The sequence below is a fragment of the Coregonus lavaretus genome (assembly GCF_964263955.1).
Source record: "Coregonus lavaretus genome assembly, chromosome: 9".
NCBI classification, from domain to species: Eukaryota; Metazoa; Chordata; class Actinopteri; order Salmoniformes; family Salmonidae; genus Coregonus; species Coregonus lavaretus.
In genome coordinates this window covers 50,969,307-51,104,114 of record NC_139996.1, presented here as the reverse complement: position 1 = coordinate 51,104,114, position 134,808 = coordinate 50,969,307, and the positions used below count along the sequence as shown (strand labels likewise).

At 43.0% G+C, this 134,808-nt stretch overlaps 2 protein-coding genes across 2 annotated transcripts; both read right to left on the bottom strand.

The window, feature by feature from the left end:
* Window positions 1–3,941: 3,941 nt before the first annotated feature.
* prdm11 (PR domain containing 11) lies at window positions 3,942–28,514 on the bottom strand. Its single transcript, XM_084169416.1, has 8 exons — window positions 28,344–28,514; window positions 26,535–26,650; window positions 25,023–25,123; window positions 21,947–22,206; window positions 21,514–21,581; window positions 21,053–21,240; window positions 10,113–10,664; window positions 3,942–9,408 (listed from the first exon to the last, which is right to left on the bottom strand). The coding sequence occupies exons 2-8, from the start codon at window positions 26,597–26,599 to the stop codon at window positions 7,250–7,252; spliced, it is 3,393 nt and encodes a 1,130-aa protein (XP_084025542.1). The 5' UTR covers window positions 26,600–26,650; window positions 28,344–28,514; the 3' UTR covers window positions 3,942–7,249.
* A 4,970-nt stretch (window positions 28,515–33,484) lies between these two features.
* Window positions 33,485–112,289, bottom strand: phf21ab (PHD finger protein 21Ab). The gene is made up of 19 exons (XM_084169240.1): window positions 112,092–112,289; window positions 109,518–109,557; window positions 101,665–101,716; window positions 96,611–96,709; window positions 94,434–94,466; window positions 93,897–93,962; window positions 82,178–82,330; window positions 80,231–80,488; window positions 79,726–79,824; window positions 71,578–71,898; window positions 71,356–71,454; window positions 55,351–55,402; window positions 55,161–55,240; window positions 49,815–49,875; window positions 48,750–48,922; window positions 40,497–40,652; window positions 39,992–40,067; window positions 39,716–39,819; window positions 33,485–37,395 (listed from the first exon to the last, which is right to left on the bottom strand). Exons 3-19 carry the CDS (start codon window positions 101,704–101,706, stop codon window positions 36,571–36,573), a joined length of 2,697 nt encoding a protein of 898 aa, XP_084025366.1. The 5' UTR covers window positions 101,707–101,716; window positions 109,518–109,557; window positions 112,092–112,289; the 3' UTR covers window positions 33,485–36,570.
* Between the last annotated feature and the right edge of the window lie 22,519 nt (window positions 112,290–134,808).

Sequence of the window (134,808 nt, the reverse complement as noted above, 5' to 3'; positions counted from 1 at the left end):
TTGCTGGAATATGGAGTGTTTCATATGATCTGCAAAATACCTATATACCTAAAATACTTTTAGAAATGGCAATGGTTTGCATATTGGCCTGCCTAAAGTTGGATAGGGAACTACCAGTCACCGGGGATGACACACTGATGATTTCAGACATCTTTTCAGCACGCCCAGCTGGTGTTTACAAAAGGCATACTGTGTCAGTGTCCATCTGTGTTCTGTATACAGACATCTAGAAGTCCAGTTCATGCCCTCTCTATGGGTCTCATGTGTAAGCATTTGTATGTGATTATCAGTTTGTGCTTTTGACAATATTGCATTGAGAACACTTTTTTCCTTCCAAGGGAACTGAAATAATTGTATGTGATTTATGCAATTAATGTAACAAATGGTTAGTCTTGCAGAATATAATGACTAATACAAGAAAGCCAGGCCATCTGCACTCTTTTGCGACAAAATGGACGTCATGACGACAAAATAATTGGCCCAGCCACTTATCGCTATAGATGGGCCTCAACAAAGACTACTTGATTGCCCTCTTGCTTGTAAGCATGTATACTATTCAACATGATGATGGGTTTATGTAGGACAAGAGCATTATTTTGTTAAATTACAATGAAATCTCTATAAAAAAATAAATTATAAAACGATTTAAGAAATAATAAATCACTACTTCAGCTTAGTTTAGTTACCCATTGATTTCTGAACCTCACATGAGATTGAAACTAAACTAGCCAGACAAAGCTGTGCTTTGAATACAATAAGAGTTTCTTAAAATACCATGGAAAATATTTTATTAAACAATTATTTGCGCCATATAGATATTCTTACAATGTAAATTACAGGGGGTCTATACATTTTCATATTTTCATGTATACATGTTATATGAATATATATGGATATACAGTGGGGGAAAAAAGTATTTAGTCAGCCACCAATTGTGCAAGTTCTCTCACTTAAAAAGATGAGAGAGGCCTGTAATTTTCATCATAGGTACACGTCAACTATGACAGACAAAATGAGGAAAAAAAATCCAGAAAATCACATTGTAGGATTTTTTATGAATTTATTTGCAAATTATGGTGGAAAATAAGTATTTGGTCACCTACAAACAAGCAAGATTTCTGGCTCTCACAGACCTGTAACTTCTTTAAGAGGCTCCTCTGTCCTCCACTCGTTACCTGTATTAATGGCACCTGTTTGAACTTGTTATCAGTATAAAAGACACCTGTCCACAACCTCAAACAGTCACACCCCAAACTCCACTATGGCCAAGACCAAAGAGCTGTCAAAGGACACCAGAAACAAAATTGTAGACCTGCACCAGGCTGGGAAGACTGAATCTGCAATAGGTAAGCAGCTTGGTTTGAAGAAATCAACTGTGGGAGCAATTATTAGGAAATGGAAGACATACAAGACCACTGATAATCTCCCTCGATCTGGGGCTCCATGCAAGATCTCACCCCGTGGGGTCAAAATGATCACAAGAACGGTGAGCAAAAATCCCAGAACCACACGGGGGGACCTAGTGAATGACCTGCAGAGAGCTGGGACCAAAGTAACAAAGCCTACCATCAGTAACACACTACGCCGCCAGGGACTCAAATCCTGCAGTGCCAGACGTGTCCCCCTGCTTAAGCCAGTACATGTCCAGGCCCGTCTGAAGTTTGCTAGAGTGCATTTGGATGATCCAGAAGAGGATTGGGAGAATGTCATATGGTCAGATGAAACTAAAATATAACTTTTTGGTAAAAACTCAACTCGTCGTGTTTGGAGGACAAAGAATGCTGAGTTGCATCCAAAGAACACCATACCTACTGTGAAGCATGGGGGTGGAAACATCATGCTTTGGGGCTGTTTTTCTGCAAAGGGACCAGGGCGACTGATCCGTGTAAAGGAAAGAATGAATGGGGCCATGTATCGTGAGATTTTGAGTGAAAACCTCCTTCCATCAGCAAGGGCATTGAAGATGAAACGTGGCTGGGTCTTTCAGCATGACAATGATCCCAAACACACCGCCCGGGCAACGAAGGAGTGGCTTCGTAAGAAGCATTTCAAGGTCCTGGAGTGGCCTAGCCAGTCTCCAGATCTCAACCCCATAGAAAATCTTTGGAAGGAGTTGAAAGTCTGTGTTGCCCAGTGACAGCCCCAAAACATCACTGCTCTAGAGGAGATCTGCATGGAGGAATGGGCAAAAATACCAGCAACAGTGTGTGAAAACCTTGTGAAGACTTACAGAAAACGTTTGACCTGTGTCATTGCCAACAAAGGGTATATAACAAAGTATTGAGAAACTTTTGTTATTGACCAAATACTTATTTTCCACCATAATTTGCAAATAAATTCATAAAAAATCCTACAATGTGATTTTCTGGATTTTTTTATTTCTCATTTTGTCTGTCATAGTTGACGTGTACCTATGATGAAAATTACAGGCCTCTCTCATCTTTTTAAGTGGGAGAACTTGCACAATTGGTGGCTGACTAAATACTTTTTTCCCCCACTGTATGTACACATTATACTCATGTTTACAGACAGGTTTATATGTTTCCAGTGTTAAATGCATCCAAACAGGTACCACTTAATTGTGTTAGAGATTAATTAGTAACGTTTTACATTAAGTACCCTTTAATGGGGGTTGTGCACTGTAATCAACTACTACAGTTATTAATAACGGTACAGCGGCATCATGCACCTCAAAAATCTGAGAGGGCACAAAGTATGTGAGGACGGCTGGGGGGGTGGTCGATAGGGGGGCTAGGCCCCTCCGTCTTTTTTCCTGCAATATGGAGCCATAATCATGATGCTTAATTAAATGTTTAAAAAAACATGTTTCTTTTTCTGCATATCTAAGCATACATCTTGAACGGTATGTATCCTTCTGACTTATGGTTATTATTTTTTAAAGAAAATAAATATGCTTCTCTGCAAAGATTGAAAGGAAAGTCTTATTCAGTACATTTAGTAAATGCTTGCTTTTCTAAAGTCTACCAACCTTGCCAGCAGGCATGCAAGCTAAGATAGTTAGACAAGCTAGCTACTCGAACTTCATTGATAGCCTGAAATGGCTTCTTGGTATCTAGTTATGAGGTTGGGAATCTATCTGTGCTAGCTAAAGGCAACCTCATAAAATTGCTAGGTGGCTAGTAGTATTACAGAAAAAAAAAAGTAATATATTTTTGTATTAATTTTTCAACAGGACAAATCTGAGGGGGCACGTGCCCCTGTGCCCGCTATGGGCATGACACCTCTGGCGGCCTAATCACACTATTTGACAAAATGACTATTCCAATCTGAATGAGTTATACACTGTATGTTTCTGATTTATCAATGATTGATGAACTACTGTTAATTAATAATGAATTGTTTTTAAACTATACTGAACAAAAATATAAAACGCAACATGCAACAATTTCAACGATATTACTGAGTTACAGTTCATATAAGGAAATCAGTCAATTTAAATAAATTCATTAGGCCCTAATCTATGGATTTCACATGACTGGGCAGGGGCGCAGCCAATCAGAATGAGTTTTTACCCACAAAAGGGCTTTACTACAGACAGAAATACTCCTCAGCTTTATCAGCTATCCGGGAGCCTGGTCTCAGACCATCCCGCAGGCGAAGAAGCCGGATGTGGAGGTCCTGGGCTGGCGTGGTTACACGTGGTCTACGGTTGTGAGGCTGGTTGGACGTACTGCCAAATTCTCTAAAACGATGTTGGAGGCAGCTGGCTGATGGTAGAGAAATTAAGATTCAATTCTCTGGCAACAGATCTGGTGGACATTCCTGCAGTCAGCATGCCAATTGCACGCTCCCTCAAAACTTGAGACATCTGTGGCATTGTGTTGTGTGATAAAACTGCACATTTTTGAGTGGCCTTTTGTCTCCAGCACAAGGTGCACCTGTGTAATGATCACACCGTTTAATCAGCTTCTTGATATACCACACCTGTCAGGTGGATGGATTATCTTGGCAAAGGAGAAATGCTCACTAACAGGGATGTAAACAAATGTGTGCACAACATTTGAGAGAAATAAGCTTTTTGTGCATATGGAACATTTCTGGGATCTTTTATTTCAGCTCATGAAACATGGGACCAACACTTTACATGTTGTGTTTATATTTTTGTTCATTATACATATAAACCCTTTACAACCCCCTTAAAGGGTACCTAAATGTGAAGTGTTACCGATTAAGGTAAATGCTTGTATTGTTAATTTCTCCCTTTTCAAAAACAGAGTGATATAAGAGTGCAGGCATTTCAACCATTCAAAAGTAATCGTTGCAATTTTCTCCCTCAAAAATGTATAAGAAAGAAATACACTAATACTACAGTATAACTGATTGACTTTCATTTGGCTGCATACAATATTGTGCATACATTAAAACGACATTGTGTATATTACAATATATCAAATGGTAGGCTAAATGTAGATCTGGAATTTGAATTTTGGTACAAGCTCAGTTTGGAAAATCTGAAATAGATGACAGTATACATCTAGATGCACTAGGAACAATTACTTATTTTTCTTGGTTTTGGCTCATGAATTAACATGCACATTTGCTGTGGACCTACTCACAACCATTAACATAAAGTATACAGAAATATAAACATATAAGGTGCAAAACAATCATTTATAGAATAAGCAAAACTCTACATACCCAGACCTAAGCTAAGTAAAAAGATGATCGGCCAAGATAACACACAAAAAGCATTCCTCTGAATATTTGCATTGTGGTGGCAAATATTTTTGGTGCTGTGATTGCAGTTGTGAAGTGATTGTTGACAACATTTCTCTCCCTCGCTGTCCCATGAATTACACAGCTGCTTATCGTTAAGAGTCCAGACATTTACATGTACATTTTAGTCATTTAGCAGACGGTCTTATCCAGAGCGACTTACAGTTAAGTGAGTGCATACATGTTCATACTGGCCCCCCGTGGGAAACGAAACCACAACCCTGGCGCTGCAAGCGCCATGCTCTACCAACTGAGCTACAGGGGACATGAAGTAAACACAGTAATGAAAGCTAAATGGTTTTTGTGACATTTCATAGCATACCTCATTGAGGTAATAGTCTATATATCCACCCAAAACACATATGAAGAATGCATGTTGTTACTTAAATTGGCATGTCATAATTTGAAGATTACAATCGTGGTGCATATACAGTACAACAACCATGCAAACAAGCAAGTGTGCGTACCACTTAAAATTATTACAGTAATTAAAAGGTGAAATCAGAGGCTTAAAGCAGTCTGGCTCAGACACGTTCACCATGAAGTGGTATGCCAGGCCGTCATTGTAAATAAGAATTTGTTCTTAATTATTTCGCCTGGATAAATAAAGGTTAAATAGATTTTAAAAGTATGCCTTTGAGTAATTTAATTGTTGACAATTTAAAACAATATTTTGAAACCAACCAAAATGTTCAATGTAATATCCAAAATGATGCTAAAAAAACTCACTTTCAATATACAAGCAAAAATATACTTTGCCTATTAATGCATGGCCACTTATTAACTTTATATAGTGAATATAAAGTATAATACATGTACAATTGTAATTACATTTTGAACAGTAAAGTCAAAAAGTCTTAGTCATGAACCAACATGAGAGAAATGATCCCATCAACCTTAGTTAACAGTTACTCATACAGTTCAGTTCATATAACACAGGTGCAAAGTTAGTGGTTTGTGGGATTTTCAACACATTTCACTCCACTTTAAATTAGCTGAGTTTCGGACAACTGATGAAGTATATTATCTCAAAAGTGTTTTCAAAAAGCAAAGCAAAGAAAGATATCATTATATTATGTCAACACATTCCAGTTTCCAAACCCTTCTGAAATCTAAACTTTGGCGTGTACGACAACAACTGTAGCAGCCACAAATAATATGCTAAATGCATTTTAGGGAAACTTTCTGTCCACTACTTAATTTGGCATTGTCATTAAGTAAATGATATAATAAGATGGGGATTATATTTTCCCTCTAAATGGTTGTTAAATTTGGCCATAAGTCATATAATACATATTGCACTCGTTGTGAATAAATTGTAGTGACATATGTCTCTCAAAGCTGTCTTGCATACATGATTTGGCAGAAGTATTACTAAAAAATACTTAAGAATAGATGCAAGAAATGTAAAGTATAAACAATATATTGAAGAAACCTTTTGGCTAATTTATGGCTATGTAAGCCAACTTTAAGCATGTTCACCTTGCTAAACTAATATTATACTTTAATATAAAGCAATAAGGCCCGAGGTGTGGTATATGGTCAATATACCACACACCCGAGGTGCCTTATTGCTATTATAAACTTGTTACCAACATAATTAGAACAGTAAACAAGTAATTTTGCATCATACCCATGGTATATTGTCTGATATACCACACCTTTCAGCCAATCAGCATCCAAACTACCCGCTTTATAATGAATAATATAGGCCTACATTTGTTTAGGCAATTTAAAAAGAATACATTCCTCCCGATGGAATCTTTTAAGACCTATAAAAGCCACAATAGAAATATCAATCACCATAGCAGTATATACCTGTACAAAACAACATTTAAACAAACCATATAATCTCTTGTGACGATGTGTGGCATAGCACCTTGGTTAGTTGTGAACTTTCACTTTATCAAGACTTTATCAACTTGCAATATGCTCTTATGGCACAATCTCATTCAATGTCATATGAACCAAACATTTAATAAGCCAAACAAACATTTACATTATAGTAAATGTATAGAAATCAAAGACTTGTTTGAAAGAGAAATAATTTGCATTGTTACAAAAAACATATACTTTTGAGCTATTAACCTATGGCATTTCCCAAATAATGTGTTGCAGCAGATTTTAAAAGCCCCACTAAATGATAATGGTCATCTCGAACAACAGAGTTGATACCAGTGATCAGCACATGCTCTAAATAAGTGGTATATGTTATACATACTTTAAATTCAACACTCATACAAACTGATTGTTTTCACTAAGTCAACTTCGCTGATTTGCCGTCTTGCCTTTTAAGACCAGCTTTGCCTCCTGAGCTTGACATAAATGTGTGCTCAACAGAAGTACAACTCTACTAGCTATGTTTCCATTTTCTAAAGTGATGCTGATCAGGCCATTTTAGCAGCAGGGCCATTGCACACTTTTATGGCCAATCACATTATAGCCCAGATCACCCCTCCCCCTCCGGGATGGCTTTTGGAATAAAGTGAAGTAAAGCCCTGGCCCTCATCAGTCAAATATCAGGGTAGAACTCTGTGTTCACATCCATGCTGTGCAGAACATACTTTTGTTCATTAGCCGACATTCTAGTCAGCATGTCGGCTGAGAGTGAATAGCTGTTGCCAGACTTCTCTTCAAACCAGCTGTCCAATGGTCGCTTGCCATCGAAGTTTGCTATCGGCGGCCCGTTGACTGCAAGGGTCAGTAGGTCATTCATCTGGTCCAGCGTCAGCCTTGAGCGGTTGTTCTTGCGCACTTTCTGCAGGGACCCCCGGCCTTTGTCACAGCAGGCAGTGGAAGTGGGCAAGACCCTGACAACTTGGAGTATGCGGTTAAGCAGAGGGAAGCGCTGCTTGTGCCTGGAGATTTGACTGACCACCTCCTTGAAGCCATTCATGCTGTAGTAGTCGGCTTTGAGGTCCCTCCACTCCACCAGCAGGCTGCCCCGAGCGTCTGTTCTGTCCCGCGACGCCTCCCGGACAGCCGAGGGGATCGCTTCAAGGTGGTCAAAGATGAGCAGGATCTCTTCCTCCCCGAAGGCTCGTAGTTCATCCCTGTTGCGTGGCCAGGTGGTGAGGTCGAGCACACGGCACGCCTTGACCACCGTGCGGCTGTGCATGTCGAGTCGCTGGGACAAGATGCCCTGGCTCTTCTGGCAGATCTTTTCGCGGATGGATTGGAACTTGGACTCGGCGACGCGCAAGTTATTCAGGTCTACGCCATTGAAGCTTTCGCGGAAGTTCTCCTCAAACTCCTGCAGATACTCCCCAGGGCAGTCCACCAGCTGACCGATCTCATGGATGGCCTCTTCGATCTTGGCGTCTACCTGAGACACCAGCAGGTAGTCCCCCTGAAAGATGAAGGCCAGGCGCGAAAGGACAGCGATGACATCCAGGAGAAAGTATATTAGCTTGACAGACTGGTAATCCATGAGGAACTGAAGTAGGGTCAAGGCGATGGCTGCTGCATCTGCCCTCTGCGTTTGGCTGCTGATATCCTTGAGGTGTGCCACCACCTCCAGGTAATCTTTGATAAGGGCATTCAGGACGTTTGGCTCTCCTATAATCCAGCTGATGGCTCGAATATCTCCCAGGAACTCTGTCTCCTCAGACAGTGTGGGGGCGGTAGACCTGAGCTCGGCCATCATGCGAGGGGAGTACCGGTAGAAGCTCAGCAGCTGCTTCAGGTTGTTCTCAAGGTCCTCCAGGCAGGACAGCTCCTTCCCACTGATGGCATCCAGCACCTCCAGGTGAGGACGATGGATCATGACCGGCAAGCAGAGGATCCAGGGGAGTGTCTTCCGTACAGCAATGTACAGATTTGCTCTCAAACTGGAGGAGATGTTGGAGCCATCGACCCCCAGACCAGCCACCAGCATGTCCTGAAGCTTCAGACCAAGCACAGCAAAGGCCCGATCGATGGCCTGGAGGTAGCCATCCACACTGCTAACGCTCAGCCTCTGCAGGGAGAGGAACTCTGTGGCAGGGGGTCCTTCACTGGTGGTGAACTGCACATAGACGGCAACGGTGTCTGACAGCAAGTCATCATTTTGCCCGTCCATGATGACACTGAGGAAGGGCGACAGGCGTATCCTCTCCGCCAGATCTTCCTTAAGTGCCCTGGCGATATGGTGGATGAGGATCTGGCAGTCACCTTCGTTCATGTACTGGTCGACCACCTTGAGCTCGCACTTCTTGAGCAACTCAGCCAGCGCTCGCAGGTCTGAGAAGGGTCGGCCCTCCAGGGCCAGGTGGTAGGCAGCATTGAACAGCAGCATCATGTTACGACACATCTCCTCAGTCTTCTCTGGGTGCATCCGGAGCTTGTATAGCTGCAGGCACTTCTTGTGCAGGTTGCTTTGGCTGTGCAGCTTGATAGTGTGGATCTTGAACTGCTTGGAGCCAATGATGAAGGCGGAGGTGCGTGAGGACTGGACGGTGTACTGGCGGCAGACATGACACCACATCTCGTTGAGCGTTGGCGAGTAGCGCAGGAACCAGAACTTCTTGAGCCATTCCTGCTTGAAGCGGCGTATCCGTCGGCCAGGCCCAGCCAACAGCTTGGAGGAGTCGTCAGCAGCCACCATGAGGTCAGCAGTGATGGACTCATCTGCAGAGTCCACATCCTGATCATCCTCATCTAGCACCACAGGAATAGGGGTCATGGCCTCAGCTGCTGAAAATAATGGGATATAACATTAATATCATAAAAGACAACCTCAGCAATGCTATATATACTGTATCTGAATAGACAAATGTATTTTCATTCAACACCTAAGGAAAAAAATGAAGCTTTTCATCCTATTAAGGGAATTTAATCAGATTAATATCATACCAAATCCACAGAATATCTGAAATTTCCAAAATGTGGCTAGAAATGAATCATTTAAATAATTTGTTTTAAAACTATGAAATGCCAATGATGCATGGTAATACTAACCACTGAAATGAACACATCAGTTTTTAATTCATTTAATGTGATTTGAATTTGAGACAAAGTAAAAAGACAAACATGTGCAAACACATTTTTATTTGAAATCCCCTGGAATATACAAAAAACAAACATTCACCACCGCAAAATCCAAAGCAAGAAATCACTGACATATTTCACACAGTTTCGCAAACCCTTTTGTGAGTTAATTCAATGTTAACTTAACTATTTGGGGTTTTTAATTCATTTTTAGTCTAACCAAAATAACAAAACATGCTTTTCTACTGATAATGATGAAAATTGTGATATGGGGGACTCAAATTTTTATTGAAGGTGAATATAGAATGTACAGAAAATGTCACATCTGAAATTCTGTGCTACAAAGCAGAGGTATAATCTCACCAAATAACCCATGCCACACTGCTCGATTTCTCTCTGTGACCTACCTTGGAGCTCATCTATTGGTGCCAGCTCAGAGTGGGGTGGTACCTCCACCTGCTCTCCTCCCCTCAGACGAATCACCTCTGCCTCCAGCTCCCGAATCCTCCTCTTCAGCTTCACACAGTTGGGGCAGAACGAGGTAGAAGGCTCCTCATGAATGTGACCAGGATCGTCTTCGGAATCCTCCATCTTTAGACACCGAACATTAAAGCCCCCCTCTAGGTGCTCTGATGGGTGGAGGCCCAGACCAGCCACTTTGCATTTCTCGTGAGCCAGATAGGACTCCCCACTCTGGGAAGTGAGCGTGACGTGCTGAGCTCTGGTCCGCTTCATGGAGAAGGTGCTGTTCAGGGGGTTTTCCTGGCTCTTGGAGGCCTCCAGAGAGGCTTCAAGGACATCTTTAAAGATGAGGTCGATCTTTTTCTTCTTGGCCTGTGGTTGGCCATCCCCCTCTTCGCTGGTGTGCTTGCTGAGGCTGCACCTGCCATGCAGAGCTGACCTGAGCACGGGTCCTTTGGTCTCCTCCTGGGCCTCGGATTTCTCAACAGTCAACAGCCCTGCAACACAACAGTGCAGAGTTAGCTGTGTAGATGTACACCTGTGTATAATATAGCCAACTACTAGTACTATGATAATGGATGTGATAACATACAAAATACCAAGCAGAAAGAAAAGTAACCTCACATAAAGACAATGACTAATTCTCTATCATATAACTAAACGTAACAGCATAAGAAAACGAGAACCTACTTTGCTTACCTGCAGAACCTATGCAGGTAAACGATCCAGAACGTTTTTTCCTCTTGGAGAGTATTGTTGCTGGTTAAAAATGGCAACGGTTTAAACAACTGAATGGAAGTTTCAACCCTATAGAGATTGTTTTGAAATGCCGAAGGTCAAAGGAGAAATGAATAAAATGTCTACTGAAATGATCCCGATGATGTCGCTTTTCATTTTATCAGACATACACTACACGATTTTGCCACCCAAGGCACATTTTTATAATCAGAGTAAAATACTAAGAACGTAGGCTTGGATCTGGATGTAGGACATAGCTACTCACATAGCATGAGTGGGTCAACGGTGCACCAACTGGCTAGAGTAGACCTAATCCCCAATGCCAGATTATCAGAGACCTTTTGTCAAATAGCAGACGTTTTTCCCAATAGAGATTGTGTTTACTCATTTGTGATTTTTTTAACCTGCCCTAATCCATTCTTTAAAATACAGGCTGTTGGAGTACAGACAAACCAGTAGTGATTGTTCACGTGACTCGTTTCAGGAAACTAGGCGTATGTCGTGGGTCACTACTACACAGGAGAGCCATTTGAACGTAAACTGTTTTTTGGCAGAAATGCCTTCGGGAACATGTGAATTTACATGTGCCTTAATAACAAACTTGTATGCCACCTGTAAATACGAATAAAATTACGAACCTGGTTGGTTTAGCCACAGAAAAAGACAGCAACTTTCCCGCTAGCCATGATTGGCTGAGATAATGAGTGGGCTGGACATGCCGAGAGATGAGTTCAGATTGGTCTGCCATATAGCACGCGTCGATCTATTTGAGCTGGTCAGTATGTGTAGGTAATCCTGTCTAACGCAGCTTAAAAAAAAAAGAATATATTGCGTAGTAAAACTGCATAAGTGTTGCTCTCAACTTTCTGGAGGACCGAGTTTTGAAATCAGCGGAATTAGAGTATGATAGCTAAGGAGATTGAGAAAACACCGGTCTCCGGATTACATCTTCAAACTAAGGGCAACCATGGCATCCGTGAGGGTGACGCGTCCATCCATTATGTATACGGGTAAGATAGTCTTGGTAGCTACTAGTGGTTTCATTTCAAGTTAAAGTGTACTGTTAGCTAGCTAACGTTAGCTGGCTGGCTCGCTAGCTAACGTTACGTGTATGATCTTATTATTCGTATCTCAGAGCCATTTGCTTTGCTAGTTATAGCCTAATGTTAGCTAGCTAACATTGAACCTGGTTAGTTAGCTACCTGCAGATTCATGCAGGGTAGTAACATCATGAGATGGAATTATGGTTCATTGTTTAGCTAGCTACATGTCTTAACAAAAGACTCCACTATGCAAGTATCCATTTCAATAGAATGTCACTGCGACAACTGTTGATAGACGTAGCTGGTAAATTCGCTCTGGCTATCTACTCCGATTTCAGAGCACGGGTAAGATAGTCTAGCTAGCTACATTTTCAGATATTACACGTTTCTAATTTTGACAGAAAGTCATTTTCATTTCAAGTTAAAGTGTACTGGTATCTAGCAAGCTAACATTAGCTGGCTGGCTCGCAAGCTAACATTATGTGTATGATCTTATTATTTGTATCTCTGAGCCATTTGCTTTGCTAGTTATAGTCTAATGTTAGCTAGCTAACATTGAACCTGGTTGGTTAGCTACCTACAGATTCATGCAGGGCAGTAACGCCATGAGTTGGGATTATGGTTAATGGTTTACCTAGCTAGCTAGCTACATGTCTTAACAAAAGACTCCACTATGCAAGTAACCATTTCGGGTGCGTTCGTAAATTCAGTCTGAGTATGCCAGAGCGCAGAATAACTGATGAATTTACGAACGCTCAACACCCGTTGAATATGGCCGGTGTCAATAAAAGTCTGCAAACAAAATTGTAGCCAGCAGCACAGTTACAGTCACCAACGCTCTGGATAACATGAAAACAGCCTAACCAGCTTTGCTAGGGCGAGTAAAATGGTCAGTGGGGTGTTCTCAATTGTAACTGGAAGTAGCTAGCCAATGTTAGCCAGTTAGCTTGGGTGCTTGACTGCCGTTGTGAGGTCAGAACGCTCAGATCAACCCTACTCATCGACCAGAGCATCCAGAGTGTGCTCCGAGAGCGAAACGAGATGGGTGGGGCTAAAGCTTAAGAGGGTGTGAACGATGCTGAATGGGTGTAGACAAAGAAGAGCTCTCCTGTAGGTACCAAAACATTCAAAGGCCATTTTCTCAGAAATGAGATGACAAGTTTATCAACTTTCAAAGCAGAAATACTTTCCCCATTGTTCCTCAAATGCAGTGTATGATATACCATTTTGTAGCTCTATGTCTCTGCTTTTATCCAATGTAAAAAAAGACTGAATCAAGGCGGTCAGTCACAATATTGTCATGGATGTAAGGCATACCCCCTCAATTCGAGCCCTGGATGTAAGAGTCGAGCTTGCTGACCAAACTGGCCGCGTAGCGTGCACGAGCGTTGCAAAATAAATGAACACATACATGTTATTCAATCATTTCATCCAAAATCCTTGCGAGCGTCAACGGGTGTCTGCGTAGCCAGGGGCTACAGAGGGTCGTGCATACTGCCCAGTACATCACTGGGGCCAAGCTTCCTGCCATCCAGGACCTATATACTAGGCGGAAGGAGGAAGGCCCAAAAAATTGTCAAAGACTCCAGTCACCCAAGTCATAGACTGTTCTCTCTGCTACAGCACGGCAAGCGGTACCGGAGAGCCAAGTCTAGGTCCAAAAGGCTCCTTAACAGCTTCTACCCCCAAGCCATAAGACTGCTGAACAATTAATCAAATGGCCACCCGGACTATTTACATTGACCCCCCCCCCCCCCTTAGTTTTTTACACTGCTGCTATTCGCTGTTTATTATCTATGCATAGTCACTCTACACAAACCTACATGTACAAATTACCTCGACTATCCTGTACCCCTGCACATTGACTCGGTACCGGTGCCTCCTGTATATAGCCTCGTTATTGTTATTTTATTGTGTTACTTTATTTTATTTAGTAAATATTTTCTTAACTCTATTTCTTGAACGGCATTGTTGGTTAAGGGCTTGTAAGTAAGCATTTCACGGCGCATACGACAAATAAAACGTGATTTGAAATTTCTGTTTGCTGATGAGCTGGTGCCTTCAGCAGCACCTACAGTGAGGGAAACAGGTATTTGATCCCCTGCTGATTTTGTACGTTTGCCCACTGACAAAGACATGATCAGTCTATAATTTTAATGGTAGGTTTATTTGAACAGTGAGAGACAGAATAACAACAACAAAATCCAGAAAAACAAAATTGATTTCCATTTTAATGAGGGAAATAAGTATTTGACCCCTCGACTAACTTGTACCCCCGCACATTGACTCGGTACCAGTACACCCTGTATATAGCGTCATTATTGTTATTTTATTGTGTTACTTATTGTATTTTTTACTTTAGTTTATTTAGTAAATATTTTCTTAACTTTATTTATTGTACTGCATTGTTGGTTAGTGTCTACACGTGTTTTATTCAGTGCATGTGACGAATACAATTTGATTTGATTTGAAATAGAACTTGGTTCTATTTTAGACGCATTGACGCGCTGCAAGTCCCCCTCTCCCATCTACTCATAGTTTTTTACAAGCATATAAGCCTTTCTATAAACTCGGGTACCAGTGAGCATTTCTTGTAGTGGACAACTGTTTGGAGCTGTTACAAAGTTATTAATAATAAACCTGTTTAAACCCTTTCTCATGCTTGGAGTCATCACAGATTTGGTAGAAATCATGTGACATAAAATGTTACCTTTCTTTCCTTACATTTATGATACCGCTGTTGGTCATATCATATACTAAGCATTTAACAATTGAATTACACATTGAACTTGATCCTGTAAAATTCCTGGATATTGCTGTCGGACTCTTTTGTATGGCGATCTCGGAAGTGCACTGTAACCTCGTAACATTTCGTATCTCCCTATATTACGGTGTGAAAAAGTTTTAATGGGCACACATATCCAAAAGAATGTATGGATTGCAAAATCAAATGCTTCTAACAGAAAGAGTAACTTTAACAAGATGAATCAAACCAAAATTTATACTTTCATTAATGGGGTTCTTCAATAATTATGCATAATAGTTGTTGGATGCGCATTTGATGTCTAGCTGTTTAGTTATGTGGGGAAATTATCATGCATAATTCAGGTTTCAGGAAAGGATTTTCTGAGTGACAGTCAAGTGATAAAGAGCTGGTGTGATACTGCACGCAATTGAACCGCCAAAGTGCGGAAATTAATGTTGATTTTGTTTTTTGTGTGCATATAAAACCAAAAGAACTACTTGAGATTTTGATTTTCACATGTGGGTAAGTTAACCATTGACGGCATTCCACATTTAAGTCCACAGCCAACACTTTGTGTCCTTTCAAAGTAGGAGTTAACCCTTTGCAGTGCCAAGATAAAGTACGATTTCTCAATTTCAGAATATGATTTAGTGTATATTGACTGATTAATGAACTGCGGTTACTGTAAATGGTTAGCTGACTGATGCTTGTCAAACATCTCATTCCAAAATCATAGGCTGTAATATGGAGTTGGTCCCCCCTTTGCTGCTATAACAGCCTCCACTCTTCTGGGAAGGCTTTTCCACTAGATGTTGGAACATTGCTTTGGGGAATTGTTTCCATTCAGCCAACAGAGTATTAGTGAGGTCGGGCAATTAGGCCCGGCTTGCAGTCTGCGTTCCAATTCATCCCAAAGGTGTTCGATGGGGTTGAGGTCTGGGCTCTGTGCAGGCAAGTCAAGTTCTTCCACACCGATCTTGACAAACCATTTCTGTATGGACCTCACTTTGTGCACGGGGGCATTGTCATGCTGAAACACGAAAGGGCCTTCCCCAAACTGTTTCCACAAAGTTGGAAGCACAGAATCGTCTAGAATGTCATTGTATGCTGTAGCGTTAAGTTTTCCATTCACTGGAATTAAGGGGCCTAGCATGAACCATAGAAAACAGCCCCAGACCATTATTCCTCCTCCGCCAAACTTTACAGTTGGCACTATGCATTCGGGCAGGTAGCGTTCTCCTGGCATCCGCCAAACCCTGATTGTCCGTCTGCCAGATGGTGAAGCGTGATTCATCACTCCAGAAAACGTGTTTCCACTGCTCCAGAGTCCAAAGGCGGCGAGCTTTACACCACTCCAGCTGACGCTTGGCATTGCGCATGGTGATCTTAGGCTTGTGTGCGGCTGCTCGGCCATAGAAACCCATTTCATGACGCTCCTGACGAACAGTTATTGTGCTGACGTTGCTTCCAGAGGCAGTTTGGAACTCGGTAGTGAGTGTTGCAACAGAGGACAGACAATTTTTACGCGCTTCAGCACTCGGCGGTCCTGTTCTGTGAGCTTGTGTGGCCTACCACTTCGCGGCTGAGCCGTTGTTGCTCCTAGATGTTTCCACTTCACAATAACAGCACTTACAGTTGACCGGGGCAGCTCTAGCAGGGCAGAAATTTGACGAACTGACTTGTTGGAAAGGTGGCACCCTATGACGGTGCCACGTTGAAAGTCACTGAGCTCTTCATTAAGGCCATTCTACTGCCTAAGTTTGTCTATGGAGATTGCATGGCTGTGTGCTTGATTTAATACACCGGTCAGCAAAGGGTGTGGCTGAAATAGCCGAATCCACTAATTTGAAGGGGTGTCCGCATACTTTTCTATATATAGTGTATATCCTAGCTACCTAACCATTGGTAATCTTATTCAATTACGCTATACAGCCAAAACAACAGTATATATTGCTAGACTAGAGATATGCCCCTAGCTATAGTTAGTCAGTGGTTGCACATCTAACTCGCTGGAATGAAACAAAGGTGTGAATAGTAGACATGTAAATAAACTCAGGAAAAAAAGAAACGTCCTCTCACTGTCAACTGCGTTTCTTTTCAGCAAACTTAACATAAATATAAATATTTGTATGAACATAACAAGATTCAACAGACATAAACTGAACAAGTTCCACAGACATGTGACTAACATAAATGGAATAATGTGTCCCTGAACAAATCAAAAGTAACACCAGCTGCATTAAGTACTGCAGTGTATCTCCTCACGGACTGCACCAGATTTGCCCGTTCTTGCTGTGAGATGTTACCCCACTCTTCCACCAAGGCACCTGCAAGTTCCCTGACACTTCTGGGGGTAATGGCCCTAGCCCTCACCCTCCGATCCAACAGGTCCCAGACGTGCTCAATAGGATTGAGATCCGGGCTCTTCGCTGGCCATGGCAGAACACTGACATTCCTGTCTTGCAGGAAATCACGCACAGAACGAGCAGTATGGCATTGTCATGCTGGAGGGTCATGTCAGGATGAGCCTGCAGGAAGGGTACCAAATGAGGGAGGAGGATGTCTTCCCTGTAACGCACAGCGTTGAGATCGCCTGCAATGACAACAAGCTCAGTCCGATGATGCTGTGACACACCGCCCCGGACCATTATGGACCCTCCACCTCCAAATCGATCCCACTCCAGAGTACAGGCCTCGGTGTAACGCTCATTCCTTCGACGATAAACGCGAATCCGACCATCACCCCTGGTGAGACAAAACCGCGACTCGTCAGTGAAGAGCACTTTTTGCCAGTCCTGTCTGGTCCAGCGACGGTGGGTTTGTGCCCATAGGCGACGTTGTTGCCGGTGATGTCTGGTGAGGACCTGCCTTACAACAGGCCTACAAGCCCCCAGTCCAGCCTCTCTCAGCCTATTGCGGACAGTCTGAGCACTGATGGAGGGATTGTGTGTTCCTGGTGTAACTCGGGCAGTTGTTGTTGCCATCCTGTACCTGTCCCGCAGGTGTGATGTTCGGATGTACCGATCCTGTGCAGGTGTTGTTACAAGTGGTCTGCCACTGCGAGGACGATCAGCTGTCCGTCCTGTCTCCCTGTAGCGCTGTCTTAGGCGTCTCACAGTACAGACATTGCAATTTATTGCCCTGGCCACATCTGCAGTCCTCATGCCTCCTTGCAGCATGCCTAAGGCACGTTCACGCAGATGAGCAGGGACCCTGGGCATCTGTCGTTTGGAGTCAGTAGAAAGGCCTCTTTAGTGTCCTAAGTTTTCACAACTGTGACCTTAATTGCCTACCGTCTGTAAGCTGTTAGTGTCTTAACGACCGTTCCACAGGTGCATGTTCATTAATTGTTTATGGTTCATTGAACAAGTATGGGAAACAGTGTTTAAACCCTTTACAATGAAGATCTGTGAAGTTATTTAGATTTTTACGAATTATCTTTGAAAGACAGGGTCCTGAAAAAGGGATGTTTCTTTTTTTTGCTGAGTTTATATCCTTTCAGTTTACAGCAGGTCTTCAACTACCCAGAACTGTCTGATCAGCCTGATAGGGTGCAGAGGGTGTGTCCATCTTACACCTATGCAAATCCATGTGGAATGAAACATCCAACCAATGCTGTAGGTCCACTAGAGAGTTGTGGGGTCCAGAAGCAACCCCCTACCCCTAGACACTTGAGGAGATCTGAGAGGATTGGACAGGAGTAAGCAATACCGCCAAAATTCCACCAACCCTTTCAGAGGGTAAGGTGGAGCTCTCACCATGTCACCACCCATCAATCCCTCTCAGATCTCCACAAGTGCCTAGACTCTGGGCAGTAGGGGCTAGGAGCCTACCACTTCTGGACAGGATATGGGTATTATGGCAGCGCAGTCAGTCAGTCTGGCACAGTCTTAAAATGTTAAAGGGGCAGTGCAGTTAAAAACGTAATGTAGCTTTTTTTTGGTATGATATTTCCACATACACGCTATCAGTAGGGCCGGGACGATATCAGTATCACAATATTTTTTCCATGGCAAAAATAAAAACACGAAACAGACCAAACTCTTTGGTCCTTTAAAAACCTGCTGTATGTAAAATAGCGTGCTATAGCTTGGAAAATAAATCAATGTGACACTGGATGACAGCATGATGTTTGTTTCCAACATTAAGGCTGATTTCCTAAAGAAGTGAAATCCGCTAAATGTTTTGTTTCCTTGCCACGATGCTAACGAGTATCGCGATACTGGTATCGTCCCGGCCCTACTATGAGGTCGAAATAACTCTCTGAAATTGTGAAAATTATGATAATGCCCTTTTTGTGTAAGAGCTGTTTGGAAAACAATGCCTGGAATTTCAGCCTGTACATCACAATGTGATCTGATTATAACAGACCAATGACTGTTAATCTGGGTAAGGGGGTGGGCATTAGACCATCTTATCAGCCAATCAGGGCTGTGTATGTAAATATCTTCAAATTTGTTTCCTAACGCCCATACGATCAGACAGCATTTCAAGAGCTGAAGGAGGCTCAGGGAAATAAATGATTAAAAATATTTTGTTATTTTCATTAAATAAACTGATTTATTAGATGATTTAAAAATGACATAGAATGCATGGGGGCTTTAATAGCGGTCAAATACTTGCTTCCTCTGTCCTTGGGTGAATCTCAATTGCATTTCCTTGATTCGTTGCATCCGCTCTCCTTGTCTCCTTCTCAAAACCCATTGGATGAGGTCAGAGGTCCTTTCCCTTTCACCTTCTTATCCAATGGGTTTTGAGAAGGAGGCAAGGAGAGAGGAATCATGGAAATGCAATTGAGATTCTTCCTTTTGTTTCTCCCATTCCTCACCTTCCTCTCAAAGCACATTGGGAGAGAGGAGTGAAGGTTCATCCCCTCAGGCTTCAATGCACTTTCAAGGAGAGGCAAGGAGTGGAAGAAACAAGGACAGAGGAAGCAAGAATTTGATGGCTAGTTTTCAGACACAGACTCACACACACAATGCCTGAAGAGTTTACGGATTATATTGATTTCATTATTGGTTATTGTCAATGATTTTGTTGGCAAAAACATACTATATTTATTATGGTTTTATATTATTATATCAACTATTAAAACATAGAAATGCTGTTGTTTATCTTTTTCATTCTTCAGGAATGTTTAGCATGGTTATAAATGATAGAGAAGTTGACTAAAGCACAAAAAGACCTGGCAACAAGGCATGACAAAGAAACATGCGGTGTCCATGTTTCTTGTGACATTTTGAATTACATGTAGATGTTTTGTTGTTGCTACGTGGAGTTATGGTCTCATTATGCCTACCTAGACTTTTATTCCTGTAACTACACATGTGAAGCTGCAAGAAAATCATATTTAAATGTATATCAAATCATTTTGAAATGTTTACCCTGATGTCACACATTGGCCCCTTCATTAATAGAAAGACCATAATACACAAGTTGGTGATTGAAAGATGAACGAGGTCCACACTCCAGTCCAGTTGGTGGCGGTAATGCACCTCAAAGTTGGTTGCCAACAGCCATATAAAATCCACAGAAGAAGCAAGATGAACTAGGCGAGATTAATAAAAGAAAACTAACTAGGTTTCCCCTCTTAATTGTCAGAGTAGAGAACACACGATTTTGTATGACTCAAAATGGGTAAAAATTCAACAAAGATCCAGCAAAAAAAGGACCATTGCATTTTAGATCAAATAACAACCCAAGGTTTTTCTCCAAAGTCAAATTAGCAAGCAACAGCAAGCTAGCTAGCTAAATGTCCATGAATGTTTCATCTGTGTTTTTGACCTGTCCTCGAATGTACAGTTGGTTCAGGTATTTTAACCTGCGTGTCATGAACAAGTCTGGTGTGGATAGACAAAATCAACATGCATACGATGGCGCACGCAGATGCACGCGTGGAGACGGTTTGGTCAGCATGTAGGAGTCAATAGCACCATCACGTGGTGAAGTTATAGAATCCCAGGATGCTCAAGGAGTGGATAATAACTGGCCTTCAATTGAGCTTTGAATTAGTGACATTTCATGTTTTGTAGTTTAAGAAAAGACTATTCAATGGGTGTTTAAATAATGGGTCAATGAACTGAGCTTGAGCATCGGATTAAATCATTGTACTGACCGAGACAGGATTTGCCTCCATCCAAGATTCAAATAGCAATGAAAAAGAAAAAAAATATTGTGCATTGTTTGAATTAGAAATCTCCCTCGATCCATACTAGCCGTCATAATCGCTCCAAAAGAAGTCAAATGGAACACAAACAACACTAGTTTTACTAGTGCTGGATATTTCTTTCACAAAGTCAGTCATTTTGAGCAGCGATATGAGAAGCAAATTGAAATACATTTCAGGGGGACGTCTCACCTGTGTCCAGGTTGTGGCCAATGCTGTCCTGCGAGACACTGTGCAGCCGTCTCATGTAGTCATCGCTGTACCACACACGGAGCTTCTCTCCTGCTGACAGCTGCCGACACACACGGAAATATATGTGTTCTCCATGCTGGAACGCAGTCATGTTCCTCTCATTCTCATCCGACGAATTACGTACATACCTGGTGGCAACAAAAAATTCATAAATATTGTTCAGTCGCATAAGGCATTGATACAACATAGGTTGTAGCATCAATATGTTTTAAGCAATGCACATACAGTCAACCAATTCAATTATACCGGATCTTCACAACCCTCATATATGCTGTCCTCTCACATTCCTTGAATACTCATCACTGATGTCAAAGTATCACAGCTGATTAAATTAATCTGTCTCTGTTCAATTCTAATCTCAAAACTGAGAGGCTTATGTATGATCAACATATAAATTGTACCTCATCCAGTTGGCTTTAGTTTCATCACTGCCATCAATGGATTTGTATGTGTTGTTCTCATCAACGATCTAAGAGAGTAAGGAAGATAAAACACCAGCAGTAGCAGAATGGTGTGGTTGATGCTTTAGAATAGATGAGAGCTCAAGGATGGAGATAAATTCTCTGGAGAAAGATAAGATCCCTGACATTTTTAACCCTTTATCACAAATGTATAACATGCAAAGTTGGTTTAGGACCACTGGTAACAATTTTATAATAACTTTAATGAATAAACATTAATGAAATGAATAAGCTATTATAAATGCTTATAAACATTGACAAATAATGAAATACTTATTTATTAATAGTTCATTAAAATGCTTATTCGTGAAAGTTACTGGACGACTCTCAGGCACTACATGCTGAAAGAGAGTGGGGATGATGCTCGACTCACCATCCAAGAGAAAAACCCTGAGGAATAGTCCTTAGACACCAGCTCCCCCTGATATGGGCCAAAGAGCGCCCCCTTGGGGATGCCCGCATCTATGCAGCACACATCCACCTCCTCCTCCTCCCGGACGAGCTCTATTCCCGAGGGCACTGTGAGGGCAGCCCGGTTGGGCACCCCCAGTGCCACTGGTGTGTCTGGCACAAAGACCGGAGGACCATGGTTGGGGCATTCCTCCAAGAAATACTCTTTGCACTCCTCACAGACTGTAAAAACAAAGTTGACATTGGGTATATCAATTTCAATTCAATCACTTTTTGACAGCATCCCTTTTATTTGAAAGACCATACAGAATCAGAACCGGGAACTAAAATTATCTACACTGTTCCAGAACAGAACCGTTATTTTAAAAGCATGGGAACCGATTAATAACGCTCTTTTACGTTCCGGTTTCCCAGTCCCACAAAAAAAACACAAAGCGCCTATGCAAAGCACTCTCTCTGTCAATCAGAAACTTCTTCCAGTGTCTAACTGCCAGCTGAAAATCTTTGCCAGTGTGTGTGTGTGCAGGCTACCTGGCCCTCCCCCGCCAAAGCATACCTGTAGCCTACTGATGTTACAAGCGTGATTCAGAAGATAGGGAGAGATTTTTTTAATTAGAGAAGAATGGATTAACTTTTTCAATGCTAGTTAGGGATACTATAGTTATCACATTTCACATTGGATTTATTAACTACAAAAAGGTAAGACGTGTTTTTAAATCTGGTACTGCTCTGTACACGCAAGCTTGTTAGCTAGTTTCTCTGGTCCAAAGTTAAGCCAACTCTGAAGTTCAAAGACATTCAAAGTTCTTCCATAGAAACCACTCCTCCGTAAGTATAATTCTGTTGGCCTAATTCAGATAATGCATGTCATCACAAGATGCCCAGCGCTTCAAGTCAAGCCTCCTCTTCCACCCTCTATCCCCTCTAAGCTGACCTTCTAGGGAGAGTTACAAAGAAAAAGCTATATCTCAGACTGGCCAATAAAAAGAAAAGATTAAGATGGGCACTGAGATATGGCTTTTTCTTTGCAACTCTGCCTAGAAGGTCAGCATCCCGGAGTCGCCTCTTCACTGTTGACGTTGAGACTGGTGTTTTGCAGGTAATATTTAATTAAGCTGCCAGTTGAGGACCTGTGAGGCGCCTGTTTCTCAAACTAGACACTCTAATGTATTTGTCCTCTTGCTCAGTTGTGCACCGGGGCCTCCCACTCCTCTTTCTATTCTGGTTAGAGCCAGTTTGCGCTGTTCTGTGAAGGGAGTAGTACACAGCGTTGTACGAGATCTTCAGTTTCTTGGCAATTTCTCGCATGGAATAGCCTTCATTTCTCAGAACAAGAATAGACTGACGAGTTTCAGAAGAAAGTTATTTGTTTCTGGCCATTTTGAGCTTGTAATCGAACCCACAATTGCTGATGCTTCAGATAAATAACTAGTCTCAAGAAGGCCAGTTTTATTGCTTCTTTAATCAGCAAAACAGTTTTCAGCTGTGCTAACATAATTGCAAAAGGGTTTTCTAATGAACAATTAGCCTTTTAAAATGATTAACTTGGATTAGCAAACACAACGTGCCATTGGAACACAGGACTGATGGTTGCTAATAATGGTCCTCTGTACGCCTATGTAGATATTCCATTTTAAAAGAATCAGCCGTTTCCAGCTACAATAGCCATTTACAACACTAACTATGTCTACACTGTATTTCTGATCACTTTGATGTTATTTTAATGGACAAAAAAAAGGACATTTGTAAGTGACCCCAAACTTTTGAAAGGTAGTATATATATATATATACAGTTGAAGTCGGAAGTTTACCTACACTTAGGTTGGAGCCATTAAAACAAACATTAAACATTAAAATCGTTTGTCCACCATTAATTTTTCCCATAGGGGATTTTAGAAACACTTCAAATGGCTATCATAAAGAACTACAAATGCCATGATGATCTGGACAAGAATATCTGGGTTAACTATCTAATGTTTGCTAAATGTAGTAATGAATAAATTGGCTACATTTCTTTAAATGGACAATTCTGTCAACTGTACTGTGCAAGTTTTAAATAGACACAATATCTGTTAGCAAAGGCGTCAGCTAGAGATGACGTGCAGGAGCTTGCAGGGATTTGTAGTTTTGCATGATGTCTACTTTAATGCTAATTTGCATTTTCGAATCGGAGAGTAAATAGAGCCAAATATATTGATAATAGTCCGAGAGATTTACATGGTTATCAAATCGCCACGCCAGGGTAAGCCTACCCGAAACACAGCCCTTATTTTAAATGTTTCTAAAATCCCCTATGGGAAAAATTGATGGTGGAAAAACATTTCCCTGTTTGACCGCTAGGTTTTATGGGTATTATGACACCTCCACTGTGGGGCTCTATATGTGGCCTCTGTCATTGTGTTTTTGTATGCTCTGATGAAGGTCTGACGACTGAAAGCTCAGCCTAAATAAATGTAAAATTGTGCATCGATCCTGAGTGTGTGGAGATTCCTTTTCATTTCAATGTTTCTTTTTATCTCCTGCACCTCGGGATGTGTGACAGAGTCTCAAAAATGTTTTGCATTTGAAAGTTGACATTTCGATTGTAAGCTTTTAAAAGATATCAATCTCAAGTGTTTATATTTTCCAGTGATGAGTGATGAAGACATGGATGTCTCATGGTATTACATTTTACATTTAAGTCATTTAGCCGACTGGCCCCCCATGGGAATCGAACCCACAAGCCTGGCGTTGCAAACGCCATGCTCTACCAACTGAGCTACACGGGTATGGTGGGGTATGCAAAATGGGTCAACTTTGAGCACCTTTATCTCTTGAATGTTTTGGCATTCAGATCCAAAAAGGAACTGTCTGTGCACTCCTACGATGGGCAAAATATGTATGGAAGGTTTAAATCAAATCAAAAGGGTACTGTCAAAAAGTGATTGAATTCAAATGGCTTGACCTCATTACAATTATTACCTTATGGATCCCTTTCTGATGGGAGTAGAAATCAATGTTCAGCATGAGAATTGTTGGAAAGATATGATGACACTTACACCAGAAGTCTACTTTTTGGTGGCTCTCACTGGCTCTGTGCTCGTGATCAACCTTGAGTTTCTTGCTTGGTTCCTCGGACTCACACTCGTCTTTGATTAGGCTGTGGTAAGACATCACATAGAGTACATTATTATTTATGATACACTACATTGGGTTGAAAAGTTTCTCTTCAACATTGCATGCAAAGAACAATGCAACACTGCATAACTGAATAGTAGTCAACTTGGTTGCTGCCTAATCCCAAAACCTTTATGAGCAACATGACAAGAAGTGGCTGTCAATGTCTGCATATTAATGGCGCATATTGTGTCATGATTGCAAGGTGTCCCAATATAAATATAAATATATTTTACAACTGTCCCGTTATCTGGTTTTAATGACCATTCTAGAATGCCCTTCTAGCCAATCAGAAACATAAGGTATAAGGGGAGTATAATGTACAGTTACTCTGTTGATGCTGATGTGAATGTACACTGAACAAAAATAAACGCAACATGTAAAGTGTTGGTCCCATGTTTCATGAGCTGAAATAAAAGATCCCAGAAATTTTCTAAATGCACTCAAAGCTTATTTCTCTCAAATTTGGTGCACAAATTTGTTTACATCCCTGTTAGTGAACATTTCTCCTTTGCCAAAATAATCCATCCACCTGACAGGTGTGACATATCAAGAAGCTGATTAAACAGCATGATCATTACACCTTGTGCTGTGGACAATAAAAGGCCACTCTAAAATGTGCAGTTGTCACACAACACAATGCCACAGATGTTTCAGGTTTTGAGGGAGCGTGCAATTGGCATGCTGACTGCAGGAATGTCCACCAGAGCTGTTTCCAGAGAGTTGGCATTCCCCTGTAGCTCAGTTGGCAGAGCATGGCGCTTGCAACGCCAGGGTTGTGGGTTCGTTTCCCATGGGGGGCCAGTATGAAAATGTATGCACTCACTAACTGTAAGTCGCTCTGGATAAGAGCCTCTGCTAAATGACTAAAATGTAATGTAAATGTAGTTGAATGTTCATTTCTCTACCATAAGCCACCTCCAACGTTGTTTTAGAGAATTTGGCAGAACGTCCAACCGGCCTTACAACCGCAGACCACGTGTATGGCATCGTGTGGGCGAGCGGTTTTCTGATGTCAAAGTTGTGAACAGAGTGCCCCATGGTGGCAGTGGTGTTATGGTATGGGCAGGCATAAGCGACGGATAACGAACACAATTGCATTTTATCGATGGCAATTTGAATGCACAAAAATACCGTGACAAGATCCTGAGGCCCATTTCTTTTAAGGTATATGTGACCAACAGATGCATATCTATTCGCAGTCATGTGAAATGCATAGATTAAGGCATAATTTATTTATTTCAATTGACTGATTTCCTCATACTGTATGAACTGTAACTCAGTAAAATAAAAAAGAAATTGTTGCGTTTATATTTTTGTTCAGTATATATAAAATCAGTCAGGACATCTTGTTTGTCTGTGAGGCTGGAGGTTGGTGAGGAGCATCAGCCTACCTGGTGCTGCTGTTGGGCCCGGCTTCTGAGGACGGCTTGGTTTGATAGGCAGAGGATGCTGCCATTGTGGAGGGAAGTGGGCCCACTGAGTGCAAATTCAGTCCCACATAATTAATCTGCAAATAACACAAGGAAAAACATGGTGACCTACATACAAACCTCATACACAGTATACAGTCAGAGCTCACCAGCTTAGTCCAAAAAAACGGAAATGATTTACCTCTGCTTCCTTCAGCCATTCTTATGGGCAAAATGAATAGGGAAAGAATAGGGTTTTGGAATAAATGCAGAAAATAAGGTCTGAGGTTAACACATGTTTATGAGATCTTATACGTTTTGTTCTGAGATAATATCAGTCAGTTCACATGACCTTTATGAATTATGAAGCTACGTGCTTTGTGGTTGTTATACATAAATGCTTCAAAATTCACAAAAAGTGGCGTTAGTGGATGAAGATTCTCATAGAACAAGCCTCACACAGCAAATTAGCAATTAAAAATATGCGTTGACCAAATTCGAAACTCATTGACCTCCATACAAATATTCCTCACTTGGTGGTGTATTTTTCGTGGACAGATTTTAGACAGAGTAAAGAGGCTTTCAAGACAACTGGTGCTGCGTTCAAAACAATTGGGAGCTCAGACTCGGAAAACTGATTTAAGACTTCAGTGCGTTCAAGACCCTGGCCACTCGGGAAAAAACGCGCTCCGACAAGGTAAAATCGTTTTAAATGGTCATCCATCTCTGAATTCCAAGTCGGGAACTCGGGCCTCTTTCTAGAATTCCGACTTTCCGACCACGGGAACTCGGAAAAAAAACGAGGTCAAATCATGACGTCAGCGATCTTCAGGTCGGAGCTCTAGAAAGATGCCCGAATTTCCGACTTGGAATTCTGAGTTGGATGACCGTTCAAAACTATTTTTCCCTGTCGGATCTCGTTTTTTCACGAGTCCCCAGTTGTCTTATACTCACTGAAGTTGGAGATCTCCGAGTTCCCAGTTAGTCGTTTTGAACGCGGCATATATATCCCAGCCCCCGTCCCCACAGGGGGCCTTTTGGTAGGCTGTTATTGTAAATAAGAATTTGTTCTTAACTGACTTGCCTAGCTAAATAAAGGTTAAACAAAAATACCCTTTCGCTTCACCTCTTCCACTCTGACTCAATGCAATAGGGGAAACTAATTAACATCCAGTCTTTGGAAAAAAAAAAAATATATATATATATTTTTTAAATTAGTAAACAGTATTACATAATGCAAGCTGCACTCAAAGGCAAAAATCATTACAGACCAAGCAAATATGGTTACTCTGCAAACATCTCAAAAGGCAAAATGTGTATTCTGAGAACAACGCAACCGGGGCAATCTGGACATCAAACGTTCGAAGTGACCGTGAGAAACCCCTGTCCGATCCACACGGTTGTTGAGAATGCTCCTTCCGGCACAAATCCTCACTTCAAAATATTTCGGCAACAAAAATTATTTCGGCAGCGAATCCAGTGCTGATTGGTCGGAAAGACTGCCGCTCTGAGGGGGCTCGAGTTCAGTGAGAAGAGACACGGAAAACAAACGGGGCTACAATGATTACAAAAAAAAAAAAAACTTACACTTATCGCCAAAGTTTGTTGTTCCTACACAATAACAAGGAAAAGCACAGCAACATGTATGCTATGTGACAGACTCCAGCTGTGTCTTGCACTGCGCTATTCCCAGATATTTCCTAGATTCCCGTCTGCAGGCAATTGGCAATTTGCCTAACGCTTTCGGAAGCCATTTTTCATTGGCCACATTGGCTAGTAAAACAGACTCACCTTCTACAGAATCTGCAGGGCTTCGGACGGTCTGCGATGAGCACGTTATCTCCCGACCCCAACTCAAGCCTCTGTAATCCCCGCCGTTGACGGACCGCCACTCTTTGATTTCACTAGTCCAGGGCAATGCAAAGTGTTTATTAGAAATAATTGCTACGAGTCAGCCGCTTCTCTCGGCTTTGACCACCATCTTTTTATTACAGGAAATGACATGCAAAACGGAAGAAAGCTACTTGAGTTCAGAGATGAAAGGCGCAGTACAAAAATATAAATATCTCAGGTGAAAAATTACTCACCTTTTGTGCAACGCGCATTGCTTGAGCTGCTGTCTGGCCCGTGAGAGAAACAACCTTGAGACGGAATGCTCACTAACTAAACTATAGAATTGTTCCAAGCTAAAAGTTAGTTTTACAGGGTACACGGAGAAACGGACCTCAATTATGTTTTCAAATAGCGCTGAAATCAATTTACAGTCTATGGCTGAAATAATTGGAAAATGTACACAATCAAAACAGACCTCATCATCAGTTCTCATGGACAATCACAAGACGAGATTGAAATGTATGTAGATTAAAGTAGAGTACAACTAAAGTTTAACTAAAAAGTTTAAGTAAATAGTTAAATTGTAGAACAAAATAGAAAATGTAATTCTGCAGAAACTATTATATTGACTATTCCCTCTCCCACTAGCCTAGGCAGCCGCTAGTGGGCGCTAGATCTAGCTCCCATTATTATTATTTTTTTCACATTTACATTTACATTTAAGTCATTTAGCAGACGCTCTTATCCAGAGCGACCTTTATTTAACCAGGTAAGCCAGTTGAGAACAAGTTCTCATTTACAACTGCGACCTGGCCAAGATAAAGCAAAGCAGTGCGATAAAAACAACAGTTACATATGGAATAAACAAAACGTACAGTCAATAACACAATAGAACATCTATATAGTGTGTGTGCAAATGTAGTAAGTTATTTTACATTTTAGTCATTTTAGCAGACGCTCTTATCCAGAGCGACTTACAGTTAGTGAGTGCATACATTTTTCATACTGGCCCCCCGTGGGAATCGAACGCACAACCCTGGCGTTGCAAGCGCCATGCTCTACCAACTGAGCTACAGTTATGGAGGTAAGGCAATAAATAGGCCATAGTGCAATATAATTACAATTTAGTATTAACACTGGAGTGATAGATGTGCAGAAGATGATGTGCAAATAGAGATACTGGGGTGCAAATGAGCAAAATAAATAACGTAAATACCAATATGGGGATGAGGTAGTTGGGTGGGCTAATTACAGATGGGCTGTGTACAGGTTCAGTGATCGGTAAACTGCTCTGACAACTGATGATTAAAGTTAGTGAGGGAGATGAGTGTCTCCAGCTTCAGAGATTTTTGCAGTACGTTCCAGTCATTTGCAGCAGAGAACTGGAAGGAATGGCAGCCAAAGGTGTTGGCTTTGGGAATGACCAGTGAGATATACCTGCTGGAACGCATACTACGGGTGGGTGTTGCTATGGTGACCAGTGAGCTAAGATAATGCGGGGATTTGCCTAGAAGTGATTTATAGATGACCTGGAGCCAGTGGGTTTGGCGACGAATATGTAGTGAGGGCTAGCCAACGAGAGCGTACAGGTCACAATGGTGGGTAGTATATGGGGCTTTGGTGACAAAACGGATGGCACTGTGATAGACTACATCCAATTTGCTGAGTAGGATGTTGGAAGCTATTTTGTAAATGACATCGCCGAAGTCCAGGATCGGTAGGATAGTCAGTTTTACGAGGGCATGTTTAACAGCATGAGTGAAGGAGGCTTTGTTGCGAAATAGGAAGGTGGTTAGGCAACCACCAACCCTAACACACACACCAATGACAAGGCAGGTTGCTTTTGACAATTTATTAACAAAATAAAATAAATAAATACAAATTGATCAAATGCTCCTAATATCAACTTCTTCCCATGTTCCCTACAGTATTTCCTAAACACTGCATACAAATTATTAATCACAGAATTGGCTCAATACAGGAGAGAGGTAAGAAACCCAACGGACCACTCAATGTCAGGCGAACAAACAAAATATCTGTAACAGAAGATAAGTCAAATACACACTTTTAAAATTATGAAAAATACTAACAATTTGACAAATATTCAGTTGTGTAATTAACAATTTACACATAATTCAGCACACCAGGTGAACCTTTTTGTTTATTTGTATCGCTACAATGAATCATCTTTCACCAAATGGAAGCTTCTTTTTTTCCATGACACTTTTTGCACTCTTAAAAAAGAAACTCCTCCAATTGAATTTACAGTGGATGAGGTAAGAAGCTCAAGGTGTCACAACAGGGAAGTCACAACATATGAATGATGAGTATTATGGATTATGAAATGTATCAACAATACTAGAAGGCCACGATCATGACTTGGTATATCAAGAACAAAAAAAATCCAGACTATATTAAAAAGCCATTGACAGAATATAATGCACTTGTGAGAATGTACAAGTGAGCTACTCTACAGGATAATTCTGTGAAGATTCACTCTGGAATGAACGGGAAATGTCATTTTTATGCATAAAATAAACTCTACTTTCACTTTCAACCCACTAGACAAATAACATACATCCGAGTGTGTCTCTGCTGCAAACTACTTTTTCCTTCACATCCGTGAACTTACGCACTATACTGAAGCAGAAATTAACATAGCCTCACTATGAACTGATATGTCTCAAATGCATAATGGCTTCCAAATATAAATGCACATTTGCAATATTCTTTGGGTATATTTGTTTTAGAGCTCGAGTACTTTAACAGAATATGTATTTAAAAATAAAAAAAATTACAGGACAACACACTCAACAATTTTAGACCACTTCCAACTATCCCACCCCATGCCCCGAACAATAACATTCAGCATGGTGCATTAGCGAAGGCAAACATTTTAGAGAAAATAATGGTCCTTGAGAAGAATGAGCCAAAAGACACTGCACTTTCATTACACCTTATATGTTTTTTCCTCAATTACACAGACTTCACAGTTCATGGCATTAAAATCCTCTGCCATTAGAGAATTCCAAATATAACACACTATTGCCAGAGATGCCACATCAAATGGTGTTAAAGACAATTTTCAATGTACTTCTATTGAGATGTCTATCTACTGTGTATACTATAGTTATGGCATCATGTATGAAAAAAGTATGAAAAATGTATGCACTCACTAACCGTAAGTTGCTCTGGATAAGAGCATCTGCTAAATGACTAAAATGTAATGTTGCCAGAATGTAAAAAGAAAAGTGACTTTAATTTCACATAACCTTTAGAAAATAAACAGAAGGTTAATGCATATTAAAAAAGTTTGACAAACATTTGTATAAAAAAAACTTGCATAAGAAGGCATGCTTTCTGTTGGACTGATTGGAAAGATGGTGCTAAGGGGGTTTAAGAAGTCTATTCAATCAAGGTGCTGTTTTGTTTGTTCGAACACACACAGACCAAGGCTCAATTCATACAGTGCCTTGCAAAAGTATTCATCCCCCTTGACATTTTTCCTATTTTGTTGCATTACAACGTGTAATTTAAATTGATTTTTATTTGGATTTCATGTAATGGACATACACAAAATAGTCCAAATTGGTGAAGTGAAAGGAAAAAAATTACTTGTCAAAAAAATACATAACGGAAAACTGGTGCGTGCATATGTATTCACCCCCTTTGCTATGAAGCCCCTAAATAAGATCTGGCGCAACCAATTACCTTCAGAAGTCACATAATTAGTTAAATAAAGTCCACCTGTGTGCAATCTAAGTGTCACATGATCTGTCACATGATCTCAGTATATATACACACACCTGTTCTGAAAGGCCCCAGAGTCTGCAACACCACCAAGCAAGCGGCACCATGAAGACCAAGGAGCTCTCCAAACAGGTCAGGAACAAAGTTGTGGAGAAGTACAGATCAGGGTTGGGTTATAAAAAAATATCAGAAACTTTGAACATCTCACAGAGTACCATTAAATCCATTAATTCAAAATGGAAAGAATTTGGCACCACAACAAACCTGCCAAGAGAGGGCCGCCCACCAAAACTCACAGCCCAGGCAAGGAGGGCATTAATCAGAGGCAACAAAGAGACCAAAGATAACCCTGAAGGAGCTGCAAAGTTCCACAGCGGCGATTGGAGTATTTGTCCATAGGACCACTTTAAGCCGTACACTCCACAGAGCTGGGCTTTACAGAAGAGTGGCCAGAAAAAAGCCATTGCTTAAAGAAAGAAATATGCAAACACGTTTGGTGTTCGCCAAAAGGCATGTGGGAGACTCCTCAAACATATGGAAGAAGGTACTCTGGTCAGATGAGACTAAAATTGAGCTTTTTCGCCATCAAGGAAAACACTTTATCTGGCGCAAACCCAACACCTCTCATCACCCCGTGAACACCATTCCCACAGTGAGGCATGGTGGTGGCAACATCATGCTGTGGGGATTTTTCATCGGCAGGGACTGGGAAACTGGTCAGAATTGACGGAATGATGGATGGCACTAAATACAGGGAAATTCTTGAGGGAAACCTGTTTCAGTCTTCCAGAGATTTGAGACTGGGATGGAGGTTCACCTTCCAGCAGGACAATGACCCTAAGCATACTGCTAAAGCAACACTCTAGTGGTTTAAGGGGAAACAATTAAATGTCTTGGAATGGCCTAGTCAAAGCCCAGACCTCAATCCAATTGAGAATCTGTGGAATGACTTAAAGATGGATGGGTTCCGCTGGTGTACAGCAAACTTGAAGGAGCTGGAGCAGTTTTGCCTTGAAGAATGGGCAAAAATACCAGTGGCTAGATGTGCCAAGCTTATAGAGACATACCCCAAGAGACTTGCAGCTGTAATTGCTGCAAAAGGTGGCTCTACAAAGTATTGACTTTGGGGGGGGGGGGGGGCATGTTGTGTAAATTAAATGATACAAAGCTATTTTAATTCCAGGTTGTAAGTCAACAAAATAGGAAAAATGCCAAGGGGGGTGAATATTTTCACAAGCCACTGTATGCCCTGATTTGATAAAACTTATAGCAAGACAAATACAAAAGAATGAGTGAGAAAAGCAAACGCTGCACAAGTGAACAAAAAGAGGACAAGTAATGATCACTGGCACTGTACTGACTGAGTTTTAATGCCGACTAGACTAGAATGCATTGGTAGAATCTCAACAATAGGGAGGTAAATTCAGAGTAAGAAGATATAATCCAGATTTCTATTTCATATTATAAACAAATCACATCTTTTGGGGTGGAGGGGACCATATAAAAATAATACTGGGTGGGAATTCAACCAAAAGTGCATCACAACAAAACATATTATTCTAACAGTCACACCTGTTCCATTTTCTATACAAGATCTTGTGAATAATCCTCCACAAATATCGTACCAGTGCCTGTGACACTTGAACAAACTACTGAGTGGTGTACATTATGAACAAACCACAGATTTGCCCATGTTTTACAGGCGTTACCCAAAATAAACTGAATTCACCTTTTAAGAGATAACAAAAAATAAAATACATTTAAGGCAGCTGCTATACAGACTACTTGTAAAAAATAAAAATAAACAGAATCCAATATAATTAAACAGTGAACCTCACATAGTTAACTTAAAGTCCAAAGTATTAGAATTACTTTTTTTCATTATGCGGATTCAATTGTGCTCTATAATTCAGATACATATGTTTGCTGAAGATTCAGAGTTTTGTGGGTGGATATGAAATCACATGGGGATAACATAGGAGCTAGACCAGTGTGTTTGTGTAATAAGGTAATAATACAAGCCACAGTGCAAGTCAAGAGACAAACTATACTGTTGGAACAAAGGCACTCGAGGTACCTAAAAAGGGGGAAAGGTCAAGTTTCTCTGTAACATAAGTTCAGGCTTAACAAAGACAAAAACATATTAATGTGAAGTGGATGTCTGAATACTTTGTTCTATTCAAGGGACACAGTATGAAACATGTTTGACACCCAGCCAATCTATGTAGTGTTTTCTTGGTGAAGATATATCCTTAAGAGTACAGTGTGAGACTCAGAAGGCAAATAACCCCTTTCATTCAATCTATGAGAAAGCACAAGACAAGAAAGTATAGCCATTGCAGTTGATTGCATCTCTTGGTCAAACTCTTCCTGTTCAATTAAGATGGGTTTAAAAAAAACACAAAAAAATTGACTTGTATAACAACTCAGCATTTATCATGAGATTCTTTTTTAACATAGCTAAGAAATACAAATTGCAATGTTGAGAAAATTCGGTCCCTTGAATGTAGAATTTCTGGAATTTAAACTCCCTGTTTTCAAAACAGCAAACATTCTCCAAAGACATGTCGATTGGTCAAGGATTGAAGTCAACATGATATGTATGTTGCCGTCTGTGCACTCTACAATGCAACAGTATAGCATTAAAAAAACATTTTCATTTCAATTGAGAAGACATGACGCATGCTCTAAAAATATCTATCACAGGTCTCCTGAATGGTCCCAACCTCAAAAGTTGCTGAACAATTCATGAACAACTTGGTCGAAAACAAATGGGAAAAAACTGGATACTGGCCCCACAAATTATAAAACATTGGACAGATATGTTGATGTCGCATTAAAAAACAAATACCAGTGGAAGCACAAATCTATTGAGTATTTAGTGATAGGTTCGTTGGTTAGTTCTGTTATCCAAGCATGTTCCAACGGTAGGAGAGAGAGACCATTTCTGCTGCACAAGGCCTGTCTCACCCTCAAAGATAAATTGGATCATACAAAAATATTGGCAAGTTGGGGATAAATTACATGACAACAAACAAAATGCACTGTTTTGTTCCATATGTAACATACAAAAAAGCTTTTCAGCACTTATTTGTTATGCAGAAGCTTGTGCTTTAATCTCAGGATTTGTGGTATGTTCCTTACCACCACCAAAATGGGTTGATGCCCAGGAAATAAATATATTTTGATGAGATTGTTTATTTACCAGGTATTGCCAATTGCGGAGATGGTTTTGAATATTCCATTTCTTCCTTGATCTTTCCATACAGTTAGTGGACATGTCCCTGCTATATTTGGATACAATAGCATTTTGGCAGTTCAGAATTCAACAAAAACATACATTTCATAATATGCAAAGGTCACCTCTTTTAAAAGATAGACTTGCATAAACTATGCCAGTTAAACACATTTAATAACAAACTGTTTTATGAAACAGAAATGCACTTATTTTTTAAGACTAGGAAGACCTGAATATCTTTTCCTATAAAAGAAGAAACACACCCCAGATAGATATTTTTGTGTGTTTGTTTTTGACATTGCAAGATTATTGCAATTTAACATTTAGCGCTCACAGTTGACACCGACTCACGAATGAAACTCAATCACTGCACTGGACCTACACCATTTTAAAACTTTAAGCTACCATGTGTGATCTGACTCCACTGTCTCTTGAGATGACTGTCTTTGTTACCTGGGTCTTCCTCAGCAAGGCCCTGGTCAGCAAGTTCTATTAGCAGTCTGCCTCATACTTCCAAACCACGTGGACGTAGCTTTTTCTTTGTTGCCTGAGGTGTTGTGTAAATGGGTCCATAGTTATTGGTCGGGTGAGAATGGGAAAGGGGAGGAAGGTATTGGGATAACTGAAGGCTCTCTTGTTTTACCTGTTTGATTTTCAATGACGCTCAACTGGTGCCTCAATGTTTCCCACTGTTAAATACTGATGCTTTAGAATTTTTCAAAGCCCTGTCCTCAGCTGTTTTGCCAATCTTTTGGTTTTATGTTTCTCTCAGTTAATGCCAGAGAAACACGTTCTCGGTTCAGCAGTCTTTGGAGATCTCTAACCTGCCTCCCCAGGAACAAAAGACAACCTAAAAAAACAACCCCCACGAGAGTTCTGAGGGCAGCTGTTGCAGGCACACAATGGTGTGATGTTATAAATTATCTTACTTTTACCATTACAACTATTATTTTCTATCCTTAAATTGGCATGACACTGGTACACAAACCACCCTTTCACCCATGTTTGGGGTATAATAGCCTACAGCATCCAAGAACAATCTCAGACTCGGGCTGTAGATTTACTATTGACACAGTCTGACAATACATTGAAAACAAGTAACATTTATATAGATTGGCAACTTCAGGCACCTTTCAAAGGTGAAAGCAAAAGTCATTTTCTTATGTGGGAGTGGAGGGGGGTTGATCGAAGAGAGCGTTACTCTTTATTGTCCAAACTGTCGAGAAGAGCTGGCAAAGATTTCTGGGAAGGTTCTGAGGTTTTGCTGTTGTTGGTGCTGCTGCCATCATCGTTTGTGTTCTCTTCCTGTTCCTCTTCTACCACCTCCTCTGTGCTGTTAGTGGTGGTGACCTTGTTCTCAGGGTTGGTGTTTGTGTTGTTAGTACAGCTCTCGTCCTTGTTGTTAGTACAGTTCTCGTCCTTGTTGTTAGTACAGCTCTCGTCCTTGTTGTTAGTACGGTTCTCGTCCTTGTTGTTAGTACAGCTCTCGTCCATGCCCGCGTCAGTACACACAAGGTCAGTGGTGCCATTGGTTGTGGCCACAGTAGAGTCCTCTGCGCTGACCACTGCTGTGGCTTTCGTCTCGGCCTCAGTCACTTCCTCAGCGTTGTTGACCTCAGCCACGGGTTCAACACTGCTGTCCACTGTAGCCACGGCGCTGAAACCGGCAACAGGCTCAGCGCTGACTCCTGATACCGTCTCGGTGGTAACATTAGCTACATCCTCCTCCTTTCCGGCTTCAACATCGCTGATGTCCTGTGCTGTGACCTTCACCACATCCACACACTGGATATTGACTTCTGCTACAGCCTCTGTGTTGACTGTGTCCACAGCATTTTCAGCTGGGACAACGGCATCCTTGGCCCTTGTGATGTCTTCTGTGATGGCACCAGTACCCTCGGTCTCCATGGTTAGACTGAAACTGAAAGCCTGAATGAGGCGGACCAGGTGTTTGACCTTCTCCAACGAAACTTGCATTTCTTTCTGTCGAGACAGGATGATGTTTTTGGTCTCCATGCATTTCTATTTGGAGGGGAGGAAACAGGGTTAAGTAATAATAAATGAACACACTTAAATTAATCCAATAAAGTCACTATAAAAAGAACAGTTTCAAAATACTCTATAGACCATTATTTTACATCACTGCACTTTATGCACCTTATCTGGTGTCAAATGGATTCTTCATTTGCTTACACAAATATTTTGCTGTCAGATTAAGATTCCCAAAAACGAGTTCTAGCAGTATCTTTTATCATGTTGGTTCCTGACAGATCCACATTTGCTTGCTAACAAGCGAGATATCAAGCTAGCTTTGTCTCCATCTCTGCCAATTACTGAACTCTAACTTTATCACTACTAGTGCTGTTATTATAAATGTAAAGTTTTTAGAAATCAGCTACAGTATTAGGATAGCTAATTAACTGCAAACTGTAGGACTTTAGCCGATTAGCTAGCATTTGGCTATGTAGCTAGAAAGCTTTGTTAACAGTGTGCAAACTTATTTTTTTATGCAGTTCTATGAAAATGTAATTTAACGTCAGCCATCAGTATCACTGGGCATTATCTGTTTCCTCAAGAGTTATCATCACTAATCGAACGTAAGCCAGGAGAGCATCAGACAGGGATCCAAAAACGTTAAATGTTTTTCGCACGGAAACATGTGAAAAATCTGTGTTAACTGCAAGAAAATGTGCATATTTTTAGAGTGGGGTTGTCATAATACCAACATTTTACTAACAATGTGATAACAGGCCAAGTAGTATCATGATACCACAGGGTTTGCCCCCACCCCCAGGATGCATGTTCCCGTTTTTGACATGTTCTGCACGTGTGCTGCACAAAGACCTGTCCCTGATATTCACACCTCTACTCAATACAACACATTGAATTTAACTTCACACTTTTTACTCTATAATACAACAGGTTACTGCAGAAAATAGATGATTCGCTATTATACAAAGGCCTACCTGTGATTGGGCAAAAGGAATGTAGTAAGGGATATAAATGCATAATGATCTGCATTTTCATTGTGGCAGTAAGGGGAAAAGACACTAGGCCTATATGAAACCACACACACACACCCCCCTCCCAAAAGTTAGGCACCAAACAGAATAAGGAACACCAGAAAAATATATATTTTTTAAAATTCAAATTTAGCTCTGAATTACATTGATTAGGCATATGCATCCTAAAGTTGAAGCAGCTCTTTCAGTAGGCTATCTCAGTGGTTCACAACCTTTTTTGAACCGTGGCACATCTTGATGGGATAATTTTTTTAAATCTGTGGCACACCTGAAAATGTCCCTATTAAATGTATTGTGGTAATGACCTCCATCTCATCTGATACCGCAAATCATCTATTTTTCTGTGATAAATTATTTTTATAGATTAATAATATAATAATAATCTGCCATTTAGCAGACGCTTTTATCCAAAGCGACTTAGTCATGTGCGCATACATATTTACGTATGGGTGGTCCCGGGGATCGAACCCACTACCCTAGCGTTACAAGCGCCATGCTCTACCAATTGAGCTACAGAGGACCACCCTATTTTTATAGATTAAATATGGTTTATTTGAACTATTTTCATTGTTCCTTACTCATGATGATTAATTTGTGTGTACCCCTTAAAGAGCATCCTGTGAATCCGCACTTTTACACCGGTAAAATAGGTCTTTAGTTTAAAATGGTTTGGGCTAGAGACAACCGGTTTTCTGCATTGTAGAGGTGCAACCACAGACACAAAACCATGCTCCGTTTGTTTCTATGGCAGAGGCTGTGGTACACAGTTAAGCATAATCAGACTTGCCTGTGCTAAATGGTTCTTACAGGCGAAGTAAAATTTAACAAATTACTTTGCTCGTGATGCATGCCCCTAAAATGATACAAATAAAACAACAGCCTGAGCGCACCGGACTTGAAACAACGATACAGATGTAACCATGTGCCATTTAACGTATTATCTGAGCGCACTGGTGCTCCCAAGTCAAAATTCCATGTGCATTCCACAGGACACATTTAAATAAGTGTTCCAAAAAATTATCAAGATTAGGAAAGGTTTCTCTGTGCGCCTCTCTTTTATAGCTCAACGGTTGATACACTGCATCTGCGCACTTTTCGTCAGCCCCCTACACATTTCACCTGGATTACCTATTTTGAGATCAAAACGGCGAATATCGCAGAAAAGACGAGTTTGCATCCCTGATCCGAGCAACATGGGTAGTTAAGTGAAATACCTAGCTCACACTATTATTACAGATCTCAGCCACTTCCGTCTATTCCAGTATGGCCATCTGGAAACAACTCACTTAAAGGGGATCTGCTGTTACTATGGAGCTTACCGTTATAGAGTTGCTGAGTTGTTTGACCCCTTGTTCCAACTGCTCCCGTTCCAGTTTCAGCTCAGTACTCCACTTCATTAGCTTTTGTTTCTCCTCTTCTTTAGCTGTTAGGAAACAGAAACAACACACCGACAACAGTGAGATTTAAAAAGGCAATCTGGTTGTTTGAGATGCCAGTGACGGAACTGTTCCATCTACCACCGCTTCAGCTGAATGAAGCAGAACCACACATTTCATGTTTGTCGAGGCACAAGGTCTTTGGTGTGCTATTCCTACCTTCTTTATAGGCGATGTAGGAATGAACAATAGCCAATGTTCCCGGCCATTCAATTGCATCTTCTTTTTTCAATATCTGGAGAGAAGAGCACAGCTTTGTTGTATTGTGATTGTGAAGTCACGACATTACCTAGACATGGAAGAGAACATTGCTCTGGTCACCCTCTGGTGATGTCACGATGGACAAACAAACAAAATCAGATGGGAGTGTAAGATGCCATCATCCACTAACAAAATGAATGGGAAAGAATTACATAAAACAATACTGAATCATGTTGACGTTTGCAGTTCCTTCTTGAACAGTCATATCTTAATGTTGTCGTTTAGGAAAAAGGGCTAGCTGATGACAGCCTAAGGGGAAGATTACATTTCTGGATAACCTGTGGACAATTCTGTGCCAATTGCCCACTTTGAAAAGGCAACCCATTTTTCTGATCTAGACCACTGAACCACTGGACTGCTGGGCCAAGCCCCCCCTGATCAGTAGGTTGGGTGCTGTGTTTACCTGGTCTTGACATTTGGGACAGATCCACATGCCTTTAGGAATGGTTTTCAGGGGTGGGTCCAGGCAGTCCAGGTGATAGACACGTGAGCATGTGTCACACATGAGCAACTGGCCACTGCGTCTGCACACAGTGCAGAAATCCTCATGGATGTCTCCCTGTCAGGAAGAATTGCACCAATCAGTTTCACTGCCCGTCTAGGCCTGACCAATCAGGTGTGCAGAGGCAGGGCAGAAGGGAGGTGCCATGTTTGTTGATTTGAGGATTATCCAATCATATTAGGGTCTTTGTGGTGTTTTAGTGAGAACACTTAAAGCGCGACTGAAGACTGCCTATGTGGCGAGTCAGAAACATTTATTCTAGTGTCAAAATTGACTACAAAGTGTAAGATAATTTTGGTCATAAAGTCAGTCCTGTCCAAAACTGAGATTTGCGAGATAGTTAGGAAAAAAGGAATGAAGGGTATGTAACACTTTTCCTTGGGTTGCGTTTATTTCAATCCTGCCCACAGCACCCAAGTAATCATCAATTCGGAGCACAACTGCAAGCGACCCGATCGTAATGACCAAGAAATTTGGTTTGGATATCCCTATGGGGCTAGTCAGTAAATTGGACAATCCGAAACATTTCAATAGCTAAACATTTCTATTAATAAAAAAACTCAAACAAACTATGAATTGTAAGACAAACTGATGTATCAGTTGACCAATATTGTTGGCTGATATTTACCTTTCACTGATGTAAACTCAGCAAAAAAAGAAACGTTCCTTTTTCATGACCCTGTCTTTCAAAGACAATTCATAAAAATCCAAAAAAAACTTCACAGATCTTCATTGTAAAGGGTTTGAACACTGTTTCCCATGCTTGTTCAATGAACCATAAACAATTAATGAACATGCACTTGTGGAACGGTCGTTAAGACACTAACAGCTTACAGACGGTAGGCAATTAAGGTCACAGTTATGAAAACTTAGGACACTAAAGAGGCCTTTCTACTGACTCTGAAAAACACCAAAAGAAAGATGTCCAGGGTCCCTGCTCATCTGCGTGAACGTGCCTTAGGCTTGCTGCAAGGAGGCATGAGGACTGCAGATGTGGCCAGGGCAATAAATTGCAATGTTCGTACTGTGAGACGCCTAACCCAGCGCTACAGGGAGACAGGACGGACAGCTGATCGTCCTCGCAGTGGAAAACCAATTGTAACAACACCTGCACAGGATCGTTACATCCAACCTGTGGGACAGGTTCAGGATGGCAACAACAACTGCCCGAGTTACACCAGGAATGCACAATCCCTCCATCAGTGCTCCAACTCTCCGCAATAGGCTGAGAGAGGCTGGACTGAGGGCTTGTAGGCCTGTTGTAATGCAGGTCCTCACCAGACATCACCGGCAACAACGTCGCCTATGGGCACAAACCCACCGTCGCTGGACCAGACAGGACTGGCAAAAAGTGCTCTTCACTGACGAGTCACAGTTTTGTCTCACCAGGGGTGATGGTCGGATTTGCGTTTATCGTTGAAGGAATGAGCGTTACACCAAGGCCTGTATTCTGGAGCGGGATCGATTTGGAGGTGGAGGGTCCATCATGGTCTGGGGCGGTGTGTCACAGCATCGGACTGAGCTTGTTGTCATTGCAGGCAATCTCAACCCTGTGCGTTACAGGGAAGACATCCTCCTCCCTCATGTGGTAACCTTCCTGCAGGCTCATCCTGACATGACCCTCCAGCATGACAATGCCACCAGCCATACTGCTCGTTCTGTGCGTGATTTCCTGCAAGACAGGAATGTCAGTGTTCTGCCATGGCCAGCGAAGAGCCCGGATCTCAATCCCATTGAGCACGTCTGGGACCTGTTGGATCGGAGGGTGAGGGCTAGGGCCATTCCCCCCCAGAAATGTCCGGGAACTTGCAGGTGCCTTGGTGGAAGAGTGGCGTAACATCTCACAGCAAGAACTGGCAAATCTGGTGCAGTCCATGAGGAGGAGATGCACTGCAGTACTTAATGCAGCTGGTGGCCACACCAGATACTGACTCCCTCCCCTTTGTTCAGGGACACATTATTCAATTTCTGTAGGTCACGTCTGTGGAACTTGTTCAGTTTATGTCTCAGTTGTTGAATCTTATGTTCATACAAATATTTACACATGTTAAGTTTGCTGAAAATAGACACAGTTGACAGTGAGAGGACGTTTCTTTTTTTGCTGAGTTTATTTGTATCTGCATTTAATCTACCGAAAAGGACCAATATAAAATGTGAAGAAAAAAGGCGTTCTTCATAGAATGTGACTTTTTTGGTGCATTTCCTTATATGTCCTGAACAGGGTGCTGTTTACATGGCTATAAGCCGATCTTGCCTTGGCTGGACACTATCACCCAATGCAACTATACCGGTCCGAGAGGAGAGTGAACTACTGTGAACTAACTGTTACTGCTTCTATGGTGAGTACTGAGTAGATAGAAGCTTGCCAGCTCATTAAAGTGTCAAATGCGCACTGGTCACATACAGTGGCTTGCGAAAGTATTCCCACCCCTTGGCATTTTTCCTATTTTGTTGCTTTACAACCTGGAATTAAAATGGATTTTTTGGGGGTTTGTATCATTTCATTTACACAACATGCCTACCACTTTGAAGTTGCAAAATATTATTTATTGTGAAACAAACACAAAAAAACAGAACAAATTTTTGCCCATTCTTCAAGGCAAAACTGCTCCAGCTCCTTCAAATTGGATGGGTTCCGCTGGTGTACAGCAATCTTTAAGTCATACCACAGATTATCAATTGGATTGAGGTCTGGGCTTTGACTAGGCCATTCCAAGACATTTAAATGTTTCCCCTTAAACCACTCAAGTGTTGCTTTAGCAGTATGCTTAGGGTCATTGTCCTGCTGAAAGGTGAACCTCCGTCCCAGTCTCAAATCTCTGGAAGACTGAAACAGGTTTCCCTCAAGAATTTCCCTGTATTTAGCGCCATCCATCATTCCTTCAATTCTGACCAGTTTCCCAGTCCCTGCTGATGAAAAGCATCCCCACAACATGATGCTGCCACCACCATGCTTCACTGTGGGGATGGTGTTCTCGGGGTGATGAGGTGTTGGGTTTGTACCAGACATAGCGTTTTCCTTGATGGCCAAAAAGCTCGATTTTAGTCTCATCTGACCAGAGTACCTTCTTCCATATGTTTGGAGAGTCTCCCACATGCCTTTTGGCGAACACCAAACGTGTTTGCTTATTTTTTTCTTTAAGCAATGGCTTTTATCTGGCCACTCTTCCGTAAAGCCCAGCTCTGTGAAGTGTACGGCTTAAAGTGGTCCTTTGGACAGATACTCCAATCTCCGCTGTGGAGCTTTGCAGCTCCTTCAGGGTTATCTCTGGTCTCTTTGTTGCCTCTCTGATTAATGCCCTCCTTTCCTGGTCCGTGAGTTTTGGTGGGCGGCCTTCTCTTGGCAGGTTTGTTGTGGTGCCATATTCTTTCAATTTTTTATAATGGATTTAATGGTGCTCCGTGGGATGTTCAAAGTTTCAGATATTTTTATATAACCCAACCCTGATCTGTACTTCTCCACAACTTCGTCCCTGACCTGTTTGGAGAGATCCTTGGTCTTCATGGTGCCGCTTGCTTGGTGGTGCCCCTTGCTTAGTGGTGTTGCAGACTCTGGGGCCTTTCAGAACAGGTGTATATATATTGAGATCATGTGACAGATCATGTGACACTTAGATTGCACACAGGTGCACTTTATTTAACTAATTATGTGACTTCTGAAGGTAATTGGTTGCACCAGATCTTATTTAGGGGCTTCATAGCAAAGGGGGTGAATACATATGCACGCACCACTTTTCCGTTTATTTAATTTTTTTTCATTTCACTTCACCAATTTGGACTATTTTGTTTATGTTGATTACATGAAATCCAAATAAAAATCCATTTAAATTACAGGTTGTAATGCAACAAAATAGGAAAAACGCCAAGGGGGATGAATACATTTGCAAGGCACTGTACTGTTACATGAAGTGTCATGACAATCAATGGATGCTATGCCCAAATATAAAGCAAGTGCCGTGCTAAGAACATTAAACTCTGTGGTAACGTTAAAGCCTTATGGTGTGCGAAATCTGGTGGGTTATATTACCTTTTTGCGAAGGGTATTCCTCAAGCTGTGTCATAATTAGTTTTTCAGAGGCACAAAAAATATAAACATAGCCGGTTACAAAGTAACGCTTCGTAGCTACGTTTTGATGCATGGGTTGTCACTTGTCAGGGACCGGTCTAAATTCACGTTTGCCACCCCCATCTAACCAGAGAGTACTTGACGCCATTCACTGAGGGTTAGTGCTATCAGGGATCCTTGGGATGTCCCCACGCTAAACCCTAACCATAGCCCCTACCCTACCCTAACCATAACCCTTACCTACCCTGAACCTTAACCCTTAAAGCCAATTTATGCTTGATCCGGAGTGGTCAGAAGGCTCAGTACGGAGGGTATGACACAATTGCGGAACCTCCGGAGGCCAAATCGAGCTTGGTACGCCGATGCCATGCGTTTCCCAAATTTTGTAACAATGCGCAGGGCTCCGCATAGCTCCGTATTGACATGGTTGGTTGATGGAAAATGGGGGCGGTACATCCTGTATAAACACCAACTCACTTTCTTGACAACAAACATGGAGAACTTTGACGAAAGGCTATCAATAAAAAATATCTTTATGATACTTCGTGTAGGGGTTTCAAAGACACAAAAATGAGTTTGAACTCCTGGAAAGAGATCAGGGAGGTAATGGGGATAGATGCGGTAAAGAGGTCAATGGAATGCAGACAGTGCGGGGGATAGAAGGACGCTGGATTGCCGCATATTGAACAAATCTGATCTAACAAAGTGGATATTTGTCAAATCCGTATTGTAACAGGCCCACAATGTGGTTACTAAAATCCGATTTGGATACATTTGGCTGTTTTCACTGCATAACATTTAGAAGTTGTCCCTTTTCAGGTTTAGAAAAAGTGACTGCTAAATGCTAACTCCCATTCGTATAAGCTGGTAGCATAGATAGCATACAGAAATCGGTGGTGGTAGTCAAAGTAGTTGAATTGTAATGCAGTTGATTGGTGACGATGACATGAACATGTATTGGGGTTGACATCCATACAATCATTATACTCCGATTGTTTACCTCAACATAGTGTTAAATACACATATAAACAACAGCCTAAATGAAGGCTAGTTTTGCTGGGAGGCCATGGGGAGATTCGGGATGGAGATGCAGGTTGGAAAACTGTTTTAGTTCATCCTATCTTGGCCTATGTCAAGCACCGGGAAACAGACTCAAACATCTCAGAAGAGGTAAGGTCTTGTCTTTTCGTTTAGCCAGTTGTTTGTAATTAGCTGGATGGCTATAGAGATTAGCCTTGAATCACTGCAAGTGGTGCAGTGCAGACGCATTTATTGGATGCGTATGACAACAAAAAGTATGAATGCTCTGACTTCTTCGAAAGCCGCATCGCAGTAAATGCTGTACGGCCACTGCAATAGCCAGATTGACCACAGAGCCTTTTAATGTAACCATTTAAAATGTCAAATTCAATAGGGTAGGGACGTCCCAAGGATCCCAGATAGCAAGGACCGTTCACTGAGGCAACGCTTGGGGCGAGAGGCAGTGCTCTGCCAGCGGAACATTTTGTGATTGATGATTTTTCTTTCAAGTAACAACAACCAGAATTTAGTGGCTACAGCCCTACAAATCGATGAAAACATAGCTAAATACCAATACATTGAAAATGTGTCCTAATTCGTTGTCTTCCAGCTGGCTAGCATGAGGCAGCTCAGTCGTCAGAGCCTACGCAATTTTTTTGCTGGAATCAGTGTAGTTTATCCTCCTTTCACCAGAGTGTAACAGTTTTTCCATGAAAGCTTCCATTAATGTTCTTTCATCAAATTTAAGAAATCAGCTTTCTGAGTATCATTGTAGGGCTGTTTTACATACATAATTTTTTATTTTTTATTTTTATTCCAGCTATAATAATAACAACAATATCGGTAGATACACTCCATGGCCAAAAGTATCTGGACACCTGCTTGTCAAACATCTCATTCCAAAATCATGGGCATTATTAATATGGAGTTGGTCCCCCCTTTGCTGCTATAAACAGCCTTAATTCTTCTGGGAAGGCTTTCCACTAGATGTTGGAACATTGCTGCAGGGACTTGCTTCCATTCAGCCAGCAGAGTATTAGTGAGGTTGGGCACTGATATTGGGCGGTTAAGCCTGGCTCGCAGTCGGCGTTCCCATTCATCCCAAAGGTCTTCGATGGGGTTGAGGTCAGGGCTCTGTGCAGGCCAGTCAAGTTCCTCCACACCGATCTCGACAAACCATTTCTGTATGGACCTCGCATTGTGCACGGAGGCATTGTCATGCTGAAACAGGAACGTCTAGTATATCATTGTATGCTGTAGCATTAAGATTTCCCTTCACTGGAACTAAGGGGCCTAGCCCGAACCATTAAACACAGCCCCAGACCATTATTCCTCCTACACCAAACTTTACAGTTGGCACTATGCATTGGGGCAGGTAGCGTTCTCCTGGCATCCGCTAAACCCAGATTCGTCTGTCGTACTGCCAGATGGTGAAGCGTGATTCATCACTCCTGAGAGCGCCTTTCCACTGCTCCAGAGTCCAATGCCGGCGAGCTTTACACCACTCTAGCCGACGCTTGGCATTGCGCATGGTTTCCGCCATGGCTGCTCAGCCATGGAAACCCATTTCATGAAGCTCCCGACGAACAGTTCTTGTGCTGACGTTGTTCCAGAGGCAGTTTGGAACTCTGTAGTGAGTGTTGCAACCGAGGACAGACGACTTTTACGCACTTCAGCACTCGCCGGTCCCGTTCTGTGAGCTTGTGTGGCCTACCATTTCACAGCTGAACCGTTGTTGCTCCTAGACAATAACACTTCACAATAACAGCACTTACAGTTGACCGGGGCAGCTCTAGCAGGGCAGAAATTTGATGAACTGACTTGTTGGAAAGGTGGCATCCTATGGTGCCACATTGAAAGTCACTGAGCTCTTCAGTAAGGCCATTGTACTGTCAATGTTTCTCTATGGAGATTGCATGGCTGTGTGCTCGATTGTATACACCTGTCAGCAACGGGTGTGGCTGAAATAGCCAAATCCACTAATTTGAAGGGGTGTCCACATACTTTTTTATATATAGTGTATTTCGGTTATCTGTGAATATTTCCACTCTAAAATCGGATCCAAAACTCCCTCTAACAAATTGTAGAACTTCATATACAAGTATTTAAAGCATTTAAATGAGAACTAAAAGGTGTACAACATGAATTACAATATAATGTAATATATTGACGGTCCCCAACTAGCCCCACAGACAGGCTATTCAAAGTCAAATCAATTTTGCCACGGTTGCACACAGTCTGGCTGAAGCTAAATGGCTAAAGAAGTTGGCTAGCTTGCTAGCTAGCCTACTTCCAGACACAAGACTTGTTAGATTGTTTCAAATGATCTAGAACGGTGAGTGACTAACTGTGTACTGTTTTGGCAGAGTGAATGTACAAACGCTTCCCAGCCAAGAGACACCCACATCAAAGCACGCCGCCAAGACCCAAATCTCGTTATCAGTCGCATTTCCTAATGAGGAAGATCGAAACCGTGGCTAAATAAGTTAGTTCAGCCCCCCTTTAAAAAGTGAACACTTAAGGAAGTAATGTGTGTAACTCCAACACTGAAATGGGTAAAGGCCATTCTAAAAAGCCACTGTGGATACCATTCTGCATTTCTTATAAAAAATTATAGTTTAACGTATGTAATAAACTGCAGTATATTTTTTATGTCATTTAAGAAGAGGATCTAAACTAACTGACCCTACTTAAAAAATTTGTAAATTATCAATTTGACAGACTATCACTTGTTCCTCTGAGAGTAGGGGGTACTGAATTTAAGGAGGGGTACTGTTCACTTTAATGCATAAAAACAATTAAATAAAAGCTGGGATGAAGGATCAGACAGTAGGGAGTAAATCAATAAACAAGTGTCCGTACTTGTCTAGGTCTTTTGACGTGAAGGAACTGGGAGATTTGAACTCCACTTAAGTATTTGTGTGTGTGTGTGGGGGGGGGGTTATTTACAGCCTGTGGATAATACCACCGGTATAAAAAGGGAGGGGCGACAGTAGGTGAGGTAGGTAAGTAGGGATAGAGTCCCAAAGGTCCAGGCTCCTGTTCTGCTCTCTCCAGCTGCTACTTACATCCCCAGAGCTGGGGCTGGGCAGGGGGAGAGTGTGGTGGGGGTGGACATGGAAGGGGAAGCTCCCCCCTGTGTTGGGCCGCTCGGGGACCAGGGAGGCAGTGAGACAGCTGGAGGGGGAGGTTGGGGTGTGGCTGCCCAGTTCCGGAACACTGCTGTATTTGGGTGGGCGACCTGGGTGAAATGAGACAGACGAAAAACAAAAAAAGATGGAGGTGGGAGGGAAACAAACAAACAGTCTGTCCAACATACCTTTGACAGGCGGTCCTCGTTGGCTAGTGTGAAAAAGGGAATGGTGTTGAGTTGAGGGTGGAGGAGGAGAAGCACAGAGCGGAGTTAGTGCACTAAGAGACAGAAGCTACATGCAAGTGCGGTTCAAAAGAAGAAGCAGCGCAATACGTTGGCAGGGTGGAGGGAAGCTGACAGTTGAAGGGAGTGAGCGATCTCTCCCTATTCACTAGGACGTCTACAAATCAACCTCAAAAAGGGACAGTTCAAAGTGAAACACAGTTTGTCAGATGCTTTCATACAGCAAAAAGTGGTGTGTAAGTGCAATTGGATGGTGCCAATCTTTCCCATTTATTTGGGGTTGAGACCTACAGATTTCCTTGTGCTCGGATCAACAAAATTGACTCAGCTCCACTTGATGCATGAAAACATCTGACAAAGTTACATTTTGACATGAACTATTATCCCTCTAACCAAAACCCGGTTTTCACAAATGACAATTGGAAAAAGTCAAGGAATCTCTACAGTTAGGGATAAAGAAAAGGCAGTCTTCATAATGAAGTCTTCAAGGTCAGAATAGCAGTCTCTTAGTAAGTGTCCCTGCACGGGATTCGGCCAGCAAGCAAAGAGGTGTCAGCAGAAAAGTTGTGTGTGTGGTGTGTGAGAGAGACATTCACAGCATTTCGTACCATTTACATTAAGTAGATTAAAACATACAAGCATCAAATATAGGCTAGCTCAGTAATCTATACATCTATATGTCCCTGGGCATTGGAACAGGTGTATGTGCAGGTGTTTACAGCCTCCAGTGCTGACAGCTTGTTGAGTGGATACTGACCTCTCTTTCTGGTTCCCTGGTGGAGCGGAGTGTTTAGGTAGGTCACTGCACTCTTCTTCCTCTGCACGGCGTCGATAGGAATACATATGGGAGAATAAATCCAGCTTTGATTTGACTGCAAAGTCCATGTTGCTCACTCAAAAGGACACCCGTTTTCTTTTCATATGCTACACAGGGCCAGATAACTCTGAGTACATGCATTCAGATATTCACATGCAAGGAAAATGGTGCGTATTATGGTCGCATTTTAAAAAGCATGTGCACTGGCAGTCAACCTAATAAGAAACACATTGTGTACAGGGTTGGGTAGTAACAGATTACATCATATCAAATTTGATTTGTCACATGCGCCGAATACAACAGGTGTAGACCTTACCGTGAAACGCTTACTTACAAGCCCTTAACCAACAATGCAGTAGAAAAAATTGTGTTAAGAAAATATTTACTAAATAAACTAAAGTAAAAAAATAAAATCAAGAAAATGACATAACAATAACAAGGCTATATACAGGCGGTACCGGTAGAGTCAATGTGCGGGGGTACAGGTTAGTCGAGGTAATTTGTAAAGTGACTATGCATAGATAATAAACAGTGAGTAGCAGCAGTGTAAAAACAAAGGGGGGGGGGGGGGAATCAATGTAAATAGTCCGGGTGGCCATTTGATTAATTGTTCAGCAGTCTTATAGTTTGGGGGTAGAAGCTGTTAAGGAGCCTTATGGTCCTAGACTTAGCGCTCCGGTACCGCTTGAGAACAGTCTGTGACTTGGGTGACTGGAGTCTTTGACAATTTCTTGGGCCTTCCTCTGACACTGCCTAGTATATAGGTCCTGGGTGTCAGGAAGCTTGGCCCCAGTGATGTACTGGGCCATACGCACTACCTTCTGTAGTGCCTTACGGTCAGATGCCGAGCAGTTGCCATACCAGGCGGTGATGCAACCGGTCAGGATGCTCTTGATGGTGCAGCTGTATAACTTTTTGAGGATCTGGGGACCCATGCCAAATCTTTTCAGTCTCCTGAGGGGGAAAAGGCGTTGTCGTGCCCTCATCACAACTGTCTTGGTGTGTTTGGACCATGATAGTTCGTTGATGATGTGGACACCAAGGAACATGAAACTCTCGACCTGTCAGCAACGGGTGTGGCTGAAATAGCCAAATCCACTAATTTGAAGGGGTGTCCACATACTTTTGTATATATATAGTGTATTTCGGTTATCTGTGAATATTTCCACTAAAATCGGATCCAAAACGCCCTCTAACAAATTGTAGAACTTCATATACAAGTATTTAAAGCATTTAAATGAGAACTAAAAGGTGTACAACATGAATTACAATATAATGTAATATATTGACGGTCCCCAACTAGCCCCACAGACAGGCTATCCAAAGTCAAATCAATTGATGTTGATTGCGGTTAATGGCGGCCTGTTCGGCCCTCCTTTTCCTATAGTCCACGATCAGCTCCTTTGTCTTACTCACATTGAGGGAGAGGTTGTTGTCCTGGCACCACACTGCCAGGTCTCTGACCTCCTCCCTATAGGCTGTCTCATTGTTGTCGGTGATCAGCCCTACCACTGTTGTGTCGTCAGCAAACTTAAATGATGGTGTTGGAATCGTGCCTGGCCATGCAGTCATGAGTGAACAGGGAGTACAGGAGGGAACTGAGCACGCACCCCTGAGGGGCCCCAGTGTTGAGGATCAGCGTCACAGATGTGTTGTTGCCTACCCTTTCCACCTGGGGGCGGCCTGTCAGGAAGTCCAGGATCCAGTTGCAGAGGGAGGTGTTTAGTCCCAGGGTCCTTAGCTTAGTGATGAGCTTTGTGGGCACTATGGTGTTGAACGCTGAGCTGTAGTCAATGAACAGCATTCTCACATAGGTGTTCCTTTTGTCCAGGTGGAAAAGGACAGTGCGGAGTTCGATTGAGATTGCGTCATCTGTGGATCTGTTGGGGCGGTATGCGAATTGGAGTGGGTCTAGGGTTTCCGGCATGATGGTGTTGATGTGCGCCATGACCAGCCTTTCAAAGCACTTCAAGGCTACAGACGTGAGGGCTACGGGGCGGTAATCATTTAGGCAGGTTACCTTCGCTTTCTTGGGCACAGGGACTATGGTGGTCTGTTTGAAACATGTTGGTATTACAGACCTCAGTCAGGGAGAGGTTGAAAATGTCAGTGAAAACACTTACCAGTTAGTCTGCGCATGCTTTGAGTACACGTCCTGGTAATCCGTCCGCGGCTTTGTGAATGTTGACCTGTTTAAAAGGTCATGCTCACATCGGCTACGGCGAGCGTGATCACACAGTTGTCCGGAACAGCTGGTGCTCTCATGCATGCTTCAGTGTTGCTTGCCTCGAAGCGAGCATAAAAAGGCATTTAGCTCGTCTGGTAGGCTCGCGTCACTGGCAGCTCGCGGCTGGGTTTCCCTTTGTAGTCCGTAATATTTTTCAAGGCCTGCCACATTCGACGAGCGTCAGAGCCGGTGTAGTAGGATTCAATCTTAGTCCTGTATTGACGTTTGCCTGTTTGATGATTCGTCTGAGGGCATAGCTAGATTTCTTATAAGCGTCCGGTTTATTGTCCCACTCCTTGAAAGCGGCAACTCTAGCTTTTAGCTCGGTGCGGATGTTGCCTGTAATCCATGGCTTCTGGTTGGGAAATGTACGTACGGTCACTGTGGGGACGACGTCATCGATGCACTTATTGATGAAGCCGGTGACTGAGGTGGTATACTCCTCAATGCCATTGAATGAATACCGGAACATATTTCAGTCTGTGCTAGGAAAACAGTCCTGTAGCGTAGCATCCGCGTCATCTGACCACTTCCGTATTGAGCGAGTCACTGGTGCTTTAGTTGTTGCTTGTAAGCAGGAATCAGGAGGATAGAATTATGGTCAGATTTGCCAAATTGAGATTACGTTACCCAATTACAAATATGAAGTATGGAGTTTCTGTATCCCAATTTTTTCTGAATCCCAGTTTGCCCAGGCTAAAAATACGGATATTTCTGCACATGTGCAGGATAGTTTTCCACTGCCTACGTAGTTGCTGTGCCGAGTGCTCCGCTGCCGCTCTCCCCTCTTTGATTTCCTTTGTCTGGTCACTAGTATAGCCTACAAACTTCATGTTGTATACAAAACTGTTTGAACTACTGCATTCCATGCCTCAGTAAGCATAAGAACGATTTCATGTTTTTTTCAGGAGGGGAGTCGGCTACATGCAGCTATTTACATGTTTTACACAAAATACATTAAAATCGACATGTTCGTACAAAATGTGTTGTCACTGTTGCAAACATAAGCACGACAAACAGGCAGTCTAGCGATTTCATGTTCTTCTTAGCTGCCGACTTACATGCAGCTATTTACTCTCGCCACGATATCAACATATGGCATAACTATGGCACTGGGCGATGCAAAACGAACTTGACCATTCAGTCTCTTTTTACAGGTCCGGATACATGCTCGGCTGCCTAGAACGTTCGGCTGCCCAGAGGTGGAACGCAGCAAGACACAGACACGCAGTCTAATTAGCGATTGAATGTTTTTTCTTTATCATCATTGCAAATATTGACTAAACTGCATAGGAGACAGACAGGCAGTCAAGTGGTGTTCTTTTTTCAGGAACTACGATATGGCAGTAACTATAAAGACTAGCCTACATCATCACACAAAATGCTGACTGTTTTGCTCCAAAGTGTAGGGACTGTGTCCTGCTTGTGCAACTGCAATATCAGTTACAACAGACAGACAGAAGGTTGTAGCCTTGATAATATATATGTTTTGGAATGTTCGTTCAAATTGCCTCAGGGTTTTTATTTCAGCTGTTCAGAAATATGAGGCAGAGACATAGGCTACATCATCATGGTTCAGAAGGTGAGTAAATAGCGAAACTCGAGGGGAGGTGGAGTGTGAGCAGCAGCTACAAATGTGTGTGTAAAATAACAGAATGTGATCTGGATCCTTAACATTAAGAAAGAGGTCTCTGGAGGGGCCGGCGAGGGCGTGGCGTGGGCGAAAACTCTATCCGTAGCCTATTAAGTAATTTATCAGCCTGGATTAAAAAAATTTAAGTGTCATCAGATTACAGTTACATTATTAAAAAGAGCTGATTACATTTGGGATTACTTCCTCTAATATCAAGAGGGAAAATGTATAATACTTCTCACATGCTCTCAAAGATGTTAATGTTGTTCTGCTGATCGCCCATCAAGAGTAGATGGCTTCTTTTGTATTCAAATAGATGAATGAAAAGGAAAGGCTTCTAAAACATTTACACCTGGCCCACTGGTCAATCAGAGAGTCGTCTGGACTCCACAGAGTTCCTGCTTTGTAGCAGTGCACTTTCACTCTCTCTATTTGTCTGCTCCGTAGCAGGAGAGATTTTTTGTAATTTTTTAAAATGCTGAACACAATGGCAGCGAAACACTCTTGAAAGCAACCACTGTTGTTCCTGTAGAAGAGCCGAGGGTCCAAGCTTTCTGTAGGTCTTTAATAGATCCAACTCTTAACATCGAACATGTCGGCCATTTAAGGTGAGTGCATAGGCCTATTCATTCAATTTCTTACTGATATCAATTACACAGCTTAGTCTCCTATCAGTAACCTGAATATTAGGATATATAATTTAGAGTTAGCAATCTAGCTACCACTCCTCAGGTGGTGAATTAGCCCCAAACGAATTAGCCTGGGCTATTTGATATTAGTGCCCATGTAGACAAATTAATCTCTATTGAACAAAAAAATAATAAATCGGAAAATTCTGGAACCCCATTTTGACAGTCAAATAATGGCAACAAAATTCACGACAATCACAGAAAAAAATCTGGAATCATGCCTTCCTGCTTGGACATGTTAGATTAAACAATTCATTTCTTGAATCATACCATCTTAGTCTAGTACACTTCTTAATTAAGCATGTTGAATGATTTTACAAGATGATTTGGCTACACATTTTGTCTATTGCGTGACCACGCCACACATTTTTGGTGCGACCCAATCATGGGCTGAAAACTTTAGTATGGAGCCCTGTGACAATGCTCTCACACATAGAATAAAGAACATGTGACTACTAGAACCTTTATGATCGCGCACATCCCAATTTGGAAATACTCATTTTAGGCTACTAAAACGTGCACGTTTTTAAAACGTCTGGGTGGTAGAAGTGAAAGTAATCAGATTACTTTACTCATTTGGATTACGCGAATGATTACTTTATTTTTCATGTAAGTAATCGGTAACGGATTACATTTTTCAAGTAATCCGCCCAACACGGATTGTGTAACAGTTGTTGTAGTAATGTGTGGTTACACTATATATAAAAAAAAAAAGGTAAGTAGAAGAACAGACATACCTCGGGCTCAAACACAGCTCCACTGTACACCGGGTTCGCCGTTGTTCTTCGCTTACGCTCCTGCCTCCTGCTTTGAATTTCTATAAACAAAGAGCAGTATTTCAATACAGCCATTGCAGTATGAACTTCTAGGGAACGCAGGAGATTGTAGCAACTGGAATTTAATTCAGGCCTAACTGGCAGCACTTACCTTCCAAATGGTCATGGGTGACAAGTCCGAGGGCAACCATGAAGGCAAGTTTCTGGGGGAAACAATGAAAGGGTATTAGGACAACCCCCTACAAAAATGGTGCCCTGTGTGAGGAGAATTCCTAAAATCATCAACACACATACAAACAGTGCATTCGGAAAGTATTCAGACCCCTTGACTTTTTCCACACTTTGTTACATTACAGCCTTATTGTAAAATTGATGAAAAAAATTTTTGCCCCTCAATCTACAAACAATACCCCATAATGACAAAGTGAAAACAGGTTTATATAATATTTTGCTAATTTGAAATAACTTATTTACAAAAGTATTCAGACCCTTTATTATGAGACTCGAAATTGAGCTCGGGTACATCCTGTTTCCATTGAGCATCCTTGAGATGTTTCTACAACTTGATTGGAGTCCACCTGTGGTAAATTCACCTGTGGTAGGTCCACCTGTCTATATAAAGGTCCCACAGTTGACAGTGCATGTCAGAGCAAAAACCAAGCCATGAGGTCGAAGGAATTGTCCGTAGAGCTCCGAGACAGGATTGTGTCGAGCACAGATCTGGAGAAGGGTACCCAAAAACATTTCTGCAGCATTGAAGGTCCCCAAGAATACAGTGGCCTCCATCATTCTTAAATTGAAGAAGTTTGGAAACACCAATACTCTTCCTAGAGCTGGCCTCCCGGCCAAACTGAGCAATTGGGGGAGAAGGGCCTTGGTCAGGGAGGTGACCAAGAACTCGATGGTCACTCTGACAGAGCTCCAGAGTTCCTCTGTGGAGATGGGAGAACCTTCCAGAAGGACAACCATCTCTGCAGCACTCCACCAAATCAGGCATTTATGGTAGAGTTGCCAGACGGAAGCTCCTCCTCAGTAAAAGGTACAAAATTACGTATTTACCTGATTTGTTTAATATTAATAGTTAACAATTATATGCTTAACAATAAGTAAGCCATTTCTATTCTACCAATGCTGTGCTTCTGAGAAAGGATGGTTCCTCTCTTCCACGTTCACTCCCTGCAGCTGGTCTGGGCATAACGTCAAGGACATGGTGCGACGACCTGTTATTGGTTCCAACCATCTGGGCTTCTGTTCAACTTGGTCACATGGCACAAGAGAAAGAGCCTCACAGTGACCACAGTGTCTCAGTCTATCCTGTTCTTCTCATATATTTCAAGGACACAGCTGTGTGGAGATTTGAGGTGAACAGAGGCTGGCTTGAACAGAGAGGAGTAATGGAACTAATGTTATCACTTGTTTGTGCGCTCCGATACACATAGCCACAAGAAGAAAACAAGGTAGCTTATGATGCCCTGATCTGCCGGGGAGGGGTGGAACCAGCCATGACTAAGCATTTTTAGGTCCACTATTTAAGACCTCAGCATTTCCTGTACTGTCGGGCTCTCTGCAACCACCTATGGGTGGTCGTTGACCAGCTCCATTATTGCAATAATTAAATCGATATCAAATAAAGAAAATGACAGTCTCTCCTTATTGGTTAGAATTTCCACTACACAGCCCGCTTGGAGTTTGCCAAAGGGCACCTAAAGACTCTCAGACCATGAGAAACAAGATTCTCTGGTCTGATGAAACAAAGATTGAACTCTTTGGCCTGAATGCCAAGCGTCACGTCTGGGGGAAACCTGGCACCATCCCTACAGTCAGGTCAAGACACTGGTGAGGACGACGAGTACGCAGAAGAGCTTCCCCGAGACGGTTTCTGACAATTATTTGGTTGTGGAAACCCAGTTTCATCAGCTGCCCGGTTGGCTGGTCTCAGACGATCCCGCACGTGAAGAAGCCGGATATGGAGGTCCTGGGCTGGCGTGGTTACATGTCGTCTGCGGTTGTGAGGCCGGTTGGATGTACTGCCAAATTCTCTAAAATGATGTTAGAGGCAGCTTATGGTAGAGAAATTAACATTCAATTATCTGGCAACAGCTCTGGTGGACATACCTGCAGTCAGCATGCCAATTGCACGCACCCTCAAAACTTGAGACATTTGTGGCATTGTGTTGTGTGACAAAACTGCACATTTTAGAGTTGCCTTTCTTCTCCAGCACAAGGTGCACCTGTGTAATGATCATGCTGTTTAATCAGCTTCTTGATATGCCACAACTGCATTATCTTGGCAAAGGAGAAAAGCTCACTAACAGAGATTCACTAACAGGGATGTAAAGAAATTGGTGCCCCAAATTCTTAGAGAAATAAGCTTTTTGTGCATTTTCTGCGATTTTTTATTTCAGCTTATGAAACATGGGACCAACACTTTACCTGTTGCGTTTATATTTTTGTTCTGTATATATACACAGTGGCATTTGTTGTGGTACAGCCTGAATTTTAAATTGATTATATTTAGATTTTTGGTCCCTGGCCTACATACAATACCCCATAATGTCAAAGTGAAATTGTAGTGTGTAATATTTTATTATTATTATATACACACCTCACATGTGACTCATAATGAGACTATGCAATTAGCCCATTAAAATGTTGATCTGACTCCATAAAGATAAATAGCAACATGTAAGAACACTATAGTGTATTTAATTACTATGTAAAATGAATGGATTCACATACAAAGCTTAAGTTACAAAGCATTATTCCAAGCATGGTCAGAGAGAGCGAGAGTAGCCAGCAGAACAGCCCACCACAGACGCGGACCACAACCTCAACACCACAATGGGACAGACAACCCCACATATCCATTGAGGACACACAAAAGCCAGAGATTGTGCTCATTATTGACTCAAATGGCAAATACATTCAAGAGAATAAACTTTTTCCCAAACACAAAGTGGCTAAACTCTGGTGCCCAAACACTAGGCATGCCCTGGAGCTGTTGTCAGAGGACAGACTAGGGTCCCCCAGCCAAATCATAATTCACATGGGCACAAACGACCTGAGGGCCCAGCATGAAAGGGTGGCCACAGCACTCGAGGGAGTGATTGAAAAAGCTTCTTCCACTTTTCCCAGGGGTCATCTCCACCCTGACGGCATACAGCGAGTGAATGCAAGCATTTCCCAGGACTGTGCCTCTAAACCTAATGTCTACCTGGCCCACCACTCCACCCTGGACTTGAACAGCCTTTGCGACCAGGTCCACAGCCTTTGCAGCAAGGACCTCAACATGACAGTCACACATATGCCCAGGCCGTGAGCAGAGAAACAGGTCCAACCCTCATTATACACCTGCCCAAGCCCCATCCTGCGACCTAAGAGGCATGTATCAGATGCTCAACATGCTCTGCTCACACCTGCTGTAATGGTCTGAGCCTAATCCACATGAAAACAACACTAGACACTATGGAACACAAAGATTTTACTACCTCATCCTAGAATATACAAGGTCTGAGGTCATCTGAAGGTCATCTGCAGGAAGAGCAGGAACCCAGACATTGTCATCCCATCCTACAAGAAACATGGTATAGAGGAGACGGACCCACGGGTTGCCCTCTAGGTCACAGAGAGCTGGTAGTCCTAGCCACCAAACTACCAAGTGTGAAACAGGGAAGAGACTCAGGAGGTGCACTAATTTGTTATAGATCAGACATAACCCACTCTATTAAATTAGTCCAAACAGGAATATTTTACATCTGGCTAGAAATGAATAAGGAAATTATCTCAACAGAGAAAAATGTCCTCATGTGTGCTACCTACATTACCGGTCAAAAGTTTTACAACACCTACTCATTCAAGGGTTTTTCTTTATTTTGACTATTTTCTACAATGTATAATAATAGTGAAAACATCAAAACTATGAAATAACACATATGGAATCATGTAGTAACCAGAAAAGCATTAAACAAATCACAATATATTTTATATTTGAGATTCTTCAAAGTAGCCACGCTTTGCCTTGATGACAGCTTTGCACACTCTTGGCATTCTCTCAACCAGCTTCATGAGGTAGTCCCCTGGAATGCATTTCAATTAACAGGTGTGCCTTCGTAATGTGTTTGAGCCAATCAGTTGTGTTGTGACAAGGTGGGGGGGGGGGGGGGGGGGTGGGGGTAAACAGAAGATAGCCTTATTTGGTAAAAGTCCAAGAACAGCTCAAATAAGCAAAGAGAAACGACAGTCCATCATTACTTTAACACATGAAGGTCAGTCAATCCGGAAAATTTCAAGAACTTTTCAAGTTTAAATGCTGTCGCAAAAACCATCAAGCGCTATGATGAAACTGGTTCTCATGAGGACCGCCACAGGAATGGAAGACCCAGAGTTACAGAGGATAAGTTAATTAGTTACCAGCCTCAGAAATTGCAGCCCAAATAAATGCTTCACAGAGTTCAAGTAACATACACATCTCAACATACACTTTTCAGAGGAGACTGTGTGAATCAGGTCTTCATTGTCGAATTGATGCAAAGAAACCACTACTAAAAGGACACCAATAAGAATAAGAGACTTGCTTGGGCCAAGAAACATGAGCAATGGACATTAGACCGGTGGAAATGTGTCCTTTGGTCTGGAGTCCAAATTTGAGATTTTTGGTTCCAACCGCCATGTCTTTGTGAGACGCGGTGTGGATGAACGGATGATCTCCGCATGTGTATTTCCCACCGTAAAGCATGGAGGAGGTGGTGTTATGGTGTGGGGGTGCTTTGCTGGTGACACTGTCTGTGATTTATTTAGAATTCAAGGCACACTTAACCAGCATGGCTACCACAGCATTCTGCAGCGATACGCCATCCCATCTGGTTTGGGCTTAGTGGGACTATCATTTGTTTTTCAACAGGACAATGACCCAATACACCTCCAGGCTGTGTAAGAGCTATTTTACCAAGAAAGAGAGTGATGGAGTGCTGCATCAGATGACCTGGCCTCCACAATCCCCCGACCTCAACCAAATTGAGATGTTTGGGATGTGTCAGACCGCAGAGTGAAGGAAAGGCAGCCAACAACTGCTCAGCATATGTGGGAACTCCTTCAAGACTTTTGAAAAAGCATTCCAGGTGAAGCTGGTTGAGAGAATGCCAAGAGTGTGTAAAGCGGTCATCAAGGCAAAGGGTGGCTATTTGTATATTTTGATTTGTAAAAAAAAAAAATGGTTACTACATGATTCAATATCTGTTATTTCATTATTTTCATGTCTTCACTATTATTCTACAATGTAGAAAATAGTAAAAATAAAGAAAAACTCGAATGAGTAGGTGTTCTAAAACTTATGACCGGTAGTGTATATCCCCCAAATAGAATCCCCATGCTTTAACGATGACAGCTTCTCCATCCAAGCCCAGGGACAAGTACTAGTCTGCGGCAACAGAAATGCCAAAACAGGACAAGAACCTGACACTCTCTGCACACAGGGGGACAAACACCTACCTGGAGGTGACAGTATTCCCTCCCAAATATGTCCCCCTAGACAGGACTATGACAAAACAACCAACAAAACGGGTCACAACTCCTGCAGCTCTGTCGCACGCTGGGTCTGTACATAGTCAATGGTAGACTTCGAGGAGACTCCTATGGTAGGTACACCTATAGCTCATCTCTTGGCAGTAGTACTGTAGACTACTTAATCACCGCCCTCAACCCAGACTCTCTCAGAGCGTTCACAGTCAGCCCACTGATACCCCTCCTATCAGATCACAGCAAAATCACAGTCTACTTGAACAGAGCAATACTCAAAGCCAAAGGAACTGCACAATATGAAGAAATGCTATAGATGGAAGGAAAGTAGTTTAGAAACCTACCAAAAAACTATTAGGCAACAACAAATTCAATCCCTTTTAGACAACTTTCTGGACAAAACATTTCACTGTAATAGTGAAGGCGTAAACTTGGCAGTAAAAAGCCTAAAAAGTATATCTGACCTTTCAGCTTCCCTATCAAATCAAAAAATGTCAAGCAGACAACCTAACAAAATGTAAAACAATGACAAATGGTTTAATGAAGAATGCAAAAACCTAAGAAAGAAATTGAGAAACGTATCCAACCAAAAACAAAGAGACCCAGAAAACCTGAGCCTACGCCTTCACTATGGTGAATCACTAAAACAATACAGAAATGCACTACGGTGAAAGGAAAAGCACATCAGAAATCAGCTCAATGTAATTAAAGAATCCATAGAATCAAACCACTTCTGGGAAAATTGGAACACACTAAACAATAACACGAAGAGTTATCTATCCAAAACGGAGATGTATGGATAAACCACTTCTCCAATCTTTTTGGCTCTATAACAAAGAACAAACTGCAAAAACATATACATGATGAATTACAACTCTTAGAATAAGCTATTAACCTTTTCACATGTGAGTTTCAAATATCTAACGGTCACCCCAGCATGAGTTGTTTTATGCCTGTGATGTCAGAATGCACTCACTGTTCCAAAATGTGATTGTTACGCAACAGAACAGTTAACACACGCTGCCTGCTAATTATCTATAGGCTGTTTCAACTTGTCAATTTCATATTATCTTCTGACAAATTTTATTTTTTAACAACAATTTGAATTGAGGTTTGTTCCGCCTCCTCATTAATTCACATAGAAGTAGCCCATTTCAGTGTTGAGGACAATTTATGTTTGAGGCTTTACTGAGCCGGACAAACTTCTCTCTTCAAGGAGAGCCCAAGCACTTCACCAATGTTTCCGCAGATCAAGTATGCAGACATTTGAACAGTCTTGCACGAACTGGCACATTGTCTGGCTGGTGCTCGCATTGCCTTCCTTGTTGTTTTCCTTACAAATAACAACTTTGGACATGTGTGCATTCCTATCAAAGTAAGTGCCTTATTTTCTGTATATCGTGTTGTCGTTTTTGTATGCATGCATGTATGTACAGTGAGGGAAACAAGTATTTGATCACCTGCTGATTTTGTACGTTTGCCCACTGACAAAGACATGATCAGTCTATAATTTTAATGGTAGGTTTATTTGAACAGTGAGAGACAGAATAACAACAACAAAATCCAGAAAAACTAATGTCAAAAATGTTATACATTGATTTGCATTTTAATGAGGGAAATAAGTATTTGACCCCCTCTCAATCAGAAAGATTTCTGGCTCCCAGGTGTCTTTTACACAGGTAACAAGCTGAGATTAGGAGCACACTCTTAAAGGGAGTGCTCCTAATCTCAGCTTGTTACCTGTATAAAAAAAGACACCTGTCCACAGAAGCAATCAATCAATCAGATTCCAAACTCTCCTCCATGGCCAAGACCAAAGAGCTCTCCAAGGATGTCAGGGACAAGATTGTAGACCTACGCAAGGCTGGAATGGGCTACAAGACCATCGCCAAGCAGCTTGGTGAGAAGGTGACAACAGTTGGTGCGATTATTCACAAATGGAAGAAACACAAAATAACTGTCAATCTCCCACGGCCTGGGGCTCCATGCAAGATCTCACCTCGTGGAGTTGCAATGATCATGAGAACGGGGAGGAATCAGCCCAGAACTACACGGGAGGATCTTGTCAATGATCTCAAGGCAGCTGGGACCATAGTCACCAATAAAACAATTGGTAACACACTACGCCGTGAAGGACTGAAATCCTGCAGCGCCCGCAAGGTCCCCATGCTCAAGAAAGCACATATATAGGCCCGTCTGAAGTTTGCCAATGAATATCTGAATGATTCAGAGGAGAACTGGGTGAAAGTGTTGTGGTCAGATGAGACCAAAATCAAGCTCTTTGGCATCAACTCAACTCGCCGTGTTTGGAGGAGGAGGAATGCTGCCTATGACCCCAAGAACACCATCCCCACCATCAAACATGGAGGTGGAAACATTATGCTTTGGGGGTGTTTTTCTGCTAAGGGGACAGGACAACTTCACCGCATCAAAAGGACGATGGACTGGGCCATGTACCGTCAAATCTTGGGTGAGAACATCCTTCCCTCAGCCAGGGCATTGAAAATGGGTCGTGGATGGGTATTCCAGCATGACAATGACCCAAAACACACGGCCTAGGCAACAAAGGAGTGGCTCAAGAAGAAGCACATTAAGGTCTTGGAGTGGCCTAGCCAGTCTCCAGACCTTAATCCCATAGAAAATCTGTGGAGGGAGCTGAAGGTTCGAGTTGCCAAACGTCAGCCTCAAAACCTTAATGACTTGGAGAAGATCTGCAAAGAGGAGTGGGACAAAATCCCTCCTGAAATGTGTGCAAACCTGGTGCCAACTACAAGAAACGTCTGACCTCTGTGATTGGCAACAAGGGTTTTGCCACCATGTACTAAGTCATGTTTTGCAGAGGGGGCAAATACTTATTTCCCTCATTAAAATGCAAATAATAATAATAATAATAATAATAATAAGCCATTTAGCAGACGCTTTTATCCAAAGCGACTTACAGTCATGCGTGCATACATTTTATTTTTTTATTTTTGTGTACGTGTGGTCCCGGGGATCGAACCCACTACCTTGGCGTTACAAGCGCCGTGCTCTACCAGCTGAGCTACAAATCAATGTATAACATTTTTGACATGCGTTTTTCTGGATTTTGTTGTTGTTATTCTGTCTCTCACTGTTCAAATAAAACTACCATTAAAATTATAGACTGATCATGTCTTTGTCAGTGGGCAAATGTACAAAATCAGCAGGGGATCAAATACTTTTTTCCCTCACTGTATGTATGTATGTATGTATGTATGTACAGTGGGGAGAACAAGTATTTGATACACTGCCGATTTTGCAGGTTTTCCTACTTACAAAGCATATAGAGGTCTGTAATTTTTATCATAGGTACACTTCAACTGTGAGAGACGGAATCTAAAACAAAAATCCAGAAAATCACATTGTATGATTTTTAAGTAATTAATTTGCATACTTGTTCTCCCCACTGTATGTATGTATGGAGCATAATGTATTTACAGTTTTATTCACGTTTTCAAGTACTGGTGACAAATAATGCATTCAGATTATTGCATAGATTGTAATGGACACCTATGACGTGTGCAAAATACTTTTTTTTGAAGGTTCTACTGATTATAATGAGCTAATGCTAAGCTATTTGCCAGCTATGTTTGTTGACATTATACAATGTATTCTGGTTGTCACGTAAACATCTGTCAGACCAAAGATGTTATAATGCAGTGAAGGGTAAACTTCCGGAAGTGAATGAAGGGAGGTGAATGATCGTAGACGACACACCCCCTTCAACATGCATTCTGCAAACAGACCAAACTCATCGTCTCCTCTTATCTTTGGTTGACACGAAAAAAAAAAGAAAAAAAATGGCGGCGCGCACAAGCAATTATTTAGATCAATGGTAAGCTCACCCGTGATGTGATGAAGTATAAATAGTAATTGCTATTAGCTAATTCATATTGTGGTTTCTGACAGCCGAGAGTTATCTAAATATGACCGCTTGTGTTACGTCAATTTTTCCTCAGTTAGCACTAGGACTAATGTAGCCTACATTTTCTGGTTTGGATGATTGTGTATGCTGTCGCTATTTCTGTGAATGTCTGAACATTGCATCCAAAAATAAACTGGTCACATTCAGGACATAACTTTGTAAGGACTGTTAGTGCAAAATGTTTCTGTGAAAAAACAGTGTGGCTAGCTCATATGCTGACTGTTGCGTCAATCGAAACTGGACGTTCTAAATAAGCGTTCTAATCATGGGTTTGATCGTACGCTGTAGGGACCACTGTATAATGATCACACCCGTTTGTTGGTACAGGACAAAATACAAACCCTCCAACCTAAAAAGGCAAGTGGTGTTGATAGTATCTTAAATGAAATGATAAAATACACAGACCACAAATTCCAATTGGCTATACTTAAACTCTTTAACATCATCCTCAGCTCTGGCATCTTTCCCAATATTTGGATCCAAGAATTGATCAGCCCATTCCACAAAAGTGTAGACAGATTTGACCCCAATATCTACCGTGGGATATGCATCAACAGCAACCTTGGGAAAATCCTCTGTATTAACAGCAGACTCGTACGTTTCCTCAGTAAAAACAATGTAATGAGCAAAAGTCAAAATTGGCTTTTTACCAAATTACCGTACGACAGACCACGTATTCACCCTGCACACCCTAATTGACAAACAAACAAACAAACCAAAACAAAGGCAAAGTCTTCTCGTGCTTTGTTGATTTCAAAAAAAGCTTTTGACTCAATTTGGCATGTGGGTCTGCTATACAAATTGATGGAAAGCGGTGTTGGGGAAAAACATACGACATTATAAAATCCATGTACACAAACAAGTGTGCAGTTCAAATTGGCAAAACCCCCCACATTTCTGTCCACAGGGCCGTGGGGTGAGACAGGGATGCAGTTTGAGCCCCACCCTCTTCAACATATACTGTATATCAACGAATTGGTGAGGGCACCAGACCAGTCTGCAGCACCCGGCCTCACCCTACTAGAATCTGAAGTCAAATTTCAGAAGTTAATGTGAGCAAGACAAAGGAGCTGATCGTGGACTACAGGAAAAGGCGGGACGAACAGGCCCCCATCAACATCGACGGGGCTGTAGTGCAGCGGGTCGAGAGTTTCAAGTTCCTTGGTGTCCACATCACCAATGAACTATCATGGTCCAAACACACCAAGACAGTCATGAAGAGGGCACGACAACACCTTTTCCCCCTCAGGAGACTGAAAAGATTTGGCATGGGTCCTCAGATCCTCAAAAAGTTCTACAGCTGCACTATCGAGAGCATCCTGACCGGTTGCATCACCGCCTGGTATGGCAACTGCTCGGCATCTGACCGTAAGGCGCAACAGAGGGTAGTGCATACGGCCCAGTACATCACTGGGGCCAAGCTTCCTGACATCTAGGACCTGTATACTAGGCGGTGTCAGAGGAAGGCCCAAAAAATTGTCAATTACTCCAGTCACCCAAGTCATAGACTGTTCTCTCTGCTACCGCATGGCAAGCGGTACCGGAGCACTAAGTCTAGGACCAAAAGGCTCCTTAACAGCTTCTACCCCCAAGCCATAAGACTGCTGAACAATTAATCAAATGGCCACCCGGACTATTTACATTGACCCCCTCCCTTTGTTTTTTACACTGCTGCTACTCACTGTTTATTATCTATGCACAGTCACTCTACCCAAACCTACATGTACAAAATTACCTCGACTATCCTGTACCCCTGCACATTGACTCGGTACCGGTGCCTCCTATATATAGCCTCGTTATTGTTATTTTGTTGTGTTACTATATTTTATTTAGTAAATATTTTCTTAACTAGATTTCTTGAACTGCATTGTTGGTTAAGGGCTTGTAAGTAAGCATTTCACGGCGCATACGACAAATAAAATCTGATTTGAAATCTCTGTTTGCTGATGATCTGGTGCCAAATGTATGACCATATTAAAAGACAAATATTTTCCACAGAGAATTCGAAAACAAATCCTATTTTGATAAACTCCCATAGCTATTGGGTGAAGTACCACAGTGTGCCAATAACGCAGCAATATTTGTGACCTGTTGCCACAAGAAAAAGGGCAACCAGTGAAGAACAAACATCATTGTAAATACAACCCATATTTATGTTTATTTATTTTCCCTATTGTACTTAATATGCCATTTAGCAGACGCGTTTATCCAAAGCGACTTACAGTCATGCGTGCATACATTTTTTTTGTGTATGGTTGATCCCGGGGATCGAACCCACTAAGCACCATGCTCTACCAGCTGAGCTACAGAGGACCACAACTATTTGAACTATTTGCACTTCATTATAACACTGTACATTAGACATAATATGACATTTGAAATGTCTCTATTCCTTTGAAACTTTTGTGAGTAATGGTTACTCTTCATTTTGTTTATTTTACCTTTGTTTCTTATCTATTTCACTTGCTTTGGAAAGAGAATCTCACCGCAGCAAGTCAGGAACACAAGAGAGAGAGACAATGAATCTATGACCCTTTTATAACATCCGAGTTGTTTGGATTCAAAATCTAAGTTGTTGATCAATATAATTACTGTAAAGTTAACCTATCCAATAGGATATCAGACCTACAGTGCATTCGGAAAGTATTCAGACCCCTTGACTTTTTCCAAATTATGTTATAGCGTTATTCTAAAATTGATTAAATTGTTTTTTCCCCCTCATCAACCTACACACAATACCACATAATGATCAAGCAAAAACAGGTTTAGACATATGTAAATGTCATATTTCAGTTTTTTTTATATACATTTGCACAAGTATTCAGACCCTTTACTCAGTACTTTGTTGAAGCATCTTTAGCAGCGATTAAAACATCAAGTATTTGGGGGTATGATGCTACAAGCTTGGCACACCTGTATTTGGGGAGTTTCTCCCATTCTTCTACGCAGACCCTCTCAAGCTCTGTCAGGTTGGATGGGGAGCATCGCTGCACAGCTATTTTCAGGTCTCTCCAGAGATGTTAGATCGGGTTCAAGTCCGGGCTCTGGCTGGGCCACTCAAGGACATTCTGAGACTTGTCCCGAAGCCAATCCTGCGTTGTCTTGGCTGTGTGCTTAGGGTCGTTGTCCTGTTGGAAGGTGAACCTTCGCCCCAGTCTAAGGTCCTGAGCGCTCTGGAGACAGGTTTTCATCAAGGTTCTCTCTGTACTTTTCTCCGTTCATCTTTCCCTCGATCCCGACTAGTCTCCCAGTCCCTGCCGCTGAAAAACATCCCCACAGCATGATGCTGCCACCACCATGCTTCACTGTAGGGATGGTGCCAGGTTTCCTCCAGATGTGACGCTTGTCATTCAGGCCAAATTGTTCAATCTTGGTTTCATCAGACCAGAGAATCTTGTTTCTCATGGTCTGAGAGTCCTTTAGGTGCCTTGTGGAAAACCTCTATCTCCACAGAGGAACTCTGGATCTCTGTCAGTGACCATCGGGTTCTTGGTCACCTCCATGACCAAAGCCTTTCTCCCCCGATTACTCAGTTTTGCCGAGCAGCCAGCTCTAGGAAGAGTCTTGGTGGTTCCAAACTTCATCCATTTAAGAATGATGGAGGCCACTGTGTTCTTCTTGACCTTCAGTGCTGCAGAAATGTTTTTGTACCCTTCCCCAGATCTGTGCTGACACAATCCTGTCTCGGAGCTCTAAGGACAATTCAATTGACCTCATGGCTTGGTTTTTGCTCTGACATGCACTGTCAACTGTGGGACCATATATAGACAGGTGTGTCCCTTTCCAAATCATGTCCAATCTATTGAATTCACCACAGGTGGACTCCAATAGAGTTGTAGAAACATCTCAAGGATGCTCAATGGAAATAGGATGCACACCCTGAGCTCAATTTTGAGTCTCATAGCAAAGGGTCTGAATACTTATGTAAAAAAGGTATGTTTTTTTCTTTGTAATACATTTGCCAACATTTCTAAAAACCTATTGTTTTCGCTTCGTCATTATGCGGTATTGTGTGTAGATTGTCGAGGATTTGTATTTATTTAATCAATTTTAGAATAAGGCTGTAATGTAACAAAATGTGGAAAAAGTCAAGGGGTCTGAATACTTTCCGGAGGCACTGTATGTAAGTGTTTAACATGTTTTTGAATAACTACCTCAACTCTGTACCCCAAAAATACACTACATTAATAAAAGTATGTGGACACCTGCTCGTCAAACATCTCATTCCAAAATGATGGGCATTAATATGGAGTTGGTCCCCCCTTTTCTGCTATAACAGCCTCCACTCTTCTAGGATGGCATTCCACTAGATGATGGAACATTGCTGTGGAGACTTGCTTCCATTCAGCCAACAGAGTATTAGTGAGGTCAGTCACTGATGTTGGGCGATTAGGCCTTGCTCGCAGTTGGCGTTCCAATTCATCCCAAAGGTGTTCGATGAGGTTGAGGTCAGGGCTCAAGTTCTTCCAAACCGATCGACAAACCATTTCTGTATGGACCTCGCCTTGTGCAGGGGGGCATTGTCATGCTGAACCAAACTGTTGCCACAATGTTGGAAGCACAGAATCGTCTAGAATGTCAATGTATGCTGTAGCGTTAAGATTTCCCTTCACTGGAACTAAGGGGCCTAGCACAAACCATGAAAAACAGCCCCAGACCATTATTCCTCCTCCACCAAACTTTACAGTAGGCACTACGCATTCTGGCAGGTAACGTTCTCCTAGCATCCACCAAACCCAGATTTGTCCGTTGGACTGCCAGATGAAGCGTGATTCATCACTCCAATGGCGGCGAGCTTTACACTACTCCAGCCGATGCTTGGCATTGCACATGTTGATCATAGGATTGTGTGTGGCTGCTCAGCCATTGAAACCCATTTCATGAAGCTCCCGATGAACAGTTATTGTGCTGACGTTGCTTCCAGAGGCAGTTTGGAACTCGGTAGTGAGTGTTGCAACCGAGGACATACTATTTTTACACGCTACGTGCTTCACCACTCGGCGGTCCTGTTCTGTGAGCTTGTGTGGCCTACCACTTCGCGGCTGAGCCGTTGTTGCTCCTAGACATTTCCACTTCACAATAACAGCACTTACAGTTGACCGGGGCAGCTCTAGCAGCGCAGAAATTTGACAAACTGACTTGTTGGAAAGGGGGCACCCTATGACGGTGCCATGTTGAAAGTCACTGAGCTCTTCAGTAAGGCCATTATAATGCCAATGTCTGTCTATGGAGATTGCATGGCTGTGTGCTCGAATTTATACACCTTTCAGCAACGGGTGTGGCTGAAATAGCGGAATCCACTAATTTAAAGGGGTGTCCACATACTTTTGTATCTATAGTGTACAATTATTTGTAAGGTTCCTCAATTGAGCAGTGAACTTCAAATACAGATTGCCTCGCAAAGAAGGGCACCTATTGGTAAAAATTGAATAGGCCTATCCCTTTCAGCATATTGAAGTTATTAATTCCACTTGGATAGTGACTGGGTGTATCAATACACCCTGTCACTACAAAGATACAGGCGTCCTTCCTAACTCCATTGCCGGATAGGAAGGAAATCGCTCAGGGATTTCACCATGAGGCCAATGGTGGCTTTAAAACAGTTACAAAGATGAATGGCTGTGACAGGAGAAAATTGAGGATGGGTCAACAACATTGTAGTTACTCCACAATACTAACCTAACTGACAGAGTGATAAGGAAGCCTGTACAGAATAAAAAATATTCCAAAACATGCATCCTGTTTGCAATAAGGTACTAAAGTAAAACGGATTCAAATGTGGCAAAGAAATTATCTTTATGTCCTGTATTCAAAGCGTTATGTTTGGGGTAAATCGAACACAACATCACTGAGCACCATTTCTCATATTTTCAAGCATGGTGGTGGCTGCATCATGTTATGGGTATGCTTGTCATCAAAAATGAATAGGGAGTTTTTTTTTATGATAAAAAGAAACAGGATAGAGCTAAGCAAAGCAAAATCCTAGAGGAAAACCTGGTTCAGTCTGCTTTCCAACAGACACTGGGAGAAAGATTCACCTTTGACCAGGACAATAACCTAAAACACAAGGCCAAATATACACTGGAGTTGCTTACAAAGACAACATTGAATGTTCCTGAGTGGCCTAGTTTCAGTTTTGACTGAAATCGGGTTGAAAAATCTATGGCAAGACTTGAAAATGGCTGTATAGCAATGATCAACAACCAACTTGACAGAGCTCGAAGAATATTGTACAATCTAGGTGTGCAAAGCTCTTAGACTTACCCAGAAAGACTCACAACTGTAATCACTGTCAAAGGTGATTCTAACATACATTGACTCAAAGAATACTTATCAAGATGGTGTTTAATTTTTTATATATTTTTTGAAAATGTTATAATCTTTCTTCCACTTTGACAGAGTATTTTGTGTAGATCGTTGACAAAAAAATGACAAATCCATTTGAATCCCACTTTGTAACAACAAAATGTGGAAAAAGTCAAGCGGTGTGAATACTTTCTGAAGGCACTGTATCTATAAATTACTTGATATGTTTATACTGTATCTTTGGCAGAGCCTGCCTCATTACAGAATGTTATCTGTGAAGGATTGTGTACAACTGAGGTTCTATCAGTAGGCTGATATTCACAAAAAGTATTTGTTATACAGGTTTGACCCCAAGTTTACAATGAAGCATAAACGCTAACTCCAGTGTACCTGAGGATTGTCCTCTCTCTTCGTCCTGGGTGCTGGGGACAGAGGAGGGGTGCTGCTCGCCATCATTTTCTGCTCCAATCCCCTGTGAGCTTTAACAGCCTGGAAACAAGTGAGAGGGAAAACAAAGCTCTCAAATCACGAACCACCAAAGTAACAGTTATAAGTGTAGAATGACTTCAATTCTGAAAGTCGCTTTCCCCATCCCCAATCTGTGGTACTGACCTTGGTGTCTGAGGCGAGGCTGCTGATCTGCAGTTTCTGCTTGGGGGTGGCGAGGCGCGCCGATGCCGGGGCCGTGATAACGATGCCTGTCACCGTGCCTGTGTGCTGGCCGCTTTTGGCGCCAGTGGAACCGCATGCCTGGCCGTTGACAATGCGCACCTGGTGGATGGGCCCGGCACTGGAGGGCAGCAAAGAGGAGCTCAGCTTGGTGGTCAGCATCACCGGGCCCCGCTGTAGCAGCTGGGGCGCCGCCATCATGGGCGGAGGGGGTGCCGGGGCGATTGGCACGTTGTTGTTGGGCGTGGCGGGCTTCGGCCGGACCTGAGTCGGGAGGATAGGGGTCAAAGATTAGTCGATAAGGAATTAAGTGTCATATTGGAGCTTAGGGGTCTTCATAAACGTGTGTAAAAGGGACTAACCAGGAAAAGGTCATGCCAATGTGGTGCTCTGAGATATCACTGACTGTAGATGGAGGCATACTACAGTCGCCAGTTAACTATGAACACTTAGGTAAGTAAGTAAAAGTGACACCACAGATGTGAGCAGTCATTCATTTTTAAAAGGAACACAAGCAAAACCAGCAAAAATACTGGTGACCTTGGTGGTTTTGCTGATGTTCCTTTTGGCTTTGCTGGTGTTCCTAATCCATACAAGCATAAATGTTTTGCAGGAGTCGACATGGCTTGTTAGAGTAGAGCCGCCTTGTTATTTCCTAGGAGTTCAATACACCATAGCCCACCACGTTTTAGTTTAACCCCCTGGTTGGATGGACTTTATGTGAGTCATGCTGGACCGGAATGCCTAAAGCGTGACTAAGAATGAGCCCACTGTTGAGGGATGCTGAGCTCCCAGTGGCATTACATTACCCAGGTTTAAAAATAGGTTATGGGCAATTCCATGGTAAACGAGTGATACAGAGACTCAGATTTTTCACTTCAAAATGTCAAACAAAAATCTATAATTGCAAATGTAACCCTATAGACCCCAATAAAATTCTAGAATGCTTCTGTAGATTGAGAATTTAAGATAAAGCAAATTCTCACATTTCAAAAACAGACATAGCTCAAAAACAAAGAACAAATGACAATTACATGTTAACTTACACTAAACAAAAATATAAAAACGCAACATGCAACAATTTCAAAGATTTTACTGAGTTAGTTCATATAAGGAAATCAGTCAATTGAAATGAATTCATTAGGCCCTAATCTATGGATTTCACAGGACTGGGCTGTTGATTGTGGCCTGTGGAATGTTGTCCCAATCCTCTTCAATGGCTGTGCGAAGTTGCTGGATATTGGCAGGAACTGGAACACGCTGTCGTACATGTCGATCCAGAGCATCCCAAACATGCTCAATGGGTGACATGTCTGGTGAGTATGCAGGCCATGGAAGAACTGGGACATTTTCAGCTTCCAGTAATTGTGTACAGATCCTTGCGACATGGGACCATACATTATAATGTTGAAACATGAGGTGATGGTGACGGATGAATGGCACGACTATGGGCCTCAGGATCTCGTCACGGTATCTGTGGCATTGTGTTGTGTGACAAAACTGCACATTTTAGAGTGACCTTTTATTGTCCCCAGCACAAGCTGCACCTGTCTAATGATCATGCTGTTCAATCAGCTTCTTGATATGCCACACAAAAAAAATCTAAATGCATCCACACAAAGTAGGCTATTGTATTGACAAAGATTCTCACTTCTGTAACAATGTTAAAATGCAAACAACTATTCAGAGACTATTTCAAAATGTAGTTTACCTCTCTCAATAAGATTTAGTACAGACTAGGCATGAAAATGTTTTGAAATAGTAGCCTACTTTGACAACAATTCAGTGAATTGTATGTGGTGGCGGACAGGTTGATGTTAAACACCAGATTAAAAATAAAAAAAGACCACTTTTAAAAGCAACTCCAAAACCCTGTCACCGTCACTTCAGGCCCAGGCTGTGTGGTACAAGGGTGAATGGTGGGACTTGGGGCAGACGCACTCCATGGAAACGAAGGCTCCCCTCTCGGGTGTGCTCTCCCTCTTCCGCTCCCTCTGCTTCCTCCTCCTCTCCCTCCAGTTCCTCCTCTCCATGTTCCTCTCCCTCCACTCTCATCAACTATTGTTTATTTATTTAGGATGTTGAAAGAAAAAGATTAAAGATGACACTGTGCAATTTAGCCAAACAGGTTTAGAATACTACCTTATCTATTTCGATGGGGGCATTGTTAGATGTTTGTCTTTGTAGGGAGGGAGTGAGATGATCAAGTGACAGCATTGTGAGCGAAGCACAATGTTGCCTCCAACTCTCGTTTTCTTGCCTGACAGACTAACTATAGAGTTTGCCAATGTTAGCTAGCTGGTTATTTACGAAGCTGGGACATTTATCAAATGAATTGTGTCAGTAGAAACAGGACAAAACAAGCAAGTTGTTAGCTGACTATGTAAACAAATATCACTGCAACACAATATCATGAGCTCAACTGCGCGGGCATCCATCTTAACACGACAGCTAAGTTGTCAAATAATAGGAAAACGAGGTAATGTATAGCATATTAATATCTGCACCTAGCAAACATAATAAACCATGACCTAAGCCCAACAGATAAACACAAATTACTATATTCTCCATTTTGGTGGCTAGTTAGCTGGTGGTCTGTATGGCTAGCTAATGAAAGTGATTGCTGAGGTTGACGCTTCCCAAGCGCAGGCCAAATTTACCGCCACACACAACTTTACTTGTCTGACAAACTAGCAAGCAGCTTCGGCCGTTTCCATATGAATTAAATCGGTAGAAACAAGACAAAACCACCAACTAGTTAGCTGACTATATACAGCTAAACACCGCGACTTTTTGCAACTCAACAATTTCCATGAGACAGAGAGCAATCATTCGAGTTCCTGCTCCACTGCTGATGTGCTCATCATGACAGGATTTGCTAATCTGAGCGCTATTCCCCAAATTCCACAGCATCAAACATCAACAACACCAAACATATCTGCTGTTTACTTATTTCACTCACCTAAACATCATCGCTTTCAAAGTGCAAGGACGTGTCCGAATCCGTATCACCAACCAACATAGATACAGCCTCTTCCACAATGAAAAGTCGTGGCCGCTCTGCGCCATCATTTTGAGTAATTAAGTGATTTTTTTATGACAGCATACCCCATTTCTGGACAACAGCCACGCGAATACAATAACAGGTTGTTAGCAAGTACATTTTGCGATATTGACACAGACATTATTGTTAGAAAAACAAGACAGTTCGCAGCCACTATAGTCATTTAAAGAAAGACCGTTGACGGCCGCTATGGGTTCTAAAGGGTTTTAAACAAACCATACAACTCTATGCACAATGACTACTTTTAATAATTTCCACAGAAAATTTTACAAAACACATTTATTTGAAGAACAGTGCAGACACGAAGTTTGGTAACAGAATGATGGCACAAACAGAACAAATCGTCATTCTTTTACCAAAATTTGCACCTGCACCAGGGTTTGTGTAAGCTGGCAAAATAACCAAAAGAAAATACAAAATCCCGATGCAAAATAATGCTTTTTATTAATTGATGGAAAAACCAGTCAATGTCAATACATTTGACCGTCATGCTTATCAGTCTATAGGTAAATTAGCATAAATTAGTGGAATTAAATTGCCCTGGAATTAAAGTGCCTTCAGAAAGTATTCATATTTTGTTGTGTTACAGCCTAAATTCAAAATTGATTAAATATAATTTTTTCTCTCACCCATCTACACACAATACCCCATAATGACGAAGAGAAAACATGTTTTTAGAAAAGTTTGCAAATGTATTTAAAAGGAAATACATTTGCATAAATATTCAATACTTGTTAGAATCACCTTTGGCATCTATTACAGCTATGAATCTTTCTGGGTAACTCTAAGAGCTATTCACACCTGGATTGTACAATATTTGCACATTATTCTTTAAAAAAATTATCCAAGCTCTGTCAAGTTGGTTGTTGATCATTGCTAGACAGACATTTTAAGTCTTGCCATTTTTTACCTGATTCACGTCAAAACTAACTAGGCCACTAAGGAACATTCAATGTCGTCTAGGTAAGCAACTCCAGTGTACATTTGGCCTTGTGTTTTAGGTTATTGTCCTGCTGAAAGGTGAATCTGTCTCCCAGTGTCTGTTGGAAAGCAGACAACCAGGTTTTCCTGCTTAGCTCTATTCCATTTATTTTTATCCTAAAAAAACTCCCTAGTCCTTGCCAATGTAAGCAAACCCATAACATGATGCAGCCACCACCATGCTTGAAAATATGAAGAGTGGTACTCCGTGATGTGTTGTGTTAGATTTGCTCCGAACATAATGCTTTGTATTCTGGACATAAAAGCTCATTTCTTTGCCAAATTTTTTGCAGTTTTACTTTAGTGCCTTATTGCAAACAGGATGCATGTTATGCAATATTTTTTATTCTGTACTGGCTTCCTTTTCACTCTGTCAGTTAGGTTAGTATTGTGGAGTAACTACACTGTTGTTGATCCATCCTCAGTTCTCCTATCACAGCCATTAAACTCTAACTGTTTTAAAGTTACCATTGGCCTCATGATGAAATCCCTGAGCGGTTTCCTTCCTTACATTTACATTTTAGTCATTTAGCAGATGCTCTTATCCAGAGCGACTTACAGTTAGTGAGTGCATACATGTTTTTTTACTGTTGTTTTTTATTTATTTTATACTGGCCCCCCGTGGGAATCGAACCCACAACCCTGGTGTTGCAAGCGCCATGCTCTACCAACTGAGCTACACAGGGCCTTCCTCTCCGGCAACGGAGTTAGGAAGGACGCCTGTATCTCTGTAGTGACTGGGTCTATTGATACACCATCCAAAGTCTAATTAATAACTTCACCATGCTCAAAGGGATATTCAATGTCTGCTTTTTATATTTTTTACCCATCTACCAATAGGTGCCCTTCTTTGCGAGGCATTGGAAAACCTCCCTGGTGTTTGTGGTTGAATCTGTGTTTGAAATTCACTGCTCAATTGAGAGACCTTACAGATAATTGTATGTGTGGGGTACAGAGATGAGGTAGTCATTCAAAAATCCTGTTAAACACTGATTGCATGCAACTTATGTGACTTAAGAATTTTTTTGGTCCTGAACTTATTTAGGCTTGCCATAACAAAGGGGTTGAATACTTATTGACAAGACATTTTAGCTTTTCATTTGTAAGTAATTTGTAAAAATTCCTAAAAACATAATTCGACTTTTACGATATGGGGTACTGTGTGTAGGCAAGTGACACCTCAAATTAATCAATTTAAAATTCAGACTATAAAACAAAATGTGGAAAAGGTCAAGGGGTGTGAATACTTTCTGAAGGCACTTATTTATCCAACACAACTATCACGCGCACAGCATATAGAGCCTATTTTGAGCTGGATTTCCCCTGCAGCTCCTCAGGCTGGTTGCTACAGGAGTAAAACGTGTGCTTTTATAAGCCCATTAATTGTGCAACAATTCTAAATGCAATTGCGTGTTAAAAACAGTTTTGGTGCACGATTACAAAGAGCATTTCTCAACTGGTAATTGAAGTGCGTTTCCCATTCACCATTCAAGTGCTGGCAACAGGCTATAAGCACGTCACCCAACACCTTACAATGTGAGCTAGAGGATTTTGAAAACATACTTAATTGTTTGAAACCTGAATGTTTTATTTCTTATTAAGAGGCTTGCTTACCTTGCTTCAAAGTAGCCTATAGGCAAAATCCAACCATGGAAATGTGGAGGCAATTATTTTATAAAGACTTTATAGGTGGCGTGTGAGTTTCAAGTTTGGGGAAGCTTACAATTGATCTTACCATTTCTACTGTTCTGTGTGCCAGTTATGATTTTCATATGCGCAATTACCTTGAACAGTTTCATTTCAATAATAATGATTATCGAGGGGGGAGATCGTTGGAAAGATTTTTTTAAATAGCTTACTGTGAGGAACTATAGTTAATATATTATCATTCGCAATGGATGTAAAAAAAAAAAAAAAAAAACATCCTACATTTCCACGCAGTAGGCCAGGTACGTCTATGCGTTTTCAGGCGCACACATTCCCTCAACATTATCATGACAGAGAAACCAGATATACTCATTGCTCACATTGAGCACTCCAAACAAAAGACAATGAAAAAAAACAGACAAATCTCATAAATGATGGTTATGAAATAAACCTAAACTTGTTTCTCATAAGTGTAGCAGGTTGTGAACGCTGCAAACATTTCCACTCCAAGAATGATAGATGATTGTAATTAATACCTGCATGAACATAAATTAATGTAACCAATTTACAGGGATTAACAGTACATTTACTACTGGTGACATATGTAATGGCGAATAGATTATTTATTTTTAATCAAAGGGGCAAACAATTCACTCAAACAATGAATGCGCAAGAATTTGCGGGAGACAGCTGAGCCATTCTGGAGAGAGACTCACCTATATCTTCGCCACACACCCCTCCCCTTCTTCTTGTCTCAACATTTGTAATTATACTCAAGACACATTATATTCACACATATTTTAGATGCTTTTCACTGACAGCAGCAACTCAATAATCAGCTAGGCCTATTGCCACGTGCAATGGCCAAATTGCGGGGTTCCCCAATAGGCATTGGCCTACAATCTTGTGATTTGAAACAATCCACAGCTATTTTTTTTAAATAAGCTAATGATCCTCGATTCCTCTGTGGCAAAGTCATGCTTTCTGGTGAAATATTTTGAATGATTATATTTATTTCTGTATAGACAGGAGTAATTATATCATTTTGGCAAATGTATATCCATTTACTTCCCCATTGGTCCCACTGCTATGCCATTTCTCTCCTGTTCTATTGGTTTTCATATCAACTTTCTTTCATTGTCCAGAAGCCAAAGGAACAATCCTAGTTATATTAGCAACCCATCCTAGTTGTCGCATCTTTAGATTCCCCCTCTTTCTAAGTTTCTAACAGAGATTTTCATCTCTGTGACATATGGAACCACTATCAGGTGCGCTGTTTGGAATGGTATTTTCCCCAGGTGAGTGGTTTAGAATGATATTTTCTGTCATTCTGAGCACCGTGGGTGGACACCCTAATGGGTTATGCACCCAATGCATATGGGTCCCGTAAATTTCTCAAATGGCCGGTAAATAATCATCTTTCCGGTCACGTTGTCTGGCGCCACATTTTCCTAACGGAAACCCTGATCTGCACTTGTTCTTCAGGTAAATCTGTTTGTCAAATGTTGTGGAAATTGTTAAAAGTAGTCCTTGTACATCACGTTATCGAGTTGTATGGTTTGTTTAACTTAGCAATCATTGGTTTTTGTTTGACATACATTCTAAAGTGAAAAATCTGAGTCTCAGCATCACTCTGTTACCGTGGAATTATTCTTATCATACCAACAGCCAAAACACAACACATTCAGAAGCTGCTGGACAACAAGACATTTCACCATAAAGACAAAGACACACAACAGCAGCAAAGGAATGTATTAACACAGACAAACGCAACAATATAAGCACACATCACTCTGAAAGCAATAGAAGACAAGAGGAAAGGTTATGAAAAAATAAACGCAAAATAGCTTGGAGCCATGACTGACTGCATTGGGTTCATATCCTTGTGTACACTGTCGCCCTCTAGTGACTGCTGAGTTAAAAGCCTAATGTCATGTGGCCACTCACACATTGGACTGTTTTGGTGGCAGAGAGGAAGAGTTAGAATTGGTTGGTCCACGAAAATGTACATGTAATTGTATTTTTTATTTTAGTCATTTAGCAGACGCTCTTATCCAAAGCGACTAACAGAAGCGAGTGCATATATCTTCATACTAAAATAACCCCACGAAGTGAGGAATTTTTGTATGGGAGGTCAATGAGTGTCAAATTTGGTCAACCAAAAATGGAATTCCTAATTTGCTAACTGGCTTATTTGATTGAATATACGTTTTGTAATGGTTAGGTTGTTACCAATGCACTGATATACGTGGACACACATGGCCTCCTCCCACCTGTCTTCCATATTTGAGGACATGTTTTTCCATTGTTAGAGCGGTCACTTCACTATCTTGTCAATATAATAGAAAATCTTTGTTGGTGGGGATTAAGGTTAGGGGGCGGGTCTTACTGGGACGCACCTGTGGTTGAAAGGTGGGTCGAGGCGTCAGTCTAGGAGGAGGGACAAACTGAGGAACTTTGATTGGCTGTGCTGAGGAGGGGGTGGTGGTGGCCTGCACCTGAGACAAAACCACAGCAAATACTGTATTCTCTCTACCTGAGCTGCAGACAACAATTATATCTAAACTCTTTGACTTCTGCAGGTAGTTTTACAGAGAGAAAGATTACTTTGTACCAAGCGCCACCACACACCACCGCCTCAAAGCACCTCCTCATTAAGAGACATGGTTTTCAATAAAAAAACATTCAATTTTGACCATGCATATTTCCATACACATCTACACAGGAAACACGTTCAACCCACTTTGCGCTAAGAGTCTTTGTAAGAGGCCGAAAAAAACATTTTGAATATTTACTGCTTAATTTGAAAACACTTTGGGGTCACCACCAGTTATAAGAGAAGTGTTTGAAAGAGTTGAACTAGAAAGGATGACAATGATAGTACAGGAAGTGAATGACCCTTACCACAAGTGCATTCTTCGACACCAGTCGGACGGGCTCGAAACCCTGACTGGTCAATTTGCTAGCCACCTGAAGGTTCACTGGTGTGTTCTGGGAGTTGGAGTTGTCGGAACTAGGCTTGGAGGCGTGGCTGATGGCAGTGACCATGGCAACGGTGGCGGGGCGCTGCGCCACAACAGAGGAAGGCATGGTGGGAGTGGCAGCTTTCAGCACTACAGGTAGAGTCTTAGTGGGGATGACTGGGGTGACTGTCAGCGTCTTCTGACAGAGAGAGGAGAGAAAGAAGGAAATAGTTGATAAATCGGAGCGCAGAGAAAAATAGGAGAGAGAGTAATGAGATGGGGTTGAAAAAGGGAGTGGAAAAGTGAGAATGCTTAAGGTAGATACAACGAATGTGAACTAATGTGAAGCCTGGGGACTCAATACTAGGGCTAACTTCAATAAACCATTCCCTGGAGGGAGTTCCCTCCCTTTCTCCAATCCCCTACCCCACCCCCTCAACAGGACCCAGAGGAACAGGGCCTAGTCAGCGTTTCTACCGGCCAAGTCGTTTCCCATTGCCATCAAGGCAGACTTGGGCCAGAGGAGCGCCGCAGACGTACGCAGCTTTGATTATATCAAACGCCACAAGAAACCTGCCAGCTGAGCACTTCCCATCGCACTAAGAGCTAGAGATAAATCTACAGAGCCATGAATGACGTAGGTTTTAGGTTTTACAGCTGTGTCCGTCTAGTGGGGACCGGGGTTTGCAAGGTCTGAGAACAAAGCAGTACTGCCAAAAAGAACTGGCATCACTGAAGGACATCTCATACCGTAACTAATATCAGTACAAGGAACCATCCAGAATGTCAGACACTTTTGACCAGGGGCCTCTGAGGAAGGTGTTTTTTAGGGTGATTCTTCACTCTCTCTCTCTCTATAGCAGGGGTATTCAACTGGGGGTCTGCGGCCACCTAAGGGTCCGCACAGGCACTGCGTCCGCGGAAATATTTTTAAAAGAAAAACATTTTTTTGAAAATGTTTTTATGAATACTGCTAGCAACAACAGAAAACACATTTTTAATTACATACCTACAGTAGAAGAGGAGAATATCTTCTAATGATGTCAACTTTATTTATTAACTCCTAATATTGAGCAAATTACACTCACTGGAGCCAATTACACTCACTGGAGTATCTGACATAGGTTTTGAAAAAGCACCTGCGAATAGGCTACCTGTGCGGCATGTGCCGCTGGTAAGCTTTCTTGACTTTGGGGGGGGGGGATTGAGTGTTACATAGGCGGATGCGGAGGATTGAGATGCATCCAATGCAAAATAAACATCTAGCTTAAACTGACAGATTTTTATGGGATTTTTGTATTATGCTAATTAGATTTCATCGGGGGCGCGGACATCGACTTTAGTGGGTTAACCAGCTAAACAACTGCTCTAAGTGAAAATGTGTTTGGAGTTACCTTTCTAGAAAACAGGCTGTTAGAGTTTACACTTCCTCTTCGAATTATAATGAGGGGAGGTCATTTTAAAATATGTTAATTACTTCTCCTTGCCATTATCATTCACCTAATGATAAGACAAGACGTGGGCCTTTTAGTTTTTTGCTAACGTATGATGGGGTTCCCTGGGTCGCCATTTTCCTAGGAGGGGGTCCCTGGGTCGCCATTTTCCTAGGAGGGGGTCCCTGGGCAAGAAAAGGGTGAAGACCCTTGCTCTATAGTAGTAAAACTTTGTGAACACTGACAAGTTGCAAAATTCCACAAACTTTCCCCAAAAATCCAAGGTCTCTCCATTGCAACATTCCACCAACTGGGATTACTGAAAACCTGGGAATTTTGGGAAAACTTCATGAATTTTGCAAACATTGTGTAGGCTACTGCAAAGTTACAACAAGCCTTTGTGCAACATAACAAGCAGCTGAGTTGAGATAAGGTCGACAGTGTCTGTGGACTACCTGCTGCAGGGCCTGGGTGTGTGTGGTCTGCTGTAGGGCCTGCAGAGTGGTGGAGGAGGGGATCTGGAGGACGTGTTTGTCTGCAGCCGGCACCTTCACTTCCGGCTCCTGTTTCACCAGCAGGTCCTTCCTCAGCTGCTCCACCACCTTTTTCTGGAGAACAGAAGGGGGGGGGGGGGAGAAGAGAGAGAGGGGGGGGGGGGAGAGAGAGAGAGAGAGAGAGAGAGAGAGAGAGAGAGAGAGAGAGAGAGAGAGAGAGAGAGAGAGAGAGAGAGAGAGAGAGAGAATAAGGGTGTACAGGAAGAAGAGGGGAGAGAGAAGGGGGGGTGAAGGAGAAGTGTAGAAGATGGGGAGAGGAGTGTGTCAAGAAGTCGCAGTGACTTGGTCTTTATAAGACTAAAACAAGATGAAGGGAGGCGGAGCGAATAAAACTCTACTTGAGTTAATTGTGTCAATGTTCCTCTAAATGTTCAGTAGCCATCTTTTTGGCCATGACTCCACCACTCACTCAAAATGTATTTGAGTAACTAAACAAGACTCTTTAACATTTGCAAACAATTGGATGTCAAATTAAATCACTGCACATTTAGAACTTTCTTTAGTTTCACGTTGACAAAGTTGGTTAATTCATGTTGAGAATACCGAAATGTGATGATGGTTCCTCGGCTTCAGATCAAACAGACTTCCATGACTTAAATTCGAGGGGACTCTGACCTTTCGCCTTGGCATCAACTGCAGTTCTCACAAGAGCAAATTAACCTCCACGACACTGCCAAGTCATTTCAATGGCTAATTCCGCTACTACGAAGACACAAAATGCTCTTCCGGACAGGGAATTAGACCTGCTCTGAGGAAGGGTAGAGACTGGGGAGCAGAGGAGCAAGCAAGTATGAAATAAGTACTGTTGCATTGCACATTCATTCTTTCTGATAAATATTTACCCATGGAACCTGACTTAGGCCATTGAATATGCATTTACTGTGTAAAAATCAAGAAGTGCGCTGGCCTGGAGCAAGCAACCGCACCGTCTCCTGTCCTTGGGGGGAAACTTGTACTTCCAGCTGCTTCTCTTTGCTCATCATATTATCCGCATAGAGATTTTGCACTTTTTTTCTGCATTTTGGAGGGTTTCCCTTGAAGAAAGGGAAGTGGGAGATTCAGCAAATCCCTTTGCTGCCTTTCATGCTTCAGGCTGTTGGCTGTTATTTTTCGGAGAGACATGGATTGGTGTTCTTGCCAAGAAGCCAATTTCCATGTTAATCAAGTCACTTAAGCAGCAGCCCAAAAAAAAAAAAAAAGGACGATTTACTGTGTGTTTATCCTTTTTATGGGACCTGGCAGGGGATAGCCCTAAATACTGTTAATCAAATAGGGTTATAGACCAAGTCTGACATCCATAGTTGGCCCTATTACCTCAACTGCAAGCAAGACAGACGTTGTAGGAGAATCTGGGTAAAGAGCATCTTTATGGTTGGTATAAATAGCCTACTAGCCCATCAAAGGGCAACCCTCAAAGATGCGATTGAAACGGGCTCGTCCTGTGGACACTTGAGAGCTACACTTGAGCTCTTAGTACTCTTTGTTAGGCCCCTCCATTTGGAGGGAGTCAGCCAGGAGCGCTTAGCTGAAGGCAGAGGGAGGGAGGTTCTTATATGCCCCTGGGAAGCAGGGAAAAAACGCATCACATGGTCCATACAGCACATACAGTGGCTTGCGAATGTATTCACCCCCCTTGGCATTTTTCCTATTTTGTTGCCTTACAACCTGGAATTAAAATGGATTTTTTGGGGGTTTGTATCATTTCATTTACACAACATGCCTACCACTTTGAAGATGCAAAATAAAAAAAAGTGTGAAACAAACAAGAAATAAGACAAAAAAAACTGAAAACCTGAGCGTGCATAACTATTCACCCCCCCAAAGTCAATACTTTGTAGAGCCACCTTTTGCAGCAATTACAGCTGCAAGTCTCTTGCGGTATGTCTCTATAAGCTTGGCACATCTAGCCACTGGGATTTTTGCCCATTCTTCAAGGCAAAACTGCTCCAGCTCCTTCAAGTTGGATGGGTTCCATTGGTGTACAGCAATCTTTAAGTCATACCACAGATTCTCAATTGGATTGACTAGGCCATTCCAATACATTTAAATGTTTCCCCTTAAACCACTCAAGTGTCACTTTAGCAGTATGCTTAGGGTCATTGTCCTGCTGGAAGGTGAACCTCCGTCCCAGTCTCAAATCTCTGGAAGACTGAAACAGGTTTCCCTCAAGAATTTCCCTGTATTTAGCGCCATCCAGCATTCCTTCAATTCTGACCAGTTTCCCAGTCCCTGCCGATGAAAAACATCTCCACAGCATGATGCTGCCACCACCATGCTTCACTGTGGGGATGGTCTTCTCGGGGTGATGAGGTGTTGGGTTTGCGCCAGACATAGCGTTTTCCTTGATGGCCAAAAAGCCCAATTTTAGTCTCATCTGACCAGAGTACCTTCTTCCATATGTTTGGGGCGTCTCCCACATGCCTTTTGGTGAACACTAAACGTGTTTGCTTATTTTTATCTGGCCACTTGTCCGTAAAGCTCAGCTCTGTGGAGTGTACGGCTTAAAGTGGTCCTATGGACAGATACTCCAATCTCCACTGTGGAGCTTTGCAGCTCCTTCAGGGTTATCTTTGGTCTCTTTGTTTCCTCTATGATTAATGCCCTCCTTGCCTGGTCCGTGAGTTTTGGTGGGTGGCCCTCTCTTGGCAGGTTTGTTGTGGTGCCATATTCTTTCCATTTTTTTTATCATGGATTTAAAATGGTGCTCCGTGGGATGTTAAAATGTATGCACACATGACTGTAAGTCGCTTTGGAATTATATTATGTTCAAAGTTTCAGATATTTTTTTATAACCCAACCCCGATCTGTACTTCTCCACAACTTTGTCCCTGACCTGTTTGGAGAGCTCCTTGGTCTTCATGGTGCCGCTTGCTTGGTGGTGCCCCTTTGCCTAGTGGTGTTGCAGACTCTGGGGCCTTTCAGAACAGGTGTATATACACTGAGATCATGTGACAGATCATGTGACACTTAAAGTCTACCTGTGTGCAATCTAACTAATTATGTGACTTCTGAAGGTAATTGGTTGCACCAGATCTTATTTAGGGGCTTCATAGCAAAGAGGGTGAATACATATGCACGCACCACTTTTCCATTAATTATTTTTTTACTTTTTTGAAACAAGTAATTTTTTTTCATTTCACTTCACCAATTTGGACTATTTTGTGTATGTCCATTATATGAAATCCAAATAAAAATCCATTTAAATTACAGGTTGTAATGCAACAAAATAGGAAAAACGCCAAGGGGGATGAATACTTTTGCAAGGCACTGTATAAGCCTACTAGTCTGGCTTCTTCGGACATTGCCAATTCAGGGCTGCCTTTCTGTTTGCAGGCGATTTTTAATTTGGCGTCACTAAGACACGTGATGGCCAACTTCCAACAACACGTCTCCAGCTAGAGCTGATTGGAATATGTTGAGACTTTACTCGAAAAAGCATCAGCAACGTTGTACCCACGGTGAGGATTCGCCGCTTCCCCAATCAAAAGCCCAACAGCGAGGTTGGCGCTAAACTAATGAACAGGGCTACTGCACACAGAGCTGAGAGTTGTAGACAACCCTGATGCTACGGCCAAGGACAGGAATAAGTACAAGAAGTCTCGCACTGACCTCCGCAGAGTCAGCAAACGAGCAAAAGGACAATATAGGAATCATATTACACAGGCTCCAATGACCGCTGCATGTGGCAGGGGCTACAGTCCATTACAGATTACAAAAGGAAGACCCAACCGTGATCTGCCCAACGATGCCTCTCTACCAGACAAACTCAATTAATTTTGTGTACGCTTTGACAACATCATCGAGCCGGGTGTGAGGGCCGTCACCAAACCAGAGGATTGGGTCATCTCGCTCTCTGAGGCCGACGTGAGAAGGGTCTTAAAATCAGGCCAACACCTGCAAGGCCACGTGCCCCGACGGTATTCCAGGGTGGGTTCTCAGAGCATGCGCAGAACAGCTGGCAGGCATATTCACAGTAATTTTCAACCTCTCCTTGTCCCAGTCTGTAATCCCCACATGTATTAAGGTGACCAGAAACATTCCTGTTCCTAAGAACTCTTAAGGTTTCATGCCACAATGACTACCACCCTGTAGCACTCACTTCTGTAATCATGAAGTGCTTTGAGAGGCTGATTATGCACACTAACTCCATCCCAGCCACCCTAGACCCACTCCAATTTGCATTCCGCCCTAACAGATCCATAGACGATGCAAACTCAATTGCTCGCCACACTGCCCTCACCCACCTAGATAAAAGGAATATCTATGTGAGAATGCTGTTCATTGACTACAGCTCAGCGTTCAACACCATTATCCCCTCCAAGCTCGTCACCAGGCTTAGGACTCTGGGTCTGAACACCTCCCTCTGCAACTGGATCCTGGACTTCCTGATGGGCCGACCCCAGGTGGTGAGGTTAGGCAACATCACCTCCGCCACGTTGACCCTTAACACAGGGGCCCCACAGGGGTGTGTGCTTAGTCCCCTCCTGTACTCCCTGTTCACCCATGACTGCATGGTCAGGCACGACTCCAACACCATCATCAAGTTCGCTGACGACACAACAGTGGTAGGACTGATCAACAGCGACGATGAGTCTGCCTAAAGGGAGGAGGTCAGTGACCTGGCAGTCTGGTGCCGGAACAACAACCTGTCCTTCAACGTCAGCAAGACCAAGGAGCTGATCGTGGACTACAGGAAATGGAGAGGTGAGCACGCTCCCATCCATATCAACGGGGCGGCAGTGGAGCAGGTAGACAGCTTCAAGTTCCTCTGTGTCAAAATCACAAAATACTTAAAAATGGTCCAAAACACACACACGCACAGCCGTGAAGGAGATGCAACAGTGCCTTTTCCCCCTCAGGAGGTTGAAAGAGTTTGGCATGGGCCCTCACATCCTCAAAAAGGTTCTACAGCTGTACCACTGAGAGCATACTGACTGGCTGCAACACTGCTTGGTATGGCAATAGCACCGCCCTCAATCGCATGGCGCTACAGAGGGTTGAGTGGACAGCGCAGTACATCACTGGGGCCGAGCTCCCTGCCATCCAGGACCTCTATACAGTGAGGGAAAAAAAGTATTTGATCCCCTGCTGATTTTGTACATTTGCCCACTGACAAAGAAATGATCAGTCTATAATTTTAATCGTAGGTTTATTTGAACAGTGAGAGACAGAATAACCACAAACAAATCCAGAAAAACGCATGTCAGAAATGTTATAAATTGATTTGCATTTTAATGAGGGAAATAAGTATTTGACCCCCTCTCAATCAGAAAGATTTCTGGCTCCCAGGTGTCTTTTATACAGGTAACGAGCTGAGATTAGGAGCACACTCTTAAAGGGAGTGCTACTAATCTCAGCTTGTTACCTGTATAAAAGACACCTGTCCACAGAAGCAATCAATCAATCAGATTCCAAACTCTCCACTATGGCCAAGACCAAAGAGCTCTCCAAGGATGTCAGGGACAAGATTGTAGACCTACACAAGGCTGGAATGGGCTACAAGACCATCGCCAAGCAGCTTGGTGAGAAGGTGACAACAGTTGGTGCAATTATTCGCAAATGGAAGAAACACAAAATAACTGTCAATCTCCCTCGGCCTGGGGCTCCATGCAAGATCTCACCTCGTGGAGTTGCAATGATCATGAGAACGGTGAGGAATCAGCCCAGAACTACACAGGAGGATCTTGTCAATGATCTCAAAGCAGCTGGGACCATAGTCACCAAGAAAACAATTGGTAACACACTACGCCGTGAAGGACTGAAATCCTGCAGCGCCCGCAAGGTCCCCCTGCTCAAGATAGCACATATACAGGCCCGTCTGAAGTTTGCCTATGAACATCTGAATGATTCAGAGGAGAATTGGGTGAAAGTGTTGTGGTCAGATGAGACCAAAATCAAGCTCTTTGGCATCAACTCAACTCGCCGTGTTTGGAGGAGGAGGAATGATGCCTATGACCCCAAGAACACCATCCCCACCGTCAAACATGGAGGTGGAAACATTATGCTTTGGGGGTGTTTTTCTGCTAAGGGGACAGGACAACTTCACCGCATCAAAGGGACGATGGACGGGGCCATGTACCGTCAAATCTTGGGTGAGAACCTCCTTCCCTCAGCCAGGGCATTGAAAATGGGTTGTGGATGGGTATTCCAGCATGACAATGACCCAAAACACACGGCCAAGGCAACAAAGGAGTGGCTCAAGAAGAAGCACATTAAGGTAATGGAGTGGCCTAGCCAGTCTCCAGACCTTAATCCCATAGGAAATCTGTGGAGGGAGCTGAAGGTTCGAGTTGCCAAACCGTCAGCCTCGAAACCTTAATGACTTGGAGAAGATCTGCAAAGAGGAGTGGGACAAAATCCCTCCTGAGATGTGTGCAAACCTGGTGGCCAACTACAAGAAACGTCTGACCTCTGTGATTGCCAACAAGGGTTTTGCCACCAAGTCCTAAGTCATGTTTTGCAGAGGGGTCAAATACTTATTTCCCTCATTAAAATGCAAATCAATTTATAACATTTTTGACATGCGTTTTCCTGGATTTGTGTGTTGTTATTCTGTCTCTCCCTGTTCAAATAAACCTACCATTAAAATTATAGACTGATCATGTCTTTGTTAGTGGGCAAACGCACAAAATCAGCAGGGGATCAAATACTTTTTTCCCCCTCACTGTATCAGGCAGTGTGAAAAGAAGGCCCGGAAAATTGTTTCAGACTCCAACCTCCCAAGCCATAGAGTATTTTCTCTGCTGCCGCACGGCAAGAGGTACCGGTGCATCAAGTCTGACACCAACAGGCTCTTCAACAGCTTCTATCCCCAAGCAATACGACTGACAAATAGCTAACAAAATAGCTACATGGACTATCTGAGTTAACCTTGTATCTTTATTGAAATATTTGTAAAAAGTCAGTTCCAATACCATATTTACAATGTGCAGGGACACTGGAGTGATGGAGGTAGATACACTACATGACCAAAAGTATGTGGACAACTGCTCGACAAACATCTAATTCCAAAATCATGCGCATTAATATGGGGTTCGTCCCCCCTTTGCTGCTATAACAGCCTCCACTCCTCTGGGAAGGCTTTCCACTAGATATTGGAACATTGCTGCGGGAACTTGCTTCCATTCAGCCACAAGAGTATTAGTGAGGTCGGCCACTATTATTAGTGAGGTCGCAGTCGGCGTTCAAATTCATCCCAAAGGCGTTCGATGGGGTTGAGATCAGGGCTCTGTGCAGGCTAGTCAAGTTCTTCCACACCAATCTCGACAAACCATTTCTGTATGGACCTCACACGGGGGCATTGTCATGCTAAAACAGGAAAGGGCCTTCCTCAAACTGTTGACACAAAGTTGGAAGCACAGAATCGTCTAGAAAGTAATTGTATGCTGTTTTATTTAATTAATTGAACCTTTATTTAACTAGGCAAGTCAGTTAAGAACAAATTCTTATTTACAATGACGGCCTACCAGTGTTAAGCTTTCCCTTCACTGGAACTAAGGGGCCTAGCCCGAACCATGAAAAACAGCCCCAGACCATTATTATTATTATTCCTCCTCCACCAAACTTTACAGTTGGCACTATGCATTGCGGCAGGTAGCGTTCTCCTGGCATCCGCCAAACCCAGACTAGTCCGTCGGATTGCCAAACGGTGAAGTGTGATTTATCACTCCAGAGAACGCGTTTCCACTGCTCCAGAGTCCAATGGCAGCAAGCTTTACACCACTCCAGCCAACGCTTGGCATTGCGCATGGTGATCTTGGGCTGTGTGTGTGGCTGCTCGGTCATGGAAACCCATTTCATGAAGCTCCCGACAAACAGTTATTGTGCTGACGTTACTTCCAGAGGCAGTTTGGAACTCGATAGCGAGTGTTGCAACATTGGACAGACGATTTTTACGTGCTTCAGCATTCGGCAGTCCTGTTTTGTGAGCTTGTGTGGCCTACCACTTCATGGCTGAGCCGTTGTTGCTCCTAGACTTTTCCACTTCACAATAACAGCACTTACAGTTGACCGGGGCAGCTCTAGCAGGGCGGAAATCTGATGAACTGACGTCTCTAACAACACCGCTATAAGGTGGCATCCTATTATGTTGCCACGTTGAAATTCACTGAGCTCTTCAGTAAAGCCATTCTACTGTCAATGTTTGTCTATGGAGATTGCACAGCTGTGTGCTTGATTTTATACACCTGTCAGCAACGGGTGTGGCTGACATAGCGGAATCCACTAATTTGAAGGGGTGTCCACATACTTTTGTATTTACAGTACAAGTCAAAAGTTTGGAAACACCTACTCATTCAAGGGTTTTATTTTTACTATTTTCTACATTGTAGAATAATAGTGAAGACATAAAAACAATGCAATAACACATATGGAATCATATAGTAACCAAAAAAGTGTTCAACAAAACAAAATATATATTTTAGATTCTTCAAAATAGCCACCCTTTGCCTTGATGACAGCATTGCACACTCTTGGCATTCTCTAAACCAGCTTCACCTGGAATGCTTTTCCAAGAGTCTTGAAGGAGTTCCCACATATGCTGAGCACTTGTTGGCTGCTTTTCCTTCACTCTGCGGTCCAACTCATCCCAAACCATCTCAATTGGGTTGAGGTTGGGTGATTGTGGAGGCCAGGTCATTACATTTACATTTTAGTCATTTTGCAGACGCTCTTATCCAGAGCGATTTACAGTTAGTGAATACATATTTTTAATTATTTTTCATTTTTATTAGAATTTTTTTTTATGTTTTGTTCCTTTTATTTTCTTTAATATTTTTATTTATTTTATTTTTTATTTTTTTATACTGGCCCCCCATGAGAAACGAACCCACAACCCTGGCGTTGCAAACGCCATGCTATATCAACTGAGCTACATCCCTGCCGGCCATTCCCTCCCCTACCCTGGACGACGCTGGGCCAATTGTGCGCCGCGTCATCTGATGCAGCACTCCATCACTCTCCTTCTTGGTCAAATAGCCCTTACACAGCCTGGAAGTGTATTTTGATTCATTGTCCTGTTGAAAAACAAATGATAGTCCCACTAAGCGCAAACCAGATGGGATGGCATATCGCTGCAGAATGCTGTGGTAGCCATGCTGGTTAAGTGTGCTTTGAATTCTAAATAAATCACAGACAGTGTCACCAGCAAAGCACCCCCACACCATCACACCTCCATGCTTCACGGTGGGAACCACACATGCAGAGATCATCCGTTCACCTACTCTGCATCTCACAAAGACACAGCGGTTGGAACTAAAAATCTCACATTTGGACTCATCAGACCAAAGGACAGATTTCCACCGGTCTAATGTCCATTGCTCGTGTTTCTTGGCCCAAGCAAGGCTCTTCTTCTTATTGGTGTCCTTTAGTAGTGGTTTATTTGCAGCAATTCATCCACGAAGGCCTGATTCATGGAGTCTCCTCTGAACAGTTGATGTTGAGATTTGTCTGTTACTTGAACTCTGTGAAGCATTTATTTGGGCTGCAATCTGAGGTGCAGTTAACTCTAATGAACTTATCCTCTGCAGCATAGGTAACTCTGGGTCTTCCTTTCCTGTGGCGGTCCTCATGAGAGCCAGTTTCATCATAGCACTTGATGGTTTTTGCGACTGCACTTGAAGAAACGTTCAAAGTTCTTGAAATGTTCCGTATTGACTGACCTTCATGTCTTAAAGTAATGGACTGTCGTTTCTCTTTGCTTATTTGAGCTGTTCTTGCCATAATAGGGCTATCTTCTGTATACCACCGCTACCCTGCAAAGCTGTCATCAAGGCAAAGGGTGGCTACTTTGAAGAATCTCAAATATATTTTGATTTGTTGAACACTTTTTTGGTTATTACATGATTCCACATGTATTTCATAGTTTTGATGTCGTCACTATTATTCTACAATGTAGAAAATAGTAAAAATAAAGAAAAACCCTGGAATGAGTAGGTGTGTACACCAGGTCAAGGCTTCTTGCATGCATGGCTTTGAGATTTAAGTTAACAATAATTCACTTTGGAAAAATTATTTGAATTGCCATATCAGCCATAACTTTTATGTTGCTTTTCTTCCACCCAAGCCTTATATACCTGAGCAGGAAGAAGAGACGAGTAGTAACAACTGGCTCTTAATGATTAAGTCCCCTGTCTAGATTGAAGATCATAATTAGTTAATTAGTTTGAATCAATTGTGTTGAGGCTTGGCTGGAGAAAAATTGTGTATACAGTAGCTCTCTAAGAACAGTTGGCCACCCATTTAAAAGGTAGATTTAGTAGGCCTAAGTCCCAGTTTATGCTAGCTACATTGTTTGTTTATATAGCATTTATACAAGGCAGAAACCTTATTTCCTTGCTAAGGCAACTTCGTAACAGATAACCCCGTTTTTCCAAAGCCCATTAGCTGCCGAGTCTACCTTTTAAGATGGCAAAATAGAAAATGTTTTCAGTAATTGTTATTCGAACGGTTATTACAGAGACCATGGTCATTTGGCTGGCCAATTACCATCATCCAAAATTCCATGACCGTCACAGCCCTAGTAGCTAGTTAGCTGTAAAATTGCCTAAACAAACTGCACTATCAATTTAGGAGTCTACAATCTCACCATGTTCAACCTGCAGATTCGCAACGGCCATGGAACGGCACCATGCAATGCACCCTGGTCTGAAGAGACATAACAATAGGAGAAATATGGTGGAACCTCTTAAATTACATATTTCTAGAGGTAGGAATATTGCAAAAATATGATCAACGGCTCATCCGCGAGAAGACATCCTCCCGCATTATGACGTCGGTCAGTATTTAAATTACATATATGATAAGACGTTTTCGTGATCTAAAAGTTGTATTCCTATTAACTTCAAATCATATGTTTTTATATGTCGTTTTTACATCAGCAGATGTCACAAAGTGCTTATACAGAAACCCAGCCTAAAACCCCAAAGAGCAAGCAATGCAGATGTAGAAGCACTGTGGCTAGGAAAAACTCCCTAGAAAGGCAGTGTAGTGAGAGCGGCTTTATCACAATGCTAAGTCATACCGGCTACATTTCTGAGCTCATATACACATGAAAACATAAAATGACCCTGGGAATCGATAGAACATCGCTCAGAGATGCCTAAAGATTAAATAACATTCAAAATGGGTGAATATTCCTTTAAAAGACAAACTGTTAACATTTAAACATGTATGATTAATTTGTGGGTTTCGTCGAATATGATGTTAAAGGTCCAATACAGCCGTTATTTATCTCAATATCAAATCATTTCTGGGTAGCAATTACGTACTGAAAACTAGCTGTTATTGGTCTATTAGAGCAGACAAAAACACCATCCCACCAAAATAGGCTGAGATTTCAGGCGGTCTTTTAAAACAGCTCTTAAACTAAAAAGAGCATTATCAATAATTTTCACATTATTATTCCAACTTCAGTGTGGAAATATATATAACACACAGGGAAATCTCGTTTTTGACACTACTGGGCCTTTAAAATAAACAAATGAATAAAAGGACCAACTAGTTACACATTTGAATTTTCATTTTTAAATCTCCTGTTTATCAAATGCATGGTATGCGTCTGCGCTCATATAGGGCAACCTGGGATATCCTTGTGTTGTGTCAGCAGGGTGTCCTGAAATACCTGCTTCTCGCTAAGCGCTGTGATCTTAGCCTGAAGTTCGTGGAGCTGCTTCTTCAGATCAGCATTCTGCAAAGGAACGCAAAGCTCTTTTTAGGGCACTTTCATTCCAAACTCAAGCAATTCACATCCAGGTTCACTTGAAAAGGCAATTTGGTTCATTTAAACCTGACCAACGATTTCCAACTGAATTTGAATACTTTTGTCACATTCGCTACACTGATGTTTCACATGCACATACATCTCCAAATGAATTGAATCTTATCAGTAAGAAATGTATATTGGGCAGCAGGTAGCCTAGCAGTTAAGAGCGTTGGAATCGATCCTCGACCCGACAAGGTTAAAAATCTGTCCATGTGCCCTTGATCAAGGCACTTAGCCCTAATTGCCCCTGTAAATCGCTCTGGATAAGAGCGTCTGCTAAATGACTAAAACGTAAATGTATTGTATCAAACTATCCAGGTGTCAAAATGCCATTTGTTCGCAGCATTTCCACGTCTACTAATAGCAAAAACAATTATTAATGAAAAATGTCTTTACCTGTGGGTCCTGTTTCATTTGGGCGACTAGTTTCTGTAGAAGAAAGGATATAAATGTCAGTAGGATAACAAATGCATTCAGGGACATTCCACCAGACTCTACTACAGCCTGTGGACGGTGACACCTACAGGCACTGCATTGAACCCAGTGCACCTTCATCATGAAGTGCTTCGAGAGACTAGTCAAAGACCACATCAACTCCTCCCTTCCCGACACACTCGACCCTCTCCAATTCGCCTACCGCCCCGACAGATCCACAGACGACACAATCGCCATTGCACTGCACACTGCCTTCACCCATCGGGACAAAAGGAATGCATGTGAGGATGCTGTTCATTGACTACAGCTCAGCCTTCACACGATAGTGCCCTCTAAGCTCAATACAAAGCTCAAAAGCCCTGGGAATGAACTCCTTCATATGGACTTCCTGACGGGCAATCCCCAGGTGGTGAAGGTAGGCAACATTACCTCCTCCACACTGATCTTCAACCTGGGGGCCCCACAAGGGTGCGTCCTCAGTCCCCTCCTGTACACTCAGACTGTGTGGTCTCACACAGTTCCAACTCCATCTTCAAGTTCTCTGATGACACGACAGTAGTAGGCCTGATTGCCAAAAACGTTGAGACGCCCTACAGAAAGGAGGTAGGCACTCTGACTCCGTGGTGCCAGGTAAACCACCTCTTGCTCAACATCATCAAAACAAAGGAGCGGATTGTGGACTTCAGGAGGAACTAGGCTGGGCACGCCCCCATCCTCATCAACGGAGCCGCTGTGGAGACGGTCAAAAACTTCCAAGTTCCACCCCGAGGAGCAGAAATGGTCAAACCACACGGACACCGTGGTGAAGAAGGCACGACAGCGACTCTTCAACCTCAGGATGCTAAAGAGATTTGGCCTGTCCCCGAGGGCCCTCACAGTGTTCTACAGGAGCACCATCGCATACTGTTACGGCAACTCCACCGCTACCATCCGCCTATGGTCATTTATCATTGTTACAGTTGTAAATATGTATATAAATTATTATTACTTGTATTATTGTTTCATTCACTTCTCTTTTTAACCTGCACTGTTGGTTGGAGCTCAGAGCTTAAGAACTTCACTGTACCCTGCAATTACATCTGCGACCCTGTGCATGTGACTAATACATTTATCTAATCTAATCCTGTCCCATACCTAATTGTGACAGTGGCCATCATTCAGTTAGAGCAGACATAATAGTTAAATATATGACTTCTTACATAAGAATTGCATACCCATTCACTTTACATATTTACATCCAATTACATAAAGAAAATGCAGATATTCAAATTGCCTACTCATCCCGCAGAGAACAATTAACACAAACGGATTAAAAACAAACAAAAATACATTTACAAAACTGTGTGGATAAGGGCTGTAATAAAAAACGACATATAAAACTAACCCCACATGCCAAGGTCACCCCAGACCTTCATAAACTGGGTGCTAAACTCTGGCTCCTATCGCTGTGAGGTGATTGGGGACATTACTAAGCAGGGGACCTTACTTAGCTGGCCTATCAAAGCGCTGATTCCAGGTCTACTCTACGTGGCTGACCACTCCTCTGGGAGATGCCTGTTCAATGTGCTGAGTGTGGTTATGGGACTTTAGGGACTGAGCTCACTATAAGATGCTGACCTGCTAGTTGCTCAACAGCAAGGAGGCTGAAGACCTGGCCTGCATCCCAAATGGCACCCTATCTATGGGCCCTGGTTAAAAGCAGTGAATAGGGTGTCATTTGGGACGCATCCCTTATCATAGCACATACAGAGGAGAGAACCTCCATTACACTCATGCTTACTCACTAACGAACATGGAATTCAAATGGATGCCTGAAGTTGAAACATAGGAGCAAATCCTAACTTCCACTTGAGTCAAATTTGAACCTAGTCATGCATTGACGTCAATGGGAGACTAAGTGAAAATTCAGCTTAAGTGGAAGTTTGGAATTGCCCCATAATGCAATGGTCTTCGGTGGATCTTCTCAATAGCACTCTTCATAATAGTGGTGACCCTCAACATTTGACAGTTAGCCCAGTTGATTAGAAGTATTTTGTTATCATTTGCAGGCCTAACAAAGAGCCTGAACACAGAGCAGATGAACAACAGAAGAAGAAGAAAAAAAAAAAACGGAACACCTTGGGATGTTTTCCTCCTACCTGATGGACTTGTATTTCCATTTTCAGGGCCTCCTGTAATGTTTGTAGTTCCATCATTGAGCCAGTCAGTGTGCCAATCAGTCCGGGGAAACGTTCAGCCTGTGTACAGAGAGAGGGGGAATGGGGAACACATTAAAATAAATCCCCTTTAATTCTCACAATTACTACGTTTTGTTAGATGGTGAATATCTGTAAGAGTTGAATCAGTGGTTTCAAGCTTGCAGTAATAGCAACCAGAAATGATTAAACATTTCCAATCAGGGTCCAATGTTAACTTATTTTCTCAATGGCCCGAATGGGCCAGTTGTCCAGAAATCTACTGGCCCGAACAAAATGTATACTGGTCCAGACATGGTGTAGTTTTTAAAGGCACTGGGCTTATATAGGCATGCTTTCTCTCTATATTCAGCTATTAAAGACATGCTCCGGAACTTTGGCGACTAGTAAGTATTTTTTGGGGCTGGATGTGTCAATGTGTACTTCATATATGCATAATCTATGAGAAGAATTACTGTCCTACCTCCATTAGCCACGAAATCCCTAGTTTGAAAGCGACTGTTTACTTGAACCATTTCCCCTACATTTTCCCCCATGTGGGCCAGCCCCCTAGCAATTAGAGTTCCTGCCATTTGAATGACCGCTAGCAAGATGCACACACAGCAGAGCGAGAGAGAGCAATGACATGATGCATATATCTGCACATACAGTATGTGATGTAGTAAGCCATTTTCTGGACCACTTTTGGCTTGTGAGCACTACTTTCACCACTACTAAAAAGTATACAAAAAGGTAGCAGATAACCTCTAATAGGCTACATTTGGTTACTATGACGTGTATAACAAAACGGTGTAATATAATTTAGAAATGTAAGTCATTACTCTATTCTTTAGAATGCCATTTTATTAATTGCATTCATATTTGTTTCTATAGTATGCCATTTTACATCTCAAAAAAGGACACAGCCCCTTTAAGACAACGGTGTTGAAAAGAGATAGACCTGGCTAGAGTAGGCTAGCCAAGACAAATGTTAGGTGTCTTATTGTAGTGCTCTTTGCAGACTATCAATAGTAGCCAGCATATTGCAAGTATGTTCACTATTGAAGGTTTACTTTTGTAAATCACTTTCCCTAGCTAAAAGAAATCAGCTCAGCAAGTAGATTGATGGGTGCTTCTTTTTGCTCTGGACAGCTTGCGTGTGCTGTGTGAAGGCATCAATTCATGTACAGTCTTGGTCAAAAGTTTTGAGAATGACACAAATACTAATTTTCACAAGGTCTGCTGCCTCAGTTTTGATGATGGCAATTTTGCATATACTCGAGAATGTCATGAAGAGTGATCAGATGCATTTCCATGAAAATGAACTTAATCCCCAAAAAACATTTCCACTGCATTTCAGCCCTGCCACAAAAGGACCAGCTGCCATCATGTCAGTGATTATCTCATTAAACACAGGTGAGAGTGTTGACGAGGACAAGGCTGGAGATCACGCTGTCATGCTGATTGAGTTAGAATAACAGACTGGAAGCTTTAAAAGGAGGGTGGTGCTTGAAATCAATGTTCTTCCTCTGTTAACCATGGTTACCTGCAAGGAAACGTGTGCCGTCATCATTGCTTTGCACAAAAAGGGCTTCACAGGCAAGGATATTGCTGCTAGTAAGATTGCACCTAAATCAACCATTTATCGGATCATCAAGAACTTCAAGGAGAGAGGTTCAATTGTTGTGAAGAAGGCGTCAGGCTGCCCAAGAAAGTCCAGCAAGCGCCAGGACCGTCTCCTAAAGTTGATTCAGCTGCGGGATCGGGGAACCACCAGTGCAGAGCTTGTTCAGGAATGGCAGCAGGCAGGTGTGAGTGCATCTGCACGCATAGTGAGGCAAAGACATTTGGAGGATTGCCTGGTGTCAAGAAGGGCAGCAAAGAAGCCAATTCTCTCCAGGAAAAACATCAGGGACAGACTAATATTCTGCAAAAGGTACAGGGATTGGACTGCTGAGGACTGGGGTAAAGTCATTTTCTCTGATGAATCCCCTTTCCGATTGTTTGGGCATCCGGAAAACACCTTGTCCAGAGAAGACAAGGTGAGCGCTACCATCAGTCCTGTGTCATGCCAACAGTAAAGCATCCTGAGACCATTCATGTGTGGGGTTGCTTCTCAGCCAAGGGAGTGGGCTCACTCCCATTTTTGCCTAAGAACACAGCCATGAATAAAGAATGGTACCAACACATCCTCCGAGAGCAACTTCTCCCAACCATCCAAGAACAGTTTGGTGATGACCAATGCCTTTTCCAGCATGATGGAGCACCTTGCCATAAGGCAAAAGTGATAACTAAGTGGCTCGGGGAACAAAACATCGACATTTTGGGTCCATGGCCAGGAAACTCCCCAGACCTTAATCCCATTGAGAACTTGTGGTCGATCCTCAAGAGGCGGGTGGACAAACAAAAACCCACAAATTCTGACAAACTCCAAGCATTGATTATGCAAGAATGGGCTGCCATCAGTTAGGATGTGGTCCAGAAGTTAATTGACAGCATACCAGGGCGGATTGCAGACGTCTTGAAAAAGAAGGGTCAACACTGCAAATATTGAATCTTTGCATAAACTTAACGTAATTGTCAATAAAAGCCGTTGACACTTATGGAATGCTTGTAATTATACTTCAGTATACCATAGTAACATCTGACAAAAATATCTCATTCTCAAAACTTTTGACCACGACTGTACTGCTCGAGAAGTTGTGACTCGCAGGAGCGTGGTGGTGCTTGAATGAATGGCCAATCATATTACTCAAATATAAATAGCATGACTTTTCAGCGTGTAGTCTTCAATGGTAGACTGCGACAGAGCAGGTAAATGTTGAATGCAAAAATGCACGGAGAAGTTGACCAGCCCAGTAATGTCGGACCCTGTTTCCAATATTGTCACACAATCCATGATAGCAACCATTTTGTTGGCAATATGTGGACAGTTCAAACAATTACACTGTCCCCATCTGACTCTGAACATACAGTGGGGGAAAAAAGTATTTAGTCAGCCACCAATTGCACAAGTTCTCCCACTTAAAAAGATGAGAGAGGCCTGTAATTTTCATCATAGGTACACGTCAACTATGACAGACAAAATGAGAAAAAATTTTCCAGAAAATCACATTGTAGGATTTGTAATGAATTTATTTGCAAATTATGGTGGAAAATAAGTATTTGGTCAATAACAAAAGTTTCTCAATACTTTGTTATATACCCTTTGTTGGCAATGACACAGGTCAAACGTTTTCTGTAAGTCTTCACAAGGTTTTCACACACTGTTGCTGGTATTTTGGCCCATTCCTCCATGCAGATCTCCTCTAGAGCAGTGATGTTTTGGGGCTGTCACTGGGCAACACAGACTTTCAACTCCCTTCAAAGATTTTCTATGGGGTTGAGATCTGGAGACTGGCTAGGCCACTCCAGGACCTGGAAATGCTTCATACGAAGCCACTCCTTCGTTGCCCGGGCGGTGTGTTTGGGATCATTGTCATGCTGAAAGACCCAGCCACATTTAATCTTCAATGCCCTTGCTGATGGAAGGAGGTTTTCACTCAAAATCTCACGATACATGGCCCCATTCATTCTTTCCTTTACACGGATCAGTCGTCCTGGTCCCTTTGCAGAAAAACAGCCCCAAAGCATGATGCTTCCACCCCCATGCTTCACAGTAGGTATGGTGTTCTTTGGATGCAACTCAGCATTCTTTGTCCTCCAAACACGACGAGTTGAGTTTTTACCAAAAAGTTATATTTTGGTTTCATCTGACCATATAACATTCTCCCAATCCTCTTCTGGATCATCCAAATGCACTCTAGCAAACTTCAGACAGGCCTGGACACGTACTGGCTTAAGCAGGGGGACATGTCTGGCACTGCAGGATTTGAGTCCCTGGCAGCGTAGTGTGTTACTGATGGTAGGCTTTGTTACTTTGGTCCCAGCTCTCTGCAGGTCATTCACTAGGTCCCCCCGTGTGGTTCTGGGATTTTTGCTCACCGTTCTTGTGATCATTTTGACCCCACGGGGTGAGATCTTGCGTGGAGCCCCAGATCGAGGGAGATTATCAGTGGTCTTGTATGTCTTCCATTTCCTAATAATTGCTCCCACAGCTGCTTACCTATTGCAGATTCAGTCTTCCCAGCCTGGTGCAGGTCTACAATTTTGTTTCTGGTGTCTTTTGACAGCTCTTTGGTCTTGGCCATAGTGGAGTTTGGGGTGTGACTGTTTGAGGTTGTGGACAGGTGTCTTTTATACTGATATCAAGTTCAAACAGGTGCCATTAATACAGGTAACGAGTGGAGGACAGAGGAGCCTCTTGAAGAAGTTACAGGTCTGTGAGAGCCAGAAATCTTGCTTGTTTGTAGGTGACCAAATACTTATTTTCCACCATAATTTGCAAATAAATTCATTAAAAATCCTACAATGTGATTTTCTGGATTTTTTTCCCTCAATTTGTCTGTCATAGTTGACGTGTACCTATGATGAAAATTACAGGCCTCTCTCATCTTTTTAAGTGGGAGAACTTGCACAATTGGTGGCTGACTAAATACTTTTTTCCCCCCACAGTAATACTCAGTAGGTGGTAATTACATTTTACATTTTAGTCATTTAGCAGACGCTCTTATCCAGAGCGACTTACAGGAGCAATTAGGGTTAAGTGCCTTGCTCAAGGGCACATCGACAGATTTTTCACCTAGTCGGCTCGGGGATTAGAACCAGCGACCTTTCGGTTACTGGCACAACGCTCTTACCCACTAAGCTACCTGCCGCCCTCAACTTGGTTTTATACTTAACAGTCTACATCATAGAGAATCATGTCCATTGAGTACAGTGCATTACATAAGTCCAGAAGGGAATACATCCTGGTAACAAAGCAAGGTTATGAGTCAAACGGCCTGAAACAACAGCTATTCACTTTTTGTTTGAGTCTTTTAGGATATTCATCACCATAGCCTTGGATGTACAAAAACCAGAATGATGTAACCTTGTGAATGTTAAAAGGGAATGAGCTAATTAACTCCATCTCTTACCTTCACACCGTCTCCAGGTTGAATACCATCCAATTGAAGCATTAAAGAGCCGCTGCACGCAAAACAGAAAACTACAAAGTTACTGACTTTTTACAATTCACATTTCAGTAACAAAACAAAATGGGTTGTCTATTAGGGTACACGGTTTCCAAAAGAAAACAAAAACTAGCCTTTCATATTGGATAAGTCCAATAAATTATTTCCCTGTTGAAGTCAATTTTTCAAAGAGGGTAGCCTATGACGTAACGTTATGATTATAACCACGGGTTGCATTAGCTTTCAGAAATCTGTATTTTCAAAACACAGACCATCAAAAAACCTGTTATAAACCATTAAAACCTGCATTTTATATTGAAAGTAGAGTGATAAGGGGCGTGCAACTATAGCTTTTCTTCAAACAAAACACATTAGCGCAACACATTCGGCATCTTTTTCATCAGATGACAACAGAAGTGCAACACTTTTTGGCTAGCAGCATTAAGTACATTTGCTTAAAATAAAAAATAACAATTTGTTGCAAAAATGTAGCCAGCTACATTTCCTAATGTTTTGCTTGAAGTTAATCTTGAATTTTAACCTGCCACTTGAGAAAAACTACACCAGAGGAAAGTACCGGAGAAAAGTAGCCTACACAGTCAGAGTGCTGTCTGGTGATCCAATGATGAGAGCAAAGACATTTCATCCGAGCAGAGAACTGCAACTGAAGCACGAAATTAGTCCTTTTACATTCATGATTTGGAGCGAACCCTGACTGAAGCCGAGCAGAATTTACAATAAGAAGCATTTTAGATCTGCGTTTACAAAACGCAGCAAGATATAAACGCAGAAATCATTTTTCCTTTTCTACGTGATAAACGCATTATCCTGCGTTAACGTGACCCCTGCTATAACTACTGTTCCCTGAAGGAGGGAAACGAGCTACAACACAACTATGGGGAGTCACACTCTCGCGACTTCGATTGAAGAATTAGAATCATGCCTGACAAGGCCAATGAAATCCACACATCGCTTGAAGCCCTGCCTTTCACAGGTGATAACCCTGAGGCTCGGATTCATTCTTTCAATTCAGTACCGCTCCTCACCGAGCCCAAAACCGGGCGGCGCCAAACAGGTGTTGTACCTCGTTTCCCTCCTTCAGGGAACAGTAGTTAGTCATAACGTTACATTCCCTTTCAGTCGGTACAACACAACTATGGGGAAATGGAATCCCGCCTCAAGCCGGCCCCAACAAAAACCAAATGAAATGGCCCATGGCAGACCATCCAGACAAGATGCGGTAGTCTGGGTATTGGGCACACTGCACGATGCCTAATGACCCTCTCCTGTCCCAGCTGTAAGCACACTGTAGGCTACACTGGGAGCAGTGACATCCAAGCGATAAAACCTCACAAAATAAAGTGTGTGGTGATGCCCAACACGACGCAGCACAAATATATATCCCCTACAGTCAACCCTTTAAATAGCACCCAAGACGCTGCCAGACCCCTTGGTGGAGTGGGCGTGTTTCTGTAGCCATTGGCGGTGCGTGAGTTTCAAGTTAGCGGAAGCTAATTTTCACCATAAAAATGCAGCTTTTTAATAAGGCATTCCATGCATCATCGCATTTGCAAACTTATGTAAGATAGCCTACTATTCCTAATGTGATGAATAGATTGGAGTCATAATTTAGGCTAATAATACAACTCAATCACTGTTTGCAAAAAATACTGCATAGTGGCGTAGAGTGGGCATAGGCTATATCAGATATGTTTCTTGGCCTTTTATAAACACAATTCATGCAATTCTACTACACTTTATGGGACTGATAGATATCACATTTAGATCACAGTAATTCATATTAACAGAACATGCAAGTTGAGGGTGCAATGATGTGCGGTCCTTCTTAAAGAATTCTGATAGACAGTTATTCTAACGTCTTCAAAGTGCCTACATTTACTTTTCCTCAGCGAACAAGACGAGTAACGAACAGCAAAATCACTAGCCTTTGTCAATCTACTATCCCCCATAGTAGAAAAGTTCACATATTCTATTGGTCAGCTTACCGTGAAAGAAATAGCCTATTCTAAACAGACTCTGGGACAGTTGTGGGACAATAGATCGCAAATTCGTACAACCAGTAGGCCTAGGCTACATAAAAAAAAAACTGGAAAAGCAAATGAGTCTGATGCAACAGATCAGCTTAAAATGTTGATAAACTATTATTTCTTCACATTATAAGCGCAGCAATGCACACAAGGCAGTAGGCTACCCGCGAATGTTCGTTCCATAATGCAATTAGCGGGAAAACACACAGATGTCAAAAGCACACTGTACATGCGAGCGGTTTCATGTGACAGAGACGAAAATATCCATTTGAAACAGACGAGATTACATTAGAAAGAGGGAAGATCTTATATGCAACAACTAGCATGGGCTGCCAATATGACTAGGATTGTGCCTTTGCTAACATTTCTAAAAACCTGTTTTTGCTTTGTCATTATGGTGTATTGTGTGTAGATTGAGGGAAAAAAACAATTTAAATCAATTTTAGAATAAGGCTGTAATGTAACAAAATGTGGAAAAAGTCAAGGGGTCTGAATACTTTCCGAATGCACTGTACATAACGAATATACTGTACACGCGCCAATTTAATTACACTTGATTTAGCAAATTAACCTATAGACAGATAACCATCTTGTGGTGCTTTCAAGACAACTGGGAACTCTGAAAAATACGAGGTCAAATCATGACGTCAGTGATCTTCAGGTTCCCCAGTTGGAATTCCGAGTTGGATGACCGTTCAAAAATATTTTTCCCAGTCGGAGCTTGTTTTTTCCCCCAGTTCCCAGTGGTCTTGAACACACTGAAGTCGGAAGTCGGAGATTTCCGAGTTCCCAGTTGTTTTTAACGCGGCAACGGAAGGCAGGCTTCATCAGCCCGTCACACACCACTTTGCAATGAGCTGGAGGCATTTTGAAAATATATACCTAATTGTTTGAAACCTGAACGTTTTAATATATATGAGGCATGTCTTACCTTGCTTCAAAGTAGCCTATTAGATCTCCTCTCTAACGGATATTTTCATCTCGTCACATGAAACTGCAATGCTCTTTTGACAAGTGTTTTCCTGCCAATTGCATTATGGAACGAACATTTGCACGTAGCCTACTGCATTGTTGCACTTATAATGTGAAGAAATAATAGTTTGTCAACATTTTCAGCTAAAAGTTCTGATCTGTTGCATCAGACTCATTGCTTTTTAACGTTGTTTTTTTAATGTAGCCTTACTGGTTGTATGAATTTGGATTCTATCGTCCCACAACTGTCTGTTTGGAATAAGCTACTTCTTTCTCGACAAGCTGACCAATAGCATAGGTAGCCTAAACTTTTCTACTATAGTCGATTGACATAAGCTAGTGATTTTGCTGTTCGTTACTCGTCTTGTTGACTGAAGAAAAGTAAACGTGGACAGTTATTCTAACAAGTTCAAAGTGCACATCAGAATTCGGTAAGAAGGACTGCACATCTTTGCATCCTCGACTTACATGTTCTGTTAATATACATTACCATATTTTAAATGTGATTTCTGTAAATCTGAGCACCGTGGGTGGACGCCATAATCAGATTATGCACCTTATGCATATGGGTGGGTAAATTAAAATGTTGCCTGTCAAATTTAATTATATTTACTTTAGGGGAAGCTTAGCTTATGGGACGCGCTGCCTATGTCTGTAGCACACTTGTGATGGCCACTGGATTGATGCAAATAATTAAAATTCTGCCAGGTAGGCATAGGCTACTTTGTAGTTACCTTTTAATTGCAATTCCATCTACCCGAAGACAGTTAGGCTATCATTAGCATAGCCAACAGCTACACAAAGTGACAGACATATAGGCCCTACACACACACACACACACACAGACAGGGGCATTCCTGTGCTGTGGTTTCCTCTTCAGAAAGTTGGTTTATTTTTTGGTCAATATTACATTACGGTTTGAATAAATCATGATAATAAAAAAAACTAATCGTGAACCAAAAACGAATGTGACCATGTACATTATTTTCACTGGCACCTTTGCGACCAATTCTAAATGTGTGTCGCACTGCCAAGTCAAACGAACCCTGTGAGAGACGCTGCTTAGAGAGCACCCTGGCACGAGCTGGATTAGCAAAACAGACAAAACGTTGGTCACATAACCAGATATCTCGGGTCCGTTCAATGCGGAAAGCTTGTTCTGGACACAGAAGCAAAAGGAGGTGGTGAAAAAGGAAATAGCTCAAAAGCTAAAGACCTGAAGGACATAAACATGACTCAACGTCACCTTCAAGTTGACTGGTGCGAACTGAGTACAGGAAGGGTGTACGGTCGACAACACGTTTAGCCAAGGCCAATGCCACGAGCAAGGAGGTTTTGTAGGAGAGGATCTTCAGATCAACAGACTCCAGTGGTTCAAAAGGGGGCCTCAAAAAGCGCATCCAAATCCAAAGCTAAATCCCAAGTAGGCACAATAGGTTTAGAAACTGGTGGCACACACCTTTTAGGAACCGCACCGACAATGCACAAGCCCTGGCGTGGCGCCATCAATTCCCACATAACACACTGAAATAGCTGTTGCCACAGGACCTCGCCCAATAGGCGGACGATCTCCACCAACCAAGGTTGCTTGGGCCAACGGGGAGCCACAAAAATCAACGACAAGCCCTCCAGACGCACTCTCCCCAACGTCGATCAGTTTAATCAACGTTTAATCAGCTTCATGGGGGGACATGCATAAAGGAGGGTCAAACACAGGCGCAGGCACTGACAAAATCGCACTGTGTGACCCAGACGAAATTTGGCTAAGCAGAGCCCGGACACCCTCTGTAGGGATAGAAAAGCTTGACAGGCGAGTGAGTCTAGCTCGAGACCCAGAAGCGGAAAGAACTGAGATGGAGTGAGACAGCTCTTTTTCTGGTTTCTTATTAAGCTTAGAGACAATACAGGACAGTAGCATGGATGTGTGTAACACTGCTTGTTCCCTTGACTCCGCTGCCACCAGCCAATCCACTGTAATAGCCGGCGGCTATTCTGAATTTGTAGACTGAGGTGCCTGTTGGGGGCACATAGGTCTAGAATGGGACGCAAAGTCCAGTCCCTTTTCGGAACCAGCCGTCCTGGATCTCCGACATAGGAACCACACGGATTGCATGCTTCTGGAGAAGGGAGGATATTTCCTCCCTCAAAACGGGTGCAGAGGCCTCAGGAACAGTCGACGTGATAACGCAGCAGAAGGGCGGGGAACGCATAACACATTTTAGCCCATACCCCGACGTCACTGCTCGCATTGGTCGGAAAAGACAGCAAACCTCCCGTGAAGTGCCATCTGAAGGGGCGAGATGCCACATTGTGGACTGGGAGAGAGTGGTTATTTTTCATTTCCACCACTCTTCACAACCGTGTGTCTGGACGTGGAGAAGGGACACTTAATTGAACACAATGCGGGAGACAACACATGACATCAATTAACACTGTGGAACTTGGAGCTGAAACTGTTCACGTGCCAAGGTTTGCCTAAAGCCTACTCTGGGTACAAGGGCTCTGGCGATCAGTGACGTACCCCGATTGGCAGTGTCACTTGGGGGTACTGTTGTCACAACAAACCTCACTGAATTTAGGCGGTAAGATGAGTTCTGGTAACCATCTGGCACCCAGCGCTGGACCGCATGCAAAATAGACTTTATCATGGAGATTACCCTACTGACCAGTCATAGATACAGGCGACAAAGTGCCTTGTAACCTAGCTGACAGGTCTAAAAAAAACGGACCCCTTCTGTGGTAACAGATAGGGGCGATTCATTTGAATGTAATTACCAGGAATGAAAAGCATTTTGGGGTGGGATGTGGGATAATAGCATGATCAGGTCAAGACCCTAGTAAGGACGACAAGCAAGCAGATGAGCTTCCCTGAGATGGTTTTTGACAGTTTGTGCAGAGGTTCTTCGTTTGTGCAAACCCACAGTTCCATCAGCTGTCTGGGTGGCTGGTCTCATACGATCCCGCAGGTGAAGAAGCTGGATGTGGAGGTCCTGGGCTGGCGTGGTTACACGTGGTCTGCGGTTGTGAGGCCAGTTAGACGTACTGCCAAATTCTCTAAAACAACGTTGGAGGCAGCTTATGGTAAAGAAATGAACATACAATTCTGGCAACAGCTCTGGTGGACATTCCTGCAGGCAGCATGCCAATTGTACGCTCACTCAAAACTTGAGACATCTGTGGCATTGTGTTGTGTGATAAAACTGCACATTTTAGAGTGGCCTTTTATTGTCCCCAGCACAAGGTGCACCTGTGTAATTATCATGCCGTTTAATCAGCTTCTTGATATGCCACACCTGTCAGGTGGATGGATTATCTTGGCAAAGGAGAAATGCTCACTAACAGGGATGTAAACAAATTTGTGCAAAACATTTCAGAGAAATAATCTTTGCTTATGGAACATTTCGGGGATCTTTTATTTCAGCTCATGAAACATGGGACCAACACTTTACATGTTGCGTTTATATTTTTGTTCGGTGTACAATAAACATAACATTTATTATCATCATCCAGTAGAACTGTAAAAAGTGAGAAAATTTGAGCTTTGGAAACAAGTGCTTTCATAAATGCATGGCGCGGGCCTCGTTTCAAAGGTGCATTGTAAAATAAGCTTACTCTCAATTAACCAGCCTTAACGAATTTTGTTTATTTACATATTGAATTTTATTGTCCATCATCAATTTAATAATTTCTTCATTTTGTGGCTGCCTAGAGTGGACTTTTTCCACTGCTGTGGTGCTGAATCACAGCAGAAATGGGGAGTGGGGCAGGCCGGCCCTGGAGTTCGTAGACAGACATGTTTTGTTATTTATTAGGCCTAATTAAAATGTTCATGCCTAAGCTAAATTAAATTAGAGAGGCCTAGATTGTATTTGAAAACAGCTGTGTTTTGTTATTGATTAATTAAAATGTTCATACAAATAGCCTATTGGACAGGTCATTGGCAAATTATATTATACAAATATACTTAGAAGTTATGTTTTATTTCTGTGTAGGCGACTTCTTCAAGGCAATTTTGCCAATTTTTGTTTGATATTCATTTATGATTTATAGCAGGGATGAAGACGCAACAGGCAATGTTTTGCTTTTCAATAAACCCTGTCACGTTGGTATAAGAACATCATTCTACTTTATTACAACTTTACAGGCTCATTTCTATTTTGTTAAGATGAATTACAATAATATAAATGTGATTTTGAGCACCGTGGGTGGACACCCTTATGTGATATGTATATCCGGTAAATTTCTCAAATGTTTCCGTAAATCAAAATCTTGCCGGTCACATTGTCCGGAGCCAAATGTTCCTAACCGAAAACCTGACCAAGAGGACCGAATGAAAGGGAACTTGTGTTTACGCCAACTGCCCCCCTGACAGATCTAAAGGGACTTTAATTATGATATGCATCTGTGTAAAGTTCATTGATTCAAAGGCCCAGAGTATTACTATGCCAAAGGGACGGCACTTTAAATCCTGCATGACCGCCTCGGTTTATGGATCTGCGGGCAACGTCAAAGAAAGCCAATAATTCTGTCTTCCTCTGAATTGGGATTTTTGTTCTCAGCATGCACGAGAGTAAATAAAACAACTTGGAAATGACATTCGCAGGGCACTGACTTAAAGCCAAGTTCACAAAAGCATCCATTTGGCTGGTTCCATTGCTCAACCATTAATAGACAGTGAGAACCAGGAAACCAGCGAGTCTGTCCGAGGCGATGTTACAGCCGTCCAGTCCGATTGATTTCCGGGCCAAGGATGTGAGCCAAGAGAACAATTACAACGGGAGATGTTGCAGTACTCACCACCTGGCAGAGTGACTGGTCTCCAATCTCTCCCGACTCCCTGCAAGACAGGACAAGCAGAACCCATTAGGCGTACATGAGATTCCCCACCACCACAAATGGGACTTTCAGCATGTTTAAGTCACCCCAATGTTGGAAAACCACCAGAGCAACCAAGCCAAAGTCACTTGTAAGGTGACAGTACTACAGCGATGTCATACTGAAGTCTGTCATGTTAAACATGAGTGGACAACCTGCAGTACAATTCGCAACCAAACGTGGTTTGACGAAACATGAATTCTCATGTATGGTTGTGGTAATCATAACAGACAGTAATAGCAGGTATAACAGTCAGTCTGTAGCAGTGGGTCACAATACTAGCCCTTGGCCCCTTTCGGTTTCCCTACTTCTGATTTAAACCACCTGTACAATCCAGTACCCATGCTTCCTAATGACACAGATTGGTTTGAAAGCTACTAGTGTGAAACATAATCAGGAAATCTCACTTAGTTCATTAGGTGGGCTACAGTTACTTTACATGGAAGCATTTTCTTTCATGAATAGAGGTTGATTTTATGCAGATAAAAGAGCTGAGTAAGTAACAGTGTATGTGTAATTTAAAGCTTGAGTCACTTCATAAAAATTCCAGTGGCCATTCTACAGCATGGAGCCATCCTACAGACCAACAGCAGAACAGAAGAGTTAAAAAAACCCATTACTTGGCTTACAATTAGATGTATGATTTCGCCTATCAAATTTCGCTTTCACACGATCTAGGTAATCTGAACTTCATCTAATGGGTTAGCTTACAAGACCATTTAAGCAGGTAGCCTATATCAGAGTAACGGCATGCGGTTCAGTCTAGTAATTAACCTGCCGAGGTGAAACGCACAGAACGACAGCCACCTCATCTCCTATCCTATCCTGTCCTGTCAGTGCCAACAGATCAACCTCGCTCTCTCCCATTCAACACTATTTCACTTCATTAACGCTAGAGATAGAAGATTACAATCTCACAGTATTGTTTTATGGTTTGAGGTTATTTTTAAAACCAGCATAGGGGATTGATCTAAATACACACTCACAGGCCTAGGCCTACATACACCCACACATAAAGGGACAATCCACTTTTGTTCAGTTCTGTGAAGCGTAAGGATTTGGAACCTTTATGATGCTTTGATGAGGACCTCATCGCACTTCTCCTAGTTAAATAAGGCTACTACCTTTATAATAGACTGTCCTGCATAGACACATGACCTTACACAAACATCCTAAATGGCCCTCACTTTGGCCATTTTAAAGTATTTTTGGGGGCAAACACAGTAGGCTACATTTTCCAGAATGATTAATATGGCGTGCAGTCTATAAAATTACTCCATGAGCATATTGATTCGTTTTCATAACATAACGGGCCCAAACTCATCTTTAGCACTACTTGGCCCTATGCACAATGCCATGCAACCAGTTGCATTGTCTTTCTCTGTCTGAAATGGATACCAGTGACTTCTATTAGTCTTGTTTTAATACCATTATCTAGGAAGACTGCTTTCAAGGCGCAGTCTCTTTGGATCTGAATAAGTTAGGTAGCTAGCTGGTTAGGTAAAGTTCAGGCACCATCACATACCATTGAACGCTAGGCCTAGGTAAGATATGTAGCAAATAGCAATTTACCTAAGACATTTGAAATGATGGGTTTCGAATTGTAATGTTTTCATACTGAGCTAATATGTTATTATATACTATTTTATACTAACAGTATTTCAGCGTCAACAAAACAAGTGTTTCATAACTTTCATTTATAAGAGTACAAACAGCTAGCCATCTTGCGCTGTTCAGCCGCTTCGCGCACGTTTAATTCGACTTCGTTAGCCAGGTAGCTAGAAATTGCTTATTACATAGCTAGTTGGTGCAAACTAGAGAGAACAACATCACGTTGTTAGCCAATGGGATCGAGTCAGACTTCATTAGTTAACTTTCACGGTTTAAAACTCGTTTCAAAATCAGATATCACTAACTACAATAGATATACATTGACATCCTCGTCAACTAGCTAACGTTAGCTAGCCTCTTCGCAAGCTAAAATAACCGGCTAGTACAGGTCGAGCTTTCAAAGCAGCCAGTCACTAGAGCAAGCTAGCTCGCTCGCTACATAAGCCACATAAAACTGTCTACGCTAACTGTACGTTAGAAAACATGCTAGCTGTCAATATAGGTAGCTAAGTAATTATATAATGAAATAAACACCGGTAGCATAACAGTATGAACAATATTTTTAGGGATAGCTTCAAATATAGAATTTGACTAAATTATCACAAATAGGCACGCGCTAGTGGTTACAAGTTAAAATCAACCCTTTTCTAGCTAGCCATGTCCGCTGCCCTCCAATAGCAGTGCACTTCGCTAGCTAGAGTATCATCCAACTCCTATCATAAGAAATAGCTATGAACAAAAACGGTATCCTTCAAACGGTCCTGCCTATAATAACACACGACGAATTACGGGTATAGGGATCAAATGCATGTGAAAACAATGAAAGTTTCTTAACAATGGAAATGAAACTTCAAATAATAATAAAAGATCCCAACGTGCACTTACCCTCCACTCTACCCACTTTAGCAGCAGCAGTCCTCCTCTCCTCAGAAATGAATTAAATAAATATTTACAAACAACCCAATACCTCTCCACCGAATCTCCGATACAATGATGTAAATATTCAAATACCCTCCATTGATTAGAGTCTGAGATCTCCGTAGTCTTTTTTTATTTGTTTAAATAAAATTTGTCCAAAAAAGAGAGAAATTGAGATACAAAACAAGAACTCTTCTTCAATCTCATTCACCACAGCCTGAGCACAATAGTTATCAATGCGCTCAAGAGAAGGGAGAAGAAGGGGGTAGGTCAACTATTTCTTAAATGTGATAATTGTAGCCGTTGTACCCCAAATCGATTAATTCATTAACAGTATATTGTACAAGTTATTAATTTTGAGACGATGTTCGTGACAAGGTGAAACGAAAATGTGTTTGAAAAGCGAACTATTTTTTTGTCACGGTGCTGCGAATTTATTTCACTTTGCCTAAGGAACAGGGGTACTACGCCTTTCATTGCCTAGGGAAAAAACCCGGATGTAAAGTCGGTGAAACTCATCTGAAGAGAAGTAGCACTCGGTTCATAGAAATACACGGAGCAATTTGTTGCTGCTTCGACTTGCCACGGTCCCAATCCTGCGCATTTACCCTCATTGTCGATTGAGGAAAAAGCAGCACTTACTTTCGTCTCTTTTTAATAGCCTGCTAATCTGCATTCATTTTCAGCGTTAAAGTGGCGCTCGACGTAATAAAACGGTTATGCCAAGTATTAAAAATGTATGCGGAACCGCTGCATATGATTTATGGTGACGGTTGCTGTGAATATGAGACGTGGGCAAGCGGCCCTTTACAAGTGCGCCATGTTTTTATTATAATTTGAGAATAGTTCTTTATGATACAGTGCCTTCAGAAAGTATTCACACCCTTTTACTTTTTCAACATTTTCTTGTGTTACACCCTGAATATAAAATTGATTAAATTGAGTTTTTTGTAACTGGCCTACACACAATACCCCATAATGTCAAAGTGGATTTATGTTTTTAGAAATATTTACAAATTAACACAGCATTACTCTGTTATTCCGAGATGAGCTAAAGCTGCAGCAAGAGGGGAGAAATGGTCTACAATGCTGGCCATATCACTATTTTTGACGTTTCTGAAGTGATATTTGTAAGACCATGAGACATCCCGAAAATCAGTCTTCTCACAAAAACGTCTGTAGCGTCCAAACGATGGTGTTCTCCGTTTTGCTCTACAAACCCCACAAGTGTCACGGGACTTGTCTGAAGGGTATTATGGAAGTATGGAGGTAGTTTTGAATATGCTGTTTTCATTAACATTTTGTTGGCTTTATAATCGTGATAGAAATGTAACTAGCTTAGCTAGCTAGTTAGTTATACATACAGTTGAAGTCGGAAGAAATACACCTGTCACGCCCTGACCTTGAGAACCTTGTTATTCTCTAGTTAGTTTGGTCAGGGTGTGAATGTTGACATATCTATGTTATATATTTCTATGTTGGACGGGTGTGGTTCCCAATTAGAGGCCTACCTGGACCCTCCCCTATTGAGTCAGGTTTTTGCGGCCGGAGTCCGCACCTTTGGGGGGGGGGGGGTACTGTCACGCCCTGACCTTGAGAACCCTGTTATTCTCTAGTTAGTTTGGTCAGGGTGTGAATGTTGACATATCTATGTTATATATTTCTATGTTGGCCGGGTGTGGTTCCCAATCAGGGTGTGGTTCCCAATCAGAGGCAGCTGTCGTTCGTTGTCTCTGATTGGGGATCATACTTAGGCAGCCATTTTGCCTACCTATGTTGTGGGATCTGTTTTTGTTTAGGCTTGTTGCTGTTAGCATTTAGAACTTCACGGTCAGTTGCGTTTGTTATTTTGTCAAGTGTTTATTTAATAAATTAAACATGTACGCATACCACGCTGCGCCTTGGTCCGACCATTTATACAACGAACGTGACAACACCTTAGCAAATTACATTTGAACTCAGTTTTTCACTATTCCTGACATTTAATCTTAGTAAAAATTCCCTGTTTTAGGTCAGTTAGGATCACCACTTTATTTTAAGAATGTGAAATGTCAGAATAATAGTAGAGAGAATTATTTATTTCAGCTTTTATTTATTTCATCACATTTCCAGTGGGTCAGAAGTTTACATACACTCAATTAGTATTTGGTAGCATTGCCTTTAAATTGTTTAACTTGGGTCAAACGTTTCAGATAGCCTTCCACAAGCCTCCCACAATAAGTTGGGTGAATTTTGGCCCATTCCTCCTGACAGAGCTGGTGTAACTGAATCAGGTTTGTAAGCCTCCTTGCTCGCACATGCTTTTTAAGTTCTGCCCACAAATTTTCTATAGGATTGAGGTCAGGGCTTTGTGATGGCCACTCCAATACCTTGACTTTGTTGTCCTTAAGCCATTTTGCCACAACTTTGGAAGTATGCTTGAGTTCATTGTCCATTTGGAAGACCCATTTGCGACCAAGCTTTAACGTACTGACTGATGTCTTGAGATGTTGCTTCAATATATCCACATAATTTTCCTTCGTCATGATGCCATCTATTTTGTGAATTGCACCAGTCCCTCCTGCAACAAAGCACCCCCACAGCATGATGCTGCCACCCCCGTTCTTCACGTTGGGATGGTGTTATTCAGCTTGCAAGCCTTCCGCCTTTTCTTCCAAACATAACGATGGTCATTATGGCCAAATAGTTATATTTTTTGTTTCATCAGACCTTAGGACATTTCTCCAAAAAGTACGATCTTTGCCCCTATGTGCAGTTGCAAACTGTAGTCTGGCTTTTTTATGGCTGTTCTGGAGCAGTGGCTTCTTCCTTGCTGAGCGGCCTTTCAAGTTATGTCGATATAGGACTCGTTTTACTGTGGATATAGATACTTTTGTACCTGTTTCCTGCAGCATCTTCACAAGGTCCTTTGCTGTTGTTCTGGTATTGATTTGCACTTTTCGCACCAAAGTATGTTCATCTCTCCGCTATACCTCGGCCACCTTCCACCGAGATGCGGAAGGCTGCCATATGCGGTTGAGGTGGATTGAGACGCAGCCCATGCAAAAAGACGTATCTCTAGCTTAAACTGACTGATTTTGATGGGGATTTATTCATTGTGTTACTTAGATTGCGTCAATAGACTCTAGGGGATATTATTGACCTAAAAGGTTAGCTGTGTTAGCCCAATCGCTAGCTTATCCAGGATCAGTGATACATAGAGCAACCATGTACTGTCTATCTATGGGAACAACTGCAGTCATTTTGCAAGCAACATTGCTAAAATGAATTAAACTAAATAAAATGAACCTCATAAAATGTTACCTGTAATGCTTATCTCCAGTAGCCTGATTGTCATCTCCTTATTTTCACACTGTACCTAACTTACAAGGGTTGGATTTGCACTAAACCATTTTATAAGTCAGCACTTAAAAGGCATGTAAAAAATCTGGTATATGGTTTACTTCATATACATTGTCTACTAGGATCATTTTAAATTGAGAATATATAGCTGTCATGACTGTCCACGAGAATCCAAATAGGTCAGATCAGGTTTGCGATTAATAACTTCAATCAGACCCCCTTTCACCCGTAGAGGGGGGTTAATAGCTCACACCCTGTTGTAAATCAACAAAGAAGGCCAGGATCTCCCTCTCAAGATCCACCCAAGGAATGTCTTTGTTTCAACATACTTTTTCCAGCTGAAACACTAACACGTTCAAAAGCGAATACTGGAACAATATTTCTAACATAGAATGTGGGGAATGGTGAACATTGCTCCCCATTTTCCCAGAGTTAAGTCCAGCCAGTCCCAGGCATGTGCGTCCTGCCCAGCATTGTTCTTGACTTCTTGTCTTAATCCTTAATCCTTAATCCTCAGTGAATGTTCCACCTGGGGCAGTATTGTTTGGAATAAAAGTGCAGCACTCGCTTCCAAACATAACACATACTCCACCTTTTTCTGCTAAGAGCCAATCTAAAGCCTGCCTATTCTGCCAGGTCATCCAACTTGTTGCCTCTACTTGCTCTTCCAGGGCTGTCAGTGCAGAGTCTGTTAGGTGATATCCAGAGAAATATTGATTTGAATCCTGATGCGATCTCATCCCTTGCCTTATATTCATTTGGGATCCCTCTTGGTTGTCCAATCACATCCAGATAAACTTTTGGGTCAGCTTTATACGCTCTTCGAACTCTTTTTGGAGTAATGTCTTGATTGTCATTTTCCAAGGGGACCCAGTCTACTATTACTGCTTGTTGCACCAGCTGCACCCTAGCACAAAGTCCTTCCCATTCCTTCGGTAATGTTGCTCTAAGTTGTCGTCCCTGACAAACCTAGAAGAAATCTGCCACTGCCACTGTCTGATTCTCATATGGAGCAATCAGGGGAAATGCCAGGGTCTGATTCTGACAATGTTCTGGCGTCACTACTTGTTTTCTGCTTGTTCCTGCTGCCTGATACACAGTCCTTTTTGGTGTATCCGCATTCCAAGAGGTATTCTTGGTTAGATGCCAGGTAACGCAACACTCGCCCTTGAATTTCCCTAGGTTGTGTTTGCCATTTGTTCTATTAAAACACTCATATGTCTGCTTATAGTCTATGTGATAATTATCAGGAGTTTCCATTCTTTTAGGGTCTATCTTTATGTCCAGCTGGTTGCACCCCTCTCCCCACCCTGTTCGACTGTAGTATTTTCGATATTCCGAGCTGCCCAGATATGACAAACATTCTGCTGGACAGTACAGTCTCTCCCAGTCTTTTAGATGACATAAGTTGTGGTTAAAGTCAGCACATTCCTGGTAACTGTGGGGGTTAAGCATAACTACCAATTCCTTCAGTTGAGAGGGAGTGCATACCAGACAATTTTCCCTCTTCAGGTTTAATGTAGTATATTGTGTCCACTTATACCAGCCATTACCCAGCGCTTCCCTCCATGCCCTTTCTTTTCCGTCTGTTGTGATCCTTATCTCTGGTTCAGTTCTAGTTGCCCAGGGAATAATTATTTCAGTATTGCCTCCTGGGTCTTCCGTGCTTGCAATTACTACATCATATTGTTTATCTAGGTATAGGGCTGCTGCTCTTATGTCTATGATCCACTTGTCTCCTTCTGTGCTCATCTTGATATTACAGTTATTATCACCGTCCCATGTGACTTCCCCATGTTCCCGGTGACGGGCCCACCCACACAGTCGTACTTCTGACCCTCGCTCTTTAATAACAACTCCTTTCTGTACTTCCTTCTTGGTTCTTGCTTGTGAAGGAATGTACATTCTAATCCTGTCTGTTTCTCTTCTTTGTCTTGTTCCTGTGCCTTTCACTCTTGCCAGTATGTCATTTTCCTTATTCAGCTGTTTTGGTTTCCAATTTCTGTTAGGGGGACCAGCCAAGGGTAGAGAAATCAATGGTGGGGAAGTCTGGTGACTCTTGGAGGTCTGGGATGTCTTGAAGGTCTGGTAGGTCTTGGAGGTCTGTAGGGTCTTGGAGAACTGAAGAGTCTTGGAGGTCTGGAGAGTCTCGGAGGTCTGTCCCTCTACCGAGGGAATCAGCCAGAGTACATAGCTGATCAACAGCATTCCCACTGCCATCCTCCCCATCTCCTGATTCTGGCCAGCTCCAGCAGAGAGTGACGATTCTGCTCGAGCCTCCATCCCTTCTCCTTCTTCTTCTGTTTCTGTTTCCTCTTCTTCCCTCTCAGGTGTTTCAGCATCCTCAGCTTCCTCATCTCTAGGTTGTTGATTTCCATGTGGTACTCTGGTGCAGTGATTTAGGTGATACCAGGTCGAGCTCCCCTCTCTCCGTATGGCCGTTGGTGTAGCCTGGGTGACGATGTATGGTCCCTCACAACTCGGTTTGTTCCACTTCCTTCTGAAGACCCGGACGTAGACCTTGTACCCTGGCTCTACTGGTCATGGTGGATTCACTTCTGGTTCTGGAACTCTGCTTTTCTCCTATAGGTAGATAACTTTATGTATAGCAGTTAGTTGCCTGATATACTCTTCTAATTCCCTTTCCAACTGTTTTAAAGGTGCACCCTCATATGCTCCTCTAAGAACTGGCACTGGCATGGGTCGACCCGTAAGCATTTCATGCGGTGTTAGGTGCATTATTCTGTTAGCTTGCATGCGATAACTCATTAGTGCCAAAGGTAAGGCATCTACCCAGTTCAACCTTGTGCTCTCACAGATCTTTCTAATCTTCGCTTTTATAGTTCCATTGACCCTTTCCACCATTCCCTGAGATTGGGGGTGGTAAACACATCCCAATCTTTGTTTTATGTGCAACTGCAGCATCACTAGTTTTATCATTTTCTGTATAAATGCTGAACCATTGTCTGAACTGATTTCCGTCTGAATTCCAAATCATGGTATCACTTCTCTTGTTAAGAATTTTACTACTGTTTCTACCCCTAGAGTTTTGGATGGAACTGCTTCCACCCATCTGCTAAATCTGTCAATTATTACTAGCATGTACCTTTTCCCATTAACTGGTCTTATTATATCCACATAATCTATTACCAAATGTTTAAATGGTCCCTCTGGTACTGGAATATGTCCAATTGGTTCCGTTTTCTAATATTATTTTGCGCACATGTTTCACAGTAATGTCAAATGCTCCAATACTCTGGTATTGGTCAGTACAAATTTTCCTTGCTCAATTAATTCTTCATTGCAACTGTCAGGACCGACAGGGTGAGTGGGCGAGGTTTCTTCCCTGGGCAGAATATGCCCAGAACTCCCTCGTTCACTCCTCCACGGGAATCACTCCCTTCCAGTGTGTCCTGGGGTACCAGCCGGCCCTGGCCCCTTGGACACCCAGCCAGACCGATGCGCCCGCTGTCGACGAGTGGTTCCGCAGGGCCAGACAGGTCTGGGACACCGCCCATGTCCATCTCCAGAGGGCCATTCGTCAGCAGAAGGACCAAGCCGACCACCACCGCAGTTAGGCCCCCGTATTCCAGCCTGGTGATCGTGTCTGGTTGTCCACTAAAAACCTCCCTCTCTGCCTGCCCTGCAAGAAACTGAGCCCCCGGTTTGTGGGGCCGTTTATGGTCCTCCGGTGGATAAATGAGGTATCGTACCGGCTGCTCCTTCCCCCTCACTACCGTGTCTCACCCACTTTTCATGTGTCTCTCCTCAGGCCGGTGGTTCCTGTTCCTCTGGCGGATGCCGTCCCCCAGGGTACACCCCCCCGCCCCTGGACATTGATGGGAGTCCAGCATATGAGGTGAGGGACCTGCTGGACTCCAGGTTCCGTGGGGGAAGGCTCCGTTACCTGGTGGACTGGGAGGGGTATGGTCCTGAGGAGAGGAGCTGGGTTCCGGCTGGGGACGTTCTGGACACCAACCTAATTCGGGACTTCCACCGTCGCCGCCCTGACCGGCCCGCTCCTCGTCCTCGGGGTCGTCCTCCTGGCCGGCGTCGTCCAGCAGCGGGAGCCGCGCATCCGGGGGTGGTTACTGTCATGTCACCTCCCGTTGCTCCCCTCCGGCACTCTGATTCGCCGGTCTACTGAGCCTCCGGTCTGAGCGCACCACCTCGGCAACTTCGGAATGGAAACCCAACATACCCTAATCACCTCCAGCGCACCTGCACCTGCACCTCATCTCATTACCACCCCTATATAGCCCTGGACTGTTCAGTGTTGTGTTGTGTGTGATTGTTAGTGTCATGTCGTGTACTCGCTCTTTGTTGTTCTCTTGCTCAGTGTTAAGTAAACCTTTACATTGTTGATCCCTGTGTCTGCGTCCTGCCTCTTCGTATCCTCAGTACTCGTCACACTGCCATTTCTATTCCTTGTATTCTTGCTCTTCCTGTTGCTAGCCTTATGTTTGGTTCAGTGTCTATGTTAGGATGTAGGGTCAGCAATATTTTCCTTACTGTTTTCCTCGTGCCTATTTGTTTCCTTAGTATTGTTACTCGTTTTGGAATAAGCCACTGAACTTCTCTCAACTATAGACACCTCTAGTTGAGGTTCTTTTATTGTCTTTCCTGTCTGTCCTTTCCCTCTTTCAAAACCTTGCTCTTCTCCTAGTGTCAGCCAAGGTTCAACTTGTTTTATCTATTGGGATTATTAGAAAATATAACCTTTTTTGATCTGCTAACTCTTCAAGAGTTTCACTAATTTTCTGTACTGTCCAATTCCTTCCTACTATCCCAGCCCAATCCATATATGGCCACCCTTCTCTTGTTTCTGCTAAATTCCCTATTTCTGTTAGCGATCTCAACTGAACGTTTTTATATTCCTCAATCAATGGTATCCTTCTCCCTAATATATCTTCATTCTCTGATTCTTTCCAAAAATGCGTTTTTATCCCTTTTAATATTATTTGTATTCTTTGATCCCTTGTCTCATCTCCCATTAAGAAACCACTGCCGCCCTCCTGTCCTTAGGTATTTTCCCAGTGGTCTGTTCAGCCTTGGTCTATTCGACCACACCCTGTTTTCCCCTATCAGTATCCACGTTACTTCCTCCTCTAATGTTCCTCCACTTGTATTACGTACTCTATGTTTCCCGTATCTAAATTCTTATATCTGTTTTCTCTTTTAATCGTTTATATCCGGAAGGCTAGTCCATATCCTCAATTCTCCTGCCCAGATTTCTATTATTACTATTTCCTGTGCCCACCACTGTTTAATCAGTTGTGGTTTAAATGTTATATTTTCTCCTGGTCTACGTCACCACCTTTTGAATGTTGTATTGGGGTGTTCTTATTTGTACCCACCTTACTCTTAATTCTAACCCTCCTGGTAGTGTGAATTTTTCCACACTTAGTACTTCAATGGGCATTCACGCACCGTTCACTCTTCCTCAACTAGTGCGAGATTGGGTGCATCCCCTCTGCCGGGTTACACTTAAGCAACGGTCCAGGAGAGGTGCGCAACCCCTTCCCCACGAGAGACAGAAGTTTTCACACTTCTTACTTTTAGTACTTTAATCACACCTGCATTCACACTCTTCCTTATGCTTTCCTAAGCGACCTGCAAATTCAGCCTTTTTCCTGATTCACTTCCTCAACACAGAAAAGTGATATTGTACAGGATTTCTGCCTGTCTAAGCAGCCCTTTATTGTTTCACTTCCTCAATATCATACAGCGATATCCGTAGGGCTTCTTATTTATATTCTGATCACCCAAACAGATGGGCAGCCGCTCGCGCCAGAATGAATCGAACAGAATGATCAGCAGGATGAACAGATGAATAAGACGAATTGAACAAATGCACCAGATGAACAACTGAGTGACCCCGATGAATTGAATGCCCAAATTGAGTCAGACTTGATTGAATAAGATGAACGGATTGCATTCACAAACTCGAACAGGTTGAACAAAGCAAGTCTGAACAAAACGAACAGATAAAACAACCAGATCAACCAGATTGATTCAAACTGATCAAATGAGCAACCTGAATGAGACAGGTGAACAATCCAACTTAACCGAACTGAATGAAACAAAGCCACCCAGCAAACTATCCACCCGCATGGGCTGAGCAGATCTACTTCTACCTAGGCTTTTTCTACATATTGCAGACCTCTTGTTTTTATACCAGAGCGGTATCCACGGTTCTATTTATGCTGCCCGTTCAGACCCCTAGTATTACACACTAAGGTGGTATCCACAGAATCTATTCTTCCCCTTTCAGACCCCTAGCACTGTACTAAAGCGGTATCCACATAATCTATTCTGCCTGTTCAGATCCCTAGCACTGTACTAAAGCGGTATCCACAGAATCTAACCTGCCTGTTCAGACCCCTAGAGTTCTACTTTCTTAGTTCTCCAGAGCGGTATCCACAGGTACCTGTCCGTTCAGCCCTTTAGTACTATATTTCCTTGATACACCTAGAGCGGTATCCACAGGATTTTTGCCTACCCGTGCAGTCCCCTAGTGATACACTTCCTCAACACACTAGAGCGGTATCCACAGGACTTTACTTATGGTAACATACATGCATGCTTTTTTCATTTTTTCAACACACTCAGTACTTTTCCTAAATTTAGCCTGTAATTCTGGAGAGACCCCGGTACCTGACCTCCGAATCAGCTGATCCGAACCACACAAATGTCTATGCTAAAAAGTAAGAACTCTGCTTACCTCTGTTACAGTGGCCACTGTGTTTTGTGTGGTTCGTTCAGTCCCATCAGTACCCATCTGATCCCTTTTTCCAGTCCCTTCGTGGTCGCCAATTATGTTGTGGAGAATTGTCCTTATCCTCAGTAAAAAAAAAAAAAGTACTTCCAGAGTTTTTATAGAATCAAGATATACTTTATTCAACAAGCAATAGAGTTCTCAGTTTATATACAGTTTCATTCTTGCTCATAGTACAAGCCTTTTTAGTTCCTCCACCATTGTTTCCAATCTTAACACCTTGACCGCCCCGCCCACTTCCTTAATCTTTAATAGTGGCACAAACTGGCTTCTCCTCCTTCTATTCATTCAGTTTTTTGAAACAATAGTGGCACAACCAAACTTTATTATGTAAAAAATAACAGAGCCATTTCCTGGCTCTGTTTTAACCCTTCAATCTTAATAACAGGTCAATTTCCTGGCTCTGTTTTTCTGTTTTAATTCTTTAATTGGTTTTACTCCATATGTGTATAACAGACATTAACAGACATTTCCTGTACTATTTAGGCCTCTTTCTTTTGCACCATACTTAGCTTGTCATGTTTTCTATCCTTGTATGAGATAGTGGTTAACTGCGATTAACTATGATTAACTATGATTAACAGAAAAATCTCCAATATTGACTGTTTATAGATGTGATAGGTAAAGATCTTTTCGAGTTTAATTAGGAAGATGGTAACTCTTTAAAGAACTGCTCTCGTGGTGCCCCAGATCCTAATGAGTTAATTGTTACATTATTAATTTAATCGGGTAACAATTAAACATAGCTAGTTAATTAGAGATAACAGTCTTCAGATTAATGAAGCTTCTGATAGGCTAATTGACATCATTTGAGTCAATTGGAGGTATACCTGTGGATATATTTCAAGGCCTACCTTCAAACTCAGTGCCTCTTTGCTTGACATCATGGGAAAATCAAAAGAAATTAGCCAAGACCTCAGAAACAAAATTGTAGACCTCCACAAGTCTGGTTCATCCTTGGGAGAAATTTCCAAACGCCTGAAGGTACCACGTTCATCTGTACAAACAATAGTACGCAAGTATAAACACCATGGGACCATGCAGCCGTCATACCGCTCAGGAAGGAGATGCGTTCTGTCTCCTAGAGATGGACGTACTTTGGTGCGAAAAGTAAAATCAATCCCAGAACAACAGCAAAGGACCTTGTGAAGATGCTGGAGGAAACAGGTACAAAAGTATCTATATCCACAGTAAAACGAGTCCTATATCGACATAACCTGAAAGGCCGCGCAGCAAGGAAGAAGCCACTGCTCCAAAACCGCCATAAAAAAGCCAGACTACGGTTTGCAACTGCACATGGACAAAGATCATACTTTTTGGAGAAATGTCCTCTGGTCTGATGAAACAAAAATAGAACTGTTTGGCCATAATGACCATCGTTATGTTTGGAGGAAAAAGTGGTGGCTTGCAAGCTGAAGAACACCATCCCAACCGTGAAGCACGGGGGTGGCAGCATCATGCTGTGGGGGTGCTTTGCTGCAGGAGGGACTGTTGCACTTCACAAAATAGATGGCATCACGAGGAAGGAAAATTATGTGGATATATTGAAGCAACATCTCAAGACATCAGTCAGGAAGTTAAAGCTTGGTCGCAAATGCATCTTCCAAATGGACAATGACCCCAAGCATACTTCCAAAGTTGTGGCAAAATGGCTTAAGGACAACAAAGTCAAGGTATTGGAGTGGCCATCACAAAGCCCTGACCTCAATCCTATAGAAAATGTGTGGGCAGAACTGAAAAAGCGTGTGCGAGCAAGGAGGCCTACAAACCTGACTCAGTTACACCAGCTCTGTCAGGAGGAATGGGCCAAAATTCACCCAATTTATTGTGGGAAGCTTGTGGAAGGCTACCCAAAATGTTTGACCCAAGTTAAACAATTTAAAGGCAATGTTACCAAATACTAATTGAGTGTATGTAAACTTCTGACCCACTGGGAATGTGATGAAAGAAATAAAAGCTGAAAGAAATCATTCTCTCGACTATTATTCTGACATTTCACATTCTTAAAATAAAGTGGTGATCCTAACTGACCTAAGACAGGGAATTTGTTACTAGGATTACATGTCAGGAATTGTGAAAAACTGAGTTTAAATGTAGTTGGCTAAGGTGTATGTTGACTTTCGACTTCAACTGTATATAACAACTACCAATAGACCTACTAAATTATAAGTGTATAGTCAATCAAATAATACTCTGTAAAATGAGGAATGCATTTACTCAATTCAACTAATATAATGTATTAGTCATGAAAGAATTAACACTCAACCAATTACAGTGTACATGAGATACATGATTGTCACGACTTACTCCGAAGCTGCCTCCCCTCCTTGTTCGGGCAGGCTTCGGCGTTCGTCGTCACCGGCCTTCTAGCCACTACCGCTACATATCTCATCATTTGTCTTGTCTTGTCAATTACACACCTGGTTCATATTCCCCTCATTAGTATGTGTTTAAGTGTTCCCTCTGCCCCCTTGTCCTTGTGGGTGATTGTTCATTGTGAGAATTAGTAGCATGGTTGAGCTCAGTATTTTGTATTGCCGGGGTATTTTCCCTGTGTGCATGTTTGTTCCAGTGCGCACTGGACTGGTTACGCTGGATTACAGAATAAACTCTGTATACTGTTATTTACCCTCCTGACTCCTTCAAATCACGCATCACAGAATCACCCACCACAAATGGAGTCAGCGGGAGAGGAGCCCATGCCTGGAGTCGTGGAACGGGTCCAGGAGCATTCAACAATGCTAGCCAGCTTGGGAGAAGCGATGGATCGGGTTCTCCAGGTCGTCCAACGCCTGGAGATGAGAGGACCCGATCTGTCGAAACCAGCTGGGCAACCGGATCCAGCCACCTACACCCCAGCACCCAGAGGGATCAATATATTCCGACCACGGGAGTTAGACGGGACAGCTGCTCTCTGCCAGGGATTCCTCCTCCAACTTGAGCTCTACTTCTCCAGCATCAGCCCGGCCCCATCAAAGCGGGAGAAGGTGTCCGCCCTCGTCTCCTGCCTCTCGGGGAAAGCCCTGGAGTGGGCCAACGCAGTCTGGAACGAAGGGGAGTTTGCTTGCCTCTTTCGGGCTGTCTTCGATCACCCGCCCGAAGGTCGAGAGGCGGGCGAGCGGCTGGTCCACCTGAGGCAGGGGACGAGGACTGCGCAGGACTTCGCCTTGGAGTTTCGGACTCTAGCAGCTGGGTCCGGGTGGAACGAGTGGGCCCTTATCGACCACTTCCGGTGCCATCTGCGGGAGGACGTCCGAAGGGAGCTAGCCTGCCGGGACACCATGTTGTCCTTCACGCAACTGGTGGACATGGCCATCCGTTTGGACAACCTGCTGGTGGCCAGAGGACGTCCTGGAGGGGGTCTGCCCGTTCCAACCCCGGCCGACTCGGATCCCGAGCTGATGGAGCTGGGTGGAGCGGCGATCCGAAAGAGCGGAGGACGACATTACACCGCACAATGTCGTCAGCGTTCTTTTGGATCTGGAGGCGGCAGGCAGGGCACTCTCGCATCACCCCAGGTATTGAACACCCACACTTGTTCAGAGCCCTCTGCTGCGCACTGTACCCTACCCATCCACTTCCCTGATCACATTGTAGTTCCCCAGTGTAAGGCGCTAGTCGATTCAGGCGCAGCTGGGAACTTTATGGACAGGGCATTCTCACACAGTCTAGGCATTTCATTGATTCCCCTATCCATTCCACTCCCCATCAGAGCACTTGACAGTCGGCCATTAGGGTCCGGGTTTGTTAGGGAAGTTACCGCACCAATCACCATGGTTACCCACGAGACTCAATGCGAGCAAGTCACTTTTTTTTATTATTGAGTGTCCTGCTTTCCCTGTGGTACTATGTATCCCTTGGTTAGCATTCCACAACCCCACATTCTCATGGCCGCAGAGGGTTCTCACGGGGTGGTCGCGAGAGTGTCAGGGTAGGTGTCTCTGTGTTTCCGTTGGTGCAACCACGGTGGAAAGTCCAGACAGTACCTCCACCGTGCGCATTCCCCCCGAATACCTCGATTTGGCGCACGTTTTTTCCAAAACGCAGGCGACCAAGTTACCACCCCATCGGGCGGAGGATTGTGCGATAAACCTCTGGGTAGACGCTGTGCCTCCCAGGAGTCATGTGTATCCCCTGTCACAGGCTGAAATGGAGGTTATGGAAACATACGTCACCGAGTCCCTGCGCCAGGGGTTTATACGTCCCTCCACTTCACCCACCTCCTCAAGTTTCTCTTTTGTGAAAAAGAAAGACGGCGGTCTGCGCCCTTGCATTGAATATCGATCACTGAACAAGGAGACGATACGATTTAGTTATCCTCTCCCCCTCATTCCTTCAGTGATCGAGTCAATGCATGAGGCACGCTTCTTCACCAAATTAGATCTCCGGAGTGCGTACAAACTGGTACGTGTCCGAGAAGGGGGACGAGTGGAAGACAGCATTCAGCACAACCACGGGGCATTATGAATACCTGGTGATGCCCTTCCAGTCCTTTGTGAACAAGGTGTTTCGGGACATGCTTGGTCGCGGTGTAGTGGTCTACATCGATGACATTCTGGTGTATTCCACTACGCGCGCCAAGCATGTGTCCCTGGTTCGCAAAGTGCTGCCCCTCCGCCTGCCCTGCCAGAAGCTGAGCCCGCGGTTAGTGGGGCCGTTCAAAGTCCTGAGTAGAATCAACGAGGTTACCTATAGGTTATTACTCCCCCATGATTACTTATTAACCCCTCGTTTCCTGTGTCTCTCCTCAGGCCGGTGGTGGCTGGTCCCTCCAGGAGTCTGAGGTGCGGGAGGTCCCTCCGCCTCCTCTGGACATCGAGGGGCCCCCTGCGTACTCCGTCCGTTCCATCCTGGATTCGAGGCGTCAGGTGGGGGGCCTTCAGTACCTTGTGGAGTGGGAGGGGTACGGTCCGGCGGAATGGTGCTGGGTCCCGGTGAGGGATATCCTCGATCCCTCCCTGTTGCGGGATTTCCACCGTCGCCATCCGGCTCGCCCTGCTCCGCATCCTCCTGGCCGTCCCCGAGGCCGGGGTCGGCGAGCTGCTGGAGCTGCGCGTCAAGGGGGGGGGGGTACTGTCATGACTTCCTCCAAAGCTGCCTCCCCTCCTTGTACAGGCAGGCTTCGCCGTTCGTCGTCACCGGCCTTCTAGCCACTGCCGCGCCATATCTCATCATTCCATTTGTCTTGTCTTGTCAATTACACACACCTGGTTCATAGTCCCCTCATTAGTACGTGTTTAAGTGTTCCCTCTGCCCCCTTGTCCTTGTGGGTGATTGTTCATTGTGAGGATTAGTAGCTCGGTTGAGCTCAGTATTTTGTATTGCTGGGGTATTTTCCCCGTGTGCATGTTTGTTCCAGTGCGCCTGTTTTGCGCACTGGACTGGTTACGCTGGATTACGGAATAAACTCTGTATACTGTGATTTACCCTCCTGCTCCTGACTTGTGATGCGTGACTCAAATCACGCATCACAATGATACATTACAGACTACTCAGAGTAAATGACTATCACCAATAGACTAAGACTTAACATGGTTACACTTACAGTGAGGGAAAAAAGTTTTTGATCCCCTGCTGATTTTGTACGTTTGCCCACTGACAAAGACATGATCAGTCTATAATTTTAATGGTAGGTTTATTTGAACAGTGAGAGACAGAATAACAACAAATACATCCAGAAAAACGCATATCAAAATTTTTATAAATTGATTTACATTTTAATGAGGGAAATAAGTATTTGACCCCTCTGCAAAACATGACTTGGTACTTGGTGACAAAACCCTTGTTGGCAATCACAGAGGTCAGACGTTTCTTGTAGTTGGCCACCAGGTTTGCACACATCTCAGGAGGGATTTTGTTCCACTCCTCTTTGCAGATCTTCTCCAAGTCATTAAGGTTTCGAGGCTGATGTTTGGCAACTCGAACCTTCAGCACCCTCCACAGATGTTCTATGGGATTAAGATCTGGAGACTAGCTAGGCCACTCCAGGACCTTTTAATGTGCTTCTTCTTGAGCCACTCCTTTGTTGCCTTGGCCGTGTGTTTTGGGTCATTGTCATGCTGGAATACCCATCCACGACCCATTTTCAATGCCCTGGCTGAGGGAAGGAGGTTCTCACCCAAGATTTGACGGTACATGGCCCCGTCCATCGTCCCTTTGATGCGGTGAAGTTGTCCTGTCCCCTTAGCAGAAAAACACCCCCAAAGCATAATGTTTCCACCTCCATGTTTGACGGTAGGGATGGTGTTCTTGGGGTCATAGGCAGCATTCCTCTTCCTCCAAACACGGCGAGTTGAGTTGATGCCAAAGAGCTCGATTTTGGTCTCATCTGACCACAACACTTTCACCCAGTTCTCCTCTGAATCATTCAGATGTTCATTGGCAAACTTCAGACGGGCCTGTATATGTGCTTTCTTGAGCAGGGGGACCTTGCGGGCGCTGCAGGATTTCAGTCCTTCACGGCGTAGTGTGTTACCAATTGTTTTCTTGGTGACTATGGTCCCAGCTGCCTTGAGATCATTGACAAGATCCTCCCGTGTAGTTCTGGGCTGATTCCTCACCGTTCTCATGATCATTGCAACTCCACGAGGTGAGATCTTGCATGGAGCCCCAGGCCGAGGGAGATTGACAGTTATTTTGTGTTTCTTCCATTTGCGAATAATCGCACCAACTGTTGTCACCTTCTCACCAAGCTGCTTGGCGATGGTCTTGTAGCCCATTCCAGCCTTGTGTAGGTCTACAATCTTGTCCCTGACATCCTTGGAGAACTCTTTGGTCTTGGCCATGGTGGAGAGTTTGGAATATGATTGATTGATTGCTTCTGTGGACAGGTGTCTTTTATACAGGTAACACGCTGAGATTAGGAGCACTCCCTTTAAGAGTGTGCTCCTAATCTCAGCTCGTTACCTGTATAAAATACACCTGGGAGCCAGAAATCTTTCTGATTGAGAGGGGGTCATACTTATTTCCTTCATTAAAATGCAAATCAATTTATAACATTTTTGACATACGTTTTAGTGGATTTTTTTGTTGTTATTCTGTCTCTCACTGTTCAAATGAACCTACCATTAAAATTATAGACTGATCATTTCTTTGTCAGTGGGCAAACGTACAAAATCAGCAGGGGATCAAATACTTTTTTTCCTCACTGTACACGTGCCTTCAGTTCAGAATAATCTCTAAGAACTATGTGTGTATGATACACACAGGAGCTTGGTAGCAAGTTCTCAAAGTATGAACAAATTCACTGTCCTTTTAACCAAATTCAAGCAGAATCTTAGATCCAACCTGAATTAGCATTTATTTGCGCTTTGCTAGTAAAAACAAAAGACTGGAACGACTAGCTAGCCAACTAGCTATGGCTAGCACAGTCACGACATCTGCAGACAGAATAACAGCAAAGTAGCTGCATTTGCATTTGTTTAAGCTTGAGCCTCCCGGGTGGCCGGGTGGCGCAGTGGTCTAAGGCCACTAGAGATCCTGGTTCGAATCCAGGCTCCGTCGTAGCCAGCTGCGACTGGGAGACCCATGGGGTGGCGCACAATTGGCCCAGCGTCATCCAGGGTAGGGCAGGGAATGGCCGGTAGGGATGTAGCTCAGTTTGCAACGCCAGGGTTGTGGGTTCAATTCCCAATTGCTAGCAAACCTGCCAATATGACAACCAAATTTTAAAATACCAGTTGCTGAAAACAGCTGGTCAAACTAGAAACATGTGGGAGGATTTGACAGCATAGCGCCGTTTGCGTCATGACAGCAACATAGGGAACGGAGAAATTCGTGTTCATCACTCACCACGTTAGGTCATCAGATGCTCACACAAACCGAAATTAGATACATTGTAAACGCAGGACCAACGAGGAAAAACGTAGCTAGCTAGCGTTGATTTTGATTTTGCAGAGACATGTTCTTTTGGAGCGTGGTGAGTGATGAACATGAATTTCTCCTGTCCCCTCTGCCGCTAAAGCTGTCAAATCCTCTCACATGTCTCTAGTTTGACCAGCTGTTTTCAGCAACTGATATTTTAGATTTCGGTTGTCATATTGGCAGGTTTGCTAGCGACAAACTATTTAGCTAGACTCTAGCCTAGTGGTTGATATGAAATGCGATCTCCTCGTAATTAACAGTCAGTGTTGATGAGTGTCCTGACGAGAAGGCAAACTTTTGCCAGGCATAATCGGGCATTATCAGCTCATTGTTATGGATGTATCCAAATAAATGTCAATAGAAAACAGATACTTTGCTGTTATTCTGGCTGCAGAGGTCGTGACTATGTTAGCCGTACCTAGCTAGCAAGCAAGGGATAAGAACATTGCCATGCTCGCTGGAACATAAAGAACGAATGATTGGGTCGTGTCCATAAATATCGAACGGATCGAACGTACGACTGGGTCACGTTTATAATAACCTAAATATGAGAAAGTATGAATTCGCTTATATAAATGAAACTATCAACAACAAAAAATACTATTTCTACCAGTAAATGTGTGCTTAGTATTGTTTTCTTTGGCAACTGTGGTATAAGCAGGATAAACAGCTTAAACAAACACAACTGAATAAACTTTGCTGTTATTCTGGCTGCAGAAGTAGTGACTGTGTAGTCATAGCTAGTTGGCTAGCTAGCAGCAAGCAAGGGATAAGAATGTTGCCAGCGAGCATGGCAACGGAACATATACATTTAGAACGAACAACTGGGTCGCGTCCATAAATATTGAACTAATTGAACGAACAACTTGGTCACGTCTCTAGCAACCAAAAGATGAGAAAGTATGAATTATTTTATAAAAATTAAAACACTCTCCCTGTCACGGTTTCGGCCGAGGCTGCTCCTCCTCCTGGTTCGGGCAGGCTTCGGCGGTCGTCGTCCCCGGAGTACTAGCTGCCACCGATCTATGTTTCATGTTCGTTTGGTTTTGTCTTGATGTTGTACACCTGTGTCTTGTTAGTCCTCGTTAGTGTCCTATTTAGTTCTCGTTGTGTGTGTTTGTCTTTGTGTGTGATTGCTCTTCTGTTTCGTGTTGGAGCTACGTACTTCCCTCCAGTGTTTTGGAGAGGTTTTTCGCACATGTTAGTGCGCCGTTCGTTTGATGCCTGTGTGCGCCGTTATTTCGCCTTCGGGCTTATTGTGCTTATTTTCTACGTGAATATTGCAATAAAGTCTTTTGGACTGAGCTTCTGCGTCCTGCGCTTGATTCATGCACCACACCCACCTTCAGCACCCCTTGACAGAATCACACACCTTAATGGAATCAGCAGGATCTGCAGTTACGCCTGAGTCGCTCGAGGAGCATGTTCGCGGCCAAGATGACCAGATACGACAACTGGGGACCGCTCTACAGGACGTCATCAACACCCTGCACCGATGGGAGGCCAGCGGGGTACCCACACCTCCACCTACCCTGCCAACCCCATCGGCCGGTCCACCAGTCCCAGGTCCGGAACCCAGGGGGATTCGGCTCTCGCTCCCGAGGGCGTATGACGGAACAGCTGCCGGGTGTCAGGGGTTCCTCCTGCAGGTGGAGCTCTACCTGGCCACTGTACACCCGGTGCCCTCGGGACATGAGAGCGTTTCCGCCCTCATCTCCTGTCTCACGGGCAAGGCGTTGGAGTGGGCTAACGCCGAGTGGAGGAAGATGGACGCCAACACCATCTCCTACGCCGAGTTCTCCCGCCGCTTCAAGGGGGAACGTCTAGTCCACCTGAGACAGGGGAGGAGGAGCGCACAGGCGTTTGCTCTAGAGTTCCGGACTCTAGCGGCGGACGCAGGGTGGAATGAATGGGCCCTCATCGACCATTTTCGATGTAGCCTACGGGAGGACGTTCAACGTGAGTTGGCCTGCAGGGATACCCATCTCACCTTCGACCAGTTGGTCGATATGTCCATCCGTCTGGACACCCTGCTGGCCACCCGTGGACGTCCCGAGGGGGGTCCGTCCATTCCGCCCTCCGGCACCTCCGAGCCGAGCCCTATGGAGCTCGGGGGTGCCGGCGCTAGAGAAAGGAGGAGGAGGAGCCCGAGGGGGCCTGTCTCCTGCACCAAGTGCGGTCGTGGAGGGCACACTGCGGCCAGGTGCTGGGGAGGGTTCTCCGGGGGAGAAGACAACAGGCCACGCACTGGGGGGGCCTCCCAGGTGAGTAGACGTCCCACTTACCCAGAGCTTTCTGTTGCGCACTTTTGTATACCTGTGTGTTTTCCACAGGTTGCACCTCATTCCCAGCATAAGGCGCTAGTAGATTCAGGCGCAGCTGGGAATTTTGTTGATCAGAAGTTTTGTTTAGATTTAGGGATCCCTCTCCTACCTGTTGACAAACCTTTTCCCGTTCATGCCTTAGATAGCCGCCCGTTGGGGTCGGGGTTGATTAGGGAGATCACAGCACCACTTAGGATGTGTGCGCAGGGGGGTCATGAAGAGACTATACAGCTGTATCTGATCGACTCTCCTGCGTACCCAGTGGTGCTGGGAATTCCCTGGTTAAGCACCCATAACCCTGCTATTTCGTGGCAACAGAGGGCTCTCGATGGGTGGTCTGCTCAGTGCGAGGGGCGATGTCTGGGTGTTTCCGTGGGGGCGACTTCGGTGGAAAGTCCAAACCAAGTGGCCGCACTGCACATTCCGCCTGAATATGGGGATTTTGCTCTCGTGTTTAGTAAAACTAGGGCGACGCAGTTGCCTCCTCATAGACAGGGGGATTGTAAGATTGATCTCCAGGCAGGAGCAGCGCTCCCACTGAGCCACGTGTATCCTTTGTCTCAAGAGGAGAGAAAAGCTATGGAGACTTACATAGCCGAATCTTTGAGACAGGGATACATTCGGCCCTCCACTTCTCCCGCCTCCTCAAGTTTCTTTTTTGTGAAGAAGAAAGATGGAGGGTTGCGCCCGTGCATTGATTACCGTGGTCTCAATCAGATTACTGTGAAATACAGTTATCCACTCCCTCTGATTGCGACCATGACAGAGTCATTGCATGGAGCGCGGTTTTTCACAAAATTGGATCTCAGGAGCGCGTATAACTTGGTGCGCATTAGGGAGGGCGACGAATGGAAGACAGCGTTTAGTACCACGTCAGGTCATTTCGAATATCTCGTCATGCCATATGGGTTGATGAATGCTCCATCAGTCTTCCAATCCTTCGTAGATGACATTTTCCGGGATATGCAGGGACAAGGGGTGGTCGTGTACATTGATGACATTCTGGTGTACTCGTCTACCCGAGCCGAGCATATAACCCTGGTGCGTCGTGTATTGAGGAGGCTGTTGGAGCACGACCTATATGTCAAGGCAGAGAAATGTCTGTTTTTCCAGGAGTCGGTCTCCTTTTTGGGTTATCGGTTGTCCGCGTCAGGGGTGAGAATGGAGGTGGATCGTGTGTCCGCTGTGCGTAATTGGCAAACTCCAACCACTGTAAAAGAGGTGCAGCAGTTCTTGGGCTTTGCGAATTACTACCGGAGGTTTATCCGGGGTTTTGGACAGGTGGCAGCTCCCATCACGTCCCTTCTGAAAGGGGGTCCGGTGCGCCTGCAGTGGTCAGCTGATGCGGACAGGGCCTTTAGGAGACTGAAGGACCTGTTTACGTCGGCTCCGGTGCTGGTGCATCCGGATCCCGCATTACCCTTTCAGGTTGAGGTAGACGCGTCTGAGGCTGGTATAGGGGCCGTTCTCTCTCAACGGTCCGGCACGCCACCTAAACTCCGCCCCTGTGCTTTTTACTCAAAAAACCTCAGCCCGGCAGAGCGTAACTATGACGTTGGGGACAGGGAGCTGTTAGCTGTAGTTCAAGCCCTTAAGGTGTGGAGGCATTGGCTTGAGGGGGCTCAACACCCTTTCCTCATTTTGACTGACCATCGGAACCTGGAGTACATCCGGGCAGCGAGGAGACTGAACCCTCGCCAGGCTCGATGGAGTATGTTTCTCACCAGGTTCGTATTTAAAATCACGTACATCCCTGGGTCCCAGAATGGTAAGGCAGATGCGCTGTCCCGGCGGTATGACACGGAGGAGAGGTCCGTTGAGCCTACTCCCATACTACCGGAGTCTTGCCTTGTGGCACCGGTGGTGTGGGAGGTCGATGCCGAAATCGAGCGAGCGTTGCGTACCGACCCCAGCCCTCCACAGTGTCCTGAGGGTCGGAAGTACGTTCCGCTCGAGATTCGGGATTGACTCATTTACTGGGCTCACACGTCACCCTCCTCTGGACATCCGGGTATTGGCCGGACAGTGCATTGCCTTAGCACTAAATACTGGTGGCCCACTTTGGCTAGGGATGTGAGGGTTTATGTCTCCTCCTGCTCGGTGTGCGCCCAGTGTAAGGCGCCCTGACATCTGCCCAGGGGTAAGTTACAACCCCTGCCCACCTCTCAGGGGAATACCACCATCCTGGTCGTTGTGGACCGGTTCTCTAAGGCCTGTCGTCTTCTCCCTATGTCGGGTCTTCCTACAGACCGCAGAGGCCCTATTTACCCACGTCTTCCGGCATTACGGGGTACCCGAGGATATAGTGTCTGATCGAGGTCCCCAGTTTACCTCCCGTGTTTGGAGAGCGTTCATGGAGCGTTTAGGGGTCTCGGTT

What these genes read in the sequence shown, in the direction of transcription:
- prdm11 (XM_084169416.1), bottom strand. Translation starts at nt 26,599, where the DNA reads ATGGCAGCATCCTCTGCCTATCAAACCAAGCCGTCCTCAGAAGCCGGG. An exon ending in CCAAAAAGTAGACTTCTGGT is followed by an intron (nt 22,207 to 25,022) that starts GTAAGTGTCATC and finishes TTGTTTTTACAG; the next exon opens with TCTGTGAGGAGTGCAAAGAG. An exon ending in CAGGGTTTTTCTCTTGGATG is followed by an intron (nt 21,582 to 21,946) that starts GTGAGTCGAGCA and finishes TTACTCTCTTAG; the next exon opens with ATCGTTGATGAGAACAACAC.
- phf21ab (XM_084169240.1), bottom strand. Translation starts at nt 101,706, where the DNA reads ATGCTTCAATTGGATGGTATTCAACCTGGAGACGGTGTGAAG. An exon ending in CCAGGGAACCAGAAAGAGAG is followed by an intron (nt 48,923 to 49,814) that starts GTCAGTATCCAC and finishes CATTTCACCCAG; the next exon opens with GTCGCCCACCCAAATACAGC. An exon ending in CCAGCCCCAGCTCTGGGGAT is followed by an intron (nt 40,653 to 48,749) that starts GTAAGTAGCAGC and finishes TCTTCCTGACAG; the next exon opens with GGAGACATCCATGAGGATTT.